Source organism: Pongo abelii, chromosome 5 (assembly GCF_028885655.2).
Source record: "Pongo abelii isolate AG06213 chromosome 5, NHGRI_mPonAbe1-v2.0_pri, whole genome shotgun sequence".
Classification (NCBI taxonomy): Eukaryota; Metazoa; Chordata; class Mammalia; order Primates; family Hominidae; genus Pongo; species Pongo abelii.
This window is the reverse complement of record NC_071990.2, coordinates 89,813,745-89,957,923: the sequence shown is the minus strand read 5'-3', so window position 1 is coordinate 89,957,923 and position 144,179 is coordinate 89,813,745. Positions and strand designations below refer to the sequence as shown.

The following is a 144,179-nucleotide window of genomic DNA, read 5'->3' as shown; positions in this document are numbered from 1 at the left end:
GTTGTTCTTTCCTATTGTATCTTTACTCATGAGTTCAATTTAAGTGTGTTGTGTATTTTATCATAAAATTAAATCACACTCTTTCTTTTCTTCAAGAGTTGACAGTTTCTAATGTGGCTTCTCATTCAAAGAATTTATTCTTGTCATCCCCCCAAGCCTCTATTTCATTCCAATGAATCAGCTCCTCTAATTAGCAGAGAAGAATCTGGAATTAATTAATTAAAAGATCTGAGTTGTCATCAAAATGTCTTGTTGGGCAACATGGTAAATAAGGAGAATGTGTCACGAATAAAATCATTTTACAGATCAGCCATTTCAGGAAGGGGCAGGAGAGGACAGAGCTCACGAAAAAGCCCAGGCCTGGGATCAAAAGCACAGGTTTTCGTATCTATTAAACATGTGTCCTGGGGTAAATGACTTTATGTTTCTTGGCCTCAGGTGCTTCCTCAAGGAAGTGGAGGTAGTAGCCTGCTATGCCTACTTCAAGGGCTTGTTCTTGGGGCCAAATGAAATCACTGATGTGAAAATGTTTTGTAAATGCCAAAGCACCATTCAATTGCAAACTACTATTATTCCAAGGCAGTTGGATTTGCTGGGGGGCACAACAAAAGAAGTCCTTGCATTTTGTATTCAGTCCTCAGACAACATGCTGAGGGGACCCCATTTCCACATGCCTCTTCCATCCTAGCAGCCCCCATGAAGGGCTCCTCACTGCCACCGTGGCTTTAAGCCTAAATGATCTCACGGCATTTCCTCTTTTCACCACCACATCTGCCCCTAGTGACTTCCCTGAAACCTGACAAGCATATCGAATTTCATCAAAAAGAAGCCTAGGGACTTCTTGTGAGTCTGTATTTGAGCCTAGAAGCCTATGGATTTCAATCAAAGGCAGGCTTGGAAACGAAGAAAAGGTTGCCTTAAACAATTTTACTATGATTCCAGCAGAGGGAGACAGGACTGCACTTTCCCACAGGATATACATTTTAATTTAAAGGTTTACTATATGAAGAGCCTGCCTGCTTGCCTGCCTGCCTGCCTGCCTGCCTTCCTTCCTTCCTTCCTTCCTTCCTTCCTTCCTTCCTTCCTTCCTTTTTCCATCAAATCATGGTAGTCATGATTTTAATGTCCCTTGGTGGAGAAAGTACATGGCTGAAGGCCATTACAAATTCAGCTATGCTTCCAAAATGAGTTTGTGTCTATTGATCACAAGAGCCACCAGGGCATTTGGAAACAGCAGTCAAGGCATGTTATATATTCTTACTGACTGTTCATTGATAGTTCATATTTGTAACCTCTAATTTAAACTGGAGATTACATTTTAAAAACCTCTTACGGCTCCTGGTGGAAAGAGCTAGCAAAAGTGAGAAGTAGGGGTTGCCTCATTGGAAGGAGACTAAAGTGCCCAACTTCCTCTTGCTCAGAGAATCACCAGATAATTGGTCTGAGAAGTTGTAAGACATTTATTATTTGTGGGTTTTTTAAAGCCAGGCCTTTAAGCAGGAGACGTTTATTATTTGATCAACAATGAGAAATAGGCCGGGTGCGGTGGCTCACGCCTGTAATCCCAGCACTTTGGGAGGCCAAGGAGGGCGGATTACCTGAGGTCAGGAGTTCAAGACCAGCCTGACCAACATGGTAAAACCCTGTCTCTACTAAAAATAAAAAAAAATTAGCCAAGTGTGGTGGCGGGCGCCTGTAATCCCAGCTACTTGGGAGGTTGAGGCAGGAGAATCGCTTGAACCCGGGAGGTGGAGGTTGCAGTGAGCCGAGATCATGCCATTGCACTCCAGCCTGGGTAACAATAGCGAAACTCTGTCTCAAAAACAAAAAATGGTGAGAAATAAGAACTCAAAAAGAAATGTAATTTTTCATCCAATAGTGTACAAAGTGTTATGCTGGGTGTTGACTGTAATAAAAAGATGAATAAGATACAGTGATGCCATTTAGATTGTCCTTTGAAAAAGAGGACTAACAAGGTATATGTGAAACTGTAGCCAACCGTTTTAGGCAGCAAATAATTAAACCCTAAAGTCATGTGGTACAGAATAAATGCCACCGGTACATGGACAAAGAGAGCTCCCAGTGAGCTACTGTGGTCAGGAGAGGTTATTTTATGGAAGAGATGAGCTTCACTTAATGGTTTGGGTTTAGATAGACTTTTCAAGGTGAGAAAAATTGGGGCAATTATGGTATTGGGTTTTTTAAAATTAAATCAATGCTAATCAGAAATACTTTTTATTTCAACCCTTGTTGAAGTTTTTCCTAAAATGTATGAATATATGGATATCTGAAATTGTTTCCTATATTTTGAAAATACTTCAGAATTAAACTCAGAAAAAATTTAAATGTATTTATGCATTTCCTTTTTAGGAAATAAAAGCTTTAGGCATTTGATGGGTTAATTTATTCATTCATTAAATATTTATTGAACACCTATTGTAAGCCAGGTAAGGTTCTAAGTGGTGAGCAAAATAAATATGTCTCACTGATTATTAAAATCTTGGGGAGATCAACAATAAAAAAGTTGTTAGACATGCTTCAAAGGAAAAGAACACATTGAAGTGACAGCAAATAACAGATGTAAAATCTGCTTAAGTAGAACAGTCAGGGTTGAGATTTAAAGAATGAGCAAAGCCAGGCCAGCAAAGTGGGGAGCAGAGCTCCAGGCAGGCCACCAGGGCTAGTTTGAGGTGCCCAGGTATAGCATCATATGTAGGTTGTATGTATATGTATATAAAATCATATACATTATATATACTATACATCCTACCTTATTTGCTTATTTATTTCAAGGAATTGCTTATGTGATTATAGGGGCTGGCAAGTGTGAAATTTGCAGGCCAGGCCAGTAGGCTACAGCTCTTGGGCTATTGCTCTTGGGCTATTTTTTTTGACACAGAGTCTCGCTCTGTCGCCCAGGCTGGAGTGCAGTGGCGCAGTTTTGGCTCACTGCAAGCTCCGCCTCCTGGGTTCATGCTATTCTCCTGCCTCAGCCTCCCGAGTAGCTGGGACTACAGGCGCCCACCACCACGCCTGGCTAATTTTTTGTGTTTTTAGTAGAGACGGGGTTTCATGGTGTTAGCCAGGATGGTCTCGATCTCCTGACCTTGTGATCCACCCGCCTCGGCCTCCCAAAGTGCTGGGATTACAGGCGTGAGCCACTGTGCCCAGCTATTGCTGCAGTCTTAAGGCAGAATTTCCTCTTCCAGGAAACCTCAGTTTTGTTGCGTTTAAGGCTTTCGAACTGATTGGCTAAGGCCCACACACATAATTGAGGGTAATCTCCTTCTACCTAAAGTCAACTGATTGTAGATGCTAACCACATCTACACAATACCTTCACAGCTAGATCCAGGTCAGTATCTGATTAAATAACTGGGTACTATGACCTAGCCAAGTTGACACATTAAACCAACCATCCCAGCAGGAAACCATCACATCTAGCACAGTGTCTGGAGTACTGTGAGACAGGACAAGAAAGTCAGATAAATTTGGGAAGTTGGGTAGAGGTCTTGAGGCTAAGATAGAGTTTAGCTTTTATTCCAAGTGCATTGGGAAACCACAGAAATGTATCAGTAGGGAATGGAGATTCATGCATCTTAGAGCCTATTTTTCATTCTCTTAATCAGTGGGACCCAAATGAAAAAATAAGCCACTCTGGCTACTCTCTGGAGAATAAAATAAAGAGTGTATTTTGGGGAGAATAAAATAGGGAGCCTAGTCAAGATCTAGTGGAGAGGCAGAAACCAGTGGAGTGACTTCAATAGAGAACATTTGATAGAAGGAGTTGTTAACTATGCACAAGGTGGATAACTTTTAAAAGGTGTAGAAGAGGGGGCAACTGCAGAGAACACCTGTAGGGCTGAGAGAAGAACAAGGAAGGAACTTGGAAGTCTAGAGGAGGTCCTGTAAGGTCTGTGATCAATGCTCTGATGAGAAGGTGTGTCTCCTGCAGGAACACGCTATTCACCACTGCGGGGAAGAAGAAACTTGCGGGGGGCTGCTTGTTGGAATCATAAGGACCTCAGCTGCTTTGAAGAACACCACAGGAAATAGCTGCACACTGTGCCCCTTCCTGCCACTTAAAAAAAAAAAATAGAAAAAAAGATTCTTTTCTCCCTCTTCCAGCCTTGTAGATTTCGCCCTGCACCCTCTACTGGCAGAACCTAGCATTGTATTGACTGGCAAAGTAGAAATGTGGTTTACAGAGTCAGTTCAAGTATTATACAGTAGGGCAAACAAAGGTGGGCTTGAGGATAAGAGCAAATAAGTGGATAACTGGCACTGGGATCAAGGGTGGACTTGGTGGCCAGGTGTGGTGGCTCATATCTGTAATCCTAGCACTTTGAGAGGTCAAAGTAGGAGGATTGGTTGAGACTAGGAATTCAAGACCAGCCTGGGCAACATAGTGAGACCCTGTGTCTACAAAAAATATAACAAATTAGCTGGGCATGAAGGTGCATGCTTATAGTCCCAGCTACTCAGAAGGCCAAAGTGGGAGAATCGCTTAAGCCCAGGAGATTGAGGCTGCAGTGAGTGGTGATCACACCACTGCACTCCAGCCTGGACCCTGACTCAAAAAATAAAAATAAAAATAAAAATAAATAAATAAAAAAGGGTGGACTTGGAGTTGAAGCTTTAGGAAGCTATTGCAGTGGTCAAGGGGAGAGTTGATGGGGGCTGGATGAGAGTGGTGGCAACACAGTTGGAGAAGCAGACTTATTCAAGTTATCTATTGGAGGTAGGTGCTCAAAAATGTTAAGTTGACATCTTTAATTAATTAGAAGAGAATATTGAAAATATGAAAATTCCATGGTATGACTCAGGCTCTTAACATTACACAAATAATTCCAAACATGAAGTCGTAGTGGCAGTATTTATTAATTCACTTATTTGTGTAGCAAAATAAATAAAAAAGTTTAAATAAATAGAGAGATATTCCATTTTCATGGATAGAAAGACTCAATATTTTTAAGATGTCAGTTCTTCCCAACTTTGTAGATTCATTGCAATTCCAATCAAAGTCTCAGTGAGTTACTTTGTGAATATTGACAGATTCTAAACATTTATACAGAAACAAAAAAATAGAATGGTCAATACAATATCAAGGAAGAACAAAATTGGACTACATATACTACTCAACTTAAAGACTTGTTATAAAGTACAGTAATTAAGACAGTGTAGTATTGGTGAAAGAGTAGACAATAGATCAATGGAATGAAATAGAGAACCTAGAAATAGACACAAATATATTCAACTGATCTTTGATAAAGGATCAAAGGAAATTCAATGAAGAAAGGATAGTTTTTTTTCCAACAAATGGTGCTGGAATAAGTGGACTGCCACATGCCAAAAAAAAAAAAAAAAAATCTAGACATGGAAGGTATCTGGAAGAAAATGGTGGATAGGAGGCAGGATCACATTGCAGCTCTCACTTGGACAGACAGAGCAGCCTGTGAAGACTTGCACTGTGAAATTTTGCTCCAAGATCTACTGCAGGAATATACCAGTAAAGCTGAGAGAATCCATGAACCCTTTGAAGGAAGAGGATTGCTCTTGCAAGACCTAGGAGAGAGCCCAAATACTGCAAGTGCCCATACTGTGAAAATGGGAAATGGGAATTGTCCACCCACAAACACACAACCTCACTGGGGAACCTGAAGGTCCAGATCACAGAAAAAGGATTTGACTTTACCTGGAGTTGAGACAATTTAGGGAGCCAAGCGAAATACAAGGGTAGAGGAAGCAGTAGGAAAAGCCCTGTGGGTTCTCTGGATCCCAGGGAAGCCATTTCTGCCTTGTCTCACAGGGGTCCTTGAGGAGGGCTGCCAGAGGAACTGGGAAAATATCACAGGGAGAAGGAAAACTCCCGCTGAACTTTATAACAATTCCAACCAAACATGAAGTTTCTCCGCCAGAACTTGGGGGAGGGCATGAACCTGGTGTGCAGATCCCACAGGTGGGGAGGCAGGAAAGCCCTGTTTGCTTTCTCAGCCAGGAGGCTGGTACCCTGGGGCAAGTTCTCAGCCCTGTTCACCCATTTCCTAGAAACAAACTCGGTGTTATCGGGGTGGGGGCATGGTGGGAGTGAGACCAGTCTTTTGGGTTGCACGGGAGCTGGGTGAGGCCTGTAACTGCCGGCTTTCCCCTGCTTCCCTGACAACCTGCATGACACAGCAGAGGCAGCCATAATCCTCCTGAGAACATAACTCCATTGACCTGGGAACCACATCCCCATCTCCCACAGCAGCCGCAGCAAGCCCCGCCCAAGGAGAGTCTGAGCTCAGACATGCCCAACCCTACCCCTTCCTGATGGGCCTTCCCTCCCCACCCTGCAAGCCAAAGACAAAGGTTATATTCTCTTGGGAGTTCCAGGGCCTCACCCATCACCTGGTCCTCCCCTATACTGCCACAGCTAATGCTCTCTTGAAAGTTCCACCTCCTGGCAAGAGGCTAACCAGCACAAAACTACAACAAATGCATTAAACAACTACAACTAAGGACCCTCACAGAGTCCATTTCACTCCCCTGCCACCTCCAATGGAGCAGGTCCTGGTATCCATGGCTGAGAGACCTGAAGACAGTTCACATCACAGGACTCTGTGCAGACACCCCCCAGTACCAGCCCAGAGCCTGGTAGCCCTGCTGGATGGCTAGATTCAGAAGAGAATAACAATCACTACAGTTCTGCTCTCAGGAAGCCACATCCCTAGGAAAAGGGGGAGAATGCTACATCAAAGGAGCACCCTGTGGGACAAAAGAATCTGAACAGCAGCCTTGAGCCTCAAATCTTCCCTCTGACAGAGCCTACCAAAATGAGAAGGAATGAGAAAAACAATTCTGGTAATATGACAAAACAAGGTTCTTTAACACCCCCCACCAAAAAAAAATCACACTAGCCCACCAGCAATGGATCCAAACCAAGAAGAAATCCCTGAATTGCCAGAAAGAGAATTCGGAAGGTTGATTATTAGGAGGCACCAGAAAAGGTGAAATCCAACTTAAGAAAATCAAAAAGTTGATACAAGATATGAGGGGAAAAATCTTCAGTGAAGTGGATAGCATAAATAAAAAAAATCACAACTTCAGGAAATAAAGGACACACTTAGAGAAATGCAAAATGCCCTGGAGAACCTCAGCAATAGAATTGAACAGGCAGAAGAAAGAACTTCAGAGCTCAAAGACAAGGTTTTTGAAATAACCCAATCCAATGAAGACAAAGAAAAAAGTATTTTAAAAAATGAACAAAGGCCTCCAAGAAGTTTGGGATTATGTTAAATGACCAAATCTGAGAATAATTGACATTCCTGAGGAAAAGGAGAAATCTAAAAGTTTTGAGAACATATTTGGGGAAATAATTGAGGAGAACTTCCCCAGCCTTGCTAGAGATCTAGACATCCAAATACAAGAAGCTCAAAGAACACCTAGGAAATTCATCACAGAAAGACCATCGCAGAGGCACATAGTCATCAGGTTGTCTAAAGTCAAGATGAGGGAAAGAATCTTAAGAGCTGTGAGGCAAAAGCAGCACCAGGTAACCTATAAAGGAAAACCTATCAGATTAACAGCAGATTTCTCAGCAGAAACTCTACAAGCTAGAATAGATTGGGGCCCTATCTTCAGCCTCCTTAAACGAAACAATTATCAGCCAAGAATTTTGTATCCAGTGAAACTAAGCTTCATAAATGAAGGAAAGAGACAGTCTTTTTCAGACAAACAAATGCTGAGAGAATTCACCACTACCAAGCCAGCACTGCAAGAACTGCTAAAAGGAGCTCTAAATATTGAAACAAATCCTGGAAACACATCAAAACAGAACCTCTTTAAAGCATGAATCCCACAGGACCTATAAAGCAATACAATAAATACATAAATAAATAAACCAAGGTATTCAGCCAACAAATAGCACAATGAATAAAATAGTACCTCACATCTCAATACTAACTGAATATAAATGGCCTAAAGGCTCCATTTAAAAGACACAGAATTGCAGAATGGATAAAAATTCATCAACCAAGGCGACAGAGCGAGCCTCTGTCTAAAAAGACAAAAAAAAAGCCATCTCATCTCCCTCTCCCTCCTCTCCCTCTCCCTTCTCTCCCTCTCCCTCCTCTCCCTCTCCCTCCTCTCCCTCTCCCTCCTCTCCCTCTCCCTCTCCCTCTCCCTCCTCTCCCTCTCCCTCCTCTCCCTCTCCCTCTCCCTCTCCCTCTCCTCTCCCTCTCCCTCTCCTCTCCCTCTCCCTCTCCTCTCCCTCTCCCTCTCCCTCCTCTCCCTCTCCCTCCTCTCCCTCCTCTCCCTCCTCTCCCTCTCCCTCTCCCTCTCCCCTTTCTTCGGTCTCCCTCTCCTTCTTTTTTCAGTCTCCCTCTGTTGCCGAAGCTGGACTGTGCTGCTGTGATCTCAGCTCGCTGCAACCTCCCTGCCTCGGGCTCCTGTGACTCTCCTGCCTTGGCCTGCGCACCACCACGCCTGAATGGTTTTTGTGTTTTTGGTGGAGACAGGGTTTCGACGTGTTGACCGGGCTGGTCTCCAGCTCCTGGCCTCGAGTGATCTGCCTGCCTCGGCCTCCCGAGGTGCTGGGATTGCAGACGGAGTCTCGCTCACTCAATGCTCAATGGTGCTCAGGCTGGAGTGCAGTGGCGTGATCTCGGCTCACTGCAACCTCCACCTACCAGCCTCCTGCCTTGGCCTCTTAAACTGCTAAGATTACAGCCTCTGCCCTGCCGCCACCCCGTCTAGGAAGTGAGGAGCGTCTCTGCCTGGCCGCCCATCGTCTGGGATGTGAGGAGCCCCTCTGCCCAGCCGCCCCATCTGGGAAGTGAGGAGCGCCTCTGCCCGGCCGCCATCCCGTATAGGAAGTGAGGAACGTCTCTGCCCGGCCGCCCATCGTCTGGGATGTGAGGAGCGCCTCTGCCCAGCCACCCCGTCTGGGAGGTGAGGAGCACCTCTGCCTGGCCGCCACCCCGTCTGGGAGGAAGTGAGGAGCGCCTCTGCCTGGCTGCCCCATCTGGGAAGGGAGAAGCGCCTCTGCCTGGCCGCCACCCCATATCGGAAGTGAGGAGCGCCTCTGCCTGGCCACCCTGTCTGGGAGGTGAGGAGCGCCTCTGCCCGGCTGCCCCGTCTGGGAGATGAGGAGCACCTCTGCCCGGCCGCCCCGTCTGGGAGGTGAGGAGCGCCTCTGCCTGGCCGCCACCCCATCTGGGAGGAAGCAAGGAGCACCTCTGCCCGGCCGCCCCATCTGGGAGGTGAGGAGCACCTCTGCCTGGCCGCCACCCCGTCTGGGAGGAAGTGAGGAGCGCCTCTGCCCGGCCACCCCATCTGGGAAGTGAGGAGGGCCTCTGCCTGGCCGCCACCCCGTCTGGGAGGAAGTGAGGAGCGCCTCTGCCTGGCTGCCCCATCTGGGAAGTGAGGAGCGCCTCTGCCCAGCCGCCACACCGTCTGGGAAGTGAGGAGCGCCTCTGCCTGGCCACCCCGTCTGGGAGGTGAGGAGCGCCTCTGCCCGGCCGCCCAGTATGGGAAGTGAGGAGCACCTCTGCCCAGCTGCCCTGTCTGGGAGGTGAGGAGCGCCTGTGCCTGGCCGCCACCCTGTCTGGGAGGAAGTGAGGAGTGTCTCTGCCCGGCCGCCCGGTCTGGGAAGTGAGGAGCACCTCTGCCCGGCCGCCCCGTCTGGGAGGTGAGGAGCGCCTCTGCCTGGCTGCCACCCCGGCTGGGAGGAAGTGAGGAGCGCCTCTGCCCGGCCGCCCCGTCTGGGAGGTGAGGAGCGTCTCTGCCCGGCGGCCCCGTCTGGGAAGTGAGAAGCGCCTCTGCCTGGCTGCCCTGTCTGGGAGGTGTACCCAACAGCTCCGAAGAGACAGCGACCATCGGGAGCGGGCCATAAGGACGATGACGGTTTTGTTGAAAAGAAGAGGGGGAAGTGTGGGGAAAGGAAGGAGAGATCAGATTGTTGCTGTGTCTGTGTAGAAAGAGGTGGGCATAGGAGACTCCATTTTGTTCTGACTAGGAGAAGTTCTTCTGCCTTGGGATGCTGTTGATCTATGGCCTTTCCCCCAGCCCCGTGCTCTCTGAAACATGTGCTGTGTCAACTCAGGGTTAAATGGATTAAGGGCGGTGCAAGATGTGCTTTGTTAAACAGATGCTTGAAGGCAGCATGCTCTTTAAGAGTCATCACCACTCCCTAATCTCAAGTACCCAGGGGCACAAACACTGCAGAAGGCCGAAGGGACCTCTGCCTAGGAAAACCAGAGACCTTTGTTCATGTGTTTATCTCCTGACCTTCTCTCCACTATTATCCTATGACCCTGCCATATCCCCCTCTCCGAGAAACACCCAAGAATCATCAATAAATACTAAAAAAAAAAAAAAAAAAAAAAAAAAAAAAAAAATTCATCAACCAAGTATTTGCTGCCTTCAAGAGCCTCACTTGCTAATGCCTGTAATCCCAGCACTTTGGGAGGCCGAGGCCGGTGGATCACAAGGCCAGGCGTTTGAGACCAGCCTGACCAACATGGTGAAACCCTGTCTCTACTAAAAATACAAATATTAGCCAGCATGGTGGCAGGCACCTGTAATCCCAGCTACTCAGGAGGCTGAGGCAGGAGAATCGCTTGAACCCAGGAGGCAGAGGTTGCAGTGAGCTGAGATCGTGCTACTGCACTCCACTCCAGCCTGGGTGACAGAGTGAGACTCCATCTCAAAAAAAAAAAAAAAAAAAAAGAGCCTCACTTAACACATAAGGACTCACATAAACTTAAGGTAAAGGGGTGTAAAAAGACATTTCATGCAAATTGACATCAAAAGCAAGCAGGAATAGCTATTCTTATATCAGACAAAACAAACTTTAAAGCAACAGCAGTTAAAAAAGACAAAAAGGGACATTACATAATGATAAACAGCCTTGTCCAACAAGAAAATATCACAATTCTAAATATATATGCACCTAACACTGGAGCTCCCAAATTTATAGAACAATGACTACTGGACCTAAGAAATGAGATGGACAGCAACATAATAATAGTGGGGGACTGCAATACTCCACTGACAGTGAGAGGTGACAGCATGCTGGCACTCCTCACAGCCCTCGCTCGCTCTTGGCGCCTCCTCTGACTGGGTTCCCACTTTGGCAGAACTTGAGGAGCCCTTCAGCCTGCCGCTGCACTGTGGGAGCCCCTTTCTGGGCTGGCCAAGGCCGGAGCCGGCTCCCTCAGCTTGTGGGGAGGTGTGGAGGGAGAGATGCCGGTGGGAACTGGGGCTGCACGGTGCTTGTGGGCCAGCGCGAGTTCTGGGTGGGCGTGGGCTCGATGGACCCCACACTCGGAGTGGCCGGCTGTCCCCACCGGCCCTGGACAGTGAGGGGCTTAGCACCTGGGCCAGCAGCTGCTATGCTCAATTTCTTGCCAGGCCTTAGCTGCCTTCCCACAGGGCAGGGCTTCAGACCTGCAACCCACCATGCCTGAGCCTCCCCACCCCTCCGTGGGCTCCTGTGCAGCCCGAGCCTCCCCAACAAGCGCCGCCCCCTGCTCCATGGCGCCTAGTCCCATCAACCACCCAAGGGCTGAGGAGTGCCGGCGCACGGCACAGGACTGGCAGGCAGCTCCACCTGCAGCCCCGGTGCGGGATCCACTGGGTGAAGCCAGCTGGACTCCTGAGTCTGGTGGGGAGGTGGAGAACCTTTATGTCTAGCTCAGGGATTGTAAATACACCAATCAGCACTCTGTATCTAGCTCAAGGTTTGTAAACACACCAGTCAGCACCCTGTGTCTAGCTCAGGGTTTGTGAATGCACCAATTGACACTCTGTATCTAGCTACTCTGGTGGGGACATGGAGAACCTTTGTGTCCATACTCTGTATCTAGCTAATCTAGTGGGGACGTGGAGAACCTTTGTGTCTAGCTCAGGGATTGTAAACACACCAATCAGCAGCCTGTCAAAACAGACCTCTTGGCTCTCTGTAAAATGGACCAATCAGCAGGGTGTGGGTGGGACCAGATAAGAGAATAAAAGCAGGCTGCCCAAGCCAGCAGTGGCAACCGGCTCGGGTCTCCTTCCACACTGTGGAAGCTTTGTTCTTTCGCTCTTTGCAATAAATCTTGCTACTGCTCACTCTTTGGGTCCACACTGCCTTTATGAGCTGTAACACTCAACGTGAAGGTCTGCAGCTTCACTCCTGAAGCCAGCGAGACCACGAACCCACCGGGAGGAACAACTACAGACGCGCCGCCTTAAGAGCTGTAACACTCACGGCGAAGGTCCGCAGATTCACTCCTGAGCCAGTGAGACCACGAACCCCACCAGAAGGAAGAAACTCTGAACACATCCGAACATCAGAAGGAACAAATTCTGGACATGCTGCCTCTAAGAACTGTAACACTCACTGCGAGGGTCCGCGCCTTCATTCTTGAAGTCAGTCAGACCAAGAACCCACCAATTCTGGACACAACAGCACTCAGCAGGTCATTAGACAGAAAGTCAACAAAGAAACAATAGAGATTTAAACTATATCCTAGAACAAAAATGGGCTTAACGGATATTTACAGAACATTCTACCCAACAACTGCATAATATACATCCTATTCATCAGCACATGAAACATTCTCCAAGATAAGACTATATGATAGACCACAAAGCAACTTTCAACAAATTTAAGAAAATTGAAATTATATCAAGTACTCTCTCAGACCACAGTGGAATAATATTGGAAATCAACTCCAAAAGGAACCTTCAAAACCATGCAAATACATAGAAATTAAATAACCTGCTTCTGAATGATCATTGGGTCAACAAGGAAATCAAAATGGAAATTTAAAAATTATTTGAACTGAATAATAATAGTGACACAACCTATTAAAACCTCTGGGATACAGCAAAGGCAGTGGTAAGAGGAAACTTCACAGCCTTAAATGCCTACATCAAAGAGTCTGAAGGAGCACAAACAGACAATTTAATCACACCTCAAGGAACTAGAGAAACAAGAACAAACCAAACCCAAACCCAGCAGAAGAAAAGAAATAACCAAGATCAGAGCAGAACTGAATGAAATGGAAACAAACAAAAATACAAAAGATAAATGAAACAAAAAGCTGATTCTTTGAAAAGATAAATAAAATTGATAGACCATTAGCAAGATTCATCAAGAAAAGAAGACAGAATATCCAAATAAGTTCAATTAGAAACGAAATGGGAGATATTACAACTGATACCACAGAAATACAAAACATCATTCAAGGCTACTGAGAGGTGATAGTGTGCTGGCAGTCCTCACAGCCCTCGCTCGCTCTCGGCGCCTCCTCTGCCTGGGCTCCCACTTTGGTGGCACTTGAGGAGCCCTTCAGCCCACCGCTGCGCTGTGGGAGCCCCTTTCTGGGCTGGCCAAGGCAGAAGCCCACTCTCTCAGCTTGCAGGGAGGTGTGGAGGGAAAGGCGTGAGCGGGAACCGGGGCTGTGTGTGGCCCTTGCGGGCCAGCTGGAGTTCCGGGTGGGCATGGGCTTGGCAGCCGGCTGCCCTACCAGCCCCGGGCAATGAGGGACTTAGCACCCAGGCCAGCGGCTGCGGAGGGTGTACTGGGTTCCCCAGCAGTGCCAGCCCACCGGCGCTGCACTAGATTGCTAGATTTCTCATGGGGCCTTAGCTGCCTTCCCGCAGGGCAGGCCTTGGGACTGCAGCCCGCCATGCCTGAGCCTTCCCCCACCTCCATGGGTTCCTGTGCAGCCGGAGCCTCCCCGATGAGCGCCGCCCCCTGCTCCATGGCGCCCAGTCCCATCGACCACCCAAGGGCTGAGGAGTGAGAGCACATGGCGTGGGACTGGCAGGCAGCTCCACCTGCAGCCCCGGTGCGGGATCCACTGGGTGAAGCCAGCTGGGCTCCTGAGTCTGGTGGGGCCTTGGAGAATCTTTATGTCTAGCTCAGGGATTGTAAATATACCAATCGGCACTCTGTATCTAGCTCAAGGTTTGTAAACACACCAATCAGCACCCTGATTGTGTCTAGCTCAGGGTTTGTGAGTGCACCAATCTACACTCTGTATCTAGCTGCTCTGGTGGGGCCTTGGAGAACCTTTGTGTCCATACTCTGTATGTAACTAATCTGATGGGGACGTGGAGAACCTTTGTATCTAGCTCAGGGATTGTAAACGCACCAATCAGCACCCTGTCAAAACAGACCACTCAGCTCTACCAAGCAGCAGGACGTGGGTGGGGCCAGATAAGAGAATAAAAGCAGGCTGCCCAAGCCAGCAGTGGCAACCCACTCAGGTCCCCTTCCACACTGTGGAAGCTTTGTTTTTTCGCTCTTTGCAATAAATCTTGCTACTGCTCACTCTTTGGGTCCACACTGCTTTTATAAGCTGTAACACTCACTGCGAAGGTCTGCAGCTTCACTCCTGAAGCCAGCGAGACCACGAGCCCACCGGGAGGAATGAACAACTCCAGACGCGCCGCCTTAAGAGCTGTAACACTCACCGCGAAGGTCCGCAGCTTCACTCCTGAGCCAGCGAGACTACGAACCCACCAGAAGGAAGAAACTCCGAACACATCCAAACATCAGAAGGAACAAACTCCAGACGCGCCACCTTAAGAGCTGTAACACTCACTGCGAGGGTCCGCGGCTTCATTCTTGAAGTCAGTGAGACCAAGAACCCACCAATTCTGGACACACTACTATGAACACCTTTACACTAATAAACTAGAAAACCTAGAGGAGATGTATAAATTCCTGGAAAGATACAACCCTCCTAGCTTAAATCAGGAAGAATTAGAAACCCTGAACAGACCAATAACAAGAAGGGAGATTGAAATGGTAATAAAAAAAATACCAACAAAAAAAAGTCCAGGTCCAGACGGATTCACGGCTGAATTCTACCAGACATTCAAAGAACTGGTACCAATCCTATTGACACTATTCTACAAGATAGTGAAAGAGGGAATAATCCCTAAATCATTCTATGAAGCTAGTATCACCCTAATATCAAAACCAGGAAAGGACATAACAAAAAAAAAACTACACACCAATATCCCTGATGAACACAAATGCAAAAATCCTTAACAAAATACTAGCTAATCAAATCTAACAGCATATCAAAAAGATAATCCACCATAAACAAGTGGGTATCATACCAGGGATGCAGAGATGGTTTAACATGTGCAACTCAATAACTGTGATACACCACATAAACAGAATTAAAAACAAAATCACATGATCATCTCAATAGACGCAGAAAAAGCACTTGACAAAATCTAGCATCCCTTTATGATTAAAACCCTCAGCAAAACCAGCATGCAAGGGACATACCTCAATGTAATAAAAGCCATCTATGACAAACCCACAGCTAACATAATATTGAATGGGGGAAAAGTTGAAAGCATTCCTCTGAGAACTGGAACAAGACAAGGATACCCACTCTCACCACTTCTATTCAACATAGTACTGGAAGTCCTAGCCAGAGCGATCAGACAAGAGAAAGAAATAAAGGGTATCCAAATCGGTAAAGAGGAAGTCAAACTGTTTGCTGATGATATGATCGTATACCTAGAAAACCCTAAAGACTCCCCCAAAGGCTTCTAAAACTGATAAGTGAATTCAGCAAAGTTTCAGGATACAAAATTAATGTGCACAAATCAGTAGCTCTGCTATACACCAAGAGCAACCAAGGTGAGAATCAAATCAAGAACTCAACCCCTTTTACAATAGCTGCAATGAAATAAAATAAAATAACATAAAATAAAATAAAATACTTAGGAATATACCTAACCAAGGAGGTGAAAGACCTCTACAAGGAAAACTACAAAACACTACTGAAAGAAATCATAGACAATACAAACAAATGGAAATACAACCCATGCTCATTGATGGGTAGAATCAATATTGTGAAAATGACCATACTGCCAAAAGCAATCTACAAATTCAATGCAAATCCCATCAAAATATCACCATCATTCTTCACAGAACTAGAAAGACCAATCCTAAAATTCATATAGAACCAATTAAGAGCCCACATGTGCAAAGCAAGACCAAGCAAAAAGAACGTATCTGGAGGCATCACATTACCTGACTTCAAACTATATTATAAGGCCATAGTCACCAAAACAGCATGGTACTGGTAAAAAAAATAGGCACATAGACCAATGAAACAGAATAGAGAACCCAGAAATAAACCCAAATACTTACAGCCAACTGATTTTTGCAAAAGCAAACAAAAACATAAAGTGGAGAAAGGACACCTATTCAACAAATGATGCTGGGATAATTGGCAAGCCACATGCAAGAGAATGAAACAGGATTCTCATCTCTCACCTTATATAAAAATCAACTCAAAATGTATGAAGGACTTAAATCTAAGACCTGAAACTGTAAAAATTCTAGAAGATGGCTGGGCGCGGTGGCTCTCGCCTATAATCCCAGCACTTTGGGAGGCTAAGACAGGCGGATCACGAGGTCAGGAGTTCAAGACTAGCCTGGCTGACATGGTGAAACTCCATCTCTACTAAAAATACAAAAATTAGCTGGGTGTGGTGTTGGGTGTCTGTAATCCCAGCTACTTGGGAGGCTGAGGCAGGAGAATCACTTGAACCTGGGAGGCGGAGGTTGCAGTAAGCCAAGATCACGCCACTGCACTCCAGCCTGGGTGATAGAGCAAGACCCTATCTTGGGGAAAAAAAAAAATTCTAGAAGAAAACATCAGAAAAACTCTTCTACATATTGGCTTACACAAAGACTTCATGACCAAGAACCCAAATGCAAATGTGACAAAAACAAAGATAAAGAGGTGGGACTTAAACTAAAGAGCTTCTGCACAGCAAAAGGAACACTCAGCAGAGTAAACAGACAACCCACAGAGTGGAAGAAAATCTTCACAATCTATACATCAGACAAAGGACTAATATCCAGAATCTACAATGAACTCAAACAAATTACAAGAAAAAAAAATTCCATCAAAAAGTGGGCTAAGGACATGAATAGACAATTCTCAAAAGAAGATATACAAATGGCCAACAAACATGAAAAAATGCTCAACATCACAAATGATCAGGGAAATGCAAATCAAAACCACAATGCAGCCCGGGTGCGGTGGCTCACACCTGTAATTCCAGCACTTTGGGAGGCCAAGGCAGGCAGATCACCTGAGGTAAGGAGTTTGAGACCAGCCTGGCCAACATGGTGAAACCCTGTCTCTACTAAAAATACAAAAATTAGCTGGGCGTGGTAATGCATACCTGTAATCCCAGCTACTACTTGGGAGGCTGAGGTAGGAAAATCACTTGAATTCAGGAGGCGGAGGTTGCAGTGAGCCAAGATCATGCCACTGCACTCCAGCCTGTGCGACAGAGTGAGACTCCATCTCAAAAAACAAAACAAAACAGAACAAAACAAACAAACAAACAAAACCCCTGGTGGCCAGGCATGGTGGCTCATGCCTGTAATCCTGGCACTTTGGGAGGCTGAGGCAGGCAGATCACGAGGTCAAGAGATCGAGACCATCTGGCCAACATGGTGAAACCCCGTATCTATTAAAAATACAAAAATAAGCTGGGCGTGGTGGCACACGCTACTTGAGAGGCTACTCGAGAGGCTGAGGCTGAGTAGTCCCAGCTACTCGAGAGGCTGAGGCTGGAGAATCGCTTGAACCCAGGAGGCAGAGGTTGCAGTGAGCCAAGATGGTGCCATTGCACTCCAGCCTGGCGACAGAGCAAGACCTCTGTCTCCAAAAAAAACAAACAAACAACAAAAAAAACCCCACAATGCAATACCACCTTACTCCTGCAAGAATGACCATTAAAAAAAAAAAAAAGATATTGGTGTGGATGCAGTGAAAAGGAAACACTTCTACACTGCTGGTGGGAATGTAAACTAGTACAACCACTATGGAAAACAGTGTGGAGATTCCTTAGAGAACTAAAAGTAGAAACTACCATTTGATCCAACAATCCTGCTACTGAGTATCTATCCAGAGGAAAAGAAGTCATTAAATGAAAAAGACACTTGTACACGCATGTTAATAGCAGCACAATTACCAGTTGCAAAAATGTGAAACCAGCCCAAATGCCCAACAATCAACGAGTGGATAAAGAAACTGTGGCATATATATACAATGGAATACTACTCAGCCATAAAAAGGAATGAATTAATGGTATTCACAGCAACCTGGATGGATCTGGAGAATATTACTCTAAGTGAAGTAACTCAGGAATGGAAAACCAAACATTGTATGTTCTCACTCATAAGTGGGAATGAAGCTATGAGGATGCAAAGGCATAAGAATTTCACAAAGGACTTGGAGGACTCGGGGAAAGGGTGGGAGGGAGGTGAGGGATAAAAAGACTACAAGTTGGGTTCAGTGTATATTGTGTGGGTGATGGGTGAACCGAAATCCCACAAATTACCACTAAAGAACTTACTCATGCAACCAAATACCACCTGTTCCCCAAAAACCTATGGAAATTAAAAAAAAATCTAGACAAGGACATTGATTTCTACCCACTGTCAGACATCAAGTTCGTGATGATGCTTGTGATGACAAAATAATATGTATGGATAAAATTAAGCCTCTGCTATCAGAAGGTCATAGTTTAACGGTCTATTGATCCTTGGCACCACAGTTGTGGCTGGAGCTGTTGTGGAACGCTGGGCTGGGTGTGTTCAGACCACAAAACTTAGACTGTAAAAAAATTTAACGCAAGCTAATTGAGGCTTCCTGTCCATCTAGATCTCTCAGCAATCATGAAAATTTCAGTTTAGATGGTGGGCAGTCTCCAAAAAGCCTATTGTCATGATCGTAATTAATAAGTAAAGTGCTTTCAGAGTGACACCAACACCAGCTGGTTTATGGCATTGGTAACTTAGCAGGGAAGGAGAGACAGGGAAATGACAAAAAGAGCACATTACAGATGGGCATTAAAAAACCTTGAGATCAAGGAATCTGACCTGAATTAAACGAGCAGATGCAGAACGGGGGTGGTTCCTTTGGAAGCACGCTATAAATACCACAGCCTTCCCGACAGGACTAATACTAACGGTCTGACTGATGTTTTGTCCCCTCTTTGTTTTATTTGGATGTTCTGACTAATCTGAGTGTTTGGCTCCAGATATGCAGTGGGCCAAGGGGAAAAGGAGCCCCACAAAGTGGGTTTACAGGAATCGAATTTGGGATCCAAGTCACTGCTACTTGACTCTTGGGATGGGGAGAAAAATTGGAGAGTTCAGCACATTGCTGATTGTTCCCCCACATTTATTTTTTGTTTTCGTCATGATATAATTTTAGCTAGGTATAAGATGACTCATCGAGAGACTACATTTCTTGGACTCCTCACAGTTAGGAGTGACTATGAGGCCAAGTTTCTTGCCAATGAAATGTGAATTGAAGTGATGAGTGCAGCTCGTATGTCACTTGCCTAAACAGAAATTGCTTGCCTTTCAAGTCTTCTCTGCCTACTGGCAGCCCAACTTTAACCAGGTACACAAAGACCACACCCTGAGAAAGGGCAACAAGACGAAAGGCACTTCGTCCTGGAGCAGATTCCCATCAGCCTGGACCACTCACCTCTAAGCTGTTCCATGACAAAGAAACGCTATTCTATCTTTTATTGATCTTTCCATGGCTCGATTATAGCAGCAGCTTAAATTGTAGGCTTGGCAATATAGTGAGTAAAGAAGCAGCTGCATCAGGAACTGAAAAATGGCTCTTTGGGTCATTGTTTCATCAAATTCCTTTCCTTTGCCTTTTTATTTGTCCCTTATCCCTTACCTGCAAAGGACCAGTCCAATGCTGGGAGATTATGTTTAGGCACTGAGCTCAGAGCCAGAAGCAAAATTGGTGTACGTGCACAGTCATCCCTCGGTACCAAGGGGATTTGTTCCAGGACCCCAAGGATTCCAAAATCCATGGATGCTTAAGTCCCTTCCTAAAATGGGGTAGTATTTGCATATAACCTACACACATTCTCCTGTATACTTTAAATCATCTCTAGATTACTTCTAATATCTAACACGATGTAAATACTAGCAAGTAGTTGTTATACTATATTAGTTTTTTGAATTTGTGTTCTTTAATTGTTTTTCTATCCCCAGATATTTTTGATCTGCACTCGGTTGAATCTACAGATGTAAAACCCACGGATGCAGACGGCTGACTGTGGCTAGAAAATGTGCTGCAGGGAGCACGTGGAAACAGCTGATGAGCACCTGCAGCCACTGTTTGGTAGCAGCTGGGGTGTGCTGCCTGCAGTTCACCCATCAGTCAGTGAGTGCCTTGTGTGTGGTGTTGGGTTGGCTCTGAGGGCTTGGGGCAGGGGGACGTTTGATGGCCATGAGAAGATAAGCTGGAGTTAAGTACTGCCTTGTCCTTCTTCTGCTGATGAAATTATTGCCCTGGAGACCCTGCATTGCTGTAGGGAAAGCCATGATGGCTGAGGAATAAAAAGGAGAGTGAGAAGAGAGAGAAGGCTGGTATACTTAATAAAGGAAAAGAAGAGTTTTGTCAAAAAATAGTGTTTCTGGCCAGGTGCAGTGGCTCACGCCTGTAATCCCAGCATTTTGGGAGGCCGAGGCAGGCAGATCACCTGAGGTTGGGAGTTGGAGATCAGCCTGACCAACATGGAGAAACCCTGTCTCTCCTAAAAATACAAAATTAGCTGGGTATAGTGGCGCATGCCTGTAATCCCAGCTACTCGGGAGGCTGAGGCAGGAGAATCACTTGAACCTGGGAGGCAGAGGTTGTGGTTAGCTGAGATCGTGCCACTGCCCTGGGCAACAAGAACGAAACTCTGTCTCAAAAAAAAAAAAGTATTTTTAAAAATTGGTCTGGAAGTGTTATAGTTCAGTAAGTCAGTCTGGATCCTTAATACACTCTGATGCTGGCCCTAACTGGTTCTCTCAGGCCTCTTTACAGCTCCCTCCTACATCCTTGTCCTATAAAGAGGGCACAGATACTCTCTGCATTAGAGCCACATGGTGTTAGTGGGAAATAAAGTTGATTAAGAACATTTACAAGCAGCAAAGTAGTGAAATGCCATGGCTTTCTGAGCTCTCATGATAGCAGTAAGAGGGATGCATGGTTGGCTCGAGCCCAAAGCAGAAAGGGCTCTAAGACAGGGCCCCTCCCCTCAAGGTTCTGCCATAGGAACTTCCGGGTGGAGGAAGTGGCCTTGTTGCAAAGGCTCAGCAGCTGGTACTGCCTGTCCTGCCATCAAGCTAACTGGGGACCTGCTGAACCAGCTCTCTGCTTAGCTAAAAGAGGGTAGGAAATGCGTGTTTGAGGCCTTCTGGTTTGCTCTCTTTGGTTATGCCCAGGCTCCTGGCCCCTGGGAGCTAGTCCAGGATCCTCTAAACAAGAAAGAAAGGTATTTTCCAATCTGGGCATTAGGAGGCATTTAATGTCCTTTCTACCTCCCCAATTTAATGCCTTATTGTCCTGTTCATTTTGATGTACTCAGCCCCAGAATATCTCCCTTTAGACAATTTGGTCTTTAAATCAGCAAGTCACTACAACTTAAGTATCTAACCATGTTTAGCTTACGTTGACCTCTGGAGACATCACATATTCTGCCTTTATTTCTATATGTTGAATGTTTTTGACATCTATTAATTGAAAGTACGTTAAAGGATGATTTATATAAGAGGATATAATCATGACTCTCATGTAACTATAAAATGAACAGACATAGAAGATTTTATTTAACTCATTATTTAGTTAAGGGACCAGTAAGATGTTACAACTTGTTCAAATAAGGACTTGATTTATAGAGATTTATACTCTCCACAGCACTAAAGGAATAATTTGCATATCTATGGACAGGAAAGATGCATTGCTATCAGTTTTCTATGTGTTAACATCTACTATTACAGAATTGTAAAATAGCCTAAAGACAATCAAAGGCATACATCCCTATAGGATCAGACAATCCCTGGAGGACCTGCTGGACAAGGCTTAGCATTCTATTGAAAGAACACCCAGTAATCTATTTTGCTCATTTCAAAGTTTGATGATTTTTCCTGACCATCTTCCTTCTCCTTGTTATTACATATAATTCTAAAGATTATTCTTGATCACAAAAAAAGGCTGGGGTCCTTAGATTTGGCTGATTGCTTCTACAGTGCATCAAGAGAGTTATGCATCATAGAGGCCTCCTTTGAAGTTTGCTTTGCAAAACCTAGAGCCATACAGTGTTGAATGATTCCAAATTAGCTTCTGCCTAGAAGTTATCATAAGGAATCTCAGATTGGACTTCTAAAAGTGTCTGTTATTTTCTTTTCTTTTTTTGGGATGGAGTTTCGCTCTTTGTTGCCCAGGCTGGAGTGTAGTGGTGTGATCTCGGCTCACTGCAACTTCCACCTCCTGGGTTCAAGCGATTCTCCTGTCTCAGCCTCCCGAGTAGCTGAGATTACAGGTACTCGTCACCACACCGAGATAATTTTTGTATTTTTAGTAGGGACAGGGTTTCACCATGTTGACCAGGCTGGTCTCGAACTCCTGATCTCAGGTGATCCTCCCACCTTGGCCTCCCAAAGTGCTGGGATTACAGGTGTGAGCCACCGTGCCCGGCCATGTCTATTATTTTCTATCCTGCTAAGATTAGGAGACCAAGCCCAAGAAACTCCACCAAATTTTACCTGCAGTACCTATAGATTTGAGTGAATTCCTTTCTTCCAGAGGTTTCAGAAAAATACCCCCAAGTACTTGCCTAGAAGTGACTTTCCTTACTAACTGTAAGACTGGACACTATAAACTGGACCTACGTCAGGTTTCCTGAGAGGACATTGTAGGCATTGGTTCCGTAAGTACAGCCAACCTTTATTCCTTAAAATGGCTTGTCACACCTCGTTAAATGAACATTATGCTCAAATAGGGCATTCAAGGCAAGGCTTTCATTGCATAATTGATGCTTCCAGCTGTATTTTGGCAAAAGGGAGGACAGATTCTTACTAAACCTATGCTAACAACTATATTGCCAAGAAATGTAAACAGACTGGGTAAGAGTTTCTGAATTCAAAGAAGGAGAATCATGTTAGTGAGAATCATATATAATTTAAGAATACTTCATTTTGGTTTATAAAAGCAGAATTTAAAAACTTATTGTGAATTACAGATAGCATAAGAAGAGAAAGAAAAGGCTTCTTACAATCTGGGAACAGAACCTTAAAACAACTACATTTCAAATAACCCCAACAAAATTTCATCAATTTTTTTTCAGTCTTGTGTAATTAATTCTCATTCTATTGGATCTTGGGTTAGCAGTTGTGTGAAACCGCTTTTCAGCTATAGAGTTATGGGAATCCCGACTCAGTTTACCGGTACAGTCTGAAAGTTATCAAAACCATGTCAGCTCAGCTTTGAAGAGTCAAAAGTTTGGAGTACCTAGTGCAGTCTCTTCCACGAGGCTCTGAGACTGTCTTTTGATGAAGACACAAGCTCCGGCCTGTAGATTATAGCAGAGTCTTAGAGTAAGTATCAAAGCAAAAGAAAAACTGTCTACAAATAACACAGACTTGAGGCTACAGTTAATTTATTACTGGTATTTTTCAAATGTGGAAAGTGCAGCAAGGTTCATGATAAGAGTAATACAACTGACAAGGAAATTTACTTGTTTCTGCGCCAAAGACAAAAAAACCTCTTCCCCAGTTGCCCTCCCAATCTCAGCCATATAGACAGCCCACGCAGGTACCGAGCCCTGGGGTTTCAGGGATTCGGCCGCAGGAAGTGGGGGCAGGAAGCTGTCCAAATCCAGCCCTCAGCTAAAGCAAATAATAATGGCCGTAAGCTTAAAATAGATCCAGGGAGGAGCTCATTAACGTGAACATAGAAAGCAGTTCCGCACCTCTGGCCTTACTCCTTTTGGAAATTGCTTCGGTCCATTTTTACTTCCTTTTATTCGACGCACCAGACAATAAGACTTTTACCAACATTTTTACCGCATTTGACGATGAACTAATTTAGACTGGCTAAAATAATTGTTCCACTGGGACACAGGAATTCAACCTCAGTTCAGAAAATCCCTGACATCTGACGTAGGAGGATTTATAGGTTTAGTGGAAATTGCTTTCTCCTGCTCTCCAGATTGCATCCTGTGGGTTGATTTTTTTTGCATGAGTAAACATCCTTCTAATAATGAACAGACCAATAATGTCTTAAGAGAGAAAAAGAACAACCTTTTCCTTTTTGCTGTTTCTGGAGAGAGCTGTTTGAATTTGGAAACCCATGTGGGCTGTCCCAAATATGAGATTTGGCATCTTTCTTTTGTGGTGGGGATGGGTTTTGGCCACTGAAAGCAGAGTGCACTGGCCCGGAAGAGAAGTCCACGAGACGTCTAAGAAAGGCAGGTGAGTGGACATTTAGGGATAGAGGATTTAGGAAAAGAGGGTGCACAAAGTGGGCTTACAGTGTTGTTCTAGAAACTGAGCATCATTTCCAGCGTATGGTGTTTTGTGTGGATGCCTTTTTCTTCCCCTTCCCTTTGTTCTCCTGCCGCCACCCTTTTAGAAAGTTAGAATTAAGTTTTCTTTTAAAATGATGCCAGATTAGATCATTTTATCAGTGCATTTTTAAAATTCCTTGTGAATTGTCCTGGGTGAAAGGTAGATTCTGGAAAATAGAATATATGCACATTTAAAAAAAATATCAAGGGCAATTGTTTGCTGTCTGTGTCCTAGGGTTAGAACAACTCTGAATTCTCAAATTACCAATGGGACCTGTATTTCATGAGAATGATTCTGCTCTAATTATTTCTGTTAGCTTTGTGAATCACTTTTTAATATTTTAAAAGAGAGCAGCTTTCTCCAAGCTGTGTGACTAGAAGGATCATTATTAGATGGTTCTGTACCTATAAATTGGGAGGGCCGGGGACGGAGCTGCCTGCAGGCAAGTGCTTGCCTGTGGTCAACACCAAAGGTGCGTGCTGCCCTGTCTGCCAGCACTTGCAGAGGGAGCTAAGACAGGAAACCAGGTTCCCCACCAGCCCCTTAGTACTTGGCCTCACCTGGGCCATTCTGACGGCAGCACTGGCAATGTCTATCTGGGATGCACACCTGCTTGCCCGGCATCAGTCAATAATACAGGAGACTTGGAGACAACCTAATCCAGTGCTCTCTCTGTACTGATGAGGAAATGGAGACAGTAGGGCGTTATTGATTCTTGGTCCTTTATTAGCCTTACCTTTAAATTGAACTTCACTTTTCTTTGAGTGTAAATATAAATAGAGTCTGAGAGATCAGTGAATATGAAAAGAAATCTAGCTTTTGGGAGTTTGGGGTTAGGAGGAGGGCTGTGTGTCTAGCACCTCAGTGCCCTCCCTCGGGGGCTGGAGGGAGCCCTCCTCACATGTGCTGCCAAACAGCCAGCTGTAGCTCACAGCGTTTGTTTCAAGCTGTTCTTAACAACATCACAAAACTAGGAGCTGAAATATCCAGTGGTCATGGTGAGCTCTGGGGTACCAAGGGAGGCCACTGTGCCCTATTACCATCAGAGTCAAAAGTTGCTTGGGCAAACACTGGAACTTGTGGAGTGGTGCAGCCGTAGAGATTATTTGATCCAAATGTGCTTATAGGGATTAAAAGCAACAAAAACAACAACAACAAACTCTGTTGGTCTTCATCAAAAACTTTTCCCAAGCCAGAGTTAGAGTGGCAACCTATTCGCAAATTTCAGTGATTAAGAAGTCTAAGAGAGTGAAATAGACTTTCTTTTAAATAATTTATTTTAAAAATATAAATTTTAAGTGACAAATTATGATTGTATATATTAATGGGGTACATACAAAATGATGTAAGGATATATACATACAATGTGGAGTGATTAAGTCTAATGAATGTATCCATTACCACAAATATTTACTATTTTTTTGTGGTGAGAACCTTTGAAATTTACTCAGCACTTTTGCAATATACAATACACTATGTTTAACTATGGTCACCATGCTGTGCAATATGTCTCAAAAAACTATTCCTCCTGTCTAACTGAAACTACCTCTTGGCCAACATCTCCTCATACCCTCAATCTCCCAGCCTCTGGTAACCAACATTCTGCTGTCTGTTAATATGATTTCTATTGTTTTAGATTTCACATACAAGTGAGATCATATGGTGTTTGTCTTTGATGCTTGGCTTATTTCATTAAGCATAATGCCCTCCAGGTTTATCCATGCTGTTGCAAATGACAGAATTTCTTTTTCTAAGGTTGAATAGTATTCCATTGTATACCACATTCTCTTTATCCATTCATCCATTGATGGACACTTAGGTTGTTTCTATAACTTGGCTATTATGAATAATGCTGCAGTGAAAATGAGAGTGCAGATGTCTCTTCAACAAACTGATTTTAAGTCCTTTGGATATATACCTGGACATGGGATTGCTGGATCATATGGTAATTCTGTTTTTAGTTTTTAGAGGAACCTCCATCTAGTTTTCCATAGTAGCTGTGCTAATTTACATTCCCACCAGTGGTGTTACAAGGGTTTTCTTTTCTCCACATCTTTGCCAAGGTTTGTTATTGTTCATCTTTTTAAGTTTGTTTTGTTTTTTTGTTCGTTTGTTTTAGAGACAGAGTCTTGCCCTGTTACCTAGGCTGGATTGTAATGGTTTCAAGTGATCCTCCCACCTTAGCCTCTTGAATAGCTGGGACTACAGGTGCACTACCATGCCTGGCTAATTAAAAAAATTTTTTTTTCTATAGACAGGGTCTCACTATGTTGCCCAGGCTGGTCTTGAGCTCCTGGCTTCAACTGATCCTCCCACCTTGGCCTCCGAAAGTGCCAGGATTACAGGCGTGAGCCACCATGCTTGGCCATCTTTTTGATAATAGCCATTCTGACTGGTGTGAGATGATACCTCACTGTAGTTCAAATTTGCATTTCCCTAATGACTAATGATGTTGAGCATTTTTTCATATATCTGTTGGCCACTTGTATGTCTTGTCTTGAAAAATGTCTATTCAAGTCCTTTGCCCATTTTTAATCAGGTTACTTGTTTTCTTGCTATTGAGTTGTTTGAGTTTCTTATATATTTTAGATATGAACCCCTTATCAGATGTGTATGCCTTACAAATATTTTCTTCCAATCTGCAGGTTGTCTCTTCACTGCATTAGTTATTTATTCTGCTGTGCAGAAGCTTTTTAGTTTGATGTAATCTCCATTTGTCTATTTGCTTTTGTTGCCCAAGCTTTTGGAGTCAAATGCAAAAAATTCACTGCCTAGACCAATATTGCGTAACTTTTCTCCTATGTTTTCCTCTATCAGTTTAACAGTTTCAGGTCTTATACTTAAGTCTTTAATCCATTTTGAGTTGATTCTTGTATATGGTGTGAGATAGAAGGTCCGATTTCATTCTTCTGCATGTGGATATCCAGTTTTCTCAACATATTTATTGGAGAGACTTTTTTTTTCCATTGTGTGTTTTTGGGACCTTTGTTGAAAATCAATTGATTGTAAATGTATGGGTTTATTATTAGGCTCTCTCTTCTGTTTCACTGGTTGATGTGCATCTATATTCTAGTTCCATGATGTTTTAATTACTATAGCTTTGTAATATAGCTTGAAATCAGGTAGTGTGATGCCTCCAGCTTTGTTTTTTTTGCTCAAGATCATTTTAGCTATTTGGGATTGTTTGTGGTACCATATGAATTTTAGGATTTTTTTTATGTTTATGAAAAATGACTTGGAGTTTTGACAGGGATTACATTGAATCTGTAGATCACTTTGGGAGTATGGACATTTTAACAATATCCATTCTTTCAATCCATGAACATATGTTTCCATTTATTTGTGTCTCCTTTAATTTCTTTCATAGGTGTTTTATAGTTTTCATTGTACAAATTTTTCACTTCCTCAGTCAAATTTATTCGTTAGTCTTTTTTTTGTAACCACTGTATATTGGATTTTTTTAAAATTTCTTTTTTTAGATAGTTTGTTGCTACTGTATAGAAACACTTCTGATTTTTGCATGTTGAATTGAATCTGCAACTTTATTGTATTTGTTCATTAGTTCTGACAGTTTTCTTGGTGAAGTCTTTAGGGTTTTCTATATATAAGATCATGTCATCAGCAAACAGCAACAATTTCACTTCTTTATCTCCTGTTTCTATGCCTTTTCTTTCTTTCTCTTGTCTAACTGCTTTGGCAAGGACTTCTAGTACTATGGTTGAATAGAAGTGGTGGGAGTGAGTCTTGTTACTGATCTTAGGGAGTGAAATAAAATTTCTTTGTAATTTTACTTTTAAAGACTTTCATTTCTTTAGTTAGGAAAGACACATATAACTATTATTTAAATTTACCAAAAAAAGAGAAAAAAAATTTAAAAACACCGAAGAATTACCCATAATCTCCAAGCCCAGAAGTAAGTTTGTTAACATTTTTGTGTATTTTCTTCTTGTCTTTTTTGGTAAGCGTATACTGAATACTAAGTAGTTTGGAATTATGCTATGCATATAGTTTTATAACCTTATTGTATTTAATATAATACTGTCTGCATGTTCACTTATTTTAAAAGTCAATAGAATTATCATTTGATTGGCTGCATAATAATGCAAATATGTAAATTAATGCACAGTGTGCCACCATTTAAGTGTTTTCCTCTATTTACAGACATTTGGTTGCTTCCTCTTTGTTATTACAAATATTCTGTATGTATGTCTTTGTATATAAGAAGAGTTGTTCACATACATAATTATTTAATTAGGATAGACTCCTGGAAGTGTTCTTGATCAAATGGCACAAGAACATTGAAAGCTCCAGATATATGTGGGAAAATTTCTATCCAGAATGTTAGGTGGACCCAACTTATACCCCACCAGCCAGGTTAAACTTCGTTTTTATGTAGCCTAAACTTTTAAAGGGCTTACTTAATTTCATCCAGACTCTAAATCCATAAGCTGCTGGTAATTTGTATCCAGGTTTATTTACATGGTCATGCTAATAAAATCGCTTAGGTAAACATGGGCACACCAGGGGGTGAGTCCAGTGAGGTGCCTAGGGTGCAAAACTGAAGGAGGTGTTACACGCCCCAGAGAGTGACTGGTTCTTTACATTTTACTCCCTACACACCTTACCTGCCTCACTCTAGTCTCCACCCCAGCAAATAATTCATGTTTTCCCAGAATCTCCACAGGAGGCACATCCAGATAGGACCCATCTTCACCAATCATGCAGAATCAAGATCAGAATGCCAGGGCACTGGGCAATGTTTCTAGAATCAATCAAAACTTGCTGTCTCAGGCCGGGCATGGTGGCTTATGCCTGTAATCCCAGCACTTTGGAAGGTTGAGACATGAGGATAACTTGAGCCCAGAAGTTCAAGACCAGCCTGGCGAACAAAGTGAGATCTCATTTCTATAAAAAGTACAAAAAAATGTAGCTGGGCATGGTGAGGTGTGCCTGTAGTCCCAGCTACTCAAGAGGCTGAAGTGGGAGAATGGCTTGAGCCTGGGATGTCGAGGCTGCAGTGAGCCGTGATCATGCCACTGCACTTCAGCCTGGGCCCATCTGACCCTGTCTCAGGAAAAAAAAAATAAATAAAATAACCCAAAACTTACTGTCGGTCCTCTCCTCCTCTCTTCCCTGGAAGAATGGAAACATAACTTGTCTACACTATGGGCCCCTGGACCATGCCAGCTCAGGCTGTGGGAGGGCAAACTGATCCTACCAGAAGCTGGAAGTACATTATCATGCATTCTTTGTCACGCTAAAGAATTCACGTTTATTCTGAAGGTGAAGAGGAGCTGAATGGTCTCAGCAGATTTCCATTTCAGAGAGACGATGCTTGCTTGCTCAGCAGCATGATGGAACACCAGGAAGGGGGCTAGAGGGGAAACAGAGAAAGTAATCCAGAGTCTATGACCAGAGTCTGAGGCCAGGTAAGAGCTGGTGCAAAGCTCATTCACAGTGGAATGAACAGGATGGGGATGGGGGAGGAATGAATATGAGAGCTTTCAAGGAGCTAGAATGGTCAGAATCTGATTGGCTTCAGGGTGAGAGAGAAGTTTAGGGTGAATGTTCGGCAGGTATTTGGATTGTGCAACTGGGTAGATGATGATGCCAGGAAGGAGAGCAGGCGGAGGAGTAGGTTTGGGGGTGAAGGTGATGAGTTTGGTATGAACATATGGACCTAGATGTGCTTGCAAGATACCAAGAGACAGCTGTCCAGTCAGCAGGAAGGGATATAAGTCTGCAGCTCAAGAAGGAAACTGGGCCTGGAGAATTAGATTTAAAGGGAGTCCCCATAGGTGGCAATGGATGAGGTGGCCAGAGACAGCATGTGGCATGAAACAAGGACCAGATCAAGGACAGACCTTGGGGAAGAGCAGCATTTAAGGAGAAGATAAAGGAAGGGGACTCAATGAAGAGCTGGAAATGAGTGATCAGAGAAAGGGGTATAGAACTGGAACACAGAGATGTTGAGGATGTTAAGAGGCCCATTTTTTCGACAGTTATCGAGTGCTTATTACAGGGCAGGCACTACACTGGGCAATGAGCTCTTCACCAGTCACAAAATGAGATGCAGGCTGTGCCATCAGACGCTTTCCGACTAGGAAGGCGTTCTAGCAAGGTGTCAAGGGTTTTAAGAAGGAGGGAGTGGTCAATAGGGTCAGATCACTCCAAGGTCAAAATCGACTAGGTAGAGAACTGAGAAGTGAGCCCTAGATATGGTAGCTACGTGTTATTAATGATCATCCCAAGAAGAGACAGATGTCAGTGGGTTGAGGAGAGGAGAAGAGAAAATGGAGTGAATATAGACAGTATTTACAAGAAACTTGGTGTGAACTGAAAGACTGAGACGGGATGAAGGTGAGAGGGGAAGACAGGAGAGTTTTAGGGTAGGAGGGACTTTGGAGGGTTCAAAGGATGAAGAGAGGCCAGGGGCGGCAACAATGTGGCATGAGGAGTTGCTGTCAAATCCCTGTCTTGCATGACAAAGAGAAAGCTGTGGGATTATGGACTGGGTCTCTGATCGCCCTCAACGCCTTGAAATTTGATTTTCTCTTAAATTAGTAGTTTTCTCTTAAATTAGTAGTGTTCTCTTCATCTTGTCCCTCTGCTCCCTAGAAAGTTTGCTTGAACTTTCGAGTCCCCACTTTGTGCTTCCTGGTCTTTGTCTCCCTGCTGATTACGACCTGCGCCTCCTCCTTGCAGTCTCCTAAGGCCTCTGCACCTGCTGCTCCTGTGCTCACAACACCATTCTCTTTCTTATTTCTCTGACCCATTTTTTTTCTTCCTCCAATATTTAGCAGAGGTGTCGCCTCCTCTGAGAGGCCTTCCTTGGCCCTCCCTCACCCCCTGCCTCTCAAGTATCAATTAGGTAGCTTACTTCTGAGCCTCTGCAGCTCTCCACCACCCTTCTCTCCAAGGACTAATCACTCAGCATTGCCTTTTTAATCTCATTTTTCTCTGCTTCTAGACTATGAGTCCCTTGAGGGCGCGTTTATCCTTGTTTCCCCACAATCAAGAACAATGGTGAATGTTCATGAAATGTTGGGCATGAACAAATGGGTGAATCTTGACCCTTGCTATTTCCTGTACTTCATTCATTCATTCAACAAATATGTATTGAGGGCACTATACTCCAGGCACTGTGCCCATGGCTTGGGAGGCAATGGAAAGCAAAATAGACCTGCTCCTCCCCTCGAGGTGCTGACAGTCTAGTGGGGGAGACAGACCTTAATCAGACCATTTTTGCAGAATGCAAAAATTAAAAATTTTGCAGAAGACTGGGCATGATGGCTCACACCTGTAATCCTTGCACTTTGGGAGGCCCAGGCAGGAGGATTGCTTTATCCCAGGAGTTCGAGACCAGCCTAGGGAATATAGTGAGACCCCCATTTCTACAAAAACAAGCACAATTAGCCAGGTGTGGTGGCACACACCTGTGGTCCTAGCTACTTGGGAGGCTGAGGTGGGAGGATCACTTGAGCCTGGGAGGTCGAGGCTGCAGTGAGCTGAGATTGCGACGCTGCGTTCCAGCCTGGGTGACGGAGTAAGACCTATCTCCAAAAAAAAAATTTCTGCAGAATGTCAGACCTTCAAGGACCTTAGAAACCCCCTCACTTTAAAGGTGAAAAGAGCAAGGCCCAAAAGGGTACACAAACTTGTGCCATGGTCATATAACATATCCACAGAGCTCCCACAGACCCCATGTTTCCACTTCTGGTGCTCTCCTCTTGCCATCAGAAAATGAAAGAAAGTTATATTGATGAACATAAAACTCAGGCTGAACCAGGTGAAAATGTTTTTGTACGTCACAAACAGTTGAATGTCAGCCATTTCCTGTGGTTCAAATTAACATTTTCTTGCTTAATTCTTACAGCACGCCAGTAAAGTTAGTATTATTCCCCCCATCTTATAGGAAACTGAGACACAGAAAGATCAAATAACCTGCCCAAGGTTAACAGCTAGTTTGTGGCTCCCCTGGGATTCACACTGAAGTCTGACTGATGCCAAGTCTACACTCCTTCCAATACCGTAAGCTGCCTCATCAAATAAATCTAACCTCAAACAAGCAGTGGTGGCTCTTGGGATTGCGGTGATAGCATTGAGAAGACCTCGTGAGTCTTGACTCACCCCTGTTGAAGGCCTGGTCTGTGCTCCACTCCCCAGGCGAGAGGGCAGGAGGTGAAGTGAGGTAGAGATGTTCCATCCGCAATTTCACGTTCTGAAATGCATTGCAGGCTGTCCCCTTGACAAACACCTGTTTTTGTTTGTTTGTTTTGTTTTTGTTTTTAGGCAGCTGAGACATTTAATTGGCTATGGGGATTTCACTCAAAAGGCATTTAACAAGAGTCTAAAATGTTGGCATTTGGGTCAAATAGATATCTACAAGTTAGAAAGTAGTACGTTCTATAAGAAATGAGAATAATACAATCTGAGAATTCTAATAGAATAGGTGGACAAAATTCAGAGCTTTAAATTAAAAAAATAAAATAAAGTGACCCAGTGTCTTCAAGTGGGAGGCATATGGTATTTCCAGGCATAGGAATTCAGACATATATGTACAAGGAAAAAAAAAGGGATGATCTAGGCTGAGATTTTTTTTTTTTTAAGCCCGCAACTTGGATGATAGGCTGAGATTTTATCTAAGAAGCAGTTAGACAAACATATTCTTGATGTGTTCTTTTTACTCTGTGGCAAGGCAGTAGCAGGCCAGGGCTGTCTGTGTGTTAGGGGCCCACCAAGTTGGTGGAAACAGAAGTCAGTAATGGTGGCAAGAAGGCAGCTTGATCAGATACCCTGAGACCGGATAGAAGCTGATAGGTCAAAGCTAGGCTGGTTCCCCCACCCTAGACAGCCCTCGCAGCCCTTTGGCTTCAGGCAACAGCTCAGATCTCCCTCAGATGTGCAGGCCTCAGAGGTCAAGGAGTGTTCGCACTGTATCAGTCAGGGATCTCCAAAGGAAGAGAACCAGTAGGCTGTCCACATCCATATCCTTAGGCGTTTCTCTGTCTGGATCACACATTTGTGGGGGCTGCCAAGTCTGAGATCTGCAGGGCAGACCAGCAGGCTGGAAGTTCTGGCAGAAGCTGGCGTGTTGCCATCTTGAGTAGGAAGGCAGTCTGGAAGCGAATTCCTCCTTCTTCGAGAAACCTTAGTCTTTTCTCTGAAGGCCCACAACTGACTGGATGGGGGCACCCCACATGATGGAGGGTAATCTGCTTTACTTAAAGTCCGCTGATCTAAATGTTAATCACATCTTTTAAAAATATCGTCACAGTAACATTTAGACTGATGTTTGACCAGAACCAGTACCATGGTCTAACCAAGTTGACCCATAAAATTAACCATCACACATTTTAGAGAACATGATTTGAAAAGCACAGTATTAGTTACCAAAAATCCACTTAGGAAGGAATCAAAGGAAATGAACTATTTAATATTTACAGCCAAGGAAAAATACAAAATGCTCAACTCATTATGTGGAAGAATGCACAGCCTCTATAACAATTCAAGAAATGCAATATAAATAACATGATGGGTGCATGCTCATTAAATTAATGAAAGTTAAACACACACACCCAGTGCTAGCGGGTCTATGTGGAACCCACACCCCTGTTGGTGCAGCTCTGGCAGGGAACCTACCCTTCTAGCATCGCCTTCAGCCAACAGGACTAGAGCAGTGAAGAGCCTCTCACATCTCAGGGAGCCTGCCGCCTTCTGGAATGGACTTGAAAGGTTTCGAAGCCATCTCGTTGCCTAATCCCTTATTTCACAGCTGAGGAAACAGACCTGGAGAGAAGCAACCTGCCATCTCCCACCAGTAAGCAAAACGGGTTCAAGGCAGTGTGCTGGCTTCCTAACTGCCTGCTGTCCTCCTACTGTACCAGGTCATGGCCTCAGAGAGCTGAGCAAAAGAGCTCCATTTTTAAAAATTAGAAATCACAACTTTGGCTGAACACTGGAATCACCTGAGATTTGAAAACTATTGATGGCTGGGTCCCACCCTTAGAGGTTCTGATTTAATTGGTCTGCTCTGTGGCCTGGGATTTTTAAGCTCCTCGGGTGATTCCAATGTGTAATCAGGGCAGAGCATTAGATAGTTGTGTGCTACATGTCAACTACTCTAGCAGCAAATAATTCTTTTTTCTCTTCCTAATTTGAAGACCACTCTCTTTGATGAAGAATAGCAAAGTAAAATTGGATTCTGTTAGCAGAATCTCAGCCTTATTGTAATTGTTTATTAACATTGCCTCAACTCTGCCAGATTCGGTGGCTCACACTTATAATCCCAGCATTTTGGGAGGCTGAGGCGGGCAGATCGCTTGAGCTCAGGGATTCAAGACCAGCCTGGGCAACATGGCAAAACCCCAACTCCACAAAAAATACAAAACTTAGCTTGGCATGGTGGCACATGCTTGTAATCCCAGCTACTCGGGAGGCTGAGGTGGGAGGATAGCTTGAGCTCAGGAGGTCAAGGCTGCAGTGAGCTGAGATTGTGCCACCGCATTGTAGCCTGGGCAGCAGAGTGAGACCCTGTCTTCAAAAAAAAAAAAAATTAAAATTAAAAAAAATTAAATCTTGCTTCATCTTTTCCAAGTGGTATATTTCCTTCTACTGACTCTCCTAGCTCAGGATGCAACTGGAAAGAATTCTGCTTGTCTTTACCATGTCTCTTGAGTCTAATTTAGACTCTGGCCTCCCTTGACTCATTTCTTATGGATCCCTTCAATTCTGTGCAATACATCTTTGGGTTTGTGCTTCTCCTTCCATATTTGGTACCTGTCTTTGTAAAGTCAATTCTGCACACTGCTAAGGGTTTACAGAGATGTGTAACATAGAGGCCAGGCATGGGGGCTCACAACTATAATCCCAATACTGTGTGAGTTTGAGGCGGGAGGATCCCTTGAACCTAGGATTTGGAGACCAGCTTGGGCAACATAGTGAAACCCCTTCACTACTATTTTTTTTTTTTTTAATTAGCTGGGCATGGTGTCACACAACTGTGGTCCCAGCTACTTGGGAGGCTGAGGCAGGAGAATTGCTTTAGCCTAGGAGGTTGAGGCTGCAGTGAGCTATAATTGCACCACTGCACTCCAGCTTTGGGCAACAGAGAGAGATCTTGTTTCAAAAAAAAAAAAAAAAAAAAAAAAAAGAGTCTCTCATCTATTGATCCCACGGTGAAGTGAGTGGGATGGTCAGAAGGCCTATCACCACAACAGTACGGTGTGCACATTCTGATGAAAGCATGTAAAGGAGAAAAGCACTGAATTCAGTGGGAAGGAGAAAAGCTCAAGAATGCTTTTGGGAGGAGGTGGTATTTTATCTGGGAATGCGTGGAGTTGTCTGGGTAACAAAGGGTATGAAGAATGATGTGAAGGGCATTCCAGACAGTTGGGACATCGGGAGCAAAGCATAGAGATGTAATTGACAACGGCAAGAAGTTGGGAGCAGAGTGGGAGCTGAGCGTGGGAAAAGTGATTGGGAGCTTTATTATGGGCCTTACATGCTCAGCTTCCACGGATTTTACTTTGAGGATGAAGGGTTTTAAGAGGGGAAGTGACATAATTGTGATTTTCATTCCATGGTGTTGGTGGGATGGTTGGATTAGAGGAGGATAAGACCAGAGGCAGGAAAGCCTGCTGCCTCCCATATGCTAAGTAATGACACCTGAGGCAGGGGGCATGGGGATGGAGAGGGCAAGACAGCAGGGGCGGGGCAGGGGGTGTTGAGAAGGAGGTCAGCCAGGACTGGCTGCCTGACTGCTGTGTGCAGGGCCCCAGTTGGCCTTTCGTGGCCTTTATGCACATCAGAAAAATGTAGCCGTATGAGCAGTACATGTCTAAGAAGTGGAGCTAGAGCCAGTGTTCTCAGTGTCCCTGGAAGAGGATGTGAGAGACGGGGGGTCAGGGGGTAGGGGTGCCAAGGACAGCCTCTGGGTGTTTTGCACTACATACAAGGACTTCTTTTCTTGGCTGTTAGAAATGCCGAGAAAGCAAGATAATTTTCATTAGCCAGTTTCTGCTTCCTTGTAAAAATTAAGTTCTCTATCTTCTCAGATGAAATAGTCAGCAAGGTGAAGTGTAACTTATCAGATGCTCACCCATTAGCTGAATGAGCCTTCCAGCAGACTTCCCTCATCACAAACCCCCATCCCTGCTCCAGCTCACCTCCGAGAAAGTTCTGACACCTCTTTTGGGAAAACAGCCATGCACAGACTAAGAACTAGAACAAGCAGACATCAAGAAGAAGTCTCATAGGTTGGAATTTGTCATTTTATCCAAAATAAAAGTGGGTGTTCAACAAATGTACACCCTATGTTCAGTTCAAAAAGCTGTCTCGAATGTCATCCTGTATCATCTTAACTTGGTACATGCTTATCCTTTCTTCATAACCTCCTGGGGCTCATTCAATAAATATTTATTTTGCACCAACTTTGTGCAAGGTCCATGTTAACTTCTATATGAGGAGATGATAAGCTCAGACCTTCCACATCTAAGCCAATTTCCTGGCAGTGGGAGGCAAATCTTCCAACGTGATGCTGTGGCCAGCCTTGCTTCCAACCCTGGAGCCAGAACCCCTGGCTCTGACTTCTGGCTCCTTCACTTTTACAAGTTATTTAAAGTCTTTGTGTCTCAGTTTCCCACATATAAAATGGGGATAATGACGAGGCCTACTTCATAGGGTTGTTTTGAGGAATAACCTGAGTTAACACATGGAACGGGAGTTAGCATAGTAACTCGCACATAGGAAGTGCTCAAGCAATGTTAGATTTTCCTGTTATTCGTTTTGTGTAAGACATAATTTCAAGATTAATAATCATACCCTCAGATGGTGAAAAGATGCCAATGACTTGAAAAATATTCCATGATATATTATAATTTGAGTTTAAAAGAAAGTTTCAAACAGTGTAATTCTCCAAGAATTATAAGAAAATACAGATGCAGAATGGCAGAGGTTACTTCTGAGTTATATTCATCTTCTCCTTTATGATTAGTCTATTTTCTAAATTTTTTTACGTAGGCATGTAAACAGGAAAAAAAGTTATTTAATAATATTAAACAATAATGAAAAAGACTATAACTATATCCTATTCATCTGTCTTCTCTTGGCTAGAATCCAGGCTTCATGAAGGCAAAGGCAGTGGCATCTCAGAATTTGACAAACCTTTCGTCAGTGTCTGGTTCCATTTCAGGCTGGCCCGAAGTCAAAGTAAGAGCTGGGCCAAGCTTTTTTCCATTCCAACCTCCTCTTTCATTCCCTCCTGTCTCCCTTTTTAGGTGCCCATCTAGGGGGCTGATTCCTTCCTTCATTCAACTAATAGGTATTGAGGGTCCACAGGGATTCAGCACTGTGCAAGGGACTGAATGCAAAGAGCACTTTGTCCCTGGTGTCCTTCGGCCTCATGCTGCCCATCAACTGTGCTGGCCCATCGCCCAAAGCGCATGCCACTCCCCAGTCTTAGCTCTGTCCACGCCTGCAGAGCACACACCTGTCTCTGCTCCATTTTCTACGGATGACATAATCCCCGTGCATCTGTTCTGATGTGTCCCTGTGCATCAGTTGAGTTCTGGCAGAAAACAGCATTGCCTTCAAAAGGGCTTAACTCATGATGATTGAATAAAAGGACAATTCGAAGAGATGTGGGCAGAGTTTAGTGATCCAGTCAGACACGTTGATGCCCCCAAGGACTAGGAATAGCAGGAAGCCAGGACTACCCCTCGACTAGAAGGGGAAATATTACTATGATTGGAGCTTATTGAAGATACTGTGATTATCAGCAATCACAGAGTAACACAGGCATTGCTAGTCCTGGCATCAAAGCCGGGAGAGAATGAGGAAAAATACCCTGACCTCTTTCTTCCTCTTCCTCCTCTCTCATCTCCTGTTGGTGCCCATTTGGCTGAAATCATGAGCCAAAGAACGAGGATGGTCAAGTGATGCAGTTTACCTAGCAATGTGTTACTCTCCATAATGATGGTTTTATGGTGGATCAAAGTTAAAATGTACACATCCTTAAGAGCCTTCTGAAAGAATGGTGTCCATTTCAGGCCCGGGTAGACCAGTGGGGGAGATATTTTAGCTCAGACCTCTTCAAATTAGGCCTTCTGAGTAATGAATCCTCCAGTTTCTACTGTAGGTACTTGGAAAATGCTCAACAAGAGGCTAAATGAATGCATTGAATCTTCGTAGTTTTTTCTTCTTCTTTTACATTTTATTCTGGATAGATTTGAACCAAATCTGGAGGGAGAGGGGTGCTTGGTTGATTTGAGTACCTAGACTTTCTCTACAATGTCTTTACTTTTTATGTTCATAGTAGGCCTCAAAGACAAAGACGAGAAGTACATGAAGATGCCCACAAGCAAGTCAGGTATGGCCATAAGCACATGCACACTGTTCTGCAGATGTTTCTTCCTTGAACCTCAACTGTAGTGATTTTCAGCAGGGCCCCTCCCTGACCCCTCACCAAGGATCAGAAAGTGGAGGGTGGGGGACCAGAGGAAGGGGAGCCTGAAAGGAGATGGCAGTCGGGGGTTGGGGGGGTGGCTCCTGGATCGAGCTGGTGAGAGAGGATGTCCGCGGCAATGGGAGCTGGTGTTCCTCCTCTTGACCAGTCCAGCTTCCTCCCTTATATCTGTAAGCAGCTCGCTGGTTCCAGTTCTTTCCCTGGGCCACCTCCTTTGCTGCCAGCACGATAATTCCTCACTTTAGAAGGACACTTCCTGGTGGGTTCAGAAATGGCAATGGCTCCTCCCATTTGTGTACCACTTTCTAGTTTGAGAAGTACTTCCAGGTTGGATGTGGTGGCTCACGCCTGTAATCCCAGCACTTTGGGAGGCCTAAGTGGGAGAATTGCTTGCAGGCCAGGGGTTTGAGGCCAGCCTGGGCAACATAGTGGGACCCCCATCTCTACAGAAAATTTAAAAATTAACTGGACTCAGTTGCCTGTACCTGTAGTCCCAGCTACTTGGGAGGTTGAGATGGGAGGATCACTTGAGTCCAGGATCACTCGAGCCCTGGAGTTTGAGGCTGAAGTGAGCTCATGATAGGTCACTGCACTCCAGCTTGGATGACAGAGCAAGACCCTGTCTCTAAAAATAAATAAATAAATAAATAATATAAAATAAAGAGAGGCTAACTAAGAATATATATTTGTATATACTTGTATACAAGAAACTCTGGTCAGATAGACAAGAAACCAGTAAGAGCAACACCTGGCCAGGTGCAGTGGCTCACATCTTGAATTCCAGCACTTTGGGAGGCTGAGATGGGTGGATCACTTGAGGCCAGGAGTTTGAGACTAACCTGGCCAACATGGCAAATCCCCTGTCTCTACTAAAAATATAAAACTTAGCCAGGTGTGGTGGCAGGCGCCTGTAATCCCAACTACTTGGGAGGCTGAGACATGAGACTCACTTGAACCTGGGAGGTGGAGGTTGCAGTGATCCGAGATCACACCACTGCACTCCAGCCTGGGTGACACAGTGAGACTCTGTCTCAGAAAAAAAAAAAAAAAAAAAAGCGAAACACCTGTGGATAAGGGCTAGGGGCGGGTGGAGGCAGAAGTGGGAGGCTGAGTCTTCACTACATTTCTTCTTTTAAAAAAATTGTCAACTGCTAAAAGTATGTTACCAATCGAGAAAAAGAGAAAATAAATACAAATGACCTCCGGTGCGGTTCAGAAGCAGCAGCAGGAGTAGCCACCTTCCATGCAAACAGGATGGTCAGCATTTCCCTCGAGGGCAAGGTCCCGCTCCCTCCACAGTGGGCCAACAGAGATCAGGGGACCAGGCTCGGACCATACTCACTGGCTGTCCCCTCCAGCTCAAAACCCCTCAAAAGGCTGAGGCACTTTAAGGGAATTTGGGCTATTAATAACAAGACTAGAACCAGCTATTTTTCAGTCTTGGTTACACATTAAAATCATCTGGGAAGCTTTAAAAATACCAGGCCCTATTCCCAGACAGTCCAAATCAGCATCTCTGAGGTGGGGCCTGGGCATCGGTATTTTTTTTTTTTTTTTTGAGATGGGGTCTCGCTCTGTTGCCCAGGCTGGAGTGCAGTGGTGCAATCTCGGCTCACTGCAAGCTCTGCCTCCTGGGTTCACACCATTCTCCTGCCTCAGCCTCCCAAGTAGCTGAGACCACAGGCGCCTGCCACCACGCCCAGCTAATTTTTTGTATTTTTTGTATTTTTTGTGGAGATGGGGTTTCACCGTGTTAGCTAGGATGGTCTCGATCTCCTGACCTCGTGATCCACCTGCCTTGGACTCCCAAAGCACTGGGATTACAGGCGTGAGCCACCGCACCCGGCCCAGGCATCAGTATTTTTTAAAGGTCCACAGTCATGGTCAAAGCCAATGTCTTGGACCTTCTGGGTTAGTTCATTTATCCAGAAAGATGGAGAAAGGAAGAGGGGATGTCCAATAGCTTCAAAGAAGAAATAGCACACCCTATCACACCTATCAAGATCAAGTCAGAATGCGAGTTACTTTTTGTCTTGGTTGGAATACATGATCAGCCTGGTTTCTTCCCCCTTGGCAGCCCAATTCTGAGACGAAGCCCTGACATCACCAAATCACCTCTGACAAAGTCAGAACAGCTTCTGAGGATAGATGACCATGATTTCAGCATGAGGCCTGGCTTTGGAGGTATGGGATGTGTGCTCTCAGGGTGTCTTTCTTCTGGTCCTCTGTGGGCAGGAAATTAGCCAAGGGACAGCACAGCTTTGCTCTCCGCTGACCCGGTCTGCCTCGGTTGTGCTTGGTGGACAAGACATCGAGCCCACAGTACATTTTGAGCATCTGTCTTGCCCTGCCCTGGGTTCTGCTGAACACAGTCTCAGGAGGCATCTGCTGCTGGGTGGCTGCTGCCCCTCTAGGATGGCTCACGATGAGGGAGGCCAGCAGCTGGCTATAGGAAGAGCAGGGAAACACAGGGCAGCTGCAGCCCAATGCGGCCTCCTAAAAATACTTGGAAATAACAACCTTGGACTAAATTTGTTGTCATCTGGGAGCTGGCAGACAGAGTTCAGGGTACATATCTTACGGCAGAATGTGGTCTGCTCGTTTTAATTAAATGAAAATAGCTTGAGAGAATAATGATTTAGTGCAGAAGAATAGCAAAGCCCTATGAAGCTTAGCCTGCAGCTGCTGGGTTTCAGCCTTCTTAATGTCAAGAATTTTTTATCCTTATGGGTTTATTTTCCTGGAAAAAAAAATATTCATTTTAAAAATCATTCTTGGCCGGGCATGGTGGCTCACACCTGAAATCCTAACATTTTGGGATTTCATCTGCCCTGGCTGAGGTGGGCAGATTGCCTGAGCTCAGGAGTTCGAGACCAGCCTGGGTAACATGGTAAAACTCTATCTCTACTAAAAATACAAAAATTAGCCAGCTGTGGTGGTGTGCACCTGTAATCTCAGCTATTCAGGAGGCTGAGGCAGGAGAATCGCTTGACTCCAGGAGGCAGAGGTTGCAGTGAACTAAGATCACACCACTGTACTCCAGCCTGGGTAACAGAGTGACACTCTGTCTCCAAAAAAAAAAAAAAAGAAAAAAAGAAAGAAATAATTCTCTTGCCATTTATTTCTTCCAGTCATTTTTACCCAAAGAATAAATAGGCTGTAGAAGAGAGTCTGTATCCAGTCCCTAATCCACCATTGTTGAATCCAAACCCACCTTTTTACTCCAAATGATTCAATGTGCTCCATGCCTGCCCTTCATCCTCAGAGCAGGGAAGAAAGGTGGCAGGAATTGATTCCCTTCATTAGGCTTCCTTACTCTTTATCAATGTTGAGTCCGTATGGCCCAGAAATAACAAAAAATCTAATGTTTTAAGGCCATCCTTAAAACAGGCATCCTGTCTTCCCTGGAAGCTACTCCATCATGTTGCAAAGATGCAGATCTGTGGGTTTGGCAAATGACCTGAATATGACTTTGGTTCTGAGTGCCTATTACCAAACAATGCCTTTCTCATGGCCAGACAAGAGACACTGGCTTCCAGGATGAAAGAGGGTGCAAAACCAGAAGGCAAATATAGAGAATAATGTGGGTGACCTCATGCTAAGAAGTCAGTTACTCTTAGATCAGACCCAGCTTTTGACCTAGGTCTTCATCATACCTTCAGATGAGCATATATAACCAAGAAAGGATGTTTTCAAACTTTTGTTGGAATATTTCAGAAAGCCAGCCTATGATTCCATGCTTTTATCTCTGGTTTGACTTCAGGTTGCCATGACCAAACCTCCAAATCTGATACGACATTGAGGTTCCAGGGGAAATGCTCCTTTTGCCTATTTCCTCCATAGTAAAATTTCTAGTAAAAACAGTGAATGCTCTTGTCATGCTCTGTCCCCAGGCCCTGCCATTCCTGTTGGTGTGGATGTGCAGGTGGAGAGTTTGGATAGCATCTCAGAGGTTGACATGGTAAGTGCTTCTCTGACCAGGGCCGTGGCAGGGGGATTCACAAAGCCGGTCCAGGGCCAGGAGCTCCAGGCACCTGAATTCACTTAGTCTCACAACCGCCCTGGGCGGTGGGAATCCCCACACTACTTTTACAGATGGCTCAAGAAGATTTGCCCAAAGCCACCCAATTGGTATGAAACAGAGCCAGATAACAAGCTTAACCTTTCCCACTCCAGTGGCCAGGCTCTTGCCACTGGGATGCATTTTCTGGACAAAAGCTCTCAAATGTAAGCAGCAGGGCCCAAGTTTGCAGCTGCCAAGTAGTCAAACACATCTTATTCCTGTGGATTCTGTACCTGGCTGTGGAAATGCAAAAGAAGAAAAAGAGTGTCCTTTCCCCCTGCCCGCCCCCTTTTTGGTGGGTTCAGATAAAAATGGCAACATTCTCCAACTCCTTGACTTACAGGATGTTTTAGGGACCTAGCTTAGTTTGGGTCCACCAAAAAGCAGACCTGAGACAAGCAGTCACAAGCCTAAGCATAAGCACTTTATTTGGGAAGTGATCCTGGGAAACACCTGAACAGAGTGGGGAAGGGAGAGAGGAAGAGAAGGAAGCAAAGGGGGCTGTGCTATCAAACCAGTTACTGTGGAACTGGTATAGAACTCAGTTATAGAACCATAGAACTCAGTGCCACTGGAGTACTCTGGGAGTCAGTGAAGAACACACTTCAGGGTTATCCTGACTCAGGGGTGCGGGAGCTGGGGTATTTATCCACCGCCTTCTCTCTGGTTGAGTGCTGCTTGCAGGTATTAACTTTCTGGCACTTGTGGCTTGAGTCACACATGGTGGCAGTAGCAGACCCTCAAGTGTAGAGTGAATGCCAGGGGCTTGAGGCAGGGCCAGGCACACTTACACTGTCTGCTCCAGGGTTCTCGCTGAGTTCCACGCTGCGCCCCACCCCCCACCCCCTCCAGTGTTCTCTTCCTCCTACTGCAGCAAACTCCGGAGACTAGAAGCAAGACCTCTCTTGGTTCGGTTTCATTCCCCAGCCAAGTGATGGCTCCATAGGGGCTACAGAATCCACATCTCAGTGGGTTTGTGTGTGTCTGGGGTTCCCTCTCTGCCCCTCTGTCCCCAGGACTTTACGATGACCCTCTACCTGAGGCACTACTGGAAGGACGAGAGGCTGTCTTTCCCAAGCACCAACAACCTCAGCATGACATTTGATGGCCGGCTGGTCAAGAAGATCTGGGTCCCTGACATGTTTTTCGTGCACTCCAAACGCTCCTTCATCCACGACACCACCACAGACAACGTCATGTTGCGGGTCCAGCCTGATGGGAAAGTGCTCTACAGTCTCAGGTAGGAAGAAAGGCAGATCATTCATATTAACCAAGAAAAGCATTGTTTTCACAACAGCAATTTGGGTTTGTGGCTCTGAATGTCTACTTTCTAACTTTTCAGTAGCTGCTAGCTTCTCAACATCAAGGAAAACTAACTTTATACATGAGTAGAAATTTTAAAGAATTATTCAATCTTGAAAATACCTTTGGGGCAATTTCTCAAACTGATACTATTCTATGTGTTATATTTCAATAACAAACAAGTTTATTTCTCTAGTAGGAGTCAGAGAAATAGATAATGTGTTCTCAAGGACTTACCTCTTACAATCTCTTTGATTCCCATTTTTGGGAACATTTTAGAACTTTGGTTTAAAAAAAGTTCTTCTGTTTCATCTGGCCACCACAGGCATGTTTTCTCTCCTTTCTCTCCATAGTGTCCTACTTGAGAAACTATGGGGACCCCTGGCTACTTTATGACTTGACATGCCATTCTGAACATCACTTTTTAAATATAATGAATAAAATCTTCTCACCGGTTCAGACACTTTAAAAATGTTTAATTGCTCATGAAGCGCTGGCCTGGTGAAGCTTTCCTTAAACACAGCTCCACAGTGTGGTTTTCAGGCTGCACAGGAACTTTAGAAACTCATGGTACTCAAGGCACATGAAGAGGAGCAGCAGGCCTTCACAGAGAAGGGATGTGGTCACTTGCTGTGGTCTGCTCCTCTTGTGCTGTGTGGACGGTGCATTCCGGTTTCACAGACTTTGCTTTGGCTTCCATGCTGATGAATGGTAAAGATGAATCCACACATCAGTGTATAAGTAGAGAGTTCATGGATGCTTGCACAGTAGACCTATAGATCTATTGAGTCAGAGATTGCAATGTTAAAGCTGACTTTCTGTCCCCATTCCCCAAAGGAATATTTGTGATGATCCCTCCATACTCATTCTGGCCTGGAACCTAAGTAATTAAGTACCTGACACAGAGTGGGGTTATGGGGTTTTCATCTTTAAGGCTTAAAATGCTTCCTCCCATAGGAAGTACTCAGGAGGGTCCAGGATGTGCAACCCCTTTCCCAAGCCATGTTGAGCTGCTTCTCCCTGAAGTCCTCATTTCTGAGGCAGGTCTTTTCTTTTCTTTTCTTTACTTCTTTTCTCTTTCTTTCTTTCTTTCTGTCTTCTGTCTTCTTTTCTTTCTTTCTTTTCTTTTTTTATTTACAGAGTTTTGCTCTGTTGCCCAGGCTGGAGTGCACTGGCGTGATCGTGGCTTACTGCAGCCTCAACCTCCCAGGCCCAAGCAATAATCTGACCTCAGCCTCCCAAGTGACTGGGACTAAAAGCATGTGTACTATGCCCAGCTAATTTTTTAAAAAATTATTTTTGTAGAAACAGAATGTCCCTATGTTGCTCAGGCTAGTCTTGAACTCCTGAGCTCAAGCTGTCCTCCCACCTTGGCCTCCCAAAGTGCTGGGATTACAGTTGTGAGCCACCACACCTGGCCCACTGAGACAGGTTTTCAAAGCATCTTAAGGCTCAAAAACTACCAACACAACAACACAACTCAATGGCACCACCAAGGCTACAGGGTACTAGACCATAACATATGTGACCATTGGTATGCTAGTAAATGTTTAACAATTGGTTACCTGGGGGAAAAGTATGCATACCTATGTGTATGTAAGTTTATTATAAACATCACTGACATAAAGGATGTATAATGTTCTTTATTATAAATTACATATATTTATAACTTGAGCATGATTTCCTAGTTCTTGGAAAAACCACTATAAGTTTTTATAATTCTATCATCAACAAATGAATGTAGATCTGATGAATGTTGGTTGATATTTTCTTTTCCATTAGTAAGACAAAAGTGAAACAATGAAGAACTATATAGAAACTTTACTCATTCATCAAAGACATAAGCAACTTCTTTGCTGAATTGGATGATAGCTTTCAAATACTGAAATATGTCCTCAATATTTTGTACTACTCACAATGTAATGATAATAGGCATAACACCCTTTTAGGCTTAATCTGCCTTAAGTCTAGACAATCAACAAAACAATAAATCAAGCCCTGATTTGTAGTGTTTGCTGATTTCTGTAGTATAAATATTCCCATCCTGGCTGATTTCAAGCTCCCACCTGATGTCACTAAATGCAGAATTAGGAAGAAATTCATGGCAGCACACTGTTATGCAGTGTTTCCACCATACAGATGCAATAAGTGTAAATGGCTTCAAGAATATACGTAATAATAAAATGTAGTGAAATAATTAGGAAGTGATAAGTATTTTTTACTTTTGTTTTTACAAGATAAGTCTGGTAATAGTGAATTATCTCAGCTTTTGTCTGGAAAAGACTATCTCTCCTTTATATTCAAAATAATTTTGCTGGATATAATATTCTTGGATGACAGTTTTTTTTCTTTGAGCACTTTGAAAATATTCTTCCACTTCCTCCTGGTCAGCATGGTTTCCATTGGGAAGTCTGTTGCCAGAAAAATTGGAGCTTTTTTTTTTTTTTTTGGAGACAGAGTCTTACTCTGCTGCCCAGGCTGGAGTGCAGTGGCATGATCTTGGCTCACTGCAACCCCACCTCCCGGGTTCAAGCAATTCTCCTGCCTCAGCCTGTCAAGTAGCTGGGACTACAGGCACACACCACCATGCCTGGCTAATTTCTTTGTATTTTAGTAGAGATGAGGTTTCATCGTATTGCCCAGGCCGGTCTCAAACTCCTGAGCTCAGGCAATCCATCTGCCAATCAGCCTCCCAAAGTGCTAGGATTACAGGTGTGAGCCACCATGCCCGGCCCAAATTGGAGCTTTTTAATGTGTTATTTGTCTTATTTATCTTGCTGCTTTTAGGATCCTCTCTTTATTCTTGACCTTTCAGATGGATTACTATATGCCTGGAGATAGTCTTATTTGCATTGATTCTGTTTGGTGTCCTCAGACCTTCCTATGCCTGTATATTTATCTCCTTCTTGAATTTTGGGAAGTTTCCTGTTATTATTCCTTTGAATAAGCTTTCCACCCCTTGCTGTTGCTCAGCTCTGTCCTGAACACCAATAATTCTTAGATTTGGTCCTTTGAGGTAATTTTCCATATCTTGTAAGCAGCCTTCTTTCCCTTTTATTGTTTCTTCATTTTTTCTCTGCTGACTATATTTTCAAATAGCCAGTCTTCTAGCTCACAGATTCTTTCCTCTGCTTGGTTCATTCTGCTGTTGAGGGCCTCTAAAGAGTTCTTCAGTTCAGCAAATGTATTTCTCAGTTCCAGGATTTCTGTTTGATTTTTGTTGTTGTTGTTATTTCAGTCTCTTTGTTAAATTTCTCTGATAAATTTCTGAATTGCTTTTTTGTATTATTTTGGATATCACTGCATTTCCTTAAAATTGCTATTTTGGATTCTTGGTCAGAGAGATTACAAATCATGGTCTTGTTAGGATCCCCTTTTGGGGAGATCCTAATTCCCTGTTTGCTGTTGTTTCTTGTTGGTATACATCTACGTCTTTGCATTGAAGGATTAGTTTTTTATTCCAGTTTTCTCTGTCTAGTTAGTTTTGTTTTTTATTGACTATATTTGCTTAGTGAATCTGTTGCTAGGTTGCTGCCTCCTTTTCAGCTCTAGGTAGCACCTTAAACCCAGGTTCGCCTCGCTCCAGTAACCGGTCTGTCTCTGCACCACCAGTCCCAAATAGGGGAGGTCCTGAAGGGATTATCCCAGCAGTGTGGGAAGGCTGGCTGGGGGTTTGTGCCCAGGGGACCTACAGAATGTTCTTCCTACAGTACTAGTGAAAGCCACTCTGACTTGCCATCTCCTTTGGTCAAGTTACAGAGCATAGTTTCCAGGATGGGGATGGTAGTCCTGCCTCCCCTTTGTCTCTGCCTGTTCTCAGGGCTATTTCTCCCTTCAGGCAATCATGATGCTTCCCGTTGGTTAAGGTAAGGACAAGTCTCCTGCCAGGGAACCCAAGAAGGTAGGGAGTCTGACTGATCACCTCAATTTCACTTTTTCCAGTGTAGAAGTCATGAGTTGGAGGGAGATTTTCCATGCATTTGGTGGTAAGTAGAATGGGAGAGAGGAATATCGGGGATGTGTAAGTCCAGTTCTCCTACTGTCATCTCAGTTTTTCTACTTCTCTGTGGCCCAGGGAACTGTCTCATCCTCGTCCATGAGCTCTGGGTTGTTGCTGTTGAAAATCTTGGCGTGATATGTTTGTTTTTGGTTTTCTGTGGTGGGGAGTGAAGCAGCTTGCCTCTGTGCCATGATTTTGGAACTGAAGCTATTATTTATGTTCTTTAATGTGACATTTAATTTTAATGTTTAATAGTGACTGTGTTTAACAACTGGCTCACAAGCTTCCTGAAAATCTAGCAATCAGCTCCCGAAAGCCTGTAGAAGTCTAGTCCAGTGCACCACTGGATGTGAGTGCAAGAAGGGAGTAGAAAATCTTTTGTATGTTCAGAATAAAAATCCTCAGTAAGCCTCAACCACCAGAAAAACACCTCCTTTCCCTCTGTGCCTAAAAGCAGATGAGTTGATTTCTCATTGCAAATAAAGTTATGAGTTTGTTTGATTTAAATGAAAAAAAAAAAAAGAGATCTAAGTTTCTGAAGATCACTGCTTTGAAATTATTTTAAGGAAAACATGTCAGCTCTGTCAGCCACTGGCCAGCTCCTAAAATACATCCAATTTACCATCTCCTCACTTCATTCATTCATTGATTACTTCAACAGATTCTTATTAACAGCATCCTGGGTGCCACAGTGGCCTGTGGAGTTATACGAATGAAAGCCATGCCAGATTCTAGATCAAGCTCTGGGGACAGAAAGACAGGAATAGAGGTCACTGTCCTTCCTGGGACTGCAGGCTAGTGGAGGAGACAGGCACAGAACCCAATGCTTAGGACACAAATGAGGAATGCAGCAGTGCAGTGGGTGGAGGAGCAGGGAGCCACAGATAACAGGATGATTAGAACAGTTTCCTAGGCACCACCATACAATGAAAACTGAAATCCACAAGTGAGATACTCTGTTATGCTTGGTAGATTTTACTAAGGTAATATTGAAAAACCAATTCCATGACTTTTGAATCCCTAGTCAACTTCAAGATATACAAGAGTCAATGAGGCCGGGCGTGGTGGCTCAGGCCTGTAATCCCAGCCCTTTGGAAGGCTGAAGCAGGTGGATCATCTGAAGGCAGGAGTTCAAGACCAACCTGGCCAATATGGCGAAACCCCATCTCTACTAAAAATACAAAACTTAGCCGGGCAGGGTGGCACATGTCTGTAGTCCCAGCTACTCAAGAGGCTGAGGCAGGAGAATCATTTGAACCAGGGAGGTGAAGGTTGCAGTGAGTTGAGATCGCACCACTGCACTCCAGCCTGGGCGACAGAGCGAGACTGTCTCAAAAAAGAAAAAAAAAAAAAGAAGCAGAAGAAGAAGAGGAGTCAATGACAGCGGGAGAAAGGAAAGATTTGTGAAATTTTCTCGGGAGAGCATTGTGGGCATGCTGTGAGTGGGCCTTCACTGGGACCTCTCAAAAAGCTTGGTGTGTGTGTGCCTGCAGTTTGGGACACTGTGCAGTTAGATGGGAGAGAAGAGCTGTCTGACCACCCTGAGGGCAGAGCCAGAAGTTTTTGCCATAGTGAGATCAGCCTATACTTATCTGTGAGTGTATGTGGAGAGGACGGTGGGTGAACCAAGAGCTGGAGAATGGAAACCTGCAGTGTGGAGGTGCCCAGTCGTGGGAGTGTGGAAGCCAGGAAAGAAAGTATCAGCTTCCACCAGGTAGCAGGCCCAGAGAGCAGGAAGCCTCCCAGCCACAGAACTGCCCTGCGTCCACCTCCCTGTCTCCTTGTACTTCCACCTGTGCAGGAGGAGATTGGAGATGGGCAGAAACTGACCACTCAAATGCCAACTTTTTTTTTCTTTTTTTTTTTCTCGAGGGAGTCTCACTCTGTTGCCCAGGCTGGAGTGCAGTAGTGCGATCTCAGCTCACTGCAACCTCCGCCTCCCAGGTTCAAGCAGTTCTCCTGCCTCAGCCTCCTGAGTAGCTGGGACTACAGGCACACGCCGCTATGCCCGTCAGATGCTAACTTTTTATCTTAGCTGAGGAGGGACAGTACAAGTCTTCATTTGAATGAACTTTGAAGCTGATGAATACCTCAGACCAAAACTCTTAATTTCTGAATTAAGGTGTGGTTTGTGACTTAAGAGGGTTTTGACTATTACATGAGAGTGAGCAGAAGAGCCACAGGACCTGCCAAGCTTCCATCCAGGGCAGGGAAGAGCCCCTCCAATGAATCAATTTAAAGGGACTTGTAGAAACAAGAATAAACATGGGCTTTGATTACATCACAAATGGTTGTTTTATGTATGAGTTATATGGAGAGAAGCATCAACTCAGGGTGGGAAGACCCATTCTGATGATGTCTGTAATTCTGAAAACAGCTGTTCCTGTACCAACTAACAGAAAGAGAAGGAGTATTCAGTCCCCCTGTTCATAGCAAACATTTCCTTCATTGGGCATTCCATGTCCCTAAAGTTAGCTCCAAGTGTCCCCGAAGTTAGTTCTTAGCTTATTTCATGTTGATGATGCCATTGGGCATCGTTATGCAATGATGTACCCATAGAAATGGAAACCCACCCATTAGGCATCCGAGTCAGCTGCCAGCCTGACCCCACCTCGACCCCTGCACTCTAACATTCCCTGTTTATCAGGATTTCCAGGAGACATACGACCACCCAACTGCTGGCAATCAAAAAAGCCTCATAGATAGAATACAACCATTCCACCCTCAAAGCAGTGGGAAAAAATGAGGCAAATATTTGAAAAATTCCATTTCAAGAATGCTCTTTTCCTTGAAATTTCCATTTAAATTAAAAGTGATTTTTTTTTACCATGAATTATTCATATAATTTCGACAACTTTTGCGTAGGAAATATTGCATGGTCGAAGGAAACGGAGTGCATTCAGCACCAGTGAACAAATGTTAATCATGTCCTGCTGTGAAATTCACCACTGGATAGGAGGCTTTTCACTATGAAGAATGATCTGTATGTGTTTGGCTTTTGATGCAGAAGCCTCTTTCCCAGTGTAAACTCTGAAATAAAATCACTCAATGCCAGCAAATTACTCTTTCCCAGTGTAAACTCTGAAATAAAATCACTCATGCCACTCAATAACAGCAAGCCTGTTAACACAATAAGACCTTTCAGTGTTTTTCCATTACCTTGATCTCCAAGGAATTATCCACTAATAACACATATGTCCACTAGTAGATACTATTATCAATATAAAAATATCAACATTGTTAAAGAAAAAGTGCCAAGCTTGGCAACTGGGGTAAGTGTACACCGTATTGTATACGTTATTGAATATCAATAAAATCAATAAAAGAACAAAAGAACTGGAATTTATCTGAACCAGGAGAACAATATATGGTCCTAGGGCTTCTTTCAAGAAACCACATCATGTAAGTTTTTATTTCACATTATTATATTGATTGAGACCATTGCTTCTTTAAAATGCTTGAATGTGATAAGAGTTAGTAGAGACATTCTATTTGCCTCACACTGACCCTTGGGTTAAACATAAATGCCTAAGTGTACTCCAGTGAGGGTATCACTCATAAGCTACTTATCTAAACCCTGACACATTGCTTATGAAGTATGAGAAGAGGCATTTATCATATTGGAAGGAAGCAGAGGCCTTTTCTGTTTGTTTTATCATTTTGCACTTGTCTTTTGCAGGCTCTGAATAAATCAATTTTGTCTTTTTGGCCCTAGGGTTACAGTAACTGCAATGTGCAATATGGACTTCAGCCGATTTCCCTTGGACACGCAAACGTGCTCTCTTGAAATTGAAAGCTGTGAGTAGACTTGTCCCCAGGCATCAGCACACAGCTCCTGATAATTCTCAACACCTCTAACTCTCAGCTGCAGGAACAGTGTGTGTTCCTTATTCATGAGTAGACTTTTTTTTTTTTTTTTGAGACGGAGTCTCACACTGTCGCCTGGGCTGGAATGCAGTGGTGCAGTCTCTGCTCACTGCAACTTCTGCCTCCCAGGTTCAAGCAATTCTCCTGCCTCAGCCTCCCGAGTAGCTGGGATTACAGGCACCTACCACCATGCCTGGCTAATTTTTTGTACTTTTAGTAGAGACAGGGTTTCACTATGTTGGCCAGGCTGGTCTTGAACGCCTGACCTCGTGATCCACCTGCTGGGATTACAGGCGTGAGCCATCACGCCCGGCCTTCATGACTATACTTTTAAAGTAATGTGTTAGATTGAAGCTAGGTCTAGGGTAATTTTAAATATCAGGAACAAATTTGAAACTAAAACCTTCATTGCCATAACTGATCTTTTTAATGCCCTGTGGCAATGGTTTTAAACTTTGTTCTTTTGAATCAGGGTAATTGCTTGGGGAAGGGAAGTAGAGGACTAAGTGAATGTGGGTCTCCTTCCAAGCCCTTTGCCCAACACACACACACACACACACACACACACACACACACGAGTTCATCCAGAGAGCTTATTGCTCTTCTAAATGTAATTTCTGCTGAAGAAAGGATTTCCTGGCCAAAACAAGTTTGACAACAGTTGCTGTAGGGAACTGCCACTGTGAGTTCGTGTGTTGGTTGAGACGCTCAGGCACAACAAGGGATTTCAGGAAGCTTGCACACACACAGACGTCCTGGAAAAGCTGAAAACCAGGCGCTATGACACCACAGATGCAGTCAACAAAAGAAAAAATATGCAAATTGGACTACATGAAAATTGTCAATTTTGTGCATCAACATTATCAACAGAGTAAAAAGGCGACCCACAAATGGGAGAATATATTGACAAATCATCTATCTGATAAAGGATTGATATCCAGAATATAAAGAGAACAGCTAAAACTCAACAACAACAACAAAACAATCTGCTTAAAACAATGGACAAAAGACTTGAATAGACATTTCTCCAAAGAAGGTACACAAATGGCCAAGAAGCACATGAAAAGATGTTCAACATCACTAATCATTAGGAAAATGCAAACCAAAACTACAATGAGTTACACTAACTGGGATAAATACTGTCAACAAAACAGAAAACAATTCTGGGGAGGATGTGAACAAATTCGAACCCTTATCCTTTGTGGGTAGTAATGTATAATGGTGCAGCCACTGGGGAAAACAGCTCCTCAAAAAATTAAAACAATGGCTGGGCACGGTTGCTCACACCTGTAATCCCAGCACTGTGGGTGGCCGGGGTAAGAGGATCACTTGAGCCCAGAAGTTGAAGACCATTCTGGGCAACATAGCAAGACCCTGTCTCTACAAAAAATACAAAAATATGCCGGGCATGGTGGCTGGCACCTGTGGTCCCAGTTACTCGGGAGGCTGAGGCAGGAGAATCACTTGAGCCCAAGAGCCTGAGGCTGCAGTGAGCTATGATTGCACCACTGCAGTCCAGCCTAGGTGAGAAAGCAAGACACCTGTCTCTAAAAAAAAAAAAAAAAAAAAAAAAAAAATTAAAAACATATGATCCAGCAAATCCATTTCTGGGTAAATAACCAAAAGAATTGAAAGCAGGGTCTTGAAAAGGTACTTGTATACTCATATTTATAGCAGTTTTATTCACAATTGCTAAAACATGAAAACAACCCAAGTGTCTAACAACGGATGAATGGATACACAGAATGTAGTATCTGCATACAGTGGAAGAGTGTTCAGCCTTAAAAAACAAGGATTTCTGATACATGCTACAGCATGAATGAAACTTGAGGGCAGTATGCTAAGTGAAATCAGCCAATCACAAAAGACAAATACTGTATGATGTCACTTTTAAGAGGTACTTAGCGTAGTCAAAATTATAGAGACAGAAAGTAGAATGGTGGTTGCCAGAGGCTGGGAAGAGGGGAAACAGGGATGAGGCGTTATTGTTAAATGGGTATGGAGCTTCAGTTTGGGAAGATGAAAAGGGTTCCGGAGATGGATGGTGGTATGACCATCATAATGGTTGTATTTATGTAGTAATGTAGTACAACATAAATACTACATGAAAATTTTAAAATGCTGTGCATCAAAACATTATCAACAGAGTAAATGCAACCCACGAATGGGAGAATATACATTGGCAAATGATATATCCTACCATAAGAATGGTTTAATTTATGTAGTAATTTTCATGTAGTATAATTTTCATTATATTTATCATGCATCATAAATACAACACTAAGAATGTAGTGAAATACCACTGAAGTTACACTAAAGAAGGGTTAAGATGGTAAATTTTATGTTATGTGTATTTTAACATAACACAACACACACACACACACACAAACTCACACACACACCCCAGAAACCAGGCCACAGGAAGAGCCAGGCTGAGGCAGTATAAAATGATCCGCATGCATCTCTGTCCCTCTACATATCCGCTCCATTCTCCTCCCTGCCCAAACACTTTCTCTCACAGCGCAGTGGACACCCCTGTGACTCCTGCACTCCTCCTGAACGCTGGCACTCCCTGCAGTGTCAAAGCCCTAGTGAGGGTTCTCACTGGTCCAGGGCACTTTATCAGCCAGCCTGGGCTTGTAGCAGTGGATCAGGTGTCCCCTGGCTCCAACGCATCTGGGACCAAGGAGTGCAGGGATGTTGACATCACACACCGCTGGGGCCAAAGGGACAGCTGCGTAGGGCACTGAATGTGGGGAAAGGGTGTAATAAAACCCAGGACCAAGGGAGTGGCTACTTATTGCACAGTGGCTTTACCTCTGACTTGTCATTCAACCCTCACAAGACCCTGAAGAGCAGGTTATTATCATTATACAAAGGAGGGACAGAGCTCGGTGGCAGAGCCAGACTGAAATACTGAGTTCATTGTCTCCAGAACTTAGTTTTCCCCACTATGCCTGGACAGCTTCTGCCTCCATCTGGAATGTAGCCTTTTTTCAGGTTGTATCGGTCATGGCTCCACCAAATAAATAGAACCAGTAGGATATACAGAGTAGAGACTTATCGCAAGGAAGTGGCTAGCAGGATTGTGGGGGCTGGCTAAGAGTCCCACATCTGCAGGGCGGGCCATCAGGAGTGCAGGAGGGGCACTCTGGGGCAGGAGCAGATGCCGCAGGCCACAGGTGGGATTTCTTCTTCCAGGAAGCCTCAGCTCTGCTCCTAAGGCCTTTTACCTGATGGAATCAGGCCCACCCAGATTATCCAGGAAAATCCCCTTTAAAGTCCAGTGGTTGTAGATATTAATCACATCTACAAAACACTTTTACAGATTAGTATTTGATTGTATAATTGGATACCATAACCAAGCCAGGGTGACACATGAAACTGACCATCACACAGGTCAAGTGTTAGAAAACAGAAATAAAATAGTCCCAGGGACCCCTGGAAGGAACTGTTTACACATGAACAGGCTAGACTGGCAGTGCCATGAGGCTTCTCCTCAATTATGCTCAGACTGGAGGTAGGTTTGTTCACTTGGAGTTCACCGGAAGCAGGTGAGGGAAGGGGAAATGGTAGCACCAGAAAGGATGATGATGATCATGGATTCACTTCGACTTTACCCTGAGTAGGAGTAACTGGAGTCCTACAGAGAAGGGACTTGTTCCACTCCCGTCTCTTTATGGATCTTTTCTTGCTAAAATGCAGCCTTTATTACCTGATAGTGTTTACAGGTACTTGCCATCAATTGATGAGTCGCCACACTTTGAAAGAAGAAAGGAAAAGGCTAAATTACTCTCCATTTATAAGGCTGAGCCATGTGAAATTTTGCCAATATTTAACCATGTCTAACCTACAAAAATAGAATTTCATTTGATTTAACCTAATAAATGGCAGGCTGAATTGCAAGGTGAACCCTTTTGCAGGAATTATGAGCATTTGGGCTTGAGAACTTTGCTCTGATGACTTTTGGAAGAGTGGAGATAATTAGATTTGTCTTTTTGGATATTGTTTTGCTTTGTTTAGACTGTGGTTTGTTTTTCAAACTATCATATCACAATCCCAGTAGTCGGTGTGGGAGGTCAGGACACAGCATCTACATAGCCCCACAGATCATCCTGTCTTGCCACCACCTTGTGTCTGATGCTGGCCCCTGTCTTTTCAGATGCCTATACAGAAGATGACCTCATGCTGTACTGGAAAAAGGGCAACGACTCCTTAAAGACAGACGAACGGATCTCACTCTCTCAGTTCCTCATTCAAGAATTCCACACCACCACCAAACTGGCTTTCTACAGCAGCACAGGTAAGTGTAGAGTGAGGGCTGAGAGTCAGGGCAGGCTTCAGCTTGGTCTCCAAGGTTCACCCTCTATTATAGGAAAGGTTTGAATTAGTTGTCAAGTGAGCAGTGTCACTTATATTTGAAACTAAAGACAGAGGCTGGGTGCAGTGGCTCATGTCCCAGCACTTTGGGAGGCCAAGGTGGATGGATTGCTTGAGCTTAGGAGTTCAAGACAAGCCTGGCCAACATGGCAAAACCCCGTGTCTACTAAAAATACAAAAATTAGCCAAGTGTGGTGGCACACGCCTGTAGTCCCAGCTACCTGGAAGGCTGAGGTGGGAGATCCCTTGAGCCCTGGAGTCGGAGGTTACGGTGAGCCGAGATCACACCACTGCACTCCAGCCTGGGTGACAGAGTGAGACCCTGCCTCAAAAAAAAAAAAAAAAAGAAAAGAAAAGAAACTAAAGACAGAAATCCTAAGTGAAGTCTAGTAGGTAGCAAGCAGTGGGTGGAAGTGATTTTTTTGATACTACCAATGCATCAGAGTAATAACCTAAAAAAATTAGTAAGAACTTAAAACGTAAGCCACGTGAGTGGGTTTATTTGAGACAATCGCATTGCCAGCTTAGAAACTGGCATCTCAGCCGTGATATGCTGATCCGAGCCCCCTCCTTGACAGCAGGAAAGAAATACAATTCAGGTCTGCTGTTTTCAATTTACGTTCTCCCTGCTCCAGCCAGCCCCGTGGGGTCGCTCCACTCTTGACCAGTCTGCTCTTGCTATGCTGCTTGCACAGCCCCTCCTGGTGACTCTCTTCTAAGTCTCAGTGCAGGAACCACTGGTCAGTCCCCTGTGGACCCAGTTGTTCCTTTTTGAACCAAGGGTTGGGACAGGCTCACCCCCTCCTGTTGCCTGGGGGCATGCTCTTTGATCTTTCTCCTGGGAGCTTGCCTGCGCTAAATAGCTGAGGTTAACTTGCTTCATTTCTTGCCTTAAAAAAAAAAATAGGATTACAAGTGGGTTTTGATTACATCGATGAATTGTATAGTGGTGAAGTCTGGGAATTTTTTTTTTTTGAGACGGAGTCTCACTCTGTTGCCCAGGCTGGAGTGCAATGGCCAGGTCTGGGCTCACTGCAACCTCTGCCTCCTGGGTTCAAGCAATTCTCCTGCCTCAGCCTCCCGAGTAGCTGGGATTACAGGCACCCACCACCACGGCTGGCTAATTTTTGTACTTTTAGTAGAGATGGGGTTTCACCGTGCTGGCCAGGCTGGTCTTGAACTCTTGACCTCAAATGATTCACCCACCTCGGCCTCCCGAAGTGCTGGGATTATAGGCATGAACCACCGCGCCCAGCTGAAGTCTAGGATTTTAGTACATCTGTCGCCTGAGTGGTTGTACATTGTACCCAATGGGTAGTTTTTCATCCCTCACTCTCCTCCCAGCTTCCCCACTTCTGAGCCTCCAGTGTCCACTATACCACTCTGTATGCCTTTGTGTTCCCATAGCTTAGCTCCCACTTTTAAGTGAGAACATGTGGTATCTGCTTTTCAATTCCTGAGTTATTTCACCTAGAATAATGGCCTCCAGTTCCATCCGAGTTACTGCAAAAGACATTATTTCATCTTTTTTTTTTTTTTATGGAAGAGTTGGTATTCCATGGTGTATATATACCATAATCATTCATATCCATTCATCTGTTGATGGGCACTTAGGTTGATTCCATATCTTTGCAATTGTGAATTGTGCTTCGTGCCTCTTTTTTGACCAGTTACCTTTCAGGATGATTTCGCTCAAATCTTCATGCAGTTTCTATGGCTAGAACTTGCGCCATTGACTGCACAGGGAAGCACATTCTTTTTAAGTACCCCATGGTCTTTCTAATCTGTAAGAGGGAGCACCAACATAGCACTGCAACCCAGCACATATTATCTCCTGTATCCATCACCCCAAAGTATTGGTTCCTTGGAGGAAAGCTGTTCTTTTGACCCTCAGCATTCTGACAGTCCCTCTGCAGTAGCTTGCTGGTAACCAGAGGCATGTCCCATGCATTATAATGACCCAGGGTGCCAAGTTTCCAAGTTCATATTGCCAAGTCCCCATCCATTTTATTTTTAGTCCTGGGCATCTCACACATATAAGGCCTTTTCCTTTTTTTTTGTTTTTTCCATCATCCTCCCTTTCTCTTCGACTCCTCCATGTATATGTTTTCCTTGTAAGGACACAAAAGAAGAGCTAAAATGTAGCTGGACCTGTGATTGTTCACTGTGTTCCTAAATACAATGTTGTGTTTAACTTTCTTTTTTAACTTAAAGCACATTTCTCCCCATAAAGAAATCTAAGGAGATTGTTTAAATCAGTGCTTCTCAAACTTTGAAGTACATATGAACTATGAACAAATAATATATATATAATATTTTATAATATATATATATGTGTTTTTTTTTTTTCCTAATAGAGAAAGGGTCTCACTCTGTGGCTCAGGCTGGAGTGCAGTGGGCGATCATAGCTCACTGTAACCTTGAACTTCTGAGCTCAAGCGATCCTCCTGCCTTGGCCTCCCAAAGTGCTAGGATTACAGGCATAAGCCACCATGCCCAGCCGAGAATATTGTTAAATGGACATCCAATTAAGTAGGTTTGGGGTGGGGCCCAGGTACCTTCATTTATAACAAGCTCCCAGGTGATGATGAGGTTGCTGAACCCTAGACCAGGTAATGAGAGTAACAGGAGTTTAGATGACCCAGGCATGATGGTAGTTCATACCTGTAATCTCAGCATTTTGGGAGGCTGAAGTGGGTGGATCACTTGAAGCCAGGAGTTCGAGACCAGCCTGGTGAACATAGCAAGACGCAGTCTCTACCAAAAAAATTTAAAAATCAGCTGGGTGTAGTGGTACCAGCTACTTGGGAGGCTGAGGTGGGAGGATTGCTTGCACCCAGGAGTTCGAGGCTGCTGTGAGCCAAGATTGCACCACTGCACTCCAGCCTGGTGACAGAGTGATACCCTGTCTTAAAAAAAGAAAAAAGTTTAAATGATCTTTTCAAGGGATTCCCTTTGTAAATAGGACAACGGCCAAAGGTTTCTTGAGATAGATTCACCGAGGTGGTATGTGTTACTATATAATCACTTTGTTCCATGATTTCTCTCACTTTCACCTTATAAAGACATGGTAAGAGTCCATTGGAGTGTCTAAGGCACTTAACGATTTCCTGAATAAAATGTGTTTTATGAAGGAGCCATGATGTGTACTGTCTTTTATTCCTGTGTCCCCCAGGCTGGTACAACCGTCTGTACATTAATTTCACATTGCGTCGCCACATCTTCTTCTTCTTGCTCCAAACTTATTTCCCTGCTACCCTGATGGTCATGCTGTCCTGGGTGTCCTTCTGGATCGACCGCAGAGCCGTGCCTGCCAGAGTCCCCTTAGGTAAGGAATATCTCAAGTGCATATTCCAAGCATCTGCAAATATAGGTATTAACAATTCCTTCCAGATAAAACCATTCTTTTCAAATTGATTCGATATCCCTTTTGGCGTTATGACTTGGAAAAACTCAAGAGTTATTTATTTATAGTTAAAATCCTGTAATTAGGAATCTATGTAACAAAATGCTTTCCAGGACTCTGCAGGTGCCCATCCAAACAGCCCACCTTTAGTCTTGTCGAAGCCGTGTTCCAGAGTGGGTGAGCCTGGTCTTTAGGTGCCTTCTTTGCTCACTTGCAAAATGAATCATATCCTACAACAGTGTTTCTCAAATGGTAGCTCAAGGGATCTTTGTGATAGAATCTCTGTGGGAAACTGTTAAAAATGAAGGGTCCTGGGTCTCATCTGCATCTATAGAATGAGAGTCTCTGAGGGAGGACCAGGAACCTGCATTTTTAACAAGCTCTCCCAGTAATTATTCTGTGTCCTCAAGTCTGAGAATCCCTTCTCTATAAGCATTCCGCTTACGGCTATTTGCCATCAGCTCTTTTTCTCACCTTAAAGATTATACCCATTTAGACACACCACCATTGCTCAGACAGTTCAGGGGCTGCAGGGGAGAATGCGACCCGCCAGGTTTTAGTGAAACTGGATTGGAGCTGGCCCTTAAGATGACCCCAATCCCCAGTGATTTGATGTTTGCCAAACAAATGTCCTGAGCTTAATTTGAAATCCTGGGCAAATTTCCATGGACAGATGCCTTGTCCTCTAACAGTTGTTCCATAGCCTGAACAGTTACTGTGCTAAATAGATAAACACTCTAGTTTTAAAATCTGATTCCCATAAATGAAGTTAACGTTGTCATCCTTGGTGAAATTGACCCATAAGTCCTCAAGTGGACAATGCTGAATGGGCAGCTAGGTCCAGCATGGTGGTGGCTGCTGGGGGTGCCCTGACAGCTGTCGACACAGGCCCAGGACAACAGGACTGCACACCAAGAGCCACGACATGATATTAAAATAAACCCCATGGGCCTTTTCCCCTTGATGGAGCAGTAGTTATAAGAAACGTATATACCTGTCCATATATGCAACCTCTTATTTTGTAAAAATTGAATTGAAATAAATGTTTTAATGCCAAAATGTCTAGGGTTCTTTGCAGAAGAATAGTAACACAGATGCTACAATGAATACACAGGGTATGCAGAGGGGTGAAAGGGTAGGGAAGCAGGGGGAGAGGAACAGGAAAAGCTTCATGAAAAGCTAAATCTTGAAAGATGTGTAGGTGTTTGCTAGACAGTGGAGCAGGGATGGAGACATTCTAGGTTGAGGGAGCAGCAGGGGCTAATGAGCAGAGGCATGAAACCATCCCGTGTTTGGTGAAAGACAAGCAAACACTTGTTTCTCATTCTTTTGTTTGCAGGTATCACAACGGTGCTAACCATGTCCACCATCATCACGGGCGTGAACGCTTCCATGCCACGCGTCTCCTACATCAAGGCCGTGGACATCTACCTCTGGGTCAGCTTTGTGTTCGTGTTCCTCTCGGTGCTGGAGTACGCGGCCGTCAACTACCTGACCACTGTGCAGGAGAGGAAGGAACAGAAGCTGCGGGAGAAGGTGACTTTACCATGCACTTATAGTGTCTGGTCAGGATGGAGCTTGATCTAGCTCTGGAACCTCAGGCAGGGCAGACCTTCTCTGTAAAGCAAGGTCATGATACCCTCTCCTGTGCCTACTTCACAGGGTTGTTGTGAAGAGCAAACAAATTGGTGTATTTCAAGTCATTGTGAAATTTACTTTGGGTGACATCTTTCATTCATTGAAACATTTATTTTGCACCTACCACATACTTGGACCAGGTCTTAGTTAAGTGTTAGGGAACATCTTGGTGATGTTCATAGTTTAGTGAGGGAATCCCAGGAGAAAAATGAATGACGATTTAACATAGTGGAACAAATTATTTATGAACATAAAGGTGTAATAAAAGAACTGTCCAGGGAAGAACATTTCTCATTCTAGGAAATCTTCCTTCATGTGTAACCTCATATGCATCCTCCACCTTTTCCCAGGTTATCTTTCCTCTCACCTGACTCTGCTTTCCTCCTCCAGTGTGCAGCTCAATTGTTATCTCCCCCAGCAAACTCTAACCATGTTACAGTAATCTATCCCCACAATGCCAATCCCCATCCCCATGACAAATGCATATGTTAATGCACACACTTGTAATTATGTGATCTGTAAACATTTTTATCAAGGGCTCATAACAGCTTATGATCTCATGGAGAACAGGGTGATCTATGAATCATGAGCATTCTTGTTGGTCTTTGGTATGGCATTGTGATATTTTCTAAGAGTCAGTATGTAGATTTTAGATCAGCAAAAATGGATACCAGGCCGGGTGCAGTGGCTCACGCCTGTAATCCCAGCACTTTGGGAGGCCGAGGCAGGTGGATCACCTGAGATCAGGAGTTTGAGACCAGTCTGGCCAACATGATGAAACCTCGTCTCTACTAAAAATAAAACAATTAGCCTGGTGTGGTGGTGTGCATCTGTAATCCTAGCTACTTGGGAGGCTAAGGCAGGAGAATCACTTGAACCCCAGAGGCAGAGGTTGCAGTGAGCTGAGATTGATCGTGCCATTGCACTCCAGCCTGGGCGATGAGCAAAACTCAAGTCCCCCCCCCAAAAAAAAACAAAAACAAAAACAGGATACCTACCCTTTTCCCAAACTGGGAATACCAGAAACCAGGCAACACCCCTCCACTATGCAGTTCCTTTTGAAGGGCTTCTGAGAGATGATGCTGAGCTCACACCCCAACGTGTGTTTACTGTGTTTGCAGCTTCCCTGCACCAGCGGATTACCTCCGCCCCGCACTGTGATGCTGGACGGCAACTACAGTGATGGGGAGGTGAACGACCTGGACAACTACATGCCAGAGAATGGAGAGAAGCCCGACAGGATGATGGTGCAGCTGACCCTGGCCTCAGAGAGGAGCTCCCCACAGAGGAAAAGTCAGAGAAGCAGCTACGTGAGCATGAGAATCGACACCCACGCCATTGATAAATACTCCAGGATCATCTTTCCAGCGGCATACATTTTATTCAATTTAATATACTGGTCTATTTTCTCCTAGATGCTTGTAATTCTATAAATTTCACATTTCCATGGCATGCACTACAGAAATAACTGTATAATGAAAAAGTATTTAAGGATATGGTTAAAAAAAAATCCCAGGACCCACCCATGTTTTCACTATCCCTTCTGCAGCTTTCCAAAGCTACATTGACAAGACACTTACTGGTTTAATTTGCACTTATTAACCATCTGTTGAATACACAGTATTATATTAGGTGCTGCAGGAATACGACACTGTAGCGACTGATGTTAGTTGTTACCCAGATCCCCTGGAAAAGCACACTACCAGTGTTGTGGGCACATTTAGTTCCACCCATTAGACCCTTGATGCTATTCACATGAATAATTTATTTTCCTCGAGTGTCATTGCATTCTTCAGGCTAGGTGGACTTGGAAGCACCTAAAGGCCATTTGCATGAAATTCACATGCACCTAAATCCTCACTTTGACAGAAACTCATGCTTCAGTTTATAACCTATTACCTATTTTGTATGCAACTCCACCTCCGCATGTTTATTTTAATAAAAGGCAATGATAATATTCACATTATTTTTCTTTATATGCTGTGGTTCACAGGTTTTACCCCTTCACAAGAAAAGCTCTTTAGATTGGCGCAATTGCTTCTGATTTTGGTGAAATTTTCCCTGGTAGGGAAACTTTGAAGATAAGAGTACACACATGCATTTTGTCTGTTGTGTCATAGAGGTAACTAGGCTAGAAAATTTGTGTTTAAATGTTCCCTATTTTATATAATCACCACTTCATGTATGTTCTTCTTGGAGCATGTCCTTGTTCAAAGAGAAGTCCTTTCTCAGTGAAGTGATATCTTCACTGAGGAACTTGGATAGAGAATGATTGCTTCTGCATAAACATTTCAAGGAAATACATAATTTGGGACTACTTGTAACTCATTAGAATGAGAAATACTCACATGGTTTCTTAAGAGAAAAAGAACATCAGAAAGCAAAATAAATGGGAAGACATCACTGGACATCTGCATTTATACTTGAAATACCAGCATTTTCTATGGACCAGAAAACTGCCATCACCTAGACCACACAGCCCAGATACCAGGCAGAAGGATGGCCCAATGGCAACTGATGTCAGGGCATGGGGTAAAGGAGAGAGTTCTAATTTGATGTATCATTTAAAAACAGTTATTTATATTATATATCTACTATATAGATCAACCCCCACCAAACTTACCCAAACAGCATTTGTTTTATTTGAAACTCACTTTAATAAAGTGAATTATATACACAATAATGTCATTTTCATTTCAAAGTTAATTTGACTCATCACCAATACTAAATATTATGATATTTCTACATATGCAGGACTATATTCTAATTTGAAAAAACCTATTTGCATAAACCCTAATTACAATGTAATCTCCCATTATCTCCAATGAAAACTCACCAAAAGAAAGTTTTTTGGCAAGCTTGAATAAACTTAAAGGGATTTAGATGAAATAGTTAAATGTTAACTATTTAAATTTTGTATTCTCATTTTACTTTTTTGAGACAGGGTCTCACTCTGTCACCCAGGCTGTAGTGCAGTGGTGCCATCTCAGCTCACTGCAACCTCTACCTCCCAGGCTCAAGTGATTCTCCCACCTCAGCCTCCTGCGTAGCTCGGGCTACAGGGATGCTCCACCACACTCAGCTAATTTTTTTAAGTTTTTGTAGAGACAAGGTCTCATTATATTGCCCAGGCTGGTCTCAAACTCCTGAGCTTAATCAGTCCTCCCACCTCAGCCTCCTAAAGTGCTGGGGAAAAGGGCATGAGCCGTCGTGCCTGACCCCTAAATGTTAACTTTTGATATTTAAAAATGTTATTTTAAAAACACTGGTTTTTTCCATGATAATTTTATAGAACAATTGCAATCAAACTCTTTACAAACATCTTTGCTGCTGTCTTCTTCCTCATGATCACTAGGGCCACTGTGAGTGAGCTGGAATGTATCCAGGGCACACCATCTGAACTTCCATCTATTTGTTTGGGATACTCCACCATTTGAAGCAACCTATGGGATACTCTTATTAGTGTGCTAAAGTTGCGATAGCGAAGTACCACAGACTGGATGGCTTAAACAACAGAAATTTATTTTCTCACAGTTTTGGAGGCTGAAGTCCAAGACCAAGGTGTTGGCAGGCTTGGTTTCCCTGGAAGATTCTCTCCCTGGCTTGTAGATGGCCATCTTTCCACTGTGTCTCCACATGGTCTTTCCTCGGTAATGTGTGTGTCCTAATTTCTTCTTCTTATAAAGACAGTGGTCATATTGGAATAGGGCCCATGCCAATGACCTGATTTAACCTTAATTACCTTTGTAAAGGCCTATCTTCAAATACAGCTATGTTGGGAATTAGGGCTTCAATATATGAATTTGGGGCCCATAGGGAGACACAATTCATTCAATAACAGATGCCAATGGAAATTATCAATTTGCTTAATAGTATATCTAATGCATCTTTTAGATGTTTATTCTTGATTTTTGCAACACAACACATGCAGCATTGTTTTTTAAAGTTAAAATTTAAAGACTTATTTACATTGACAGTCACACAGTGATTGTGAGGAATCAGTGATTAAATTCATATTAAATGTCTTTGCTATCTTTTCTGGCAATTCCCGGTGACCATGATGAGTATCTAAAACTAGTATTAATTGAATAATTTCCATGCTAATGTGTTTTCTTAAGGCATTACTTTTCTGTCAAAGTTATGTAATTGACAGAGAGCTCTGTAGTATGACTTCGTAAGGACCCAAATATAAAGCAACTCCCTCTTTTTTGAAGGATAATTTTGGAGAAAATCACATAATGTGTCTGAGCATCTATAGTACTTAATACATTTTGCTGGCATGAATAGGAAGATGTGGTTAATAATATTGTCTGGTTAATGGGCAGATACCATGTGGCCATATTGAATATTTTTCTTAATTTTAAAAATTTTTTATAGAGACAAGATCTCACTATGTTGCCCAGTCTGGTCTCAAGCAAACTCCTGATCTCAAGCAGTCTTTCTCTGCCTCGGCCACTGTGCCTGGCTTGAATAATTAATTTTTAAAGAGTTAAAATGTATTTGACTAAAACTATATCAAACATAATGTATTCTCTGCCTGGTAGTTCAGAAGGCGCTGTAGGATTCTGAAGGATTTTTATCACTGTGATAGAATGTAGGCATCATCCAGATGTGCGGAAGGATTATAGGCAGTAGAGAACTGGAGTTTCAATATTGTTTAGTTGCTTTCATAATTGATACTTTATAGGGAAGGGTGGTGATGCTAAATCTTAGAATAAAAAATGGCTTATATTTCAGTGACAATGAAACCTCACATTTGTAAATCCAGTTTTACAAAAAATACTTTCACATTCTGTTTCATTTGAACCTGAATGAGGAAATTCTAAAGGCCGAGAGAGGCTGATGGAATAACATGCAGATAACATGGTTAATAAGTGAAAGACTCTTTTTTTTTGAGGCCGAGTTTCACTCTTGTTGTCCAGACTGGAGTGCAGTGGCGCAATCTCGGCTCACTGCAACCTCCACCTCCCAGGCTCAAGCAATTCTCCTGCCTCAGCCTCCCGAGTAGCTGGGATTACAGGCACACACCGCTATGGCTGGCTAATTTTTTTTGTTATTTTTTAGTAGAGATGGGGTTTCACCATGTTGGCCAGGCTGGTCTTGAACTCCTGACCTCAAGTGATCCATCCACCTCAGCCTCCCAAGGTGCTGGGATTACAGGCATGAGCCACCTTGCCTGGCCTTTTTTTTTTAGACAGAGTTTTGCTCTGTCACCCAGGCTGGCGTGCGGTGGCATGATCTCAGCTCACTGCAACCTCTGCCTCCTGGGTTCAAGTGAATCTCCTGCCTCAGCCTCCCAAGTAGCTGGGATTACAGGCACCTGCCACTGTGCCTGGCTAACTTTTGTATTTTTAGTAGAGATGGGGTTTCGCCGTGTTGGCCAGCCTGGTCTTGAACTCCTGACCTCAGGTGATCCACCCGCCTCGGCCTCCCAAAGTGCTGGGATTACAGGCATGAGCCACCACGCCCAGCCTCAATGCACCTATTTTTAATTGAGATAATTACAATTAGGTTCTTGTAACTCATAGTATCCCCAGAGCGGCACTGGCATTACCTTGGAACATATCAGTGAAGCAGACTCTCAGGCCCTATCCCAGACCCACTCAACTAAAACCTGTAGTTTAACAAGATCCCCAGGTGATTCATATACACATTCAAGTTAGCAAAGCTCTAAACCAGGTTCTCATATCCATACACCTTTGTCATTCATAGAAAGTGATGAGTGTTGCATCTACGCATTTGACAACTTATTCCATATTGAGCGTTTATTATATGTGCTAAGCACTGTGTTAAGAGCTATAGCTGATCTATTGATCTCAAAGAAACTGTTAAACTATCCCCCTAGGGTCTGCACCTTCAAACACCAAGCTTTTTTTTTTTTTTTTCTCCTAATTTTTAACTTTTATTTTTCTTGAGACAGAGTCTTGTTCTGTCACCCAGGCTGGAGTGCAGTGGTGCCATCTTGGCTCACTGCAACCTCCACCTCCCAGGTTCAAGCGATTCTCCTGCCTCAGCCTCCTGAGTAGCTGAGATTATAGGTGCACACCACCATGCCCAGCTAATTTTTGTTTTTTTTGATATAGATGGGGTTTCACCATGTTGGCCAGGCTGGTCTCAAACTCCTGACCTCAGATGATCCGCCTGCCTTGGCCTCCCAAAGTGCTGGGATTATAGGCATAAGCCACTGTGCCCGGCAGAAGCCTAGCTTCAAAGAACACAACTGCCTCTTCAAAACAGGAAGAAATGTTTGTTCAGGAATATTTTTAAAAAATATTCCTCTACCACAAAGCTCAGTTAATTTTTTTTTTAATTCTGATGGAGTATGAATCTGAGTTACCTAGGATTTAAGTGTTGACTTTTTTTCCTTTTTTGGCAGTGGGGTAACCTCTAAAGTTCACCAAGTTTTAGAAGGTGGAAAAGATTAATTTTTTTCTTTTCCAAAACACAGCATTATCTTTTTACTAAAAACTCCACATTTTGCAGCCATTATAATAATTCCATACTATGGATATACAATTCAATCTTTCCCCTAGTATTGAAAGAAATAATATTGTGATGAATACTCCTTATATTCCTATCACAGACTATTTCCTTACATTAACAATGAGCATATAGAATGAGGTTGATTTGAGATCAATTTTCTTTATTATATTACAGTAGTACAACTCTAGGTCCCTAGCTTTTTAAGACTTAAAAAAATCAGGAAAAGGTATTAAACTGTACCTTAGTGATATTTGATTGTATGAACAGTAACCCACTCAAACTAGCTTTAGAAAGAAATAGAATACAGGGGAATGTCATGGGCAGGAAATAAAATGAAGTGCAGCTGGGGCTCACTGGAAAGATTTCAGACAGCTGCCCTTTCTAAGCAATATAGTACTTTACTTCTTGCTGGACTATTGCTTTATTCATAAGATTGGACTTCTCACAGCCATAAAAAAGAATGAAATCATGTCCTTTGCAGCAACATGGATGGAGCTGGAGGCCATTATCCTCACAGAAACAGAAGACATAAACCGAAAATAAGTATCTCATGTTCTCACTTATAAGTAGGAGCTAAACAAAAGGTACACATGGACATAAAGATGAGACAATAGATTCTGGGAACTCCAAAAGGGGGGTGGGGAGGGAGGAGGATGAGAGTTGAAAAATTACCTATTGGATATAACGTCCATTGGACATTGTAGGTACTATGTATTGCATGTATACATGTATGCATGTTACATGTAATACCCATGTAACAAGAATATGTACCCTCTGAATCTAAAAAAAAAGTCCCACTTCCCTGGATTGTATTATTGAAACCATGTTTGCAAGAATTATAAGTGAGAAAATTATGACAGTGAAAGAGATCTGACCTGACTGACTCCATCTTGCTTCTAACCTCCAAACTGCCCTTGTTCATTCCTGGGTGTAGGCCTGACTAACTTTGGGAGGAACTTTGAAACAACTTTGGGAGTTTAACTTTGAAACAAAGATAACAACCCGTTCCCAAACAAACCCCCTTCTTGCCTGAGGACCAGGCTGCCTTTGTTAAGACTAACAAATTAGCCACAAGATTAGAAATTATGGTTTAGGAGTCATTGTAACCAGAGGCCACAAGATCCTGAACCTCCCTAACTGTTCCTAGGGATAACATCACTATAGCAAAACCTAAGATCAGTGCTTGAGGTATTCTTCAGAGCCCCATTCTGATGCACCAGCTGGAGCCACCCAGACCCATAATCTGGCCCAACCAGCTCTGTGATCCCACACAGGAACAGAATTCAGCAAGAACCCACTCGGGCCCCACTGTGATTGCATCTCCGACCTGACCAATCAGCACTCACCACCCTGACCCCCAACCTGCCAAATTAGCCTTAAAAAACCCCAGTCTCCAGATTTTCAGGGAGACTAATTTGAGTATTAAATCTCTGTTCACCCGTTTAGCCTAGCTCTGTGTAAATTAAACTCTTTCTCTATTGCAACTCCCATCTTGATAAATCAGCTCTATCTGGGCAGTGGGCAAGGAGAACCTATTGGGCGATTACATTATCAGCTACTTGATTTAAATGATGTAATTATATTATTAAAATTATTCTGTTAAAAAAATTAGACTTCTCTGACATTCAGCTACAGGATTATTGACCTCAAAATTCCAGGGCTCATCATCATCAGTGGAACTTTAGGCCAGGAGAATTTAGAAAGTGCAGAGGGGGCCAGGAACAGTGACTCACATCTGAAATCCCAGCACTTTGGGAGGCTGAGGCAGGAGGACTGCTTGAGCCCAGGAGTTCAAGACCAGCCTGGGCAATATAGTAAGATCCCCATCTCTACAAATTTTTTTTAAAAATTAGCCAGGCGTGGTGGTGCACACCTGGAGCCCCAGCTACTCCAGAGGCTGAGGTGGCAGGATCACTTGAGCCCAGGAGGTTGAAGCTGCACTGAGCCCTGATTACGCCACAACACTCCAGCCCGGGTGACCTAGTGAGACCCTTTCTCAAAATAAACAAACAAAAAATAAGAAACATTATAAAAAAGGAAAGTAGCAGAGGGTAGGTGGGGGGTAGTGGCAACATCAGAAGCTGGGAAGCATAGACTCAAATCTGCTTGGAGAAAATGCTTAATCATGGTTGTAATCTCTTTCTGCCTGGGATTTTCTTTTTTCTTTTTGAGATGGAGTCTCGCTCTGTTGCTCAGGCTGGAGTGCACTGGCACAATCTTGGCTCACTGCAACCTCTGGCTCCCAGGTTCAAGAGATTCTCCTGCCTCAGCCTCCTGAGTAGCTGGGACTACTGCACTACCACGCCCGGCTAATTTTTGTATTTTTAGTAGAGACAGGGTTTCACCATGTTGGCCAAGCTGGTCTCAAACTCCTACCTCAGGTGATCCACCCACCTTGGCCTCCCAAAGTTCTGGGATTACAGGCATGAGCCACCACACCCAGCCTGGATTTTCTACTATAAACTATTCTTATATATTTTTACAAGGGACCTTTTTTCTTAAAGAACACACAACCCACCTATAAGCCTTCAAAAACTATGGCAAGCACACCAAATAGGTGCTGTGAGTAACTGCTCCATATCTGAAGAAACGTCATGGCTCAACAATCATTTACCGCCACACACGTTCAGAGATAACGGGACTTGGATATTAGTTTAAAGCATTAGGTTTCAACTGCATCTGAGTTCACTTCTTCCTGGCATCCTATCCTCATTGCTCTCAGGCAATGAGGAAACTTTCATTCATTCATTCATTCGAGACAGAATCTCAACTGTTGTTGGCCCAGGCTGGGGTGCAATGGTGTGTTCTCGGCTCACTGCAACCTCTGCCACCCGGATTCCAGCAATTCTCCTGCCTCAGCCTCCTGAGTAGCTGAGATTACAGGTGCCCACCACCACATCCGGCTAATTTTTGTATTTTTTTAGTAGAAACAGGGTTTCACCATGTTGGCCAGGTTGGTCTCGAACTCCTGACCTCAGGTGATCCACCCACCTTGGCCTCCCAAAGTGCCAGATTACAAGCGTGAGCCACCGTGCCCAGCCCAATGAGCAAACTCTTAACTATTTATACTCAAGGATTTTTATTCAGCTTCTAATTAAACTCTTTAAGGTTCCGTACTCTAACACATGATCTTTCTTCAAAGAAAGTGCCAGACCAGATGACATGCCATGAGGCTACTGTTAATCCTGAATCCTTATCATTTCAGGCAATAACAGTGAGTCAATTTAGAAGCTTTGGTTCATCTTAAATAAACGCAAATGGAAAAGATACAAGTTTTTAACTCTTTTCCATTCTCTTGAGCTAAATATATTGTCAGTGACCAACAACACAACAAACAGAAAAAAAATTCAAACTTCCAAATGCGATTGTTCATCCAGGGAGGCAATGTCTACTCTCTCTGACCTCAACAAGTTGATTATTGTCCACTTAAGACCCTGACCTGATAATCTTCTCTATTTTGTATTTCTGAGGTTTCTCTTTTAAGGTGGTTAGGTGCTTTGATCTATTGAACTAACAAAAACTAATCTTACATATTAATCTCTTTTAAAAAGAACAGATTTGGGCTCTATTTTGAAAGCCAGTCTAAGGCTGGGCACAGTGGCTCATGCCCTAATCCTAGTCTTTTGGGAGGCCAAGGCAGCAGGATCACTTGAGCCCAAGAGTTTGAGACCCCATCTCTACAAAAAGTTTAAAAATTAGCTGGGCACATGCCTATAGTCCCAGCTACTCAGGAGGCTGAGGCAGGAGGATTGCTTGAGCCTAGAAGATGAGGCTTCAGTAAACCGTGATCACAACACTGACTGTACTCCAGCCTGGGTCAGTGAGACCCTGTCTCCAAAAATAAGAATAAAAATAAAAAATCAGTTTAAACAAAGAAACATGGACATTTGTGACTTTTCTCATATGAGGCACTCATATGAGGCACTTATACTTTAGCCAGGATCCAAAAACCTGTTCCATTGCATTTGTGTTATTATATGGAATTACTCTGTATTAAAGGTATAAACTTTTTTTAAAAAAGGAAAGTCAATACTATATGTATTTACCTCCTGCCATGTACAATTTGCACTGCAATATTTTAGCTTCTGAGACTAGTGAAACATTCATTTTTAAACAAAAGAACTTAATTGTTCTTTTAACATATATGACACATAGTGGAAAAGCAAGTCAACATCTATGATACTGATGCATAAGAAAAAGTATAGTATATCACAATGGATTTGGATGATTGTGCTTCATCTTCGTACATATATCTTCATGTCATTAAAAAAGCAAGACAATTGCTATCAGATAAACAAGTTTATTATAGATTTTTCATACACATTTTATGTACCTATTAAAATATTACAAAAAAGCTTATAATCTGATGGTAGTAGACTGATTGCTTACTTGAAAATATTAACTTCATACACATCAAAATACACCATCCTCAACTATATAATTGGACTGCAAAATGCTTGCTATGAAGTATGTAAAAAAATAAAGAAGCAGTTTATCATACCTTACAACCTTATAAAGGTTTGCTATCTAGTACAAAGATAACATTTATCTTACAACAAAAATTTGATAGTTTTAAAGGTTAGTATTGTGTAGGATATTTTCCAAAAGACTAAAGAGATAACTCAGGTAAAAAGTTAGAAATGTATAAAACACCATCAGACAGGTTTTTAAAAAACAACATATTACAAAATTAGACAATCATCCTTAAAAAAAAAACTTTTTGCATCAATTTCTTTTGTTCAAAATGACTGACTTAAGTATTTTTAAATATTTCAGAAACACTTCCTCAAAAATTTTCAAGATGGTAGCTTTCAGATGTTCCTTCAGTCCCAATGTTGCTCAGATAAATAAATCTCGTGAGAACTTACCACCCACCACAAGCTTTCTGGGGCATGCAACAGTGTCTTGTCTTCTTTTTTTTCTTTCTTTTTTTTTTTTTTACAGGCACAGAAACTCATCAATTTTATTTGGATAACAAAGGGTCTCCAAATTATATTGAAAAATAAATCCAAATTAATATCACTCTTGTAAAAAAGGTGAGCACACTTTTCACAAATGATTTATGTAAAAGAGAAGAAAATACACATAATTTTACATAATATCTTAAACTCTTTTATTCCCTACCATACACATTTTGTCTTTTGTTTTCTTTCAGTTTTCTACAATTTCCAACTTGTACCTGTGTTTAATACTGCTTTAGTGTGCTAAAGACATTAACTGATTGCTTTTCTAAATCTAAGGATTATATAGTTTTAGTATAAATATATATCACATATTTTCATAAAATTTTGACAAAACCAAATAAGCAAGCCTTGTTTTAAGTCTATGCTCCTGCCACTGTTTACAAAATCTGATTTAATGATCAAAAAACTATTGGTTGTTACTCTTCTGTTACAACAATCTTCCTTCTGAACTGCCACCCAGTTGTTACATAATAATAACAAGCAATAGAAAAACCAAAGAAATTATGTTAATCTTAGCTCTTCCTTTTGCAGTATCTTTTCTTCTTACACCCAGTGCTCAGAAATAGGCACTCCTCAACCAATGTTCACTGAATTCAACTGCTGAAATTGTAACAGTTAAATTATCAACACAACTCTTAATAAATAAACATTCCTTTGGGAAATTGTGGGAAATCAAAACACTTTTAAGTTTATACAAGTATTCATAAACACAAAATATTCTAGTTTATCCTAATGCCCTAGCTCTTATGAGTGCTATAGAGGCAATTAAAAAGGGAAAATTTCTTGAGTAGTTCACATAATGTGGAGAATTTGTTAAAATCGAAAAGCAGTCCAAAATTTTTAAAAGACATACTAAATATTAGCTATACTCACTATTACATGGTATACAGCAATTTAGTAATTCATAGTACCACATATTTTACTTTAAAAGCAGGTCTCATATTAAGGCCTGCTTTTCAAATTGCCACTAAAAAGAAAATATTCTCAATTTGTATATTTAAACCATTAATTTAGATAACATCTTTTAAAGTCTATAAATTTAACATAGCCAAGAGTTGGTATTTGAGAAAAAGGTTTCAGTACAGGGTGTGAACAATGAAAAATTATAAAGGCATGTAATAAAAATGTTCCATAAAAACAAAGATACCTCAAGCAGGTCCACCTATACCTCTAGTTTAGGTTAGAAACTAATTCAGTATTTTAAGAATCATATAATTTTAAACTTTGCACTAAGCCTAACCTTTTTAAAAAATGGTCAGGGCCAGGTGCAGTGCCTCAAGCCTGTAATCCCAGTGCTTTAGGAGGCTGAGGTGGGAGGACTGCTTGAGTCCAGGAGTTCGAGACTGCAGTGAGCTGTGATTACACCACTGCACTCCAGCCTGGAAAACAGAGCAAGAACCTGCCCATTAAAAAAACCAAACAAAAATGGGCAGGTGTGGTGTCTCATACCTGAAATCCCAACACTTTGGGAGGCCAAGACAGGAGGATTGCTTGAGCCCAGGAGTTTGAGGCCAGCCTGGAAGATACAGCGAGCCCCTGCCTCTATTACGTAAAAAAATAAAAATTTTTTTAAAAAGAGGTTTTCTTATGTGTACCTGAAGCAAAGTAGTAAGTATATCTTTTCTTCTCCAGGTTGTACAAGAGATGACCATAAACACAAAATTAAAACTCATCTTAGGATCATGGTCCATCCACGAAGCTACTTTAAACTTTGATGATTCCAAGCAAGGAGGCAATATTTGCTTATTCAAAAAGTACTGAATATTCAGATTAAGCAATATGCTAGATACTGTAACCATTTAAAAATACCAACACACGTGTATTAAAAAGACACTGGCAGGATGGGTGCGGTGGCTCATGCCTGTAATCCCAGCACTTTAGGAGGCCGAGGTGGGTGCATCACCTGAGGTCAGGAGTTCAAGACCAGCCTGGTCAAAATGGTGAAATGCTGTCTCTACTAAAAATACAAAAATTAGCTGGGCATGGTGCCACACACCTGTAATCCCAGCTACTTGGGAGGCTGAGGCAGGAGAATCACTTGAACCTGGGAGGCAGAGGTTGCAGTGAGCCAAGATGGTGCCATTACACTTCAGCCTGGGCAACAGAGCGAGACTCTGTCTTAAAAAAAAAAAAAAAAAAGGCACTGGCTTCAAATATACAATCTGGTAGAGAAACTAATACACGATTAGAGAACAAGTTTACCAGCCTATACCACAAAACACTCTCATGGGTGTCAATTCTGAATATAAGGTTTGAAATCTCTTAAGCTTTTAAAAATACACACAACATTTAAGGCTTATAAAAAGGTTTATTAAAATATTTTATAAAAATGATGCCATGTATCCTCCAGGTTAAGAAATGGTATCACTACTGTGAAGGTGAGTGGTTGTGGGGGAAAAAAAAAGAAAGAATGGCATCACATATCAGCTCCTGTAATATCATAATCCTATCGAGTATGGATTTGCAAAAATTTTCACTTTAGATGTGAGGTAATATGTTTTCTCCACACCCTGTCCTCACTTACCCGGTAAAAAGAATTTTACTCCTTTAAGATTAAAAAACAAGCATGCCTTCATTAAAAGAGATTAAAAGAAAAAAATCATCACGTCTTCTTGATTTATAAGTGGCCTCTAAGTCTTCCTTTTATTCTACTGCATTTACAAATTGTTCTTGAAGTTTCAGTTTAAAGTCCTCTCTGATTCCTTCCAGTAACTCTGGTTTAAAAATAACATCCAGTGCCGTCATTGCCAGAGCTTTGGCCGTCCGCAAAGTGTAGAACTGAGCTTCCTGTGACCCTAAAAGGTAGAGAAAATAAAATACCTCCTTACTTATTTAAGCTGTATTTAATTTCACAGGTTAGCTATCCATATCTCAACTGGCTCTCCAACTGCCCACCACAGTGCAGTATTTACTGAGGTGATGTTATGTAGTGAAATAGTAGGTTAAACAGAAAGGCAGCTACTACCAGAAGAAGAGTGTGTGTGCCAAAACAGTCACATCCAACAACACTTACCAGCAGCTTCAGTGTACTGTTCAGTATGATTCAAGGCATTAGATCCAATGTGAAAATATGGATGAATTCCAGGAACCACAAAAGTAACATTTCCAAAATCCGTAGATCCTTGGAAAACACAAAGTAAGAAAAGTCTATTTAAAGTATATGTGGTTAAGTATTCTTGAGTTATGAAGTCACAGTCCCTGTTAGAAGAGACCCAGAGAAGTGAGCTTCTTGGAGAGTTGTCCGTATGCTCATGCTTTCACGGGCTCACCTTCCACTGAGTCTGCCACCCACTCCCCTGTATCAGTCACATCTCTCACGAAGGTCACTGCAAACCTGCCCTCATCTTGTCTCACGGCTTTTACTGGCCCTCTTGGCCAGCACTCCACGCTGCCACCTACTCCCTTTCTTCTCTTCTGTGACACAGCACTTGCATAGCTTCCCTTCGGCCTCTCTGATGGCCCCTTCTTCTGTCTCTCTTGGGGATAGAGCCCTCTCTACCTGATGATGAAATATTAGTTACGGGAGACTCCATTCCAGGCCCCTTTCTCTTCTTACTGCATATTCTTTCCCAAGATTTTGTCCATATGTATTGCTTCAAATCACCACCAACTCAAATCTCTTTCCAGTCTCTGCTAAGTTCCATGCTCATACAACCAGTTGCCAGACTGGTATCTTCTCTTGGATGTCTTCAAGGTAGATCAAACTTAACATATCTAAAGTCAAACTCATGATCTTTCTCTTCTTCTACCTCCACTCCACCTATCAACAGTACCTGCCAAATATCTCAGAATCCTAACGCTCTTTGCATCACCATCACCAACACCTGTCCCCAGTCTATGCTATCATTATCTCTTGCCTGAACTAGAAGTTTCCTAATTGGTCTAGCAGCATCTACTCTATTTGCCGTCTTTTTTTTTTTTCAATCTTCATTCACCTTTCCAACCTGATCTCATACCACGTTCCCAATACTCTCGATGCCCTAGCCACTCTAGACACTCACCATGCTCTCCCCGTCACAGGACCCTTGCACATGCTATCCCTGCATCATCTCTATAACTCTTACTTAACCTTCAAATTCCATCTTAAGCATCATTTCCTCAGCAAAGCCTTACTTACTTCACCTTCCCATAAAGTGAAATTCCTCTAGCATAGGCTCTCACAGAGATGTATTACTCTCCTTTACAGTACTTTTTAATTTTCCATGTATTGGATGATTTGGTTCATGCTTATGTCAGAAACTAAATTATGAGGCTGTATAAGGCAAGAAGTAGTATTTGAAATGACTGTGCATCTAGCTTCTCACAGGATTGACACACAGACACTTGTTGAATAAATCACAGTAAAAACAAAGCCTTATGTTCACTCAATGAATATTTACTGAATGTTTATTACATGTCAAACACCATGCAGGCAAAGTGAGGCTACACAGTGAGTGGTAAGAGTATAAAGGAATATGTGACAAAGAGTAGCTAACATTTATCTGGAATACTACGTTCCAAACACAATCCTAAGTGCTTTGTATATATTCTCATTAACATTTAGAACAGTTTCCATTTTAAACATGAAGAAACCAAGGCTTATGGGTATTAAATAACATGCCGATAGTCTCACAGCTGCTAGTTATGTGGTAAATGCAGACTGAGGCCAGACTTTGAGGCATAGTAGCCTCTATAGAAGTACTGCTTCAGAAAATATTCACTAAGCACTTAACTGTGCCAGAAATGGCTCCAGATACTGAGGATGCACAGTGATGGGACATTAGTGAACAGGATGGAAAAAGCTTCTCTAGTGTTTAAAGAGTCTAAAGAGTCTGAGTGTAAAAACAAAACAAAACAAAAAAGGATGGACAAAAAAAAGCCTGTTGCATATTTTAAGATCTTACTTGTGGAACTAGACCCTACAGCCCACAAATCATACCAAAATCACAGCCACTTTATCCTACTGTTTTGTCCATTATATAAAACCCAAACCCGGGGTAGAGCAGGCCATGTGTCTTCCCTTCTATAGCTAGACTGCAGAAACCTGCTAGGGTAAAAGAACAGAACCATGCTGAGCTGAGCTCTCATGCTGTCCAGAAACAAAAGAAAACATGAAACTCTGATGTCCCTGGACAACTCCTCTCAGTGGCAATTCTCTCTCAATCCCTCAGCCCTACCAGCTCAATGCTCACTGTGTGCTACTTCCTAGAGGGAAAGTCTCTGAACTCCCTGATCTCCTTCCTAAACATTACATCTACTTCTCAAGTATCTTCCCCTAAAAACTATTTTCTTTTCCATATTTCCCTCAAGCTTGTATCCACTCTATTTTCCTTGAAAGCTACCTCTCTTGAAAAAAGAATAGTCTTCATTTGCTACTTCCACTATCTCAGCAGTCAATGCCCTGGGTAGAGAAGTGAGACCCAGCATCTGGTACCACTGGTCTTGTACTATTTTCTTCCAGACAATTCATGAATTTCTAATTACTAGAGTCCAGTGGACACTAGACCATATTCATCTTATTCAGTCTCTACAGCACCTGACATGATTTATGCCTCCTTCTCTTCTGTAAGTTTTCTTCTCCCTTGGCTTCCATGACTTCTCCTCTCTCCTGATTGTCTGGCTTTCTCTCTGACCACTCTGTTGACTGCCAATGTCTGATCTCTGGGAATCTTCTTCCTCTATGTATTTGGGCAACCTCATCGACATCTATGTCTTCTATTACCTTTCATATATGGACAACTCCTAAATCTCCAAACTAGACATCTTTCTGGGTTCTAGATTTAACAGGTACTGAACAGCTCCACTTAGAAATACTATAAGCACCTCAAGTTTAACATACTAATAATTTATAACAACCCCCTCTTACCCTAACCTGCTCTTTCTCTTGAACTCCTTATCTTAATGAATGACACTGATACCCCATTTTCACCACCAAGTCCTTTTGGGCCTACTTCATCAAACATCTATTTTTAAAACAGAAGATACATCTCTAACTTGCAAATGTATTAGTAATAATATGCTTTTAAAAGGAAAAAAAACTAACATAAATATGCTTATTTCAATTCTAGTTCTCTGTTGCTCCTCAGAAACTGAAAATGCCCCAGATAAGTACTTAGTAACCTGCTTATTGTGATGACTGAGAATGAATTAAAATTCTATATCCCACCTTAGCTACTTACTAAAAAATTAAAACTAACGAAACTTAAACACTAGAAAATATTTAGAATACAGACAAAAATGTAGGTTGACTATTTCTAAAATCAAGTCTGCTCGTTTGACATTCTACACTCACTTAACAGTCCATTAGTTTCTTTCCCCTAACCATAAAGTTTGTGAAAATATTAAAAACATCAGTAGTACCTCCCTACCTCCCAAACCATTAAATAAAACCAATTTAACCAAAGATGGTATTTCTCTTCCTCAAATAGCTCAATATATTAAAAAAACACTTAATTACCTGAAGGGCCATTCAACATTGTATCTTCTGAAATGAATTCTATCCCTAGCTTTCTTCCATTTTCCATATACGCTTTCCATAGGCTCTTATTGGGAAGAACATTGTAATAATCATGTGCTCCACCTTTAATTTCCACCTAATAAAAAATTGCAAAACAAATTTTGAAATAAAAAACTCAAATTCACTATCTAATTTTCAAACCAGTGATTGTTCTCTAATACGAAGAGGTTTTAAGAGAAGATACTTTTCCTTTCAGATATAAACACTCTCAAATCTCTTGCCTTAAAAAAGAAAAAAAAAAAGATTTATTTTCTATAACGAGAGTTCCTAGGACTCTATCTCTTTTATGTTATATATACACTAAACACCACAATGTCACCAAGCTCTATACTAGCTAGCAAGTGTCAACTTCAGTCACCTAGATAGGGTATGAGAAGGGCCCAGAAATTTTTATTTTATTTTTGAGATGGAGTCTCACTCTGTTGCCCAGGCTGGAGTGCAGTGGTGCGATCTCAGCTCACTGCAACCTCCGCCTCCCAGGTTCAAGTGATTCTCCTGCCTTAGCCTCCCAAGTAGCTGGGATTACAGGTGCCCGCCACCAAGCCCAGCTAATTGTTTTTGTATTTTAGTAGAGATGGGGTTTTGCCATGTTGGCCAGGCTGGTCTCAAACTCCTGACTTCAGGTGACCCGCCCGCCTCAGCCTCCCAAAGTGCTGGGATTACAGGTGTCAGCCACTGCACCCAGCCTAATTTTTATTTTAACCAGCACCTCAAAGTAATTCTGACATAGGTGACCCAAAAACCACACTCTGAGGAACACTGCTCTAGGATTCAGTCTCCAAAAAAAAGAAATTTAGCTTTACTAATATTCAATATGCAAACTGACACTGACATCACTGCCTGGTGTGAGAGGCAGAAAAGTACTCTGAGGGAAATGTAGAAGATCTGCAATGAGGAAGGGTGTGACAACAGTCCTCATTTATTAATTTCAGTATATAAAGATACAGAAGCAGCTTTTATGTGGCCAGTTAAGTGGATTTACAGATTCAGTTTTGATTAAATAAAAATTGGCAATATTCCCTCAAACCAATATTAGCAAAAGCCAGTCATAAAATGGCAGAGATGACATTTCTTTTATTCTTAGCAACATCTATGGTAGAAATTATGACAACCAAATCAGACCTTACAAGTCAGCCAAAATATAAGAAATCACTAAGAGATTATTTAAAATATAGATTTAGGCCAGGCAAGGTGGCTTACACCTGCAGTCCCAGAACTTTGGGAGGCCAAAGCACGAGGATCACTTGAGCCCAGGAGTTTGAGACCAGCCTAGGCAACACAGGGAGATCCTATCTCTACAAAAAACTTTAAAAGTAAATAAATTAAATATAGATTCAAATCCAATAACAACAAACCTTACCATAAGGGAATACTGTACACCTTGAGATATTGCCTAATGATAACAGTTCACATGCGTATGTATTTCACAAATAAATATTTATAATTATAAATAAATAAGGGAATAAATATTTAGTTTTTACTGCCCTCGGCTATGGATACTTCATAGTTTTCATTCACTATATCTATACCCATCTTCTCTAGTGGCATATGAGAATACATCTTTGCTCCTACATCTGTCCATATGTTTATCGATTAACTACGACACAACAAGAGCTTCTATATTCTTATCTTTGCTGACTATATTCCCTAAGAACTATCAGTCTCTGTCTTTCCCATGCATATCTGAAAGTATGATCACCCTTCAAAGCTCAGTTCAGGTCTACAGTCTTCCACAAAACCTTCCTCCAAGGTTAACAGACCCAGACCACTCTTTCCTACCTCTGATCCTCACGACACATTCCACACTACTCTCAGAACACGTAACATATGCTTTCTGAGAATTACTGCTACTGTGAGATACTGATACTACGTGAATCAATCACACATCTCTAGACTAATAAGAACAGAAAAAAATAAGGTAATACAAATCAAGGCTGGGCTCTAAACCCTTCAGAAACATTATCGCATTTAATTCTCACAAGAATTCTAACATAGATTGTTATTATCTCCATTTTTGAAGCAAGAAAATGGAGGGCCAAAGACACTAAACATTTCTAAAGGTTGCAGAATTAGCTAGGCTGAGAGTTATGGGTCAAGATCTTGTCTCTCCAACTAGACTACAGGCTCCCTCTAGGGCAAGATTCTTATCTTGTGTAATTCTAAAACTCACTCCACTTTACACAGTACATGATTGGTATTTAAATACTGCTAACTTTATGGTTCAAATCAACAAAACCAGTCAGCGTGGTGGCTCACACCTGTAATTCCAGCACTTTGGGAGGCTGAGGTGGGTGGATCATGAGGTCAGGAGTTCGAGACCAGCCTGGCCAACATGGTGAAACCTCGTCTCTACTAAAGATACAAAAAAATAGCCGGGTGTGGAGGCAGGCGCCTGTAATCCCAACTACTCAGGAGGCTGAGGCAGGAGAATTGTTTGAACCTGGGAGGCGGAGGTTGCAGTGAGCTGAGATCGCGCCATTGCACTCCAGCCTGGGTGACAGGGCAAGACTCCACCTCAAAAAAAAAAAAAAAAAAAAAATTAGCCGGGTGTGGTGCCAAGTGCCTGTAGTCCCAGCTACTTGTAAGGCTGAGGCACGAGAATCGCTTGAACCCAGGAGGCGGAGGAGGTTGCATTGAGCCAAAATTGCACCACTGCGCTCCAGCCTGGGCAACAGAGCAAGACTCTGTCTCAAAAACAAACAAACAGAAACAAATCAATAAAACCTCTTAACTAACTTCTGTGTCTATTTTATCTTCCATTCCAGCAAGCCATAGTATTTATATCACTACTATACACACCCTAACTTCAAAAATAGCTTTCGCTGGCTGGGCGAGATGGTTCATGCCTATAATCCCAGCACTTTAGAAGGCCGAGGTGGGTGGATCACTTGAGCTCAGGAGTTTGAGACCAGCCTGGGCAATATGGCGAGGCCCTGTCTCCACAAAAAGATACAAAAAATTAGCCGGGTGTGGGGGTGCGTGCCTGTAGTCCCAGCTACTTAGTGGGCTGAGGTGGGAGGCAGAGGTGAGAGGATTGCTTCAGCCTGGAAGGCGGAGGTTGTAGTGAGCTAAGATCGTGCCACTGCACTCCAGCCTGGGCAATAGAGCAAGACCCTGTCCCCTCACCAAAAAAAAAAAAAAAAAAAAAGTTTTTGCTGATTTTGCCATAAACTTTCCTTGATAGAAACTACATATAGCAATTCTAAAAGTATAACTGCTGACAAGGAAGAATATAACTTGTAAAAAGGCAGGAATTCTAGCATAGAAGTATCAGAATTATTCTAATTACTATATAAGTAAGATGATCTGTCATCTTCCCTATTGCAAGCACTGAGGAATGAAATGTGTAAAAATTAAAGACTTTCACATTAACTATTCAGCCAATTCATTTTGCATATTCAACATGTCACCAAATAAGAAAGTCAAGTTAGGTTTCAATCTAACAGCGCTAGCCCACATATATACCTCTGATTGTAACTTAGATTAACTTTTAAAAGTTCTTACTGTGCACCCTGAAGCCAAAGCTGCAGCTCTGAAGCAATCTTCTGCCTTTTTGGTCAAAACTTGAAGTTCTTTCATTGAGGGTGCACGGAAGTAATAGATTAATTCAGAATAAGAGGGAATAATATTGGGTTTTACACCACCATTTTTTATTATACCTATAAAAAGAACCAAATTACTAGAATTAAGCTTGGTGACCATTTCTTTAAGCTTAAATACACTCATTAAGTTTTCCAGCCAATGTGTTCATAAAGAAAAATAATTTAAACTTACTAGCTCCACCAATATACCAATCAAAGATTTTGTTATGTTGTACAACTGAAATTTCTATACGTAGGGTGATATTTTTTGGCTGATAAGAAAAAATAATTATCCATATGCACTTCATTCAAAAGAATTTATATAATGTTAAGAAATTATGATCCAGACTACAATGAAACTTAGAAATTATATAACCACAAAAAAATTTAGTAACATCTTAAGCTTTCTGGAAAAGATTTTACCATACCTCAACAATGGTATGAGGTTCTATAATTACCCTCATACCTCAGGAATCCCATGAACATTTTAAATGGCATTTAGCTCTAGGAAAAATAATTTTCATGCCAAGAAAAAACCAACGCAGGTCAAAGATCACTAAGTATTATCAACTGTCAAAACAAATGCATTTATTTGGAATTATAAAGAATTAAGATTTATTCATTCAAAGTAATAACTAAAATAGATACAAAAAATCCAATGTCATATGACCTACTTTAAAAAAATATTTCTACACATTCCTGTTTGTTCCTTTTAAAGAAACTAAAGCAGGAAAACTGGTAAAAGTACAATCACAAATTGACCTCAGGCTATAGCAAAATCAGGTAAAGAATAGATATTAAAATATAACAATTTCCTAAATCATAAGGAAATAAATTAAAAAACAAATGTGTGCCTTCAAGAAAGTGCTTTATGACTGTATTTATATTATGGTGATATATATATATAATTTTAAAAGACATTATTCAGGACCAGGTTTGGTGGCTCACACCTGTAATCCCAGCACTTTGGGAGGCTGAGGTGGGCAGATCACTTGAAGCCAGGAGTTTGAGACCAGCCTGGCCAACATAGCAAGACCCCGTCTCTGCAAAAAATGCAAATATTAGCTGGGTTTGGTGGTGCTTGCCTGCCTGTAATCCCAGCTATTTGGGAGGCTGAAGCAGGAGGATCACTTGAACCCAGGAAGCAGAAGTTGCAGTGAGCCAAGATTGCACCACTGCACTCCAGCCCAGGCAACAGAGCAAGACTGTCTCAAAAACAAAAAATCACACAAAAAGATATTACTCAGGACTAACAGCACTTAGGTAAAACTAACAGTTATTATATCTTTTTTTTAATTGACAAAATTTGGTTATCATTAAGAAATAATGAGGACAACTGGAAAATCAAGATCCAATTTTCAAACACCCACCAAAAGAACACAGCTCCTTACATAAAACCTTTATCTTTGATACTCAAAGATGACATTCCATATATGTACAATAATCAAAACTGTCTTTCTACCCCTATATAGACAAACATCTTAGTATCCTGTCACATGAATTTCTGAAAATATGCTTAAAAATCAGAATATTCATATGAAGTACAAAAATATTTCCAAAATTTTAAAAATTGAATATTAAATAATTATACTGCACTGAACTATAGTAAGCACCATCTATTATAGAAGGTATTTGACATTCATACCATGAACTCTCCAGGTTGGTTTCATTTGCTGTCTGAACACAGATAGATTGTTATAGGCCAGCACAGCAGCATCTAATGCATTTAATCCTTCCCAGGGATAAGAAGCAGAATGAGATGCTTTTCCGTAGTATTTCACAGTCACACTAGGAAATAAAAAATCATTTGAAATTACTTTTGTTATTATTGCTAAAGTAAGAAAATCCAGGTAGTCAGAATTACCCAACTACTATTCAAAATTAATTCACGTTGCTGGACTTTTGATTTGCAAATTTTTTGTAGTAATAACACTGCAATTTATTTATGTTAGTTATAGTTTATTATTAGGTAACATAGTGCTTGACACAAAGAAAGCATTCCCAAAAAAGAGAGAAAAAGAGAACAGATTAAATGTATACACAATCTAATGCAAACATGCAATATGGTATCAGGTGCTGAAATTACAAAAAAAAAAAAAAATGGATCCTGTATGTTTTTACACAGCACTGTGATGATTCTGTATCGAAAGTCTGCAAAAAATCAGAAATTCTGTCTTAAGAGGTGGAAGGTCAGGAAACACAGAAAGGAGTTACTATTTGAAGTGGGTTAAGACAACCTCTGAAAATCAGATTATATTCAACGTTATCACAAGATACCCTAGTATTAAAGCAGTTGTTCCTGACCAATATCCAATATTTTATTAATGTTCCAAAATGCCTACATCACTAATATTTTACATTTTTATAAATGGTTACTCCGCTTACAAATAGTTCTCACACCAGTCTAACTGCTCTAATACAATTAAAAAAAAAAAAAGATTAAAGAAAGGATTGGGTGTTGAATAGTTACTTATAAAGCTCTGTGATTGACATGCTTAGATAACACTTTTTAAACCTGATTAATAGTACCCACATTTAGGTGATTAGAAAACCAATCTGGACTTATTTTAATGGGTTAGATTCAGGAGTCCTTAGAATGCTTATGATATTTCTTCTCAACTGATTCCAGACATTCTATTAGCAGGACAAAAATCAAGTAAAAACATCAAACATGTATTAGATTTCAGGATACTGTATTGTTATTTTCTTGATATATATCTTATCACCATGACCTTGAAATGAATTTTTTTTTTGATACTCATCTTGCTCTGTCACCCTGGCTGGAGTGCAGTGTCGTGATCACAGCTCACTGCAGTCTCCACCTCCCTAGTTCAAGCAATCCTCCTCTGCCTCAGCCTCCCACAGATGAATAGCTGAGACCACAGGAGTGCTCCATGCCCAGTTATTTTTTTATTTTTTTTGTAGAGGCAGGGCTTCACCATGTTGCCCAGGCTGGTCATGAACTCCTGGGCTCAAGAGACTCTCCTGCCTTTATGTCCCTAAGTGCTGTGATTACAGGTGTGAGCCACCTGGCCTGGCAAAACTGGAATTTTATCACAACTGGTGATAAATATTATAAAAACGAAAAGGATTATATGGAATTATTTTCAAGACATACTATTTAATTTTAAAAAGCCAGAACAATATAGAGTGGAATACTTGAGGAAAACCTTCTTTCACAATTTAATTTATACAGGATTCTATTTATGTCCCATAAGTACACCAAAAACACTCTGAAAAGGATACATACCTCTAGAAAAAGGACTGGATTTGGGAAAGGTGGTCAGCAGGATTGCTTTATCTTATTCATTAGAAATCTGTGGTTGGGCCCAGTGGCTCATGCCTGTAATTCCAGCACTTTGGGAGGCCAAATCGGGTGGATCACTTGAGGTCAGGAGTTCAAGACCAGCCTGGCCAACATGGTGACCCTGTCTCTACTAAAAATACAAAAATTAGCTGGGTGTGGTGGTGCTCGCCTGTAATCCCAGGTCCATGGGAGGCTGAGGCAGGAGAATCCCTTGAACCCAGAGGTGGAGGCTGCAGTGAGCTGAGATTGCGCCACTGTACTCTAGCCTGGGTGACAAAGCCAGATTCTCTCGAAAAAAAAAAAAAAAAAGAATTTTTAAGAAAAGTGGATTAGTAATTAAAAAAAAAAAAAATGAATTCTTGATCTTGTTCTTTTTTTTTTTTTTTTTTTGAGATGGAGTTTCACTTGTCGGGTGGCCAGGCTGGAGTGCAATGGCACGATCTCGGCTCACTGCAACCTCTGCCTCCCAGGTTCAAGCAATTCTCCTGGCTCAGCCTCCCGAGTAGCTGGGATTACAGGTGCCCACCACCAAGCCTGGCTAATTTTTGTATTTTTAGTAGAGATGGGGTTTTGCCAAGTTGGCCAGGCTGGTCTCAAACTCCTAACCTCAGGTGATCCACCTGCCTTGGCCTCCCGAAGTGCTGGGATTACAGGTGTGAGCCACTGCACCTGACCTCTCTTTTCTATCTTAAAAGATGACCAATGAAGGCCAGGTGTGATGGCTCATGCCTGTAACCCCAGCACTTTGGGAGGCCAAGGTGGGTGAATCACTTGAGGTTAGGAGTTCAAGACCAGCCTGACCAACACGGTGAAACCCCATCTCTACTAAAAATATGAAAATTAACTGGGCGTGGTGGCGCACGCCTGTAATCCCAGCTACTCAGGAGGCTGAGGAAGGAGAATCACTTGAACCTGGGATGTGGAGGTTGCAGTGAGCCAAGATCGTGCCACTGCACTCTGGTCTAAGCAATTGAGTGAGACTCAGTCTCCAAAAAAAAAAAAAAAAAAAAAAAAAGAGATGATCAATGAGAAAGCTAAGAAGGCGCAGACACTAAGAGAAGGCCTGGGGTCAAGTGCGCTGACTTCAGAACCAAGACCAGGAAGCCTAACCTTAAGTCCCAGAAGGGTAATGAGCTGCAGAGCCTGCCTGCATATGCAGGCTCCTTCTAGTCAAAGGCAAGGGCAGAGATTTCTAATCCCTAGTGTTTTCTAGAGATGGACTGGACTAGTTTACCACCACCCTTGAAATCAAAGTTCAAAGATTCCTCCTACTGTCACAGTACCAATTCCCAGTGATAAGAAGGAAGATACCCTAATAGTTAAAATGATCACCCTTTGAAAACAGGGCCTGGTAAGGTGCTAAGAGGTGGGATACCCGGGTACAATCTAGAAGCACTGCTGTGATGGTTCTGCTATCACTCCCTAGGTACCGAGCTACTTCTGAGGAAAACACAGAGTTTTGCTGAAGCAACTGAGCACTGGCTCCTTGTGCCTGGACCATTAACTACTATGGTTACTACTATGGTTGCAATTTCTGGTATAAAAAATCCAAACCACTTCAATGATGTGTGCTCCTAGGTACTAAAAAGTGAGTTCTTCAACATAAAGAAAGACAAATACAAGGTTTCAGCACCAGACAAATCGGAAAAGCACAGAATGAGAAGTTCCACAAAAATCATAGCTACTCATGTTTCATATTCTCTCTCAGGACATAATTTATCCTCTCTGCAAAGAACTCAAATTAAAGTAAATAAAATGGATAAGTGTATTTTCTTCCCATATCTAACAGAACGATCTCTTGCAAATCTATTCGGCTGCAAAGACAATTTCACATCAAAGGAGAGATGTTTTCCAGACACCAGATTATTGACAGTTCAAAAGAGAACTTAATTGTCAACATGTTTGTTATTCCTATGGTTTCTAAGTGCTACTATTTTAATACTCCAATTATGAACACCATAATGAATGTCAATTAGAAGAGGCTTGCCAAATGTCATTGTCTTTCAATTTACTTCTTAAATGTACAAATGTGGAGTTTTCGTCTCTGGTTTAGACATAAAAGTATTCTATAGCCTGTGTTCCCCTAAGAAGTTTATCTTCAACTTGATTACTCACTCATGTTCAGCCATATCTGGTAGATAAGCAGCATTCTCTTGTGATGGATGGGCCATAAAAACAACATCAAGATTTGTAAAAGCCCCTGCTTCAATTAAATCAATTTTGCCACCACCATCTTCTTCTGCAGGGGTTCCCAGGACAATTACCTAGAAGGAAATACTCATGTCAGGGAAAAACACAAAATCCTCATAGGAATATATCAAACAGGTTCACCTGCATATGTATTCACAATCTACATTAAAGTCCTTAACCTATTAAGAGAGGTTTTGTTCTATGACGCTTACGCAGTGGGCATCAACAAATGGTGCTAAATTAATCACAAAATGTACACTGTTATACCAACTTGGTGCAAAGTATGTACTAAAGACACTATAAAAAGCTTTTCCCAATTTTACAAGTCAACTAATTGCAAAGATAAAAAAAAAAATACTACAAGTTTAGTTCCTCAAAATTTGTTAGGATTTGTTTCAAAAAGCTTCCTTTCGATTAAGCCTTTCAGTGTATGTATATAATTATTCTTAACTACTTTACGAGTCAGGAACTGTTAACTTACTACTTATCCTCACAACAACCCTGTGAGGTAGGTGGGCGATCTCTATCATCATTTTACAGGGGGTGTTTTTGAGGAATTGAGTGAAGTGTCTTGCCCCAGGTCACAGAGCAAGTCTTCAGGCAGAATTAGGATTAGATGTCCTGATCTTCTGGCCTAAACTCTGATTCCTCACTGGGCTACCTACTTTAAAAGTCTGAACTCATTAATCCTTTATGAAGAACATTAAACAAGTCTTAATGCCACAGTTAGAAACAGCCAACTATTACACAAACTTACTAATTCGATTCCACCAGTTCAACCAGGCAGATTTATTGGTCACCAAACACCTAATTAAACAAAAGAGAACTTTACAGAATAAACATTTTACTTTGATATTTAAGCTTAACTTCTTCAAACAATTTTAAAAATCAAAATAAACAACTAATATATTTTCAAGATCATGTATAAGAACACAATGAAACAAGCTGGAAAAGTCTTGGCTTGCAAAGGAAATCAACTTAAATTCCATTTTTAGATAATTAATAACTTAACCTTGCTAAAACTGAGAACAACCATTTGAATAGAAGTGTGGGCCGGGAGCGGTGACTCATGCCTGTAATCCTAGCACTGTGGGAGGCCGAGGTGGGCGACTCACCCGAGGTCCGGAGTTCGATACCAGCCTGGCCAACATGGCGAAATCCTGTCTCTACTAACAAATGCAAAAATTAGCTGGGCATGGTGGCACGCACCTGTAATCCCAGCTCAGGAGGCTGAGGCACGAGGATCGCTTGAACCCGGGAGGCGGAGGTTGTGGTGAGCCGAGATAGCACCACTGCATTCGGCCTGGGCGACAGAATGAGACTCTGTCTCAAAAAAAAAAAAAAAATGTACATTTCTCAAAGTTTAGCTTTTTTTGGCGGTTCTACAGTGCTCAAACTCTGACATGAAGCCGCTGCCTTTTTTTTTTTTTTTTAAGAGGGGGCCTCGCTCTGTTGCCCAGGATGGAGTGCTGCGGCGCGATGTCGGCTCACTGCAACCTCTGCCTCCTGGGTTCAAGAGATTCTCCTGCCTCAGCCTCCTGAGTAGCTGGGATTACACGCGTGAGCCACCACACCCAGCTAATTTTTTTTTTTTCTTTTTGGTATTTTAGTAGAGACAGGGGTTTCACCATGTTGGCCAGGCGGGTCTCGAACTCCAGACCTCAACTGATCCGCCCACCGCTCTTCATTCTTAACCCTTAACTCATTAAATACGATATGTCTCTCGCTGACTACTCAGAACCTTTCAAAAACGTGGTTGAAGCGAAATCTCTCCAGTGTTTTGTGACACGGCAAAGCATGCTTCCCCCAACCCAAACAAAAACCGAACAAATGCAAAAACGAGCCCCCAGAGACAGAAAAAAGAAGGCAGCTAAAGTGAAAAAGCCACAAAAGATGTAGTGTTAGGATAAAAGAGGAAGGTTACTGACACTGTGGGAAATGAGCTAAAGAGTATGAAAATAAAACATTTGTTTTCCCCTTAATCTGAATGACGATTGAATCTTAGCTCATAGTGTAGAATATACCATCTGGAAAAGCAGAGTAACACAGGATTAAACTTGCCCTACGACAAACATAAACGACATTTCCCCGTTTAAGGAGTCGAGGTATTTCTTAAAATCATAAAACAAAAAAATTAACACTTAAGGATGAACTCATCTATGTATAATGCTCATTCACTTCCCCTTTATTTGTATACTTCTAGGGGTTTGGTGGTTCTAGCGACTGAAAATTCCTATCCAAATACCAATGACTTGAATCACAACATTTTCTAGGACTGCCACAAACAAAAGATTTATTTGGAGACTAATAAAAAGGGGCCGTATGATTCCCTACAAAAAGTTATTTCCTCCTGAGATTGATGACACAACCTTGTCAGCAAATTGCTGTTGCCTCTCAGTTACCAAAAATAACCCGTAACAAACACCAGGCTTGGGTGTAAGTTCTTTCCTAAGGGAACAACTCAGCAGAGCTGTTTATAACTAGAGAGGAGGAAACAATAATCTGCAAGATGTCGCCAGGTCGGCAACGCGAACTGACTTTGACGGGGGTTCAGTTCTGCTCCTGCGCCGAGGCGAGGCCCGCAGGTTTAGCGCGGTCCCGCACACACCTGCCCCGGGCGGGAGGGCACCAAGGCGCGCGGGGCGCACGAGAGTCCCGCCCGACCCGGGCATTCGGACAGCGTCCCGCACCCGGGCCCCACCTCACCTTCACTGGCGGAGGCGGCCTGGGGAGGCCCTCTAAGGCCCCCCTCACGCCCAGCGCGGCCGCCGCCCCGACCTCGGCAATGAGGTTGTGGCCGCAAGCGTGGCCGATGCCGGGCAGCGCGTCGTACTCGCAGAGGAAGCCCAGGTGCAGCGGGCGTGGCGTGGCGCTCGGCGCCCGGGCCTCCGGCGGCTCCCACTCGGCGCGGAAGGCCGTGGGCAGCTGGTAGTGCGGCTGCACTGCCCAGGAGGCCGCGGGCGGCTCCCGCTCGAAGAAGTGCGTCAGCACGCGGTGGGCATGGTGCTCCTCGTAGGCCAGCTCGGGCTGGCTCCAGATCGCGCGGCTCAGGGCCCCCAGCCGCTCGGCCGCCTCGTCTATGCACTCCGCCGCGCGCAGCTTCAGTAGCTCCAACTCGGAGCGGCCATCGCATGCGCCCCCTTCCACGGGCCGCTCCCCTCCGGGCCTCATGCTGCCTAAGCCCGCTGCTCTCGGCGCCCTCTCGCTCTCTGGCTCGGCCGCTGGTAGCGACCGCCCGCGCACGCGCCCAGCGGCCTCCAGGACCCCGGCGGAGCGCGCACGCCGGCCACACGGCTCCCAGGGCGCCGCCCCCAGTCCCGGGGCCGCCCCCGGCGCCCCGCGGTAAACGCTGGCGGCCGCACGCATCCTACCAGGCGCTCTGCCCCGCCGTGGGGTTTTGGGGGTGCTGTGGAGAAGGCGGGGCTCGGGACTCTTCCACCTCCTTGGCTGCTCTGGCCTTTGAGTTATGCTCTAAGATTATCGATTACTTTTCCGTTGTTGCTTATTTCCCACAGCAGCAGAATGAGAACGGTTATTAGTTAATAGCCATCAGAGACAGACCAAGTGGAACACAGTCCTCGGAAAAACGCCACTCTGTAGCATTAGTAATTAAAGACCTCACAAGGTTTGTATTTCCTGAAGGAGCCCCTCAGTGTCAATGCTGTACTAACGAAGGTACTGTACATAAGTTTCGGTACTGCCCCCACTTTCTTCTCCTTGAGGTTGCATTACTAAAAGCTGCAGCTACTCTCTACAGTTTTCTCATTAGTTACTAATGTCTGGAACAGCAGCTAGATTATGCAGTAAGCTCTTGGTATGTATTACCTATTATATAATAATTTATTTGAATAGAGTAGAACTAAAAATTTGAAATGAGTTAAAACCAAAGAGTTAAAAGATTTATGGTAGTAAATATTCATACTGTTTTGTTGATTTGGACAGTTGTCTTGAACAGCTTTGAAAGGGAACATATGACAGGTTTCGTTTATAATTTTAATTGATGCTGAACTCCATTAACATGATATGTGCAGCTGGTGTTACATTATAACTGAGTTTTTTCTCCAGAGTGAAGCACAAAGTCTGAAAAACTGTTGTTGACGGTATGCCTATTAATAACACTGTAGATGTTTATATTCTGAGGTTTTCCACATATTAAAAGCTTCTATCAGCTCTTCATACCCTATCATCTTTCCTTAATTTGTCTCAACTATGTTAAGTGGGACACAATATATTAATGTGATAAACCAAATGTATATTTTGAAAATAAGTCTAAGGGAAGCTAACATGCATGAAGACTATCAACTACTGTTTTTACTACTCTATATGCTAATAATACCAGAGTAAATGTCACAATCCATTCGCGTCTGAAAACTTTCTTTCTCAGTTAACACTCCAACAAAAACTCAGCTCTAAAAACAACAAATGTGTTATTAAATTCCTGGGCCCCCTTGGCAATACTTAATAAATCTTTCTCTGGTATTCTGCTGACGAAAATTTCCCCTGTATCCACGAGATTCAATATTATCCTGCTCAGTTAGTTGGCTAAAAAAAGGGGAGAGGGGGGATTGGAGAGCAAAAGCAATAGGTGACATTTGTAGAGCAATTACTCTGTGCTAGGCACTGTTCCAAGGGCTTAGCATGTGTTAATTCATTTAATCCTCATAGCAAACTATGAGGTGGTTAATGTGGTTATTTATCTTCACTTTACAGATGTATGTCCAAGATTATAGAGCTAGTAAGTAGTGGAACCACTGTAGAACAGAAGCCAGAGTCAACCTCCAGTGGCTGACTTTCAGCCACCATGGTCTATTGCTTGTGTAAACATACATGCAAATTCATAAATGCATCTACAGCTTATCTATTCAAATCAGAACCCACAACACTCATTTTGAATAAATTTTACTGCAGCAACTCTGCCTGCTGACATCAGTAGAACCCATGTTCGCCCTCCTCAGGCATCAATAAACAGCAACAGAAAAGGGATGCATATAATTTCATATAGAAGCTGCTATTTATATTGCTTTGCAGCAATTAACAAAGCTGCCACTTGAGGTAGAGGAAAGACAGATTCATTTTAAGCTCTATTCCTTGTGTATATATGTGGGTGGGTGGGTGGGTATACATGCCCACAGGCATGTATGTATTCAGTTTCTACTGTTGACACCTTGTATTTCTTGCTTATGGTATTTTGCACTCTTGAATTCATTTATTTGATAAACTGTGATAACTTGCTGACCGTTTATCTTCCCCTCCAGCCTTTAAACTCTTTCGTTTTCCCACTGCATTCCCCAGCACCTAACATCTTATGGTCAGCGTTTCCTCTGTGTTAATAAATATTTGTTGGCTGATTATTCTTCTTGAATCTAATAAACTAACTGAATAATGGCAGCAATTAATCATTAAACGACACTGACTACCAATAGACATTGTTATGCTTCTTCCTAGACTTCTCAGTCCTTTATGTGGAGCTGGGGGCAGGAAGAATTGCTTCTGGAAGCTGATGGAGTTGGACATGTGGCCTTCTAGAATCTGGTCAGCTCATAAATTCTTACTATTACTTTCATTTGTACCCGTAATATTCATACAACTGTCTACCCTATCCATGTGCTACTGGTAAGGAACCTGTATATTTTTATTAGAAACAAAAAAAAATGTATACAAGCTCCCTTCCTTTAGCTGGTGCTGGATCTGAGGAAACAAGACAATATCCAGAATTTAGTATTAAGATGTATAACCTTTTTGGGAGGGTGAGAGGAGTACAGATAGTTCTTTCTTGAGGACTGGTTTTAAAGTATATAAATGTTCTTTCTCAGCTCCTGATGAGAAAAAAGGGGAAAAAACATATAAAGATTCCTCTTCTTTCCTGGCTGCTTAGAAAATCAGCTGTCATCACAACTGACTCAATAACTATGAGAACAGGACATTCATGACAAATGAGTGCTTTGGTGGAAAGAGTAGATCAAAAATTTCCTTTACCCTGGAAAAGCAACTAAAATACAGCCAAATTGTACAAGACTATACTGGATATTATTTTGGGCTTCAGATTCAGAACTCCTTTTGCAAGGCAGCAGGCTTTTGTATGGTTTATATTCTTTGAATTAAGATAGAAATAATAAAATAAAATCCCCAACATAGCAAAGCATGAGGTCATGGCAAAGCATGAGCTAAATGGGAAAAAAAAGTTTTTGAAAACATAGAAAAAGGAATGGAATGAAAAATAAAATGAAGAAAATTAAAGGTAGAGAAAAAGTAAATAGAAGTACCAGAAAGCTTCAGTGCAGGATTTCAGGAATGAAAAGCAAACAAACAAAAATAATTGTGGGGGGCCAGGCGCAGTGGCTCACGCCTGTAATCCCAGCATTTTGGGAGGCCGAGGCGGGTGGATCACGAGGTCAGGAGGTCGAGACCATCCTGGCTAACATGGTGAAACTCCGTCTCTACTAAAAAATACAAAAAATTAGCCGAGCGTGGTGGCACGCACCTGTAGTCCCAGCTACTCGGGAGGCTGAGGCAGGAGAATGGCGTGAACCCGGGAGGCAGAGCTTGCAGTGAGTCGAGATTGCGCCACTGCACTCCAGCCTGGGTGGACAGAACGAGACTCCGTCTCAAAAATAATAATAATAATAATAATTGTGGGGGAAAGGAATAAAAAGTGCAAAAATGATTTGATCCAAGGACAGAGTGCAGATATTTCACCAAAAAAAAATCAAACTTATAATACCTTCAAAATATACGATATTTCCAAAAGTGCACGTGAATCCAGCCTACATTGTTTCAGTTTAACAATACTTGGACCTACAGCAATTTTCTCCTGAACAAAATGCTGGCCACTGCACGATCTGGGGACTGCTGCTGCCAGCATGGAGAAGAAGCAAATCACAGTGTCACTCTAGTATATTGGTCATTTACAACATTCTCCTAAGCATCGCCAGACACACATGCAAACTTGGTTAACTCCAGAAACCTCTCTAGCTGAAACAAACATGTAACACGCACTAGATAGCACATTTAAAATCAATCTGGGCTAAGGTGTTGGAAGAGCTGGTTGTCATATGGCAGAAAGCAGACAACTAAGAGAGTAGGTGAGCAGAAAGGTGAATTTGATTGGGGATGAAGGGACATAGAGGAAGTATACGACACATTGCTAAGGAATTACAACTTTAGCTGGTTTTGGTGGCTCATGCCTGTAATCCCAGCACTTTGAGAGGCCGAGGTGGGAGGATAGCTTGAGCCCAGGGGTTCAAAACCAGCCAGGACAACAGAGGGAGACCCTGACTCTACAAAAAACAAAATAAAATAAAATAATAAAGTAAATAAGCCAAGCATGGTGGCACACACCTGTGGTGCCAGCTACTCTGGAGGCTGAGGTTTGGGGATTGCTTGAGCCCGGGAGGTCAAAGCTGCAGTCAGTGAGCATGATTGCACCACTGCACTCCAGTCTGGGCAACAGAGTGAGACTTTGTCTCAAAGTAAAATAAAATAAAACTTAGACAATGGCTAAACTATTGGATGTTATTAAGCAGGAGAGAGACAAGATCAGAAATTTGTTCTACAAGAATAATTGACTATGTGGAAGATGAATTGGAAACAGACTTAGGTCTGAGATAAGTTAAAAGCTTTTGCAGGCCGGGCGCAGTGGCTCACACTTGTAATCCCAGCACTTTGGGAGGCCGAGGTGGGCGAATCACTTGAGATCAGGAGTTTGAGACCAGCCTGCCCAGCATGGTGAAACCCCATCTCTACTAAAAACACAACAATTAGCTGGGTGTTGGGGTGGGCGCCTGTAATCCCAGCTACTCAGGAGGCTTAGGCAGGAGAATCACTTGAACCTGGGAGGTGGAGGTTGCAGTGAGCCAAGACTGTGTCACTGCACTCCAGCCTGGGTGACAGAGTGAGACTCTGTCTTTAAAAAATAATTTAAAAAATTATAAATAAATAAAAGGTGCTTGCAAAGTCCAAGGATTCCAGAAACATTCCATGGGCAGAAGTGGCCAGACTTAATGCCTCACTGAATGTCTGTTTAGGTAAAGAAGGTGCTGCAGAGAAAGGGGGAAAGAGAACTGAAGTTTCTCGGGTTAACAGCTGAGTGAATGGTAAAGCCATGAAACAAAATAGGGGAAATAAGAGTGAGGGGCAAATTGATGGATGTGCATTAGACACGTGGAGAGGAGGTGGATGCAGTTGTCCAGGAGGAGACCAGCAGAGCACCAAGGAAAGTGCATTTCTACATAGCTAGTATGAGTAATGGTATACCCAGAGGGGAATTAAACCATCCAGGGAGTGAGTGAGTTGAAAGGGAAAAATGTAAGCTGAGGAAACAACCCTGAAAAACAAAAAGGGAATGAGCAAAAATACCTGGCAGACCCTTGCTTCTGCTGGGCAAGATTATATTACAACTCGTTTTCAAGTTCTGTACGGATTTCTTCAAATGGCCCACAAAGTGAAGGCAGTGACTTTAAAGCCCTGAATGTCCTGGTACCTGATGACCTGAGGCTCCCTTTGGCTTCCCTTCTCTTGGCAGTGAGATTAGCTGCTCTGTTTTCCATCACTATTCCTGGAAATGAGGACAGGGAGGTTCTGAGAGGACAGGCTTTTCCTTTGCCCTGATTCCCCACAGTGTGTACAAAACAACACTGCAAAGACGTAACCCAGCTTGTGGTTAACAAGAACATTTCTCTCCTACCGTTACGGCTTAGGAAAATGGGTGGAGAACTTTGACTGCCCCTGGTCCTCTATACAACATCTAGAGCTTGGGCCCTGTGCAGTGCTGTTAAAGTCCTTGAAGAGATTCCTACATTGATCTCTCAAGCAATGTGTTCACCTCGACCCTGTACATACCATGGTTAATAATTACTTTTACTAAGGATTCACTTCTCAAACTTCCTGGTCATTTTGTTGCTACATATTTCAAAGATGCTAGCAGGAATGGATGGCAGGTATAGATGGTCACAGGGTTACAGTCCTCAAGGTGTTCTGTGGGAATAAATTTTTATTAAAAATGTGATAAGAAGTCATTAATAAAAATATGTGTGTTCTAAAAATTAGTAAATAGGACAGGACTGGTGCTTCATGCCTGTAATCCCAGCACGTTAGGAGGCCAAGGCAAGAGGACTGCTTGAGCTCAGGGGTTCGAGACCAGCCTGAGCAACATGGTGAGACCACCCCCCCATCTCTACAAAAAAGTTAACAAAAAAAAATTAGCTGGGTGTGGTGGTATGTCCCTGTAGTCCCAGCTCTCTGTCTCTGCATGTGCATATGCTCACGTTTGTGTAACAAATATAATTTGTTTATGGCTGGGGCCCTTTTGCAGCTTCTCCGTTTGCTCCATTTTTATCTTTAGGCCAGACTTGAGGCATTAAATTCAAATCCAGACCACTGATGGTTATTATATATTTTATTGAATGCTTTGAAGGGAGATAAAGAAAGCATTACATCATACCTTGCACTGTAAACTTTCCTTAAAATGCTTTAAGCATTTCTCTTTTCCCCCAGAACCTCTCTCCCTCTGGCAACTGACTCATCTCTCCTTTCCTTCCTATGTATACCCAACAGCCACTCCAGCTGGGGCTCCACCCTTATCACCTTATTTATTTATTTGAGACAGGGTCTTGCTCTGCCACACAGGCCAGAGTGCAGAGGTGTGATCACAGGTCATTGCTGACTCAACCTCCCAGGCTCAAGCAATCCTCCACCTCAGCCTCCAGAGTAGCTGGAACTACAGGTCCAAGTGCTAACCTCCAATGTGACTGTATTTGGCAGCAGGACTTTAGGGAGGTAATTAAAGTGAAATAAGGTCATAAGGGTGGCTCTTGCCTATAATCCCAGCACTTTAGGAGGCTGAGGCAGGAGAATGGCTTGAGCCTAGGAGTTCATGCACAGACCAGCCTGGCCAACATGAGACTTTACCTCTCCAAAAGAATACAAAAAATTAGCTGGGTGTGGTGGCACAGGACTGTAATCACGGCGCTTTGGGAGGCCTAGGCAGGAAGATTGCCTGAGGCCAGGAGTTTGAGACCAGCCTGAGAAACACAGCAAGACCCCATCTTCTCATGCAAAAAAATTTAAAAACTAGCTGGTCATGGTGGCATGTGCCTGTAGTCCTATCTATTAGGGAGGATCAACTGAGCCCAGGAGTTTGGTAAGCAATGATTGTGCCACTGCACTCCAGCCTGGGCAACACAGTGAGATTCGGTCTCTAAAAAAAACAAAGATTAAAAGGTTCTTCAAAAGCTTCATTTTACAGTCCTATTTGCTCTAATATTAAGTTTTCTATGTCAACTAACAAAAATTTCATCATTGCTATTATTGTAAGCTACCCGACTTCACTAAAACTAGCTTTCTTTGTTATAAATTAATTTGGCTTAGGGGAAAAGTTTGTTCAAGATGAACTATGGTAGAGATATTTATTTATTTGTTTATTTATTTATTTATTTATTTTTCTAAGACAGGGTCTCACTCTGTCACCCAGGCTGGAGTGCAGTGGTGCCATCTCTGCTCACTGCAACCTTTGCCTCCCAAGTTCAAGCAGTTCTTCCACCTCAGCCTCCCAAGTAGTTGGGACTCCAGGAGTGCACCACTACACCCAGCTAATTTTTGTATTTTTAGTAGTGACGGGGTTTTACCATGTTGGCCAGGATGGTCTCACCTCCTGACCTCAAGTGATCTGCCCGCCTTTGTGATCAGCACTTTGGCCTCCCAAAGTAAGCCACCATGCCAGGACTGATAGAGATATTTAATTCAATTTTTTTCAGGCAAATGTGATAGCTGGCCAATTTTTTTTTCTCGTTTTTTAAAATATTTTGTTTTTTAGAAACCTCACCTGGAAAATTTCCAAAAACCTAGAATGCCATTTTTATTACCATTGCAGAAAAGTAAATACTTTCTTCATTGTCTAATGCATACCAAGTGGCAGCAGTTGATGTTCTCATTTCTTTTCTTGTCTAAAATTAGCTTATAATTGTACCCAAGTGTTGTTGTTGGCAAGTGGTCCAATTTGTTTCTCCAGGAACACTTGACCATGCAGAGGTCTGCAACCATGAAGACATATAATATGGATCTATCATGTTGCTTTGAAAGTTTGATGCTGGGTGCAGGGTCTCATGCCTGTACTCCCAACACTTAGGGAGGCCAAGGCAGGAGAATGGCTTGAGCGTAGGAGTTTAAGACCAGCCGGGGAAATATAGGAAATATAGTGAGACCTTGTCTCTACAACAAATGCAAAAATTAAAAAAAAAAAAAAAAAAAAGAAATCTTGAAACCCCAGATTTGACCATAGCACTAAATACCAAGGGTTAGTACAAGACAAAATTAATTGTAGAACAGTGTATGCTGTTGAATGGAAGTGAACCAAAATTATATTGAAAATGTGAATAAAAGGCCTAAAAATCAAAGTTATTAAACTGGAATGTCCAATGGTTTATATTTACCATTAGAAGAGACCTATACCACATAAATTAATTTTAGAGTAATAGAGAAACTATCAGAGGAAACAAACAATGAATATGTCTGAAGGAAAGAGAGAAAAAAAGAGGGGGAATAAGGAAACAGTATGCAGCCGTAAAATTTTTACATTGCTGTAGTCTGGTCTAAATATTTCTATTTTTAAAATTGTCTGCAATAAAATAATAAAACAAAAAATTGTGATATGCATTTTTAGCCCAGGCATTACACAATGAAGGTGAAGTTTAAGAAAACAAGCTAAGCTAAATAAATAAATGGAAAGGCCAAAATAGCTAATTTATTATCAGCCTCTTTGTTTGCTTTCGATTAATGGCTAAATAATTTTCATGCAAGATCATATTAAACCCGAACTTATATGTTGCATGATAGGATCATCCACTGTAGTTGCTAAACCAAAATAATTTGATCTTCAAATACCTAAGGCTGTGAAATAAACAAATCCCCTATACATGAACTCAGATTCCAGTTTCAAACTCTGAAACTCTTTCTTTCTTTTTAGAGATGGGATCTCACTATGTTGCCCAGGTTGGTCTCAAACTTCTGGCCTCAAGGAATCCTCCCACCTCAGCCTCCCAAAGTGTTGAGATTCCAGGTGTGAGCCATTCTATCCAGCCTGAAATGCTTTCTATAAAGTGCTTCTTGTGTCCCATTTTGGACTTTCTATTAGCGTCACTGTATTTTTTTTAAATTAATGTAGAAACTCAGTAAGTGTTTATTAGTTTTTGGTTGATTTAATATCCAAAGCAGCAATTGTTAGTAAAGTTTCAGTGGAATTGAGAACCATGTATAAAGGAGAAATTATAACACTTTATAGAGAATCACCTTAATCAATCCATGATTCTAACAGGACAGCAAGCTTGTGGGAGTTGAAAAACCTTAAAAGCTGACGAAATAATCTGGAGGAAACATCTTGTACAAAATATCAACATGTCTGTAAGAGACTGTAGTAATGGCTTCCACCCTTAGCTTCCACTACTCATACCAGAGAAATTGTCTGACATCCCTTTGCTATACTACCACATTTTGGGGTAACTTTACAATGAAGTATAGAGTTCATCAAAAGAGAAATTTATTCTGAGGGAATCTGTAAGATTAATAAGGGCATGAAATGTGGACATTTTCCAAATATAAAGGTGTGTATTTGGTTAGAAATTTATTTTTTTTGAGACGGAGTCTAGCTCTGTTGCCCAGGCTGGAGTGCAGTGGTGTGATCTTGGCTCACTGCAAGCTCCGCCTCCCAGATTCATGCCATTCTCCCACCTCAGCCTCCCGAGTAGCTGGGACTACAGGCGCCCGCCACCACGCCCGGCTATTTTTTTTGTATTTTTAGTAGAGACGGGGTTTCACCGTGTTAGCCAGGATGGTCTCGATCTCCTGACCTCGTGATCCGCCCGCCTCGGCCTCCCAAAGTGCTGGGATTACAGGCGTGAGCCACTGCGCCTGGCCTCTGGTTAGAAATTTTAAAAGATTTAAGTATCATGAAGATGTATATGTTTGAAAATATTTTGCATATTAACATATTAGAAATAAATTACACTGAATTAGCAGAGTTAAGTGAACATGATTTAACTAATGTTCTTGGTAAGGACGTCTCTTGGTCAGTAAGATACTTGGGAACACAGATCTAACAAAGATGATGAAACCTCACAGTTTGACATTGAAGTGGCCACAGGCATTCTGGGTTCCAACTAAGGGAAAGTTGAACTGGGCATACATTTGGTTTGGGTTTAATGGATATAATTATGTGTATTGCAGTCACGTGACGTCTGCAACACTCATCTAGCTGTCTAGGTGCAGAAATGGCATCCAGCAGTATTCTTATTGCCCACGTGGCAACTTACCTGGTATCCGCACAGGTAAATGTTCAGGGCCAGAGGTCATATTGCAATATGACCTTGTCCTACAATGGGCAACACCATAAGTATATGGATAGTGAAGGGGAAACAAGGCTTGAAATGAATGGAGGTAAAAGTCAGTCTATTGGAAATGCTTCTAGTCACCAGATATGTAAAATTGTTAAGGAGGGACAAGTCTGTTTTCATCTTCCTGGTCAAAAAGGAAGTTCTACTTGTGAAGAATATACTCAATGATGCCATATACACAATTACAACTGTTTCACAGTTTCCTTCTCTCTTTCAATGGGAATGGTACAAAATTGAGTTTATCAGAATTACTGCGTATAGGGTACAAACTTGGCAGTACTACACACAATCTGTCTGATCTTGATGAAGCCTGATGACATGTCACTCACTGGAAGAAAATTTAAATGTATCAATAAAGATAATATAAACTCATTATATGCCATTGAAATAAGACATTGAAGACAAACTGGTTAATGAGTGTGGCCAATTCAAAGAGAACTTAAGATTTATCTGTCCAAGAAAACTTGAAATGCCTTTAAATCTTACAGCCAATATACAAAAAAAATTTGATAGGGGCTTTACCAAATTTGACGATAATCCTAAAAATATACATGGCATTACTTGTAACGGATTATAGCTAAATAATGAAGCTAAAAGGAACTTTTCTAAATGATCAATAACAAAAACAAATTTAAATCAATTATGCTAGACTTTCTATAGAAAACTACATTACAAAACCATTGCCATATGAAGAGGTGATCAAAAATTATGAAGTAAAAAAATAGGAGAAATGGTATATTTTTCTGAATTTTGTGATATTTACAATATTTACCAATTTCTTAAGATTTTAAATGACCATTTTCTCTTCTTATCTGTAGCAATAGCTGTTAGTCTCCTTCCCTGATTCCCTTCAGCAAGCCAGTGCACCCATCTACCAGCTGCTGCAGGTGTTCTCTACCAAGGACCCACACCTGTACCCTTCTGCAGCAGACTGCCCAGGCCTGGGGGAGCCACCTTGCCTGGGAGCTTGAACCACCCCAATGACTGATCAGTGTAAAAGCTTTTGACTCACAGCAGGGTAATTTACACTCCAGAGCTCCCCATGAAATCAGCCTGAGGCTAGATCTCTTCCGAAACCATCCCTTTGCCTAATTACTCCTGCCCTATCTTGCATCCCTTTCTCCCTTACAATTTTCTGAGAGCCCACTCATAAATCACTTGCACAAGAATCTCCATCTCAGGCTCTGCTTTTAAGGAACCCCATCTGAGAGAGTATCTAATTTTGTATTTGTAATGTTGTGTTCTTATATAGTTGCCCCCAAATTTTAGAAGCTTCAAGTTCCCTCAGTAGTGGATCTATTTCTGGTCCTACTTATTGGTATCACTGCACAGGGGAAACAGCTAGAAAATGGGGAATCCATTCTTCAAGTGGTTTGAGGAACAGGCTTGGGTTGCTAACTATTTTAGTAACTACTATGATATCCCACCTGCCTTTTGTCACCACCAAAGAAAGACCGAGCTGAAGGGGTAGGATAAAAGATGTGTGGGGGTTCCGTCAGGATGGTGGGAGGAATTGTAAAACTATAGGAAATAAACACAAACCCTCTTGGAAGGCCTGGGGGTTTGCATAGTTTCACTAAAGTGTTTGGCTGAAGGCAGCTGAATTCTCTTAAAAGCTTAGGGTGTAGATGCATAGGAATGTAGAGGAGTTTATCTAAATAACTTTACTCATGTGGTCCTAAAACTAACCTTTGATCAGGATTGAGATCAGGATGGCTCTGGGTGGGGGCAACCAGCTTAATTACCCTCTAATGGTGTTGACTCAAAGCCTTTGTCATTTAATGTGTGCTGAATAAATGCCGGCAGGGCCAGGAGTCAGAGCCAAGGCTGCAACTCTACAGCACCCTACTTGGTGTCTGTAAGTGGCCCAGACCCTCAGCCAGACTGACAGGCAAAATATCCTATGTCAGTGTATGTTATTCATCCATCTTTGGGTCAAGGTCTGTGGGACAGACCCCTGCAAGATGGATTCACTAAAATTAGATTTAGCAGCATTTATTCTAAAACCCAAATATCATGTAACTTAATAAGAATTATATTTCCCTCCCATATAAAATATGTCTGGTGTTAGTCCAGGGCAACTTCACTGCCATCAGGAACCAAGTATTCACACTTCTGTTCTGCTATCCTAGTGTGTGGCTTCCTTCCTCAAGGTTTCTTCATGAGTCCAAGATAACTGCTGGCATTCCAGCTATCATGCCCACATTTCAGGCAGTAGCAAGAAGAGAAGGACAAAGAGTGTATCCCCTCAGCTGAAAAAAAGTCCCTTAAGGGGCCATTCCGGGTATCTCTTATTACATTTCCCTTTACATGTCTTTGGCCAGAATGTGGTCATATTCATATCTACAGGCAAGGGAGGATGAGAAATGTAGCAGGCATAAAGGAGGCAGGAGGGTGATGCAAGCAAGAAGAGCCAATACAATGTGCATTAGTGAACTGACTGCCACTCTATGCAGCCAGGGCCCAATCCTGCTGAGAGCTTCTGAAGACTCTATAGAATCCACTTGGAATTGTATACTATTGATAAACATATAATTATATAAAACAATATCTATACTTATATATAGAGAAAACAAATAATTATGAGATTTATATTAAAATATTTATAAAACAGCTAAAGTTTTATCAAATGTCATTTTGAACACAAGCATGTTCTTTTATTATATTTTTATATTTTATCTTATTTTATTTTTTAGAGACAGGATCTCACTCTGTTGTCCAGGTTGGAGTGCAGTGGCATGATGATAGCTCACTGCAACCTCAAACTCCTGGGATCAAGTGTTCCTCCCACCTCAGCCTCTCAAGTAGCTGGGACCATTGGCATGCATCACCATGCCTGGCTAATTAAAAAAAAAATTTCTTTGGTAGAATGAGGTCTCACTATGTTGCCTAAGCTGGTCTCAAACTCCTGGGCTCAAGGTATCCTCCTGCCTCAGCCTCCCAAAGTGCTGAGACTACAGGTATGAGCCGCCGCATCTGGCCATTAAGTAGCAGTTTTTAAAATGCTTAAAAAAAAAAAAAAAAGATTAAAATTCCTTTTGAAGAGAAAAGATGTAAAAAGTCTTTACTTTCTTTTTTTCTTGAGATGGAGTCTCACCATGTCGCCCAGGCTGGAGTGCAGTGACGCAATCTCGGCTCACTGCAACCTCTGCCTCCTGGGTTCAAGGTATTCTCCTCCCTCAGCCTCCCGAGTAGCTGGGATTACAGGTGTGTGCCACCATGCCCAGCTAATTTTTGTATTTTTAGTAGAGACAGGGTTTCACCATGTTGGCCAGGCTGGTCTCGAACTCCTGACCTCAAGTGATCTGCCCACCTCAGCCTCCCAAAGTGTTGGGATTACAAGTGTGAACCACTGCGCCCGGCAAGTCTTTAGTTTCTTGATCTTGGTTCCAATAATTTGTTCACTCAAACTTTGAATTAATTTCAAAAGAATTCATTTCTGTTTTTAGGATGTGATGGTGGAGGAAAAACTCCTGCCCATTGAGAGGGCTCCATAAGTGCTTCCCAAAAGAGAATGAGAAGGAAAAAGAGATCTCTGCAGGGACTGCCTCCTTGGATCCTGGGCAAAAATGAACCTCCTATTGGAGAGAAGGTGAATGAATGTGGCTTGGCAGCACAAGAAGTTTGAGTGGAGGGAAGGGAATGGCCCATTCTTCTGAAGGACAATGAGGAAGCTGTTGTTTGCATAAGCTCTCTATGAAGTGATGACTGCTAGGCCAGTGACAGCATCATCCTTGTAACTTCAACCATCATCTCCTTTTTTCTTGAGTGTCTGGATCTGTCTTCATTAGGTTATTTTATTGGGAAACTTATTTCCTCCTTCAGGATTGAGTTGGTTCTCGTCAGCTTTCCATAGGTGTCCAATAGGCTCAGTACTTTTGATTACTTTCTCTTTGGAGGCTGATGTCCTCCAAAGATGACTAACTTTTGCATTCTCCTTTTTGAACAGTGCCCAGCTTGTCAAGAGGTTGAATTAGTGCAACCAGCGTTTGTGAAAGCAGCATTTCCCATTTCACACAAAGTCAGCTTCTGGCCAACTGGACAAGTCTGAACAAATATGAAACCCACTAAAAGGCCAGTGACAGGTGCACACACTACTGACTCTGGCTAGAGGCTGTGGCAGGAATTGGACTCATGTCATCCAGCCACAGTTCCACCACCATCTCTTATGGCTTCCCAAGGACCAGCCTGAAGCAAACTCCTCAGTGGTGTGAAGACTTTCCATGTCACTGGAAACCCACCACAGAGTTCTACCAAGTAACCATGCCTCCACCAGTCCACAGCAAACTTTTAAGGCCTCTCCAGTTATGCCTGCAACCATCCCACATTAGCAACCTAAGTAGGCCATCAGTAGAGCTGGTCAAGAGAAAGGATAGGTTCAATTATTTTTTAATTAAAAAAAAATAGAGACGGGGTCTTGTTATGTTGCCCAGGCTGGTCTTGTACTCCTGAGCTCAAATTATCTTCCCACCTCAGCCTCCCAAAGTGCTGAGATTACAGGTGTGAGCCACTGTACTCAGCCAGATAGATTCAATTTTTAAAACTTTATTGCCATTACTGTTCAGTAACTTCTTGATATGGTTGAATATTTGTCCCCTCCAAAACTTATGCTGAAATCTAATCCCCAATGTGACACTATTGAGAGGTGGGGCTTTTAAGATGTGATTAGGTCATGAGGGCTCCACCTTCTGAATGGATTAATCCATTCATGGATTAATGAGTTCATGGGTTAATGGATTAATTTATCTTGGGAGTGGGATTAGTGGTTTTATAAGAAGAGTGAGACCTCAGCTAGCATATTAGCACACTCAGCTCCCTTGGCATGTGGTACCACCTTGGGACTCTGCAGAGAGTTCCACCAGCAAGGCCTGTACCAGATGCAGCCCCTCGACCTTGAACTTTTCAGCTTCCAGAACTGTAAGAAATAGGCCAGGCATAGTGGTTTACACCTGTCATCCCACCACTCTGAGAGGCCAAGGCCAGTGGATTGCTTGAGCCCAGGAGTTTGAGGCTGCAGTGAGCTATGATCATGCCATTGCACTCCAGCCCAGCCTGGGCAACAGAACAAAACTCAGTCTAAAAAAAAAAAAAAAAAAAAAAAAAAAGAAGCAGCAGCCAGATACAAAAGAATACATTCTGTGTGATTCCATTTATTAGAAGTTCAAGGTCAGATGTAGTGGCTCACGCCTGTAATCCTAACACTTCGGGAGGCTGACGCAGGAAGATCACTTAAGCTCAGGAGTTTGAGACCAGCCTGGGCAACATAGTGAGACTGCATGTCTATTAAAAAAAAAAAAGTTCAAGGAGAGTCCAAATTAATGGATGTGGATAGAAATCAAAGTGGCAATTCCTCTTCAGAAGTGAAGACTGACTAGTAGGAGAAATGAGAGAACTTTCTGAGTGATGGTGTTTTATATCTAGATTGGAGAGTTGGTTACACAAGTGTATATATTTGTCAAAAGTCATCAAATTGTACACTCATATTATTTCACAGTATGTATGTTTTACCTTAAATAAAAATGTTTTGGCCAGGCACAGTGGCTTATGCCTATAACCCGAGTACTTTGGGAGGCCATGGCAGGAGGATCTCTTGAGCACAGGAGTTCAACACCAGCCTGGGCAATATAGTGAGCTCTCATCTCTACTAATAAAATAAAATAAAATATAACGTAAAATAGCCACACGTTGTGGTGCAGGCCTGTGGTCCCAGCTACTCAGGAGGTTGGGGTATGAGGATCGTTTCAGCCTAGGAGGTCAAGGCTGCAGTGAACTGTGATGCTACTGCATTCCAGTCTGAGTGACACAGAGAGACCCTGTCTCCAGAAATAAAACAAGACAAAACAAAACAAAAAAAAGTGTTGTATAATTTTTTTTTTTTTTTTTTTTTTTTTTTTTAATTTAGAAGAGAAGAGCCAGGCACAGTGGCTCACGGGTGTAATCCCAACACTCTGGGAGACCAAGGCAAGAGGATTGCTTGAGCTCAGGAGGTTGAGACCAGCTTGTGTAATATATTGAGACCCCATCTCTACAAACAAATATATATTTTTAATATTAGCTGGGCATGGTGGCACACACCTGTAGTCCCAGCTGTTTGGGAGGCTGATGTGGGAGGATCCGTTGAAGCCAAGAGTTTGAGACCAGCCTGGTGAACATAGCAAGATCCTGTCTCTACAAAAAATGTTTCAAATTAGCCAGGTACAGTGACATGCATGTAGTCCCAGCTACTCAGGAGGCTGAGGTGGGAGGACTGCTTAAGCCCAGTATGGTGAGGCTGCAGTGAGCTGTCAATGTGCCACTGCACTCCAGCCTGGACAACAGAGTGGGACCCTCTCTCAAAAAAAAAAAAATTAGAAACAAAGAGAAGAGGGGTGTCTTGGTCCATTTTTTATTGCTTTTAAAATAATACCTGAAACTGAGTAATTTATTTAAAAACTATTTATTTATTTAGAGAAAGGATCTCACTCTGTTGCCCAGGCTGGGTTGGAGAGCAGTGGCACTATCATAGCTTACTGCAGCCTCAAACTCCTGGGCTGAAGCAATCCTCCTGCGTTGGCCTCCCAGAGGGCTAGGATTGCAGTATCTGGCTTCTTTTGCTCAACACAATGTGCTTGGGATTCATCCGTGTTGGTCCACCCCTTTTTTCATTCTGAGTAGAATGCTGTTGTACAAATACACATGATTGGACATGATCCCATCCCCTTTACTCCCCATTCTCCCTCACCCTCCTGCCTTTCGGCCTGTACCTCCCTTTTTTCTCTCCTCACATCTTGGTGGCAGCCCCCTGACTCTGCAGGAAGAACCCCTCGATGAGTGTCAAAGGGTTCTTGGCCACAGAATGAGAGGCCACCACACCCTCTAGGTTTGCCTACACCAGCTTCTCTCCTTTTTCTTTTTTCTTGCAATTTGTTGAAGAAACTTTGTAGCTTGCCCTGTAGTTTTCCACATTGTGGATATTGTTGATTGCTTTCTTTTGGTGTTATTAATGTGTTTTTTTAGCCCCTGTTTTCCTGAAAACTGATAGAACTAGAGTTGTCACCAGCCACATATAGATATTGAGCATTTGAAAAGTGGCTCGTGGGACTTATTGGGGGAACCTGCCCCCAATATTTCAACGTAGGTTCTTTCTATTTTCCATAAGTGTCAGCTGGCTGAGAAATAAAGAGAAAGAGTATAAAGAGAGGAATTTTACAGGTGGGCCACTGGGGGTGGCATCACATATCGGTAGGACCATGATGCCCACCTGAGCCTCAAACCAGCAAGTTTTTTATTAAGGGTCTCAAAAGGGGAGGTTTCAACAGAGAGTAGGTAAAAAGATGACATGCTTCAAAGGGCAAAAAGCAGAACAAAGATCACATGCTTCTGAGGGAACAGGACAAAGGGCAAAAGCAGAACTACTGATAAGGATCCAACAAAGATCACAAGGCAAAGGGCAAAAGCAGAACTACTGGTAAGGGTCTATGTTCAGCAGTGCACGTATTGTCTTGATAAACATCTTAAACAACAGAAAACAGGGTTTGAGAGCAGAGAACTGATCTGACCACAAATTTACCAGGGTGGAGTTTTTCCCCACCCTAATAAGCCTGAGGGTACTGCAGGAGGCCAGGGCGTATCTCAGTCCTTATCTCAACTGCATAAGACAGAGACTCTCAGAGCTGCCGTTTATAGACCTCCTCCCAGGAATGCATTCCTTTCCCAGCGTATTAATATTCCTTGCTAGGAAAAGAATTTAGCGATATCTCTCCTACTTGCATGTCCATTTATAGGCTCTCTGCAAGAAGAAAAATAAGGCTCTTTTTGCCTGACCCAGCAGGCAGTCAGACCTTATGGTTGTCTTCTCTTGTTCCCTAAAAATTGCTGTTATTCTGTTCTTTTTCAAGGTGCACTGATTTCATATTATTCAAACACATGTTTTACAATAAATTTGTACAGTTAACACAATTATCACACTGGTCCTGAGGTGACGTACATCCTTAGCTTATGAAGATAACAGGATTAAGAGATTAAAGTAAAGACAGGCATAAAAAATTATAAAAGTATTATTTGGGAATTGATAAATGTCCATGAAATCTTCACAATTTATGTTCCTCTGCCACGGCTCCAGCCGGTCCCTCCGTTTGGGGGGTCCCTGACTTCCCATGACAGGACTAAATGAATTTAAAATTTTATTTTAAATTTAAATAGTCCCATGTGTTTAGTGGCCACAGTATTGGACAGTGCAGATATGGAACACTTCCATTATCACAGAAAGTTCTATTAACCAATGCTGAGCTAGGCTAGACTCAGTGTTTTTGGAAGAGCATTTCAGCTAGGTGCAGTGGCTCAGGCCTGTAATCCCAGCACTTTGGGAGGCTGAGATGGGTGGATCACCTGAGGTCGTGAGTTCAAGACTAGCTTGGGCAACATGGTGAAACTCCATCTCTACCAAAAATCAAAATTAGCCAGGCTTGGTGGCACATGCCTGTAATCCAAGCTACTTGGGAGGCTGAGGCAGGAGAACTGCTTGAACCCAGGAGGCAGAGGTTGCAGCGAGCCGAAATCACACCACTGCACTCCAGCCTGGGCAAGAGAGTGACGCTCCGTCTCAAAAAAAAAAAAAAGAGCATTTCACAGGTACTGATGTGAACTTCCTTCAGAAGAGCATATAATGGATGTTTCTCTTTGTATTAATTTAGCAGTCATTTATGGCCATTGCCTGGACCCATTAGTTCATTAGGGGTTGCAAAATTATGACATTATAATTCTATGATCTCCTCCTTATTTTATTGACTGGAATACTTTTAGAAAAACAAAACAAAACAAAACTTCCTTCATCAACCATTTGGGTTACCCTGAGGAATAAATTTATACAGGAAAGTTAGGATGCAAAGGTGACCAATTAGGGTTGTTTTTTCGTATAATTATGAACTTGTGCACTTAAAAATATTTGATATGTTTTAATTCATTGCAGTTATTGTTCTTATTGCTACTCAAATTGTCTTATCTCTAGCCAGGATTGTCTTTGGAATCCTTTTCACATGACCCCAGAAGCTTTTGATAACTTTTTTCTGATACAACAAGATATTTTAGGCTTATCGTGTACATTTTTCCCTCAAACATGGAATCAGCCACATTTCCAAAAAGTCATTGTTTATTTTAAGACAAAATTATATTTAGGGAGTATAGTCTGGGCCCTAAGGGGTGCCAAATGGTACTGGGCTGGTCATTGTTTCTAAGCCTTTTCAGTGGACAATGCTAATAACTACTTTTTTTTTTTTTAGACGGAGTATCGTTCTGTCACCCAGGCTGGAGGGCAGTGGCGCGATCTCAGCTCACTGCAACCTCCACCTCCCAAGTTCAAGCAATTCTCTGCCTCAGCCACCTGAGTAGCTGGGATTATAGGCGCCTGCCACCATGCCCAGCTAATTTTTGTATTTTTAGTAGAGATGGGGTTTCACCATCTTGGCCAGGCTGGTCTTGAACTCCTGATCTCATGTTCCACCCGCCTCGGTCTCCCAAAGTGCTAGGATTACAGGCATGAGCCACCATGCCAGGCCTTTTTTTTTTTTTTTAAAGACAGGTCTTACCATGTCCCTCAGCCTAGAATGCCATGGTGCAATCATTGCTCACTGCAGTCTTAACTTCACAGGCTCAAGTGATCCTCCCACCTCAGCCTCCCCAGTAGCTGGGACTACAGATGCGTGTCACCACACCTGGCTAACTTTTTAATTTTTTGTAGAGACGGGGTCTCACTTTGTTGCCCAAGTTGGTCTCCAACTTCTGGGCTCAAGTCATCCTGCCTTGGCCTCCCAAAGTGCTGATACTACAGGCATGAGACACCATGCCCAGCCAAGAAATACTTTTTTTTTTTTTTGTAAGACAGAGTTCCACTCTGTCGCCCCAGCTGCATTGTAGTGGCGTGATCTCAGCTCACTGCAACCTCCACCTCCCAGGTTCAAGTGATTCTCCTGTCTCAGCCTCTCAAGTAGCTGGGGCTACAGGCACCCACCCCAATGCCCAACTAATTTTTGTATTTTTACTAGAGATGGGGTTTTGCCATGTTGGCCAGGCTGGTCTCGAACTCCTGACCTCAAGTGATCTGCCCGTCTGGGCCTCTCACAGTGCTGGGAATACAGGCATGAGCCACCATGGCCGGCTGAGAATTTTTTTTTTTTTTTTTGAGACAGAGTTTTGCTGTTGTTGCCCAGGTGTGACCTTGGCTCACTGCAACGTCCGCCTACCGGGCTCAAGGGATTCTTCTGCCTCAGCCTCCTGAGTAGCTGGGATTACAGGCACCCACCGCCATGCCCGGCTAATTTTTTGTATTTTTAGTAGTGATGGGGTTTCACCATTTTGGTCAGGCTGGTCTTGAACTCTTGACCTCAGGTAATCCACCCACCTTGGCCTCCCAAAGTTCTGAGATTACAGGCATGAGCCACCGTACCCAGCTGAGAAATGCTTTTTTTTTTTGAGACGGAGTCTAGCTCTGTCACCCAGGCTGGAGTGCAGTGGTGCGATCTCGGCTCACTGCAACTTCCGCCTCCTAGGTTCACGCCATTCTCCTGACTCAGTCTCCCGAGTAGCTGGGACTACAGGCGCCCGCCACCACGCCCAGCTAATTTTTTCTATTTTTAGTAGAGACGGGGTTTCACCGTGTTAGCCAGGATGGTCTCAATCTCCTGACCTCGTGATCCACCCGCCTCGGCCTCCCAAAGTGCTGGGATTACAGGCGTGAGCCACCGCGCCCGGTGAGAAATACTTTTTAAAAGAGAAAATATATCACACACAAGACCCTTTTAACTGATCTGCTTGTACCAGTCTCTACTGTTCCAATTCATCCTCCACATTTTTGTCAGAATATCCTTATTAAACACAAATCTGATCTTAATCTCCTGCTTAAAAAATCTTGATGGGGCCAGGTACAGTGACTCATACCTGTAACCCCAGCATTTTGGAAGGCTGAGGCAGGAGGATCACTTGAGGCCAGGAGTGTGAGACCAGCCTGGAAACATAGCAAGACCTACCTCTACAAAAAATTTAAAAATTAGCAGGGCACGGTGGTACACACTTGTAGTACCAGCAACTTGGGAAGCTGAAGTGGGAGGATTGCTTGAGCCCAGGAGGTTGGGGCTGCAATGAGCCATGACTGCACCACTGCACTCCAGCCTGGGTAACAAAGCAAGACCCCGAATTGAAAAAAAAAAAAAAGAAAAAACAACAACAACAAAAACAACTTTGGCTCTAAATCTCCATTCCAATCTCTTTAGTATTCTTCCTTCCTTCTCCCCTAGTTCAGCAACACTACACTACTCTCACCACAAATGTCCCTTTGCTCATTGAGTTCACTTTGCTTTTTCTATTCCTGGGTGAATTTAATTCAATAAATAGCTCAAACATTGATTTCCTCTAAAATAACTCCTAGTACTCCCCCCCCAGAGAACTAATCTGTTTCCATTATATCCTCCATACTACTCTGAAATACCTTTATGTGGCACTAATGAAACCATATTATAATGACTTATTTACATACGTATCTATCTCTAGCAAGAATGCCTCTCAAAAATTAAAGATACTCACCAGTGATGGTACTATTTAGTTTTATATGTTACACTGATGAGACATTAAATGTGGAATTGCATAGTGTGAGAGTTAAAACTACAGGAACACACCACCATACCCAGCTAATTTGTTTTTATTTTTATTAGAGATGAGGTTTCGTATGTTGCCCAGACTAGGCCCTTTTTATATTTATATTAGGGAGAAAGTTTTAGTTTTGTGCCGGTATGTCTTCAACATCTCTATATTGAGTGATTAATTTCCCTTTTATAAGAGAGAGCAGGCTTGGAGCCTGCGTAGACAAAAGTAAGCGACTGGAATTTCCAACATGGTTTTGTTTTTATTATTATTATTATTTTGAGACACGATCTTGCTCTATTGCCCAGGCTAGAGTGCAGTGGCACGAACACAGCTCACTTCAGTCTCAACCTCCTGGACTCAAGTGATCCTCCCACCTCAGCCTCCAGAGTAGCTGGGACTACAGGCACGCTCCACCATGCCCAACTAATTTGTTTTTATTTTTACTAGAGATGAGTTATCATATGCTGCCCAGACTAGTCTTGAACTCCTGGCCTCAAGCAATCATCCTGCCTCAGCCTCCCAAAGCACTGGGATTACAGGCGTGAGCCACTGTGCCTGGCTCTCCTTCTGTCTGTAAAACTTTTTTTTTTTTTTTTTGAGACAGTCTCGCTCTGTTGCCTGCCTAGGCTGGAGTGCAGTGGCACGATCTCAGCTCACTGCAACCTCCACCTCTTGGGTTCATGAGATTCTTGTGCTCCAGCCTCCTGAGTAGCTGGGACTACAGGCACACACCACCATGCCCAGCTAATTTGTTTTTATTTTTATTAGAGATGAGGTTTCGCATGTTGCCCAGACTAGTCTCAAACTCCTGCCCTTATGCAATCCTCCTGTCTCAGCCTCCCAAAGCACTGGGATTACAGGCATGAGCGACTGTGCCTGGCTCTCCTTCTGTCTATAAAACTTTAAAAATTAATATTGGTGATAGAGCTTTCTTTTTAAATAAAAGTGAGCTAATTTAAAGTAAACATTATGGTAAAGAAGTATATCATTATGGCAAAAATCTCAAAGGATGGATGAAAACGACTTAAGTTTGGGAAACAATGGACTAGGTCCTTGAGAATTAAGGAGCATAACTTCTATTTTCATCCCCAGTTCCTAGCACTGTGCTTCACATACATCAACACTAAACATATGGCAAATTAATTAGGAAGAAACACCCCCCCAAGATTTTCAATACCCAATATCATTTTAGGGAATATACAGGAAAAGTGACAGGCCTTTTAAGTTGACTTTTCTGAAAAAGTTAGTTTGATCCCTCCTAGTTATATTATCATACAAATGACCTTTTTAAAAACATGATTTCTTATGGCTATAGCAGAAGAGATCACATTCATAAGAGGATACAATCATAGATTCTCCAACTGATTGTGTGGAATGATGATGTCTTATAAACCAAAGTACACAGGTAATAGAAAAATGTTTACAATGTGTTCTACACAAATCCCCACATCACTCTTCACGGTTTGTTTTAAGAAAGGAGAGGCCATGGCAGCTCTCACTAGAGGAAAGCTAGCACCATCTGTTGGAGAGTGAGTTCACAACATAAAATGATATTCTCTGTTGACTTCATTAATCCTGACACTGTTTCTTCAAGGTACTTTTTAATCACACAAATTTCAAGACACTAATACCTACCTAAATACAATTTAATTTTCAATTAGTTCCAGTTATCCACTATGACAGTAATAAACAAAACTAGTTAATTAATCTGATTAAGATATTAATCAGATGTATTGTTCAATGCGGTTAAAATATTAATCAGTCTTTTACTATTTGACTCCTTGATTAGACCTGATAATTAGCCCATTCTGAGCCATTTAAGAAATGGAAGAAAAGCTTATTCAACCACATACTCTATCAGATTGCTTTAGAATAACAAATATCGTATGTATTGCTCAACATTGTAAACCTGCCTCAACTTCTTGATTATCCATGGTAATTAGGAAGAAATAGTGACAGCCTTGAATTGTGAACTTTACTAATAACCCAGAAACAGTAATTTTCTACATTCAAACTCTTCTCCCACAAAACTACTGATGATATTGAGAGGTTTGTGCTTCTCCTGTACCATTCAGAATAGATGCTTCTAAGAGACAAAAAGAATGTAAGAGATAGCCAGCTCAGACTATGTGCAGGTAGGTAGAGATAAGAGGAAAGTCCTAAGTGTTTAGATTCTAAATGACAGTAAGGTATTGTCATATCAGCAATTTCCCCAAAGACAGGATTCAGGAGTAAACAACCAAACATTATAAATAGATTCATATGTGGCTCTATTTTAAACACAACATAGACTACTAATTTTAAAGACTTGTAAAATTGAAAAAAGATTCTGAATTTTTCTTGCAATACTCTTTATGAAACCGTGATTTCAATGAAAAAGTTTAAAATTTATTTACTTTTGAAAAGTCAGGTAATGATATCTAAATGAGAAATGACACAGGTTTTCCTAAAATATTTTCAAATCAAAGTCTCTCTTAGGTGAAAAATTAAAAAGCATTAAATTGATCATAATTTTTTAAATGTATTAAATAAAAAGTAATGGAAGTAACAGTTACTTCGAAGAACAATATATGAAACTCTCATGTAAAAATGAGGATTTTGTTATGGGAACAGTTGTCAGATTTGCCAGTGGTATACTCCTTGGGAATCCTCGGGCAATTTAAGAAAAACATTAACTCTCCTAAGCCTGGAGGGTACCATTTGGTGCCTTAAAGCAATGATTCAATAAAGCAATACTTTTGTTAAATGGCACCTAAGTTCTAGGACATGGGGTAAATATGAATATGTTTATGAGTCCAGGGACAGGCAGGGTGTTTACTCTTGACCTAAGCCTTTCCCCTACCTCTGCAAGTACCCTAACCTGCCAAAGGGAAAACAAAATACAGCTTCATCAGTTACTCATCTCAAGTGGTTTAAGGACCAGGGCAAGACACTGGCTAAGCTGACTGTAACATTCCTTAGTTGGCCGTGCCCGACGATGTTCTCTCCTTAGGCCTTCCAACCAGAAAACAGCTTTCTTACACTTTACACTAACTGCCTCAAATCATATCTGGAAAAAAGAACATACGTTTTTATGTAATATAAATAATTATGGCTCCACAACTTATTTTATATCAATTCCAGCTACCTTTTAAGTTCAAGTTGCTAAGAGAAACTCCTTACACAGTTGAAGACCCTTTCCTCAGGTACTTCCATCAAAAGGAACAGAAAAAACACCCCCTATCCATACATGCATGCTAAGTATTTTTGGATACTCCTACAAAAGCTTTTTTCAAACTGTAAAGAGCTTTGTGGTTTTTTTCTATATTTATAAAAAGCATTAAAAAACTGACAATACTAAAAGATAAGAAGAAAGCAAGTATCAGAGTATAATACCTATACCTGGAAAAATTCTATTTATACACGAACATAGATAAATTATTTATTTACAGACAGGGTCTTGCTCTGTCACTCATGCTGGAATGCAGTGCACTGGCACAAACATAGTTCACTGCAGCCTCCAACTCCTGGGCTCAAGCAATCCTCCTGCCTCAGCCACCTGAGCAGCTAGGACTACAAGCATGTGCCACCATGATTGGCTAATTTTTTTTTTTTTAATTTTCTGTAGAGATGGGGAGATTTTCTTATGTTGCCCAGCTGGTCACGAACTTCTAGCTTCGAGCAATCTTCCCAACTTGGCCTCCCACAGCACCAGGATACAGGCATGAGTCACCACGCCTGGCCAATATATTTTTAACTAAATAGGTTAATCGTTTACATGTCTCATGAATTGATTTTTCTCCACTTAACAGTATGTCAGGGATGAGTAATTGTGACTACCCACCAGGTCAAGTTTCTTTTCTTTGGTCAAGTTTCTTTTATTTGCAAAGTCAATGTAGTGGTTTGAATGGCGGCCCCCAAAAATACATGTCCAAGTCCTATCTCCAGGTATGTATCCTTATCTGGAAAAAGAATCTTTGCAGATGTAAGTGAGGATTTCAAGATGAGATCATTCTGAATTAACCAAGTGGGCCCTAAATCCAATGACAAATGTCCTTATAAGAGATAGAACAGGATAGGATAGATGGCTGATATCATTTGGCTCTGTCCCCACCCAAATTTCATCTTGAATTGTTAGCTCCCATAATTCCCACGTGTTGTGGGAGGGACCTAGAGGGAGATAACTGAATCGTGGGGGCAGTTCCCCATACTGTTCTCCCGGTAGTGAATAAGTCTCACGAGATCTGATGGTTTTATAAGGTGAAACTCCTTTCGCTTGGCTCTCATTCTCTGCCTGCCGCCATGTAAGATGTGCCTTTTGCCCTACCCCATGATTATGAGGCCTCCCCAGTCTTGGGTATGTCTTTATCAGCGTGTGAAAACGGACTAATACGTGGCTCACACCTGTAATCTCAACTTTGGGAGGCCAAGGCAGGAGGATCACTTGAGCCTAAGAGTTTGAAATCAGCCTAGGCAACATAGACTCCATCTAAAATAAAAAGAGAGACAGAGAAAGAGGGAGAGAAAGAGAGGAGGCCATGTGAAGACAGAGGTGGAGACTGGATCTATGTATCCATAGCCAAAAAATGTGTGGGGCCACCAGAGACAGGAAGAAACAGAGGATTCCCCTAGAGTGCCTTCAGATAGACTATGGCCCTGCGAACACCTGGATTTCAGACTTCTGGCCTCCGAACTACAAGAGAATACATTTCTGTTGTTTCAGGCCACCAAATTTGTGGTGCTTTGTTATGGCAGCCCTAGCCAACTAACACATAGTAAGCATTCTAAGCTTTTGTATTACGAACCCAGCCTGCTCTCCAGCCTCATTTTCCAACTCTTCTCCAGCCTCATGCTCCTGTTTTGCCTCGTTTACTATACCGCCTCAAAGCCTTTGCACGTGCTGTTCCACTGCACTAATTACTCTTCTCCATTCTTTACCCATCTCTTCAAGACTTGTTCAGGGAACATAAGTGACCCTCTAGCCTTGCTCACCATCCCACAATGCCTGCTCTCAGCAGCATATAGTTCTTTTCATAGCCCTGTATCATAGCTTGTATCTTTACCAGTGTGATTGTTAGATTCTGCCTCCCTACCAAATTCTAAGCTCCAGGGGAATAGGCACGGTGCCAGTCTAGCCCTGTGCCTGCAGTGCCAGAGTAATCCCTTCTGAATGAAAGAATAGCCACCGTTCCAGTACAGCTGCAGACCCAGGAACCTCCACAGCCTCTGGGAGGGCTGTGAGCTAGAAGGGTGACCACGACATGTATTCTTCAAAGCCTACCACTTCTGAGAGCGAAAAGGGGCACTCTTCACACTTAGGAGTTGCCTGGTTACAGTCCCAGCCCTGAATAACAGGCTATGCCTGCCGGCCACAGGAGCAAGGCGAAGACAAGAGTCTAACTAGAAGGGGATGGGCTACAACATTTTGGGGGAATGGGGAGAGGGTAATTTAAATTTTGCTTAACTGTCCCTGCATTTTAACTGTTGTCTTCTACATCATGTATTCATTTGTACATTCGTTTGTCCCCGCCTCTAGAATGTAAGCTCAGAGGGCGGGGCTTGGCCTGTTTGTTCATTGCTATATCCCACGCTAAGCGCCTGGTGCATAGTAGACACTCAATAAACATCTGAATGAATGTACTCACAGCTGAGTGTTATGCCCCAAGTGAATAAAGGATGAAGAATCATATAATACTTAAAAATCCAACAGGCCAGGCGCGGTGGCTCACACCTGTAATCCCAGCACTTTGGGAGGCCGAGGCGGGAGAGGCTTGAGCCCAGGAGTTTGAGACCACCTGGCCAACACAGCCAGACCCCGTCTCTATTAAAAAACAAATCCCAACAAAACCGAGACCTCGCAGTTGCAAAGCCTAAGGCTCAAGGCCAGAGGGGCAGGAGGCCTACCAACTGCCAAGATCCTGGGATCAGGACGATGCGCTGAGGGCCGCAGCGGCTGGGCGGGGGCGCGGTTGAACGCGGCTCTCACTGCCCCGACCTCTGCCCAGCCGCAGCCCCGCCACCACCTCTGGGTCCTCTAACCCCTGGCGTCCCCGCCGCGGCCTTAAGCCCCCTCTTGGCCTCCGCCCTCCTGACATACACTGGCCCTCGCCGCCCCCACCCCAAATCCCGTCGCACTCCAGGACCCCCCATACCCGTATCCCACAGGGCCTCGGAACGGCCGCGCTCCAGTCTTCGAGATTCCCTCGGTGGGCCGCGCCGGCACCGCCCCCGCCCCCGCCCCCGGCCCGTGCGTCCAGGCTGGCGCCGCGCTGCGCCCCCTCTGCGCCGGCCTCTGCGGCTGCGCGCTGGCGGGTCTGAGGCCGAGGGGTGGGGGTCGCGCCGGGGGCCGGCGGAGCTCCTGTGGCGGTAGCAGCGGTAGCGGGAGACCGAGCGAGCCCAGCGGCCGCGGGCAGACCCGGAGGGAACGGAGGAAGCGGTCATGTCTCGCTACACGAGGCCCCCCAACACCTCCCTGTTCATCAGGAACGTCGCGGACGCCACCAGGTGAACGGCCGCGGCTGCAGGTTGGGGGCGCGGAGCACGGGCGGGGTAACAGCCGCGCCGCGGAGCCCGGCCGAGGCCCGGCGGAGGCCCGGCGGGGCTGCGCGGAGCCTCCCCGCGGGCCCAGGCTGCGCCGCTGGGGGAGGTGTGAGCCCTCGGACTACTCCGCGGCCTGGGCGGAACTCGCGCCTCCGCCCTCCCGGCCAGCTTTCAGCCCAGGCGCAGTGCACATCGTGTCCCGGGCCCGCGTCGCTTTCCGCGCCTCAGCACCGCAGCCGGCGGGCCGTGGGGCACGGGGCGCCCCTCTCCGGAGCCCAGGTCGCTCCCCGCCTGGAGCCGGGAGGGTTTGCGCTCCAGCGAGTGCCCGCGTTTCAGCCCCTTTGTCGCCGTGCCCCGATAAAATCGCGCGTCCAACCCTCCTAGATGAAGAGGAATTGGGGCTGGTGAGAACGTTCTGTACCATAATGCGTACTCGGGCCTTACAGTTTCTTTCCCCCAGTTCTGGTCTACTTACAGACGGTGCTGCTTGCATTTTATTCACACAATTTTTTCTGCATACAAAAAATAACTTCAATGAATGAGATCAGTGCGTTTTTCTTTAAAGTTCTGAGTCCAGTATTAACACCCTTTTTAAGGGCGTGAGTATAGACTCACCTGGTTGATTCTGATGCCCCACTCCTCTGTTGAGAATTGTGTCTACAGAGTGTCTGAACACAGATATTAAGGAATGACTTTTTCATATAGCACTTCCTTCCTTAATGGAGCTGGAGAAATTGGGGGCGGGGGGAGAGGGAACGGTGTTAATAGACATTCTCACTTCACTGGGCTTACTTCATTTACTTCCCCCCAACCTTTTACCTATGCGGTACTGTTTTATTGTACATAAGGGAGAGCGGAAACTAAGAGTTCTAATGATTTACCTGGGGCCAGACAGGTACAGATATATGGAGCTCTTGACTCCATAGTCATCTGAGATGAGTATTATAATTTACCTTTGAGGAGTAAATAAACTTTAAGTATTTTTTATTTTTTAGTTTTTTTTTTTTTTTTTTAGACAAAGTCTCGCTCTTGTCCCCCAGGCTGGAGTACAATGGCCCGATCTTGGTTCGCTGCAACCTCTGCCTCCCGGGTTCAAGCGACTCTCCTGCCTCAGCCTCCCAAGTAGATGGGATTACAGGCATGTGCCACCACACCCGGCTAATTTTTGTATTTTTAGTAGAGACGAAGTTTCGTCATGTTGGCCAGGGTGATCTCCAACTCCTGACCTCAAGTGATCCGCCCAGCTCGGCCTCCCAAAGCGCTGAGATTACAGGAATGAGCCACCGTGCCCGGCCAAGTATTTTTTATTTGATCACCCCAAGTACATGTATCACAACTATATGCTGTGGTTAATACATCTTAGTTAACATCTAAAAGGTGCCTTGTTTACATTTCTTCTCTCAGCCTTTTTATCAATGTATTACATAGAAAACACGAACATAATTCGAATGATTTGGGCAGAATTAAAAAACCTTGCAGTTGAACAGACAACTTGAAAATGGAATAAGCATCAAGCCTCTTCAGGGTGTCTAGAAAAATCAGAGGTTTCCAATTCTAATGGTTCACAAGGGCCAGCCAGGGTAATATAAACGAGTGAAGCTGCCAGCCTATAAGGCACAGTAGGATGGTGTGGACTATCAAATAGAAATGGAATAGCAAATAGAAAAGGAAATGTGCCATCTAAAAGGAGCAGCATCTGCCTCTAGGCTCCAGCTCACAGCTGCCATGTAGACATCTGGACTTATTGTTGACATATCTTACTAGTTGTAAAGAGAAATCAGAAATCTGGATTTTGTATGTGTAATCTCAGTCTTTAGATGTTAGCATTAAGTTGAATCATATGAAAATCCCATTCGTGTCCGGGTGCGGTGGCTCACGCCTGTAATCCCAGCACTTTGGGAGGCTGAGGCGGGCGGATCACGAGGTCAGGAGATGGAAACCATCCTGGCTAGCACGATGAAACCCCGTCTCTACTAAGAATACAAAAAATTAGACGGGCCTGGTGGCAGGTGCCTGTAGTCCCAGCTGCTCGGGAGGCTGAGGCAGGATAATGGTGTGAACCCGGGAGGCGGAGCTTGCAGTGAGCCGAGATCGCGCCACTGCACTCCAGCCTGGGAGACAGAGCGAGGGCTCCGTCTCAAAAAAAAAGAAAAGAAAAAAGAAAACCGCATTTGTAGATATGAAAACTGTAAAATATAAGGCTGGGCGCGGTGGCTCACGCCTGTAATCCCAGCACTTTAGGAGACCGAGTTGGGCGGATCACTTGAGGTCAGGGGTTTGAGACCAACCTGGCCTACCTGGTGAAACCCCGTCTCTACTAAAACACAAAAATTAGCCACGTGTGGTGGCTGGCCCCTGTAATCCCAGCTACTCAGGAGACTGAGGCACGAGAATCGCTTGAACCCCAGAGGTGGAGGTTGGCAGTGAGCCAAGATCAGGCCACTGCACTCCAGCCTGGGCGACAGAGTGAGACTCTGTCTCAAAAAATAAATAAATAAAAGAAAGCTGTAAAATATAGCCTGGTGTATGACACCTGTAGTCCCAATTACTGGGAAAGCTGAGGTGGGAGGATCACTTGAGCCCGGGAGGTCAAGGTTACAGTAAACTATGATCACACCACTGTACACCAGCATGGGTGGACAGAGAGACCTTTAGAGAGTCTAAAAAAATAAAAGCTGTGGCTGGGCGTGGTGGCTCACGCCTGTAATCCCAGCACTTTGGGAGGCCGAGGTGGGCAGATCACGAAGTTAGGAGTTTGAGACCAGCCTGGCCAACATGGTAAAACACCATCTCTACTAAAGATACCAAAAATTCACTGGGCGTGGTGGTGCGCACCTATGATCCCAACTACTCGGGAGGCTGAGACAGGAGAGTCGCTTGAACCCGGGAGGTGGAGGTTGCAGTGAGCCGAGATCGTACCATTGCACTCCAGCCTGGGCGACAGGGCGAGACTCTGTCTCAAAAACTAAAAGAAAAAAGCAGTAAAATATTGGCAATTTCATATTTATACACATTTTTAAAATGTTTAAACGTCATGCAGGCCAAATAAAACACATCTGCAGGTGACACCTGATCTCTGATCTATGTACTTCATTCACCAGTGAGTGAGACTGATAGTTGAGATTGACTGATTTTCTTTTCCGTTTTTTCACTTTTTTTTTTTTTTTTAGCTCTGCCACTGGCAGACAATCAAAATCTACAGGATTATATTACATGAATGAAATCTCTAACATTTGTTGAATACTCACGGTGTACTAGGTGCCATACTAAAAACATTACATATATTAAATTTTTGCAGTAACCCTATAATGTATGGTGGGTTTTTTTTTGTTTTGTTTTGAGATAGAGTCTTGCTGTGTCAGCCAGGCTGGAGTGCAGTGGCACGATCTCAGCTCACTGCAACCTCCGCCTCCTGGGCTCAAGCAATTCTCCTGCCTCAGCCTCCCGAGTAGCTGGGATTACAGACGTGTGCCACCATGCCTGGCTAATTTTTGTATTTTTGGTAGAGACGGGGTTTCATCATGTTGGCTAGGCTGGTCTCGAACTCTTGATGTCAGGTAATCCGCCCACCTCGGCCTCCCAAAGCGCTGGGATTACAGGCATGAGCCACTGTGCCTGGCTGTATGTTCTTTATTAACCCCATTTTACTGATGAGAAACCAACGTTTAGGTTAAGTATTTTGCCTAAGATCGAATAGCAGGTGAGTGATGATATGAAATTAGAATCATCACATGTAATCTGTATTAACCTTTTAGTACAAAGTAGTATACAGTATAAGTTAACTAGCAATGTGACACGTAGACACTTTTTAAATTAGCCTTAAGGGTAGGGCACAGTGGCTCATGCCTGTAATCCCAGCACTTTTGGAGGCTGAGGCGGGTGGATCACTTAAGCTCAGGAGTTTGAAACCAGCCAGGGAAACATAGCAAAACCCTGTCTCACCAAAAAATACAAAAATTAGCCAGGTGTGGTAGGGCGCACCTGTAGTCCAGCTATTTGAGAGGCTGACGTGGGAGGATCGCCTGAGCCCAGGTGGTCGAGGCTGCAGTGAGTCCAGATTGCACCACTGCACTGCGGGGGTGAGAGTGAGACTCTGTCTCAAAAATAAATAAATAAATAAATAGGCTTTAACATTTAGTATGCTTATAAACAAAATCTTTGGGGCCTGGCACAGTGGCTCACATCTATAATCCCAGCACTTTGGGAGGCCAAGGCGCGTGGATCACTTGAGGTCAGGAGTTCGAGACGAGCCTGGCTAACATAGTGAAGCTCCATCTCTACTAATAATAGAAAAAATTGGGCTGGGTGCGGTGGCTCACGCCTATAATCCCAGAACTTTGGGAGGCCGAAGTGGGCGGATCACGAGGTCAGGAGTTCGAGACCAGCCTGGCCAATATGGTGAAACCCTGTGTCTACTAAAAATATAAAAATTAGCTGGGCGTGTTGGCACTCGCCTGTAGTCCCGGCTACTAGGGAGGCTGAGGCAGAAGAATCGCATAAACCTGGGAGGCAGAGGTTGCAGTGAGCCAATACCGGCCACTGCACTCCAGCCTGGGTGACGGAGTGAAATTGTGTCTCAAAAAAAAATAAATCATTGGGATAAAATGTTAAATAAAACATATGTAAAATTATATACACAGCATGATTTCAGTTACAGTCATGCATCAGTTAAGGACAGAGATAGGTTCTGACAAATCCATTGGGTGATTTTGTTGTTGTACAAACCCAAACCTACTACATAGTAAAGCCAGCTACACACCTAGGCTATGTGGTGTGGCCTGTTGCTTCTAGGCTACATACCTGTACAGCATGTTACAATACTGAATACTGTAGGCAATTGTAAGACATTTACCTACTTGTATCTAAACATAGAAAAGACACTAAAAATATGGTGTAAAAGATTTTTTAAAAGGTACACCTGTCTAGGACAGCTTTGTTATAAGATTATGGGGCCACCATGATATATATGGTTCATCATTGACTGAAACATTGTTATGTGGTGCATAACTATATTAAAAAATGAAAAACGGAAAAAACTATATATGGAAAATGAGACTAGGGCCAGGCTCAGTGGCTTATGCTTGTAATCCCAGTGCTTTGGGAGGCCAAGGCAGGAGGATCCCTTGAGGACAGGAGTTCAAGGCCAGCCTGGGCAACATAGCAAGGCCTCATCTCTACAAAAAAAAAACAAAAAAAAAGTTAGCCGGGCATGGTGATGCGTGCCTGTAGTCCTAGGTACTGGAGTTCAAGGTTGGAGCAAGCTATGATATCACCACTGCACTGCAGCCTGGGCAACAGAGCGAGACCCTGTCTCCAAAAAAAAAAAAAAAAAAAGAAAAGAAAAGAAAATGAGACTAGAAAGAAATTAATTTGGACAGTAGGACTTACTTTTCCTCTTCCTTTTTTCAAATATTTTTCAAATTTTATTTACTAAGAATGTTTTAAAACAAAACAAATTTTAAAAAAATTAAAAGCAGAAGACACTAAAAGGCTTTGTGAATTAGTGTAAAATTTGACAGAAATGAAATTGAACACAAGAACTGAAGAAATTTCAAAAATAAGTTTTAGGCCGGGAGAGGTGGCCCATGCCTGTAATTCCAGCACTTTGGGAGGCCGAGGCGGGCGGTTCACCTGAGGATTCCAGCTGCTCGGCAGGCTGAGTCACAAGAATCTCTTGAACCGGGGAGGAGGAGGTTGCAGTGAGCCGAGATCACGCCCTTGCACTCCAGCCTGGGCAACAGAGTGAGGCTCGGTCTCAAAATAAATAGTTTTAAAATTTGTGTTATGTTTCTTTTCACTGGTGAAACAAGATGTGGCTTAGGAAAAATAATATCTTTGCTTTTGTACTGCATAAAGGAATAATTTTTTAATGTCAAATATAGTGTATTAATGGAACTCCAGTCTAGGTGACAGAGTGAGACCTGAGACCCTGTCTCCAAAAACAAACAAAAAAAACAAAACGTGTGAGCAAACTAGGAATAGAAGAGAACTTCTTAACCTAATAAATGTCAGCTATAAAAAACATAGCTAACATCATACTTAATGATGAAAGACAATGCTTTCCTTGTAAAATCAGGAACAAGAAAAGAATGCCACTCTCACAACCTCCAACGTTTTATTGCAGGTCCTAACCCAGTGCAACAAGGCAAGAAAAAAGATATAAAATACAAAAATTGGAAAGATAAAAGTAACCATTCTTAGGTGACATATTTGCTTACATAGAAAATACTAGGGAATGAACAAGAAAACTGCTAGAACTAATAAGTTTAGTAAGTTATGAGGATATAAGGTAAATTTACAAAAACTTTATTTCTATATATTAACAGCAAACAATTGAAACAGTGACAATTTTAAAAAACAGTTGCATTTACCATAGCATCAAAAGGCATACTTACTTAGGAAAACAGTTAACAAAAAACATGCAGAACCCTTTGCACCAAAAACTACAACATATTTTCAAGAGGAATTTTAAAAGCCAGCATAACAAAACCCATCTCTACTAATAGAAAGAATAAGCAAGGTGTGGTGGCACATGCCTGTAATCCTAGCTACTTGGGAGGTTGAGGCACGAGAATAGCTTGAACCTGGGAGGTGGAGGCTGCAGTGACCTGAGATTGTGCCACAGTACTCCAGTCTGGGTGACAAAGCAAGACTCCATCTCTAAAAAAAAAAAAAAAAAAGACAAGTCTCACCCTGTCTCCCAGACTGGAGTGCAGTAACATGATCATAGATCAATGCAGTCTCAAACTCCTGGGCTCAAGTGATCCTTCTTCCTCAGCCTCCTGAGTAGCTGGGATTATAGCCACCATGTCCAGCTAATTTTTTTTATTTTTTGTAGAGATGGGGGTCTCACTGTGTTGCTCAGGCTGATCTTGAACTTCTGGGCTCAAGCAGTCCTCCCACCTTGGCCTCCCAAACTGCTGGTATTGCAGGTATCAGCCACCATGCCTGGGCAACAGTGGGAATTCTAACACATGCTTTTGGAAGTGTAAGTTGGTTGGGCCACTCTGAAGAACATGTAGTGAAGCTGAGATAGGCATACCCTGCAGCCTACCAATTTCTTTGCTAGTGATACTGAAGCAGGAGAATAGGGTCTGGAGGCAGGGAACCTAAGGCCGATTCACACTGACTTCCTAGAACTGAATCAAAAGGAGAACTCCACCTCTCTACACCCAGGTAACAAAAGGATCAGAGGCTACTCCCTTTGCACTGTATTACAGATAAAAAATGGAAAGTACCTCTGACTGGTCCCCTCCTGCAACCAATCAGACTGGTCCCAGGCCAAGTCTTCATGTGTAACTTTGTAGCTTTGCTTCAGCCTCTAATTGGTCGCCTCCCTCCACCAGACTGGTGGTGGGCCAAGTCTTCATTTACATAGGGTGTAACCGAGTAACCAGTGGGAAACCTTAGAGGGTATTTAAACCCTAGAAAATTCTGTAACCAATGCACTTGAGCGGCTTGCTTCAGCCTGCTCCCACTCTGTGGAGTATCTTTTCGTTTCAATGAATCTGTGCTTTCACTGCTTCATTTTTTCATTGCTTTGTGCATTTTGTCCAATTCTTTGTTAAAAATGCCAAGAACCTGGAGGACTCATAGGCAAGACCCTCCATTGGTAACAGAAGGATATAATATTTCTTTAAAAATACTGAAAATTATGGCAAGTATGTCAAATACTGATAAAATAATTTTTTTTTTTTTTTTTGAGACGGCGTCTCGCTCTGTTGCCCAGGCTGGAGTGCAGTGGCGTGATCTCGGCTCACTGCAAGCTCCGCCTACCAGGTTCACGCCATTCTCCTGCCTCAGCCTCCTGAGTAGCTGGGACTACAGGCACCTGCCACCACGCCCAGTTAATTTTTTGTATTTTTAGTAGAGACGGGGTTTCACCATGTTAGCCAAGATGGTCTCGATCTCCTGACCTCGTAATCCGCCCACCTCGGCCTCCCAAAGTGCTGGGATTACAGGCATGAACCACCGCTCCCGGCCAGAAAATAAATCTTGTTGGTAGATACATGGGTGTTTATTATTCTCTGTACTTTTTTGAATGTTGAAGTAGATCATACCAAAAGTGCAAAAATAAAACAACAGCTAACAGGTGAGGGAGTGGAGACAGTGAATGGGAATTGGCTCTTTTGAAAAGACCTGTTGCATCTGACTCCCATCACCCTTGGCTTCCAGAGTCCTGACCTCCGTGGCACACAGTGCTGCAGCCTCCTCCTTTATATTTATGATCCCTTTCCTCTTAGCCACTACATTTGGTTGATGGGATTGGTTGTCTCAGAAGACCTTCATTTGAATCCTAGCTCTACTACTGGCTGTGTAGATCTCTGGGCAAGGCAACTTCTCTCACCCTCAGTCTCCTTAACTCTTAAATGGTAACAGTAATGTATTCTTTTTTCATTGATAGGCAAATATATATTGAGTACCTGCTGCGTGCCCAGCAGCTACATTAGGTACAGAGATATGCTGGTGAAGACACCTGCTTTAGCAGTGATTCTCAACCTTCAGTCTCAGAATTGCCTGTGAAATCCTGAAAAAATTAAACATAACTGGGCCTCACTATGGAAAACACTAATTAGGTCCAGAATTAATGCATCGGGTTGGGATGCCTCTGTAACATCCCTTCACAGATGATTACAGTACTCAGGAGAGGTTGAGACTCTTTATGCCAGTCTATGGTCTGTGGGAGCAGGAATTGTGTTTTTCTTGTTTCTCATTATATTCCTAGAGCCTGGCACATAGTAGGTGCTCAATAAGTATTTGCTTAATTCTGAATAAGTAAAAGAAAAAAGACATTGTCACTGTCCTCAGAAACTAATAGTAAAACATGTTCTATGAGTATTAAATGAAATAAAGTATGTCATAATGTTGACTGAGCTACTGGCATATAGTCGATGCTTAGTCAATTTTTGTTGAATCTTATATGTAATAATTTCTAAATCCCCATCTCTAGCCTTAGTCACTGGCTTCTAATAATTATATTAATACACACTAATTAATATGCATATAATCACAATTTTCTGTTGCTTATAGAACTCTTATCAATGTTCTACCATCACCGCAAATTCTGCATTTCTAAACCTGAAAGTTGCTTGTTTTGCCTCTTTTCTTCCTCCTTGATCTAGCTCTCTTCTAATTTTTGTCACTGATACCATCTTTTTTCCATTTGTCCAAGCTAGAAGCTTCTTAGTCATCTTTGAATCTTTATTTCTCCCGAGCCACATTTTATGATCATAGCTTGATGCTGAATCCCTATGATAGCACCATGAAGCAGTAGGGTGTAGTGGTTAAGATGGACCAGTATGAGACTGAAAATTTGATTTCTAGCTTTGTCACTTGCTGGCTCAGTGACCTTAGATAGGTTACTCTGTCTGTATCACCTGTAATCTGCCTGTATTACCTGTAAATAACCTGAAAAACTGTCTGTATCACCCGTAATCTGTCTATATCATCTGTAAATAACCACAGGGAAATTGTAAGAATTAAGTGGTTGTAAGGTGAACACTGGCTAACATAAATGCACTGTAACTGTTAGCTATTATTGCTAAATATTTTGTCTCTTCAGGTAAATTGTAGCTCCATGAAGATGAATATCATGCTATTTCTTTTTTTTGGTACCCCTTCTGAAGTACCTAATCACACTAGAAGGCACATAAGCAGGCTCGGAATACCTGTCAGATTTGGGAATACAGTAGTTACTTTGTTTTATGTTTAATATTAAAACATCCATTTTTCTTTAAAGCCTGATAAATAATTTTAGGACTTCTTTAAAATCTAATTCCTGCTGTCTGAAAACAAGATTAACATAAACATGAAATTAAAGTGAAGCAAAATGAATGTGTTCTTAGTGAAACAATTACTTATTAGGTCTTATAATAACTTTGAGAGGTGGATATGCTGGGTCAGTGTTTCTGGAAATTAAGCGTAACAACCACCTGGAGTGCTTGTAAAGATACAGATTTCCAGCCTCTAATCCATACTTCCTGAATCAGAACCTCCAAGAGAGGTCTGAGAATCTAGGGAGGTTTTTTTCGTGTTTTCTTTTTTTTGAGACAGGGTCTCACTCTGTCACCCAGGCTGGATGGAGTGCAGTGGTGTGATCTTGGCTCACTGCAGCCTCAACCTCCCCACGCTCAGGTGATTCTCCCGCCTCAGCCTCCTGAGTAGCTGGGACTACAGGCACACGCTACCACACCTGGCTGATTTTTGTATTTTTTTGTAGAGACGGGGTTTCACCATGTTGCCCAGGCTGGTCTTGAACTCCTGGGTTCAGGTGATCCACGTACCTTGGTCCCCTAAAGTGCTGGGATTACAGGCGTGAGCCACCATGCTTGGCCTGAGAATGTTTTTTTCCTTTCTTTCAAAACCTTGCATGATTCTTACAAAAAACAATTTTAGATAATGCTGGTCTAGATGATGTTCTTTCTTTTGAAGGTTTCAAGCGGATTTCTGTAGGCAAAATATTTTAATCCAGCTATTCATATTTCTTTGCCTTATTTCTAAAACACTTCAGGCCTGAGGACTTGCGCCGTGAGTTTGGTCGATATGGCCCTATAGTAGACGTTTACATTCCACTTGACTTCTACACTCGCCGCCCGAGAGGATTTGCTTATGTTCAATATCCTTTATTTTATTGTGTGCATGTGAATATACTGTATATGCGTGCTTATACGTATATGTATTCAGTAGCATATGTTATGAGATTAATATTGCCTAATTAAATGTGTTTATTTCTTTATCTCAGAAGATCTAAAGCAGTCCACAGTAGCTGGCAAGCACCCCCCAGTTTGAACCAACCTGTTAGCTAGAATCCAAGCATAAACCCAGCAGGCGAGACAAAAAGCACCTAAAGTTCAAGCATCAAGGAATAAAGAGGGAGGGTGGACACAGATATAAAGACCTGGAAGAGGGGAAGTCTTTATCAAGCAAAAGACAAAGCCAACACCAGGTTGAGACTTCGGCTTTCCTACATTTACTCAGAGTTCCAGAGTCAAAGCCAAGTCTGATTTTGTTGGTTCTGCGTCTCTTATAAAGTCCATCTTGCAAGCCTTAAAGAGTAAAGGTCAAGGTTCAAGATCAAGTGACATTGAGGTAATTGCCAGTCTCATTTTATATTGTGTATCTTGAGCTTTTTCTGTTTGTTATTTTTTTAATTAAACCAGTGAACAACCTCCTAAAAAAAGTTACTCATTTTTATATAGCTAATTTCCATTATAGCTAGGTTTAATATTATATAATTTATATACGTAAGGAAGTTTAGTGGGATATTACAAACCAGTATATGTAATTCCAGATATTTACAGATTGCTTTTATGTTTCTTTTATATTTATATCCCAAGTAGTAAAAACATAAATGTTTGGCCGGGTGTGGTGGCTCAGGCCTGTAATCCCAGCACTTTGGGAGGCTGAGGCGGGTGGATCACCTCAGGTCAGGAGTTTGAGACCAGCCTGACCAACACGGTGAAACCCTGTCTCTACTAAAAATACAAAAATTAGCCGGGTGTGGTGGCGGGCACCTGTAGTCCCAGCTACTTGGGAGGCTGAGGCGGGAGAATCTCTTGAACCTGGGAGGTAAAGGTTGCAGTGAGCTAAGATCGTGCCATTGCACTCCAGCCTGGGTGACAAGAGGGAAACTCCATCTCAAAAACAGAAAAAAACATAAACGTTTAAAGTGGTAGGTTCAAAAGTAGATACCATTTTTAAAGCACTAAATCAGGTTTTAACTCACTTGTATATGTGCAGTTTTGTTTATAAGTAATGTCTCTTAAATGTCAAATTTAAAATTAAGCCTTTTAATGAAAGAGTAATTTTAATTTCAGAATAAAGGCTTCTGCATGCTGATATTCAGTGAAAAATCTGATGGATCCTTTATCTGAAAGAAGGGAGTGAGTCCTAAACAGTTTGTAATTTTATAATGCTAGCCAAATTTGGACTTTTTTTTGTTTTTCTTGTTTTCAAATTATACATGTATACTGCAGCCACACTATTGTAGACACTAAAAGTACAGTTACATGTTTGTTTTGTTCTTTTTATTTTTAGACTCACTCTTCTAAACATAATGGGTCATTTGTTTTCATGAGAAAAAGTGAAAGTTTTTTTTCTGATTATTCATATTATATTGAAGATGTGAGCTTAAAAACTTGATTTTCCTATTAATTTCATTTCACATGTAAATAATGCTTTTAAAATATGTTTACTTGATATCTCATGTTCAAAGTGTCCTTAACAGCTAGTCATATTTGAAGATGTTCGAGATGCTGAAGATGCTCTTTATAACCTCAATAGAAAGTGGGTATGTGGCCGTCAGATTGAAATACAGTTTGCACAAGGTGATCGCAAAAGTAAGTGTGACTGAATGCTAGATTTTATTTATTCAGCAGAATGAGTTTCAGTGATGACTGATTTTTTAATTTACAATTCTTTCAGTAAATGATTACTAGTTGATTGGTTGTTACTGTGGTGTTCAGGTAACGAATTATGTCATAAGTCTTGTTCTTTATGTTCCAGCACCAGGCCAAATGAAATCAAAAGAACGTCATCCTTGTTCTCCAAGTGATCACAGGAGATCAAGAAGCCCCAGCCAAAGAAGAACTCGAAGTAGAAGTTCTTCATGGGGAAGAAATAGGAGGCGGTCAGACAGCCTTAAAGAGTGAGTACAAGAGGACTGAAAACTTCATTTTCTTCTTTTTCTGGGAAATAGATATACATATATATTTTTTTGATAGGGTCTCACTGTTTCCCAGGCTAGAGTGCAGTGGTGCGCGATCATGGCCCACTGTAGCCTTAACCTCCTAGACTCAAGCAATTTTCTCACCTCAGCCTCCCAAGTAGCAGGTACTACAGGTGTGCACCACCACACCGGGCTAATTTTTTTATTTTTTGTAGAGATCGGAGGTCTTGCTATGTTGCCCAGGCTGGTCTTAAATTCCTGGGCTCAAGTGTTCCTCCCACCTCAGGCTCCCAAAGTGCTAGGATTACAGGTGTGAGCCACTGCACCCAGCCTGGAAAATATTTTAAAGTTTTTATAAACAGTCCACCTGAGTCATTTTGCTTAATGTACAAACATAATCAATTTTTGTTAAAAGATAACACTCTTCTCTATTTATCATATATTGTTATTTAACTTGGGTTTATGGGATTAATTCTTATGTTAAAGTTACAGACTTAACTTTATCTTTTTACATGAGAAGATAATATATAGTGAGCAGAAAAAAAAGGTAAAAAAAAAATACATACTCAGCCACGTGCGGTGGCTCACACTTATGATCCCAGCACTTTGGGAGGCTGAGGCGGGCGGATCTCAAGGTCAGGAGTTCAAGACCAAACTGACCAACATGATGAAACCCCACCTCTACTAAAAATACAAAAATTAGCTGGGTGTGGTAGCCACGCACCTGTAATCCCAGCTACTCAGGAGGTTGAGGCAGGAGAATCACTTGAACCTGGGAGGCGGAGGTTGCAGTGAGCTGAGATCACGCCATTGCACTCCAGCCTGAGCGACAGAGTGAGACTCCGTCTCAAAACAAAAAGCAGAAAAAAAAAAACAAACAAGGTGATGAGTTTTAGATAAATAAAATTTTCCTAAATGTGCCCAACAGTTTGTAATCTTCAACTTTAAAAATGTTTAAATGCGTAAGAAATACAATAAAACGTCCAGGTGCCGTAATCTCAGCACTTTGGGAGGCTGAGGTAGGAGTATCACTTGAGGCCAGGAGTTTGAGACTAGCCTGGCCAACATGGTGAGACCCCGTCTCTGCAAAAAAAAAAAAAAAAAAAAAAAAGAAATATAATAAAATCCGTTGTGAAAGGTGGTTGACTAAAGTTAATGTAAATCAATTTACTTATAAAAGATAAATTATCAAGAATAAATTCCAAGTATGGCAGTATTGAAGAAGACATATTAAATAGTAATTTGGGGGCAGGGGAAAAGATATTTTCAAGTTATTTATTTTGCTAGCCAGGAGTTTATTTCTATTAGAATAATAGTGAATCACAACAGAAATTAATTATATGAACCAGGCGCGGTGGCTCACGCCTGTAATCCCAGCACTTTGTGAGGCCGAGGTGGGTGGATTACTTGAGGTCAGGAGTTCAAGACCATCCTGAGCAATATGGTGAAATCCTGTCTCTACTAAATATTCAGGCCAGGCGCAGTGGCTCACGCCTGTAATCCCAGCACTTTGGGAGGCCAAGGCAGGGGCGGATCACCTGAGGTCAGGAGTTTGAGACCAGTCTGGCCAACATGGCAAAACCCCGTGTCTACTAAAAATACAAAAATTAGCTGGGTGTGGTGGCACACGCCTGTAATCCCAGCTACTTGGGAGGCTGAGGCAGGAGAATCGTTTGAACCCGGGAGGCAGAGGTTGCAGTGAGCTGAGATCACGCCACTGCTCTCCAGCCTGGGTAACAAAGCGAGACTCCGTCTCAAAAAAAAAGAATTTAGATTGATTGTTTCTAAATGCATTACAGCCTTAGTGAACCAGTTTTTTTCTCTTGCTTGATTTAAATAAGGTGGATATTCACATCATTTTCTGCCTTCTAGTGGAAGTAAAGTATAATACTTGACTGTCTCAAATCATCCTGGAGTATCAGGATAGAAGGACCACATCTTTCAGGGCAATGCTATTCTGCTTTGTACTTGTTAGAAGACCATTGCTTAACCTCCCTGACCCCAGTTTTTCTCATTTTAAAAATCGTCTTATGGCCAGGTGCAGTGGCTCACACCTGTGATCCCAGCACTCTGGGAGGCCAGGGTGAGATCACTTGAGTCCAGGAATTTGAGAGACCAGCCTGGGCAACATAGTGAGACCCCCATGTCTACAAAAACTAAAAAAAATTAGCCAGGTGTGGTGGCACACACCTGTTCCAGCTACTGGGAGGGAGGGAGGGAGGGAGGGAGGGAGAGGGTGGACTGAGGTGTGAGGACTCCTTGAGCCCAGTAGGTCAAGGCTGCAGTGAGCCATGATTGCACCACCACACTCCAACCTGGGCAACAGAGGAAGACTCTGTCTCACAACAAATAAATAAATTAATTAATTAATTAAAATGTAAAAAAAGGTATTCTGTAAATCTTTGTTAACTTTATATCAAGGAATGTGTATGTTAGAACTCTAAATGTTCCTGAACAGTGTTAAAATTGCTCCTCAACTCCCTTTTCTTTAGTCCAAATATATTATAGCATCCTTCTTTTACTATGTTAGGATTTTTTTTCAAGGACATTTTCTTCATTTTGCTTCCTACAGCTGTCTACAAAATGAATGAAATTTAATGATTTCTAAAAGACTGTGAATTTATTCCAGAATATATTCTACATCAATATATTTTCAGTATAAATATATAATAAAAAATTCAAGAGAGGCCAGGTGCAGTGGCTCATGCCTGTCATCTCAGCACTTTGGGAGGCTGAGGCAGTTGACTTGAGGTCAGACACGCCTGGCCAACATGGCGAAACCCCATCTCTACTAAAAATACAAAAATTAGCCAGGTATGGTGGCACGTGCCTGTAATCCCAGCTACTTGGGAGGTTGAGGCAGGAGAATCGCTTGAACCCGGGAGACAGAGGTTGCAGTGAGCCAAGCTCACCCCACTGCACTCCAGCCTGAGTGACAGAGCAAGACTCTGTCTCAGAAACAAACAAAACCAAAAATTGAAGAGGCTCTACATGGTGTTATCATTCTCCAAAGAAAGCTTTTTAAATTTCTTCATCTAGTTCAATGTTACTATCTAGTATCATTTTTCTTCAGTCTAAAGAATATTTAGTATTTCTTTTTTTCCTCTTTCAGCTCACCAAGAAGTACCAGGGCAGTGAATATTTAGTATTTCTTATAGTACACATCTGCTGATAGTGAATTATCTCAGCTTTTGTCTGAAAACATCTTTATTTAAAATTCATTTGTGAGAAATATTTTTGCTGAGGACAGAATTCTATATTGGCAGTGATTTTATTTTTCTCTTTAAAAATGTCATTCCATTGTTTTTCTGATATCCATAGTGAGTTGTCAGTCTTATGATTGCTCCTTTGAAAGTAATTTGTCTTTCATTCTCTGGCAAGGTTTTCAGATTTTTTTTTTTTTTTTTGGAGACAGAGTCTCACTCTGTCACCTGGGCTGGAGTGCAGTGGCACAATCTCGGCTCACTGCAACCTCCGCCTCCCAGATTCAAGCGATTCTCCTGCCTCAGCCTCCCGCCACCAAACCCAGCTAATTTTTGTATTTTTAGTAGAGGCAGAGTTTCTCCATGTTGGCCAGGCTGGTCTGGAACTCCTGACCTCAGGTGATCCACCCACCTCAGCCTCCCAAAGTGCTGGGATTACAGGCATGAGGCCACGGCACCCGGCCGGTTTTCAGATTTTTTCTTTGACTTTGGTTTTCATCAGTTTCACTGTGATGTGCCCAGTGTAACTGTTTTCTTTGTCTATGTGGGTTTATTGAGCTTTTTGAAATTGTGAGTTAATGCTTTTTGTTAGTTTTGTAAAATTCTATGCCATTATCTCTTCAAATATTGCTTCTGCCTTATTCAGTCTTTCCTCTGGCCTGTGTGTATGCTGTACATCTGTTGTGTTCTTTTATGGATTTCTTAAAATTCCTTTTCTCACACTGTATTTCAGTAGGATGTTTTTCTAATGATCTTTTAGTTAACTATTTCTTTTCTTTTTTTTTTTTTTGGTCTTGGAGGTTTTCTCTTGTTGCCCAGGTTGGGGTGCAATGGCACGATCTCGGCTCACTGCAACCTCTGCCTCCCAAGTTCAAGTGATTCTCCTGCCTCAGCCTCCTAAGTAGCTGGGATTACAGGCATGCACCACCATGCCAGGCTAATTTTTGTATTTTTAGTAGAGATGGGGTTTCACCATGTTAGTCAGGCTGGTCTTGAACTCCTGACCTCAGGTGATCCACTCGCCTTGGCCTCCCAAAGTGGGATTACAAGCATGAGCCACTGCACCCAGCCTAGTTCGTTATTTCTTCTGCTGTATCCAGATTGCTGTTAAGACCATCTAATGACTTTTTAATTTCAGATATCATATATTTTTAGTTTTAAATGTCTATTTGTTTCTTTTTATAGATTGTAGTTTTCCACTGAAACAATCTTTTTTTCTGTTTTGTCTTTTCCTCTCATTTTCTTAAATATATTACTCATAGTAATTTTTTAAATTCCTGTTTGATGATGCCAATATCCAAATCACTTTGGGAATGATTCTTTTGCCTTTTATTTTCCTTAGTTTTTAGTTATTCTTGCCTGTTTTTTTTTTTTTACATAGCATGTTGAACATGGACAAAAAATTATAGAGGCTCTGCATGACATTATCATTCTCCAAAGACAGTTGTTTTCTTCTGGCAGACAGAGTACTGGCAGATCACTTTGATCTTAAGGCTTGGTTTTGGGCGTTGTTAAAGCTGCTTGTTTTGGCTTTGAATTTATTCCTAGGGCATGGCCCTTACCTCTAGAATGTAGCCCTTCTGGGTTGTTGCCTAATGTTCCTCATTGACCTTTTGGGAGTTTGAACTCTAATCTCTCTCTCAGCACCGTGTGTCTGATAAAAATTTCAGCGCAGTTCTTGAATTTCTGAATTCAGGTTTTTTGCTGGTCCCTTGGAATCCCTTCCCATACACACACAACTTAGAAGATGGCCAGTGATTTAAGGAGAATTTGTAGGCAAATTTTAGAGGTACTTTTTGGTCTTTAATTCACTCTTCTCTAGAGTTTTTTGCCTCTCATGTCCCACCCATTTTGGTAGCCCTGAATTAACTTTTCAGCTTAGTCAAATAGCCATTTTCTGGTTGGGCTCAACTCCTCCATGCTGTCATTTGAAAAATGGTCTTAGTAAAAGAGCCAAGGCTTGTAATCCCTCAGGTTCTTCCTGCTTGTGTTGATTATCCTCCAGTGCCTTCGAACAGTTGTTTTATAAATGTTGTGTAGCTTTTCAATATAGTTGTTTTCGGCTGGGTGCGGTAGCTCATGCCTGTAATCCCAGCACTTTAGGAGGCCGAGGCAGGGGTATAACCTGAGGTTGGGAGTTTGAGACCAGCCTGACCAACATGGAGAAACCCCATCTCTACTGGGCGTGGTGGTGCATGCCTGTAATCCCAGCTACTCTGGAGGCTGAGAGAGAAGAATTGCTCAAACCTGGGAGGCGGAGGTTGCGGTGAGCTGAGATCGTGCCATTGCACTGTGGCCTGGGCAACAAGAGCGAAACTCCGTCTCAAAAAAAAAAAAATACATGTATATATATATATATATATAGAGAGAGAGAGAGAGAGAGAGAGGGCTGTTTTCTATGGGAAGATTAGTCTAATACAAGCTGTTCTGTCATGGCAGGACTCAAAAGTCCTACATCTAGATTTTTATTTTTATAAGCATTATTTGAACTGTAAATAATTGATTTTTTAGATCTTTTTTCTTCAGATTTTTGTACCTCTTAAGAGCTGTATAACCCAGACCAAATATGCAGTGTATTTTTCAGAACTGATCCCTATATGTCTAGCAAAGTAAAAATTTTGGGCCATATATTCTAGTATAACAAATATTACAAACTTGTTACTTATGTTTGAACCAAAAGCATGCATAATAAAATGAGAAATTTTTTTAGCTTATCTAGTAAAAATATAACTAATGTTATGTAAAGTATGTAAGTTCCTGAAAGTGTTGTTTCCTGATCTCTTATTTTGTGTGAAATATATGCTCTAACATTATGGATGTTTGCAGGTCTCGACACAGGCGATTTTCTTATAGCCAGTCTAAATCTCGTTCCAAATCATTACCAAGGCGGTCTACCTCAGCAAGGCAGTCAAGAACTCCAAGAAGGAATTTTGGCTCTAGAGGACGGTCAAGGTCCAAGTCCTTACAAAAGAGGTCCAAGTCGATAGGAAAATCACCGTCAAGTTCACCTCAAAAGCAGACTAGCTCAGGAACAAAATCAAGATCACATGGAAGACATTCTGACTCAATAGCAAGATCCCCGTGTAAATCTCCCAAAGGGTATACCAATTCTGAAACTAAAGTACAAACAGCAAAGCATTCTCATTTTCGGTCACATTCCAGATCTCGAAGTTATCGTCATAAAAACAGTTGGTGAACAACAGAAAGAGCACCACGCAGTCTTTAATATAAGTTATTAAACTCTCATTATGTTAAATAAAAATTCTTTAAGGCGTACAGAAAATACGAGTTGATATTAGTTACTTTGGGCATATGGAAGAAATAAAATCTCTAGCTTTGGATTAATAAAAATTTGGTCTCCATTTAAAGGGCCCACACTACAAATTATGATTTGTCTAATGTCACCATTTTATGCACCATTTTTTATTTACATTGTGGCAGAAGGGTACTTTTCAAGGGAAATGAGTAAACTGGAACTAATTTTTAAAATTCTACTTGCATAGTATTAGTACTATTAATAATACCTTTTACACAAATATTTTTGACTTTAAAGCACCTTCATGTAAAAAGTAACTATGACTGTATAATTGCATAGAGCAGACTTAAGCTGTTTGACACTTGTGTCTCTTTTGTCTTCTGTTTAAACTTGGGCCAGTTCCTGGTGGATATTAGTTCATATTACAAAATTCTGATGTTCCAAAAAAGTAGAATATATATAGAGATCAAACATTCAAAAGATACATTCTCTCCTAAGCTCAAAGGTTATATTTTTATTGGGTAGAACAGTATAGGTAAGTTGACATGAAATTGCATCCTGCACCATGTCCACATTAGTAATATCAGAACTTTTGAGAAATACTGGATTTTGAATGGTTTGAGACTAATTCTTTAAAAATTAGGCTGAGCAACACTCACAATTCAAAAATATTCATATTAAGACTTACACATTTGAAGAATGGTACATTTTGTATAAAATCATATTTGATACCATTATTTCCACATACCTACTTTTCATCTGTTGCTTAATTTTTTCTTTTTAGAGTTCTTGCTCAACTTTATATAGAATAAGTCTTATTATTTTTGAAAGAGTGTTTAGTACCTTGTATTAAGAAACTTGGCCAAGCGTGGTGGTTCACTCCTGTAATCCCAGCACTTTGGGAGGTCGAGGCAGGCAGATTGCTTGAGGCCAGGAAATTGAGACCAGCCTGGGCAACATGGTGAAATCTTGTCTCTAAAATTTAAAAAAAAGAAGAAGAAACTCGACTACATCTTCAAAAAACAACTTTGCAATATTTGAATTGTACATTATACTGCCCTTCATTTCTGACAGCCAAATAACTTTATTGATATTTATTGCTTTTGTAGTTATAACTAATAATTTCTTTGAAAATGTGTTGTAGTTTATGTTTTTCAAAGGGTTTTGGTAGTGTTTGTGATAGAATGGTTTTGCATATGATTATTATAGGGGATATATTTATAGAGCTCTACTTGTATACTTTGTGACTTATATTATGAAAACTTCAAAGTGCTCACCCATACAGTTAGTATTTGTATCCAGAGTGTTTAAGAAAAAAATCTGTCTTATATTTTTAGTATATAGGAGCCAGTGTTGCTTCTATTTGTTTTGAATACAAATTCCAGTTTTCTTTGCATATTAGATCCCATATGTAAGAAACAACCTTACACAATAATTTGTATGCTGGTAATATTTGGACAAGTGCCATAAATTAATGTATATTGTACTTTCTGAATAGATTTTCTCTAATCATAGCAAAATTTATTTCAAAACTACAACTCTTTGAACTATTCTGCTATAATAAAATTTAGTTATAAAATTATGTGGCACTACTGAAAATCTAAAGGATAATCTGAAGAATGAGTAAGACAGATATTGATAGTAATTTTTAGTATTTTCAAAATGTTTGGGTTCATACACATAAGTGAAATCATTTTAAAAACTAGGGGCTGGGCACAGTGGCTCACACCAGTAATCCTAGCACTTTGGGAGGCCAAGGCAGGAGGATTGCTTGAGCCCAGGAGTTTGAGACCAGCCTGGGCAACATAGCAAGACCCCTTTATAAAAATAATAATAACTAGGTACCATTGTGAAAAATAATAACTAGGGATTGATTATAGTATCTTTACTCTGTATTCACAAATTGATCTCTATATTCTTGAACATATTTAATCCTTTGATTTACCTCTGACTAGGTTTGTCATTGTAATCCCTAGGCTGCTTAGGAGGATACCATTTGGTTTGATGAAAAAGCTGGAATGATAATAGCTCAAACTCTTTTGAGCATTTAGTACATGCTTGGCACTGTTCTATATGTTTTAAGTTATTCACTCATGTATTTAACCATCAACACTCTTATGAGGTAAATATCCCACAATTACTTTTGCGCCAACCTAGTACCACTGCAGACAAGGAAACAGATGCAGAGAGGCTAAGTTACAAGGGCACACAGCCATAAACTTTGGATCTGTAGAGTGACTGGGCTTCAGATCCTCTTCCTGACTGCTGTTCCCACGTCTTTTGCAAAGAGAAGTCTTTGACAGGTATATGCTTTATTAAAATCATGTTTAGAAAGAAATGAGAGAATAGAATTAGAAAAAGAAATGACTGTAGGCTTCAATGAAAATGACTTTTGTGACTAGGTGAAAATTGTTTGGCTGGGTATCCTGGAAAATTGTCTTCTGGGAATATCTATAATCTAGGGTTCACTTTTGCCAGAATTGTTTCTTGGCCCATTTAAGAGAGATACTTTAAGTTGTTTATTAATAAATCAAATGTTTTAATTTTAGACATCTGTGATCAGTTCTTTTAAAGAGACTATATTTATTTAAGTACTTCCCAAGTTTAGTGCATGGGTACTACCTACCATTTATTCAGGATCATAGAGGATAAGTTAGGGTCAAAGAAAATAAAGACTGCCATGACAGCTCCTTGCTTGCTTTCTCCCCAGGAATAATGCATAAATAATTTATAGCAGCTGATATTTTTCGGTGTTAACAGATAATAGGGGAATTTGCTGAAATTTTTATTTGGAGCCTCGGATTTAATTTTAGGCCACTGGGCTAATTTATTTTTAAATGTAAATTAATTCCAGTACTTTATTTGTAAAGTTTACTTGAGATCTAACTATTCTAAGACATGCTGTTGCATTACAAATAAGAATTGCTGCATTTATTTTGATCCCATTGCCAGAGGCAAAATTAGTCAAAATTTAAAGGTATGTAGAAATACTTTTGTAATCCTTCTAAACTATATTAAATTTCTGGCTGACCGTGGTGACTCACACCTGCAGTCTCAGCACTTTGGGAGGCTGAGGTTGGCAGATGAACATGGTGAAAGCAGGTCTCTACTAAAAAATACCAAAAAAAATTAGCCGGGCATGGTGGCGCATGCTACTCAGGAGGCTGAGGCGCGAGAATCTCTTGAACCCGGAAGGTGGAGTTTGTAGAGAGCCGAGATGGTGCCACTGTACTCAAGCCTGGGCTACAGAGTAAGACTCTGTCTCAAAAAATAAATAAATAAAATTATAATTTCTTAGATTTAAAAATTAAATTTGTTTTCCAAAGACAGAGAGGGTAGTAGAATATGTAGGGTACTTGTATAGATAGATATATGTTACTTAATGCAGTACAGTCTGGTGCATTATAGACCCAGTCTGGTGGCATAATAGACCCAGAGCTTCAGGTCTAGGCCCTGTAAAGCGAAATGCAAAACTACTGTGTGTGCATTTCTCCAAAGAAAGGTGATGTCGTTTTATACAATTTTGAAACAAGTCCATGACTCCCAAGGGTTTAAGGACCAATGGTTCAGTGAGACATTTACAGATTTTGAAGTCAGAATTCAGTTTGAATTCTATACACATTTACTAGCTATGGAACCTTGGACAAGTTACCTAACATCTGTGAGCCTCAGTTTCTTTACCTGTAAAATGTGGATATATTTGCCCCATTGGGTTGTTAGGGTTAAAAAAAAAAAAAAAAAAAAGATGCATAGCAGAATGCCAAGTACCTGATAGGCATTCAAATGTCAATTTCTTCTTTCATTTTTCTTATTTAAATATTTGGAAAACATTTCCTAGTACTAAATGTGGATTATGCAACCTTAGCATTTAAATCACTCCCTGGATGAAAATAGGGTATTGAGGATACCCTAGGTATATGTTTGGTTCACATAATTCAAAACACCATACTCAACCTACATCTGTTTATAAACTAGTAAATAGGTTACAAATTAAAATATCTAGGCTGGGTGCGGTGGCTCATGCCTGTAATCCCAGCACTTTGGGAGGTTCCAGGGGGTGGGGCAGATCATTTGAGGCCAGGGGTTCAAGACCAGCCTGGCCAACATAGTGAAATCCCGTTTCTACTTAAAATACAAAAATTAGCCGGGTGTGGTGGCACACCCTGTAATCCCAGCTACTCAGGAGGCTGAGGCAGGAGAATCACTTGAAACTGGGAGACAGAGGTTGCAGTGAACCAAGATGGTGCCGCTGCACTCCAGCCTGGGCAACAGAGTGACTCTTGTCTCAAAAAATAAAAAAAAAATAAAGAGGCTGGTGCGGTGGCTGATGTCTGTAATCCCAGCACTTTGGTAGGCTGAGGCGAGCAGATCGCTTGAGGTCAGGAGTTCGAGACCAGCATGGCCAACATGGTGAAACCCTGTCTCTACTAAAATTACAAAAATTAGCCAGGCATGGTGGTGGGCACTTGTAATCCCAGACACTCAGGAGGCTGAGGCAGGAGAGTCACTTGAACCTGGGAGGCAGAGGCTGCAGTGAGCCAAGATCACTCAACTGCACTCCAGCCTAGGCAACAGAGCGAGACTCCATCTCAAAAAAAAAAAAAAAATTCTTACTGTGTGTCAGGTTTCAGGTTCTTTCAGAATATTGGTAGATTAAAGGGTCAGTCTCTTCACGAGAGACTGCCTAGCCAGTAGTTAATGTTTAGTCCTATAACTACATTGCTTGCATGTTCATTACTGTTTGGTTTTGTGTGTGCAAAAGCTTGTGTAAGGTGAGTAGTTCCTCAGAAAATGTGTAATTGAAGCAAGACGCAAAATTACTACTTCTCTAGGAGTAAAATTCTATTAACCAAATGCATAAGTACTACATGCTTTTTAGAAATTTACTTCTTAGAGGTAGATGGAGGGACACGATCCAGAATTCTTAGTATTTGCTTGTGACCACCTGTTTTATTTTTACAGAAATGTAGCTTATAAGACTGATCACCTGTTATCTAAAGAA

At 42.3% G+C, this 144,179-nt stretch overlaps 3 protein-coding genes and 1 long non-coding RNA gene across 12 annotated transcripts; 3 read left to right on the top strand and 1 right to left on the bottom strand.

Moving 5' to 3' along the window:
- The first annotated feature begins 23,725 nt into the window (after nt 1-23,725).
- GABRR1 (gamma-aminobutyric acid type A receptor subunit rho1) lies at nt 23,726-64,196 on the top strand. Of its 2 annotated transcripts, XM_009242083.3 has the most exons (10): nt 24,164-24,300; nt 38,714-38,764; nt 40,938-41,044; nt 42,754-42,821; nt 43,940-44,163; nt 51,941-52,023; nt 56,255-56,395; nt 59,648-59,800; nt 61,218-61,414; nt 62,638-64,196. In XM_009242083.3, exons 1-10 carry the CDS (start codon nt 24,179-24,181, stop codon nt 62,929-62,931), a joined length of 1,440 nt encoding a protein of 479 aa, XP_009240358.2. In that variant the 5' UTR covers nt 24,164-24,178; the 3' UTR covers nt 62,932-64,196. The 2 variants fall into 2 exon arrangements, with proteins under 2 accessions (XP_024104445.1, XP_009240358.2); XM_024248677.2 differs by lacking the exon at nt 38,714-38,764 and having other exon boundaries at nt 23,726-24,300.
- An 8,089-nt stretch (nt 64,197-72,285) lies between these two features.
- On the bottom strand, nt 72,286-91,851 carry PM20D2 (peptidase M20 domain containing 2). 4 transcript variants are annotated; one of them, XR_008526278.2, is made up of 8 exons: nt 91,244-91,803; nt 88,463-88,611; nt 84,686-84,828; nt 82,964-83,118; nt 79,400-79,535; nt 75,977-76,084; nt 75,488-75,758; nt 72,286-75,081 (listed from the first exon to the last, which is right to left on the bottom strand). XR_008526278.2 is itself a non-coding variant. In XM_024248160.3 (7 exons), the coding sequence occupies exons 1-7, from the start codon at nt 91,706-91,708 to the stop codon at nt 75,607-75,609; spliced, it is 1,308 nt and encodes a 435-aa protein (XP_024103928.1). In that variant the 5' UTR covers nt 91,709-91,851; the 3' UTR covers nt 72,286-75,606. The 4 variants fall into 4 exon arrangements, 2 of the variants coding, with proteins under 2 accessions (XP_024103928.1, XP_063580969.1); XR_008526279.2 differs by having other exon boundaries at nt 72,286-75,077; XM_024248160.3 differs by having other exon boundaries at nt 72,286-75,758; nt 91,244-91,851.
- A 3-nt stretch (nt 91,852-91,854) lies between these two features.
- On the top strand, nt 91,855-107,027 carry LOC129059990 (uncharacterized). The gene is made up of 3 exons (XR_008526280.2): nt 91,855-92,162; nt 93,983-94,069; nt 105,369-107,027. It is a non-coding gene; the product is annotated as an uncharacterized LOC129059990 (long non-coding RNA).
- A 12,758-nt stretch (nt 107,028-119,785) lies between these two features.
- Nucleotides 119,786-140,759, top strand: SRSF12 (serine and arginine rich splicing factor 12). Of its 5 annotated transcripts, none has more exons than XM_054557850.2 (5): nt 119,786-120,015; nt 130,562-130,668; nt 132,288-132,389; nt 132,556-132,697; nt 138,748-140,759. In XM_054557850.2, the coding sequence occupies exons 1-5, from the start codon at nt 119,951-119,953 to the stop codon at nt 139,115-139,117; spliced, it is 786 nt and encodes a 261-aa protein (XP_054413825.1). In that variant the 5' UTR covers nt 119,786-119,950; the 3' UTR covers nt 139,118-140,759. The 5 variants fall into 5 exon arrangements, with proteins under 5 accessions (XP_054413825.1, XP_054413826.1, XP_054413828.1 ...); XM_054557851.2 differs by lacking the exon at nt 119,786-120,015 and adding an exon at nt 120,156-120,455; XM_054557853.2 differs by lacking the exons at nt 119,786-120,015; nt 130,562-130,668 and adding an exon at nt 130,793-131,139 and having other exon boundaries at nt 132,278-132,389.
- Nucleotides 140,760-144,179: the final 3,420 nt, after the last annotated feature.

Bases quoted from the DNA above. Each gene is read 5' to 3' on its own strand.
- SRSF12 (XM_054557850.2), top strand. From the start codon at position 119,951: ATGTCTCGCTACACGAGGCCCCCCAACACCTCCCTGTTCATCAGGAAC. The intron at 130,669-132,287 runs ATCCTTTATTTT...AGCTAGTCATAT, and splicing joins AGGATTTGCTTATGTTCAAT to TTGAAGATGTTCGAGATGCT. The intron at 132,390-132,555 runs GTAAGTGTGACT...TTTATGTTCCAG, and splicing joins TGCACAAGGTGATCGCAAAA to CACCAGGCCAAATGAAATCA.
- GABRR1 (XM_009242083.3), top strand. From the start codon at position 24,179: ATGTGGGCTGTCCCAAATATGAGATTTGGCATCTTTCTTTTGTGGTGG. The intron at 44,164-51,940 runs GTAGGAAGAAAG...TTTTGGCCCTAG, and splicing joins AAAGTGCTCTACAGTCTCAG to GGTTACAGTAACTGCAATGT. The intron at 56,396-59,647 runs GTAAGTGTAGAG...TGTGTCCCCCAG, and splicing joins GGCTTTCTACAGCAGCACAG to GCTGGTACAACCGTCTGTAC.
- PM20D2 (XM_024248160.3), bottom strand. From the start codon at position 91,708: ATGAGGCCCGGAGGGGAGCGGCCCGTGGAAGGGGGCGCATGCGATGGC. The intron at 76,085-79,399 runs GTAATTAAGTGT...GTGTTTTCCAAG, and splicing joins AATGTTGAATGGCCCTTCAG to GATCTACGGATTTTGGAAAT. The intron at 75,759-75,976 runs GTAAGTGTTGTT...TCTACCTTTTAG, and splicing joins ACAGTACACTGAAGCTGCTG to GGTCACAGGAAGCTCAGTTC.